We start from the raw sequence: 144,179 nt of genomic DNA, 5'->3' as shown, positions 1-144,179 counted from the left end.
TGGGAGATACAAAAACAAATCCTAGCTGAATGAATCAATAACTAAATGAGTTCCTAAAAAGCCAAGTGAAAACCAAATACCGATCAATCAAATCATGTTTAACTGCACTAAGAAAAATTTATATTCAGAGAAAGCACAAGAAAAATCCAAGGACTGGGTGAAATATGGAATGCACGTGGATTTAGGAGTCAAGCCCGAATTCCTGAGTTGGAATCCCAGCCACTCGTCTTACAAGCTTTATGACAACGGGCCAAACTTTTTAACCTCCAGGGGTCTCTGCTTCCTTCTCTTTAGGTAAGAATATAACACCTACCTCAAGAGTTAAACAATACATAAGAAGATGCAAGCACAGTGCCTGGGTTTATAAGCAAGTATTCATTAATTTATTATTTCCCTTGGCCTTTTATGAAGAACTATTTTTGTCAATTTAAATATTACTCCATTAATCTTAATCTTTGTGTTAAATTTGGATCTGGTAAAATCCTTCATGAAGCTGTACCATCATATGGGTCAAATTTTTGTTTTCTCGTCCTGTATCAATATTCTTAAGTACTTGGACATACACATCCCATCTGCCGTCTACCAAGGGACAAAGTTCATGGACTTGTATACTGTAGACAAATGTTCTTTGCTTTAATTCAACTGCTTTGTTTTGCTAATTTCAACCTCAGAATTGAAAGGGTAAATTAGTGGTCATTATCTGAGGTTAGAGGAACCCAGGCTTAGACATAACACTGAGAATCTAATTAGTATATTCTTTAACAAGGCATTACAAATAAATTGGTCAGCTTCACATATTTAAGGAAGACAGAGCTGCAAAAAAGATGAAGGAAACACACAAGGCAAATCTCATATTTTTTCTTAATTTGACTAGATCTGACTATAAAAATATTAAATTCATCACAGTCACTCAGATTAAAAAAACGGAGTAAACATTTTTCCTACCAGTCAACCTAGAGAACTTACATATAAATTTCACGATCACCAGATAGTCATATCTGTTTCCATACAATGAGCATAAATTATGAGTTGAAACAAAGTGGATAGGTTTGGCAGGGGAAAAAAAGAAAAAAGAGGGAGTGGTGAGGAATGAGAGTTTCCAGTTCCCCAAGTCCAGGATATTCATAGTTTATCCCTAACCATTCTTGCCTTTCATTCTTGGCATAAGAATAAAGGGAGAAAGTAGAATGTGATGCCAATGTTACCATTCATAAACAGAAACTGAATTAAAACCACCAAAAATCTTTAGCTCCACTGGACAGTTTCGAATTATATGTAGATGTCAAATTGTTCAGTTAGCCCCTAAAATCTAATTTTAATAGAACTGCAGGGGGAAGGAATGAACACCCTGATACACTGAGTATGGAAACAGTGTCATCTACCCTGTTTCCCTGAAAATAAGACCTAGCCGGACAATTAGCTCTAATGCGTCTTTTGGAGCAAAAAACAATGTAAGACGTGGTATTACATTATATTATTATTATATTACATTACATTATATTATAAGACCTGGTATTCTAATATACTATACTTTGGTAAAATAAGACCGGGTCTTATATTAATTTTTGCTTCAAAAGAGGTATGCTGATTGTATGGCTAGGTCTTATTTTCAGGCTAGGTCTTATTTTCGGGGAAACACGGTATCTTATGATATTATGTAGCATCATCCATTGTATACAGATGTCATTAGAATTAGAAAACACATAGTCCTCTTTCAAGTTCTCCAAAACCCAAAAAACTCATGATTGCTAGAAGTGAATGGCTGACCTTTACTACATTCCAAGTCGTGAGGGCACCAACAGACACACAGGCTTGGCTTATCAGAGGAACAGAAAAGAGGAAAAACAACTTTGCAAGAGTAACTTACACGACACTAGTGTGGCTTTTAACAAGTGCCCTCAAAGTAGAACGTAGGTCTAAAGCAAAGCAACTTTATTTAAAACATAAGCTACGAAATAAAAGAGTTGGCATACCAACTCTACACACTAAAATTTAATCAAGCTGTAAAGAACAGTTGATCTGTCTTCAAGAGAAAAGGAGTGGATAGTGTGTAATATCTTTAATATATGGATGGCTGGGTAGCGTAAATGACTGTCGCACAGAAGGTTTATCTGTAAATACTGCAGTAAGTCTGGGGTTTTTAACCACAATAAATGGCTGGTTTCAATCAGCTGCTGCTAGCAGGAAATCCAGGGCCCATAGGAGCAATTACCCATCTCTTGACTGAAGCACAGGGCAATTAGAAGCTACCAAAGTACACTCACGATACTGGAGCACTTGACTGTATGCTGCTAACAGAACTGAGACAAGAAACAGTGGTTTGTGGCTACATTTCTGTTTCAGGCTCTCTCCAGCCCCTTTTATATTTCTCTTATCTCGCAAGACGGTAGCATAGACAGAGAAACTGGGGTCTACAGAAGAAATAGCGTCTTCGACCAAAACACAGACATCAGGGTTTTGTCGCCCCTGCACCTCCCTAGTGCCTTAAAATTAGGACACCCATCCTGATTTTTTCCAAAATGTATCATGCCTTCATCTGTGGTTTTGCAGATGATGTCTTACCCAAGTCTCCTATTCAGCATTTGGCGCTCATTATTGACTAAATCAATTAGCCAAATTAGGACTTCTCATCTTAAGGAAGTGAAGAGAATCCTGTCAGGGAAATGAATGGGAAAATAATTACTGTTTTATGTCACTGTGAAAAACATGTCAACTAGGTATCCTTAGAGATCTAACCTCTCTAAGATTAGAGAAAGAAAAATAAAAGGTGGTAAGCAGTCTATCAAATTAATCTTCCATTCTCATTACATTTATTTCTAACGGGGAGCAGTTAATGAAGACCTAATGTGCCAAGCATTGTATTATGTACTTTAAGTGCACTGTCTCATTTAAGCCTCACAAAAACCCTGAAGGAAATACTGAGATCCCCCTCATCAAAAGAATGAGATAATGGCGACTCAGTTTGAGTAATTTCCTCAAGATGCCACAGTTAAGTACATGGTGGATTCAGGACTTGAATAAGGTCTGTTAGCAGTCCAAAACCTAGCTGTTCAATAACATATCATCCTGCCCCTGCTATTGGGTGATTCTGTGAGAGATGGTGAATAACTGGCATGGGCACCCCATCATGCTGCCATGATAGACATTAACAATGAACTCCCAGCATCCTTTCCTATAGAGTGAGACGGGACCACAGAAGCCCTCTCACCACAGTATTTCAGGAAGCCCACATAGAATGCACCGTGTCCACCCTGGCCCTCAGTAACTAAGCAACCTCGAGGAAGGTGGAAACAACAGTGTGCCTGACTGAGTCTCTTAGAAGTATTCCAACAGAGGCTTGGGGTTCCCTTTGGTCCCCCTTTTTATTCATGTATTTCCTTTTTTTTTTTTTTTAAGCAGTTAGAAAAGCAGAGAAAATGTTGTACTAGACAAATCTCCATTCATCCAGCAGATCAAATCTGGACAGAAGTAGGCAGTACAGAGATGTTTCATCCCACAAGCCTCCCCAATGTTCATGGCATGGTCCCCTTCTGGGCTCTAGTAGCAAACGGGAAGAGTAGATGCAAAGAAGTTGAACACATTCATCAAACTGAGTCATGAAAAAGCTGAAAAACTATACTCACTTTCACAGAACTGTTTTGGAAAGAAAATGTAACAGAAATATATGGGGGGGAAATGTCTAATACAAGGCAAGGAGCCCCAAAGTACCATGTTTCCCTGAAAATAAGACATAGCTGGACAATCAGCTCTAATGTATCTTTTGAAGCAAAAGTTAATATAAGATGTGGTATATTATACATTATATTATATTACATTATACTATATTATAATTATATTATATTATATTATAGACCCAGTCTTATGTTATAGGAAAATAAGCCTGGGTCTTATATTAAGTTATGCTCCAAAAGACACATGACAGCTGCTTGTCCGGCTATTTTCAGGGAAACACGGTATTAGGTTTACTATGATGGTCAACACCTCTGACTTTGTTTCACATCCTCTTTTTCCCTGGTGGATTTGTGGGAGGTTATACCCTATACAATAACCTGTGAACAAAATATACTTTTTGCAGAGACTTTTCAGGATTTAGGCTTCTATTGAGGTTAAAGTAGAAACATCAAATTAATTCCTTTCAAAACTCAGACTTTTGTGCAAAGAGGCAAAGCATGGCTTTTTCCCCCCACTACTAACAGTGTGTAAACCTCTCCCCAAGCTTCAAATGTCCAGACACTATTTTGTCCCCTTTCTTCTGGGCACTGGCTCCCTCAATTCTCCATTAAGTATTGCTTATCAAGCTTCTGCTTGAGACACATAAGAGGACATCTTAAAGACCTAACTAAGGTTTGCAGCCATAGGGGTTATGATTTCTAGTAGAGCCTGCACTTTATTCCCCACCTTTATGAAATGGAAACCATTTTGGAACTTGTTCACAGTCCAAACTCCTTCATGGAAGCTAAGCAACCATCAATTCTCTTCCATTTTCCACATTCTCTCCATCTTCACCTCATTCTTCATCTCTTTCATTGTTGAAGTTCAACATATTCCTTTCAAAGGTGTCTCCTCTGGCCTTTATCTTTTCATCGCTCCTGTGCATACATTGCTATTGGTGGTCATGACCTTGGTTTTAACATATTTATAAAGTGAGGGATCCTGCAGATGGAATATAGGTCCAAGGCTTCATTTTCTATCATTCTGTCTCCAATTAGCAAGGGTCCCTTTCTTGCTTAATGCATTTACAGGATGGGGCTAGGAGCTGTGGGTGGCCAGATCAAATAAGTATGTGAGGTAACACGTTCCCTCAAATATTTTACAATAGTTTGAAAAAAACAAAACAAAAAAGTTTTCATTGAAAAATAATTACAGAACAGTGTGTGATGGTTATCAGTGAAGGCTAAATCACCTGTATGATACATACAATAAGACCTACTGGCTTTCCGGAAGTGGGGAGGGAAACAAGTGCTTCTACTTAATCCAGTCCTCAGATTCATTTCTCATCCCATGAACTCATTCAGATGTCAACCTGCTGTGGCAAATTTAACTTAAAAAAAAAAAACACAAGTTCCTGACTCTCTTCTTCTGATTTATAACACTAGTGACCTTTCTTCTTCTTTTATTTCCCTTTGAAACTCTCTAGAAAATTATTATTCTATTTGATACAAGAATCCATTTAGAGTATATCTCAGCCTCCTCTAAAATATTGACAAACACGAGTATGCCTTAACTTCCTACTTTCCACTTAAAAAATAAAAAAGATGTGAAAATAAAACCTTCTGTATCCAAGTTAGGTCAGCAAAGTGAAAAATTGAACATGAAATTTTATCAATATGCTTTTCTTATTCTAATATTCCCCAAATGGAAAAGCTGAAATCTGAAAGAGGCTATTTTGAAGTGAGGAAATAAAGTGATGCTTCCAGGAAAATTTAGAATTAGAAAAACATTTAATTTCTCATTTAACTCAATGTATGCCTTTGGCCAGTCACCTTTATCAGATATTAATGGGGGAGGGGAAAGAAGATGAAACTTAAATCAGCATTTACTAATTGCTAGACTGTGTCTTCTAAAAAGAAAGTTTATAGGGAAGGAGATTGGAAGTACTGAGCAATGTCCTTGAAATGTTATCATATTTCATATTCTCTGATATCAGATTGTAAAATACAATCAAACAGAGGAAAGGAAAAGGAAAACTAAGATGAGGAGGTGGAGGTACTTTAAAAAGAGCACAGTTTTTCAGCACCATGGATGTGTTGACACCCAGCTAGATCCTCCCTACACTTTATCTTATGTAATCCTCATAACAACACCCTCACAGGTGGTTGTGGTGATCTCTATGTTACACATGAAGCCCTGGAAGATTGGAGATGAAGTAACGTGGTCTAACCCACACAATAGGTATAGCAGTGGGATTTGACAAGATCTAACTCAGATGCCTGCTTTCAAGGCACTATCCTGCCTCCTCAACCAACCAACCATGCTTCAAGGGGTCCCTCCAGAGTAGTCACACCCAACACATTTTAAGTGTCAAGTAGACAGCCTTCCAATGGGGAACTTCTAGGCTCAGCTAAACCCAGGAGGGACAAAATGAACAGATGGAAATGTATGTGATTTTCCTCCCTCCCCTTTCATAGTCTCTGAGGTCTCCCTGCACATCCACAGGCAAAATCTCAACCACCAGGGACATCGAGGAAAGGGGAAGCCTAACCCACCCAGGTGGATGGAGACCAGGAGGGAAAGTGTGAGCTCATCAATCTATCTCCAGTTCGGCACAAACCTGTTCACGTCCCAAGAGAGGAAAAGAATTGCGGAGAGAAGCCTGACCACAATAACCAGATGGTCATCATTTCCCAGGGCACACGGACTTGCTCAGTTTATCTAATTGAGAGGAAAAGGTGACAAGTTACAAGTAAGAGAAAAAAATGTGCTCAGAGTATTTTGTACTTGTCAGTGTGCAGTTGGCACTGGGGTGACCTGCTGTATTGAAATGGGACTGGCTGGTCGGGGTGGGGTTGGGGGTGGCTGCTGAAAAGAGAGGAGTACACCGAGGATGAAAGTGAGACAGACAACTCAGAATTTTTTTTTCCTTTTGAATTTCAACGTGTTGGATAAAAACAATAGCAAATGAGGCGCTGAATATGCATGAGGCAGGAAAGATATTTTAAGTTTTTCAGGAGACAGCTCGCTGAACGGAATTGCTAATTATGTCTCACATTGCTCTGTCCAATTCAGTTAGCTTGATTATGGCTGAATTGTCAACTCCCTTGCACTGGAGGGTCCATGTCTGCAGCCCATTCTGAGGCTTAATATGAAATTAGAATGATCATTCTCCCCCACACCCAAAAAAAAAAAATGTTTTCCCTCATGGAGGAACTAGCTTTACCCACTGTGACAACATAACCTTTTTCAACAAAAATAAAATTAAAACTGCCAAGGGTTCAGATTCAAGGGTTTTGGGAGTTGGAGGAACATCGGGAATGTAATCACAGCTGTGACAATTGCAAATTAAGATTGAACAATGAGCCAAATTAAAAGGGTGAGAAAGAGCAGAACACCATATGGAGTATCTCGTTGCTACCCCCACAGGATGTCTTTGATTTCTTAGGATAAGGAAGATTTGTCAACTGAGGGATGGACTAAATAGAGCCCTGGAATCTCACTTTTTTTCCCCAACCTTCAGTGCCTGCCTAAGTCAAGACAGTTGAATTTCCCATTCCCTTTATTTACTTTCTTCACCTCTAAAATGAAGCAAAGCTCACTTGATAAGGGTGCTAGTTCAAGAGAGGGATGACGGATGAAGGAAGCATCCTAGCTAGACAGTTAGGTGAAGGTCAGAGGATGTCTAGAAAATCAAGACCTTGGGAGAAATCACCCCAAAGAGAGAGAGCATGTGGCATGATAGCCTTAATGAAATAAAGCATCATTAAATTAATTCAGTATGGTACCCTTTGTCAAATCCATTCATTCCCAGCCAAGCCCATGTCTGAAATGGATGAACAACAGAGGGTGAAGAAAGGTGAACAAAATGAGGACCCGGCTGTCCTGCTTGGGAGGGTCCTGTAAAATAGTAGCCCAAAGGGAAAGGAGCAGTGTTCCCACCTTGCCCCAGAGAGCCACACTGCTTTGGGGACATGAGAGTCCAATGCATGGCTAAGGTATGTGGTAAAAGACAGTTTCGATGGCAACTCTGCCATGCTGGAACATGTGGGGGGCAGCCAAACACTGCAGCAGCTGGCAGAGCCAGACAATTCCAATGGAAATGTCTTTGCTGAGAACATTTGTGACACATCCCCAGAGATTATAGGAAGTGGCGCGGGGAAGGTGGTGAAATATTTCTTACAGGGGTTGAGTTTTGTGGTATGTAGTTGTGAAGCTGCTAATGTAACCTAAGAAGACCAGGCTATCCTTCTGAGGAGCCACACAAAGGAGAGCCAAGTCATCTGCCAACTGCTAGGCATGTCAGAGAGGCCATGGGCACCAGCCAGCTGACCACAAATACATGCGTGAATGCAGCCAACACTACGTGAAGCAGAGATAAGCAAGCCCAGCTGAGCCCTGCCCAAATTGCAAAAGCATGAGTAAATAAACATGTGTTGTTTTAAGCCACTGTGATTTGGGGTGACATATCACATAGCATTCGATAACTGATACAATCTATGCATAACACATTTCCTTCAGCTATCCCCCATTTTTAAGACAAGAAAAATAAATAAAATAAATAAAATAAATAAATAAATAAAAAAGAATTCCCCCTGCGTCATTTGCGCATAAAAACAATCTTAGTTATTTCCAAGTAATGTCTGCTGCTGACCTTAATCAGAGGCATTAGAGAAGTAACAATCATCCTACTTGAGAAAATTAAAGTTTTAGCTACAGTACATCATTCTGCCTGAGCAGAAAAATCCTCCAAAAGCAGCAGCTTCGATGCCCACATCTGTCTGCCCTGAATAGTATCAGAACAGGGTAAAGTACGTGCTCTTCCACCTCAGTATCACACCAACCCCTAAATGGGTTGCAAGTTTAAGATACCACCTCACTGCTACAGGCTTGGTTATTTGTCCTACATAGTTGCTTTCAGAACTGTTCCCTTGGTCTTCCAAACATCACCATTAGGCAAAAGAAAAAAAGAAAAATCATGTCTTTAAATAAAGCAGCCAAGCCACAGAGAGGGGAAGGAGAGTCAGCTGCAAAAAGGCATGACTAACAAAAACATACAATATTATTGGACGGAGCTATTTTCCAGTGTGGCAGATACCTCAACTATCCCACTGCTTCAAGAACATAACCGGGAGATTTCCAAAGGAACAGACAGGATTAAATCTAACTGAATGGAGAAGTTACCTGGGGGGGGGGAAATACTTTTTTTTTAAAAAAATGTTTGAAATGCTAGTTTTTTCTCTTTATCATCTTCTGTTCTCCTGCCTCCTAAACTCAAGTGCCTTTTGGTGGAGTGAAGACTGTTTCTTAAGCAGAATTTTCTTTCTGATTAAATCTCTGTTCTCACACAGTTCCACTGCTTCGGCTCTGATAAGCCTCAGGTCAGTTCTATCTGAGTTTACAATCCAATTTGAACTTTCAGTGATCATGGAAATAGAGATATTTCTTATTTCCAGTAATATAAGATTAAGCTGTCATCCCTAAGCAGTCAAGGTGGAAGGATTAAAATCACATCATGAAATGCAGAAACTATTTATTCACTTAAACTGTTTCTTGGAGATGTTTTAGAGACAAGTATAGCAAAATGTTGTTTATAATTTTAAAAAGTTACCACCCAAAATACATCCTAGTGCAGATGATTTCTTATGTATTCCTGATGTCTGTCTTTAAGGAAAAATAAAACAGGTTTGTTTCAGTAGATTTGCTTGCTTGCCGTGATCATCTGTGCCAGTTGGAAGCCTCAACTTTAAGTTCATGGTGCTTAAACAAGAGAAGTGTTTCCATGTTTCCAAACCAACAGGTTCAACTTTTTTTTTTTTTTTTACTGTGTATTAATATCTCTTTATGACCAGTGTCAGGCCAAAAGAAAAAGACAAAACCAAGGTAAAGCTAAGCCTGAGGAGACAAAAGGACAAAAATCTTGGGGTAGCAGACTAACCAGTAGGAAGGGAAATAACAGTCTTATATCACTTTAATCGTGTTTAAAGCTGACTATATCTGACTCTGAAAAGAGGTTGGGAATGGCAGCAGAGATGCGAGGCTAGTATTTGATACTCCTGCAGCTGCCACTGAAAATGAGCATTTATTGTGAGGAACCGCTGTCAGAAAAGATAGGCTTCTTTCACCTGATCAGCCCCAGTGCCCGTCTCCAGGCTAATTGATGTAAAGAGTAAGGATAGCTCCCTTTCCATTCACCTCTTATCACACCTCCTAGAACTCTTTCCTAGATGTGTACAATAAACATATTCAAAAGCTGTCTAGCTGCAACAATTCAGGAGGCAACTGACATCTGCAAGATGCTTAGAAACAAACATCCTTCTAATGAATAGCAATACTAGCAAGAGCTAATTTTTGTTCTTTTTTGTTTTCTTGAGCACTTGCTATATGCCAATGCTACAAAAATTTCTATCACTGAATTCTCACAACAGTCCTATGAATAAAATAAACATTGGTCATTTTTGGTTTGTCAACACACCCTACACTACCCCATTTTGGGGGGAACTGCTCCACCCTTTCTCCAATCCAATGATAGTGGTGGGACTGTGGGTCCAAGTATCCCATGACCACAGCCCTAAGAGGGTAAATAGACCAGATCTAAACAATCACAGCACCCCCTTCACCAGAGCACGTTGTTGGTCCAGGGTGGGGACATGACTAAAGTAGAACCAAATAAGACTAGTTCACTGTGATTTTTTTTTAAATCAGTAAACTGTTTAAATTTCAAGTTAGAGAAGTTGATACATGTAAATTAGGGGCTGCAACATGTTCTCCACTTTGTGGACAAATCCTGTTTGCAAAAAAAGATTAAGGCTAAAAGCAGCAGCAAATCAAAAAAGAACAACAAGTTCATACGTTAACCAACCACTACTGGAGAGTATGGCTAGATAGGTATTGATGTAAATAGGTGATAGAGATAGATGATAGAGACAGAGGTGGAGATGGAGATGATGGAGATGATAGATATGGAGACAGAGAACGAGATACAGGTAGAGATATAGAGATAGATTAACTACTACATTCTTTTTTTTTTTTTGCTCCACCACCATAATTTGAATTACTGATATAACCAAAGGGCCTTGACTTAATCAAGACAGATATTGCTTTTTTTTTTTTTTAGTTTTATTTTATTTTATTTGTACATCCCTCACACCGTGAACCCCCCTCCCCCCATCCACCACCACCCCGACCTCACACCGAGCCATCACATTATACACATAAAATTATAGTTCCGTAGTGTAGTGGTTCTCACGTTCGCCTAAGACAGATATTGTTAATATTCTCTTTCCAAAGATGAGAAAACTGAGACTTATAGAGATTAAATAACTTGTCCAAGGTCACAGAATTACAAATGACAGAACCTGGATTCAAACCAAACTCAATAGGATTCCAGAGTCAGAGCTCTTAATCATTGCAAAATATAATCTATTAAGCAAAGCCACCATGCTAGGCATTGTCAGAGAGCAAGGAGAGGACAAACTTGCTGTTAAAGAAATAGTTCTGTAGGAGACATACATAGGAACATAAACAGCCATAATATGAAGCCCATTGTGCTATTATTATGCACTATGAAATTTTTTAGTAATAAATACTGTTAATTTACAGTATCTGACTTGAACTTTCCAACAACTCTGTGAAGTAGACAATATAGGGATTTTTTGTTATTCCATTTTACAGATAAAGACTATGTCTAAACATAGTTCTTTCAAGATGGCCTAACTATATGGTGAGTAATGAGATAAAACCAGGACTAGACATTGTGCCTTTGAAGTCCAAGCCCAAGGTCCTTTCTACATCATACCATTTACTTACCCTGTTTAATTTAACTAGGTGAAGTGTTGTGGTGTTCAGAAAAACATACTTGAGATTCAGAGACCAAGATTTAAAAATCTTCCTCTCAACAATGAACTACTTGTGAAATTTCTTATCAAAATTTCTAACAAAATCTTTTAACAATAATGACTTTTTTTTATCCAAAGTAATTCTTACCAATATTTTCTTCCAGTTTTTTTATACTTTTAAAAATTTGACTTGAATCCATATGGGTATAAGGTGTAAGATGAGAATAACTTTTTCCCCTCCATATAAGTGATCAATTTAACAACATCATTTATAGATTCATCCAGCCTTTACCCTCTATATAAACACACCCTCAGATTTTTTTTCTGAGCTATTATTTCTATAATCTTAGTGTGGGAAAAGCATTATAATTATAAAAGAGTAATAAAAGAAAAAGATGGAGAGTTTTGCATCTGTTCAAATAAACATGCACATATCAATTGATAGATTAAAAAAGCACTTAACTGACAATGTGATACATGGACAAAAATCTTAACTCATAGAATTGTTATACAGAAAAACAGATATTCAAGTAGAAAAATAGGCATAGATTAGGAAGTCAATTTGCAGGAAAAAATTAGCAAAAAAAAATAAAAATATAACAATGTTGGCAAGGATGTGGAGAAACAGTCACTCTTACCTTCTACTAGAGAATATGCAATAATCGGTATCTTTCTTGAAGACAATTTGACAGTATGTACCTAAGGCATTAAATGTCCCATACCCTCTAGTCCAGTAGTTTTACTCATAGAAATTTTTCTAAAGAAATAACTAAGAATGTGGGCAGGCTATTTTATAAAAAGATGCCCATTATCTCATTTATAATGGCCAATAAGCAGCATCAAAATTAAACTATAACTGGACAAGCAATGGTTTATCCATGCATGGAGAATCTTGTAGGCCTGAAAATTTACCATTCATTCATCCAAAGTTCTTTAGGCACCTACTATGTGCCAGGCAGTGTGCTGGGCCCTGAAAATACACAACTCCTACCCTAACAAGGTTCACAGTCTAGGGGGAGAGAAACAGATCAAAAAGATCACACTTGAGAGATCACACAGGAATAAAAATCACAACTGTGACCAGTGCCCAAAAAAAGACCACTAAGCAATGAGAACATCCAATGGGAATAAACAAGTCAAAAAGATAAAAAATGGTTCCCAAGAGTGTGGTGATTTAGAGTGGAGTTCTGAAAGAGGAGGAGGAATTGCTTGGGTAATAGAAGGACAAACCAGGCAAAGGAAACACCACACATAAAAGTTGTTATTCTTTGTATGAAGAAAGAACATGGACATGGAAAAAACAATGGCTACAAAAACATATGCACATTATACTACTTTTACACACACACACATACACACACACACACACACAACTTGAAGGACTATCAAGATATTAATTGGTTATTGGGTAATATTTGTCCTTACCACCGTCATCCTCTAAGTTACTTTAACCAGAAGAAAAGTGAAGAGAAGCTACAAACTCCAGAGTAAGCCATGTTTTCTCACTCGCATATCTTTAGTTACAAATGACTATTTACCTGTCATTTGGGTTGAGAACACCCATAGGTTTTCCTTTGAAGTGAACCTCTTGGATTTAAAGAGATTTTTTTTTTTTTTAAGCTGTTGAAGGTTTGCTCAATGTAGTCTCAGAGACGTTTGAAGTTGTGACTTAATGGAAGATTATTTTTATTCACAGTGATCAAGCAGTTAATGAGATAAAGTAGTGAGGAGACAAGCTTAATAGAATATGTGGTTGCACCGCATGTTAATCTTCATAAAAAGCAGAATGAAAATAACAGGAAACTAGGAAGAAATTGGGACAGATGGCTGAACAGCTCAAAGATAGGAAAAACAACACTTCCCTGCATAGGGCTTTCAAAAGCAAACTCCCCTCGTGTTGAGTTCAATAAATAAAAAGGCAACAAAAAATTGAGAAGATGGAGAGCTAGGACTAAAATTTTCCTGTTGGCTGTTCTCTGGAGACCTTCCCCTAACCCTTCCTCAATCCCTTCCCAAACCCTCCTCTGAAGGGTAAAATGCATCTGGAGCAACTACAAGTTTTCAGTTGGGAAAGAACATAAACAGGAAAGAAAGTTGCTATCTGCCTCAATGGTCCATGATGCACCATTTTAACCTCCATAAGTCATAATATGATGAGAGGGCATCTCCAGCCTGGATGGACTAAGTAGGAAAGCACTAGGGAGGCCAGTGAAGCAGACGACAGATAAGGGGAAGAGAAGGTCACTTCTATTTACTCTCCATGTTGGTTCAGGATCATTATTTGTTGTTCCTTGTTTTTTAGGTCAGCAGATTCAAAAGTCTGGCTACCTAAGTATCCATTTAAGTCAGAAAACTGACAAAGCCTACACAATCACAGAGGAGAAAAGGAAAGTTGTCATTCAAGGGTATCCTTTTTGCCTACTAATGTAGAAGTGGAACGAAGTGTGGATCCCTTTAGTATTTCACGTGGCCAATGGGATAACTTTTGGGAAACTGGCAAAGCTACATTTCCCAGTGTGTCCTTTGAGGCCCATCTGCATCTTTCTCCTTTGGGATGCATTCTTAAAATGCAGATTCCTGAGCCCACTCAAGCTACTGACTCATTGGGACCCAGGAAGCTACACTTTTCAAACATTTTAATCTTACTTACATTCAGAGACACCTGGGTAGAGGAGACAGGCCTGCAAGGAAAACTACTTTGGCACCTGCCCTCCATGCCTCGGTTCCACCAATTCAGGAACACAATTGGTGTGAGGTCCACGAATGGGCAAGTCTGTGTATAATCCACTGAGGAGAACCCACGCTCGCCTTCTCCTCGAACTCAGACCAGGTAGTTGTGTGTGTGTGTGTGTGTGTGTGCCTTTTTAATGAGGGAAAAAACCCTTTAGGACAGATGAATATATGGGAAATCTCAATTTTCACTCTGCACCTTGGGTGAGCAACAGAACTCACATTCCGTTCCCCTTGAGCTTCAAATGCATGACTCTAGATTATTGCCCCTTGGGGCAGCTGCTGCTGTACGTAGTACCTAATTACCTCTCCGTGTCACTGCTCTAGCCCTAGGAATTTTCCTTTTCTTGATCACAAGCTTAGTTATGCATTTATATTGGTGTTGGCTATCTTTTATCCAGCCTTCTAGGAGTAGTGGGAGGGTTGCCTTAAGAATGCTAGAAATAGAAGTTCTCAAAACTGCATTCTTTGTGAGCACCACAAATGATCCTTATCCAAACAGTAACGTTTGAGGACATGGTAAACTCGGCAAGTGATGAAGCTTTATAGTTGTGTAGAAGTGGTTCATAAAATGTTTTCAATACTCATTTGTTTCATTTTGTCCTAGCAACAACCTTGCAAAAGAAGCAGGACTGGTATTTTGAGTCCCAGCTTTTTGGTAATAAAGCCTAGTCAGGCTAAGTTTCTTGCCCAAAGAAAGAAAAGTAGTTAAGGAGCAAAAATGAGGACTAAAGCCCAGGTGTTCCGTTATTTGATCTGCTGCATCCTACTGCATTGTTCAGAGGGTGATGATTTATGGTCCCAGGAGATCATTACCTATCACATGACTCCAAACAACAGCTTTCCACATCAACTTGTAGGAGGAAGAGTCAAATTTTCTTTGGAGTCTGTGGGTCTATGTTTGACATAACCTTTGTGTATGTCAAAGATTGAAGGTCTGTCTACTCTACTGCCACAGACATCTTTAAAAGTAATTTCTCCAATTAAAAACATATGGAAATCACTTTTATTTATTTATTTATTTTCTCCCATAATGCTTGGTTATCCCCATCTTATGGAACTGATTGATTTGGGCCTTGTATAGCAACCACTATTAAAATAATCTCTATAGTGGACTGACATGATTCATAAGAGCCTCCTTTATTTTTCAATCACTCTTCATCTTCGTAAGCGTCTTATATTGTTGTGTCCATTCACGATCCCTAGAAGGGCTCTTGTTCAGTGGGAGCCTCTCCTAACTTCTGCCTAGCTGCTAAAGGGCTAGAGCTTGGCTGAAGTTCTTTTCCTTTTCTAAACACTGCAATTCACGAGGTTAACTGGAATTTTGGGATCACTTTGTTTTGCCCTTCAAGAAGAGTCATCGGGCTGCCAACTTTTCTTCAGGTCCAAGTAGTGGTAGGCTCACCACAAGACCTCAGCCACACCTCTACTCTGGGTCTGCATTCCGTCCTTTATCCCACAACCACATCCATTCCACAAACATTTGAGAACTGACAGTGTTCCTGGAAGGAAACTAGGGACCGTCTCATATCCATCCATGTTTGACTATTCAATACGGAAATTTTATTATGCAATCAACACTGTAGTTTCAAACTGCTTCAAAGAAACTTTTGGCCAAAATCACACAACCAAATTTTTTTTCTGCTCTGTCTAGTGTTAATAGAGTCCCCTTTTTCTCCTATCTCTAGTGTTTACAAAGAAAGTGTCTTCCATACAGAAATCATGCCAAGAATTTTTTCACAGGCACAAATTTGCCATGAAAACTTAAAAGAATTTGTTTAAAAGGTAATTAATTTTATTTTAGCATTGTTGTTCAAATGCCTTTGAAATTGCTGCCTTTTCCCCTTTAGGGCCAAACTTATTTTCTTTCGTCCCTTTAGCATATGGTAACTTGCAGGAATGTGAAAACGTTTTATGTACATTAATATTTTATATAATTTGACTAGTCTATACAGTAGTGAAGACAATCAACCAATAAGCGTCAGTATCCATCAGTAAGAGGGTGAGAGAACCCATAGCTGTGCTTCCATTCAACCGAAATTCAACCGCCATCCAAAAACGGAGGTGGAAATAAGTTGAATATATCAAATGGAAGGCTCAAGTTATATTATTAAGTGAAAAAACATTAAGCTAGGAAACAAGGCATAAGGTTTGATCCCATTCATACAAATGTTTAGAAAGTGGTCAATTTTGAGAAAGAAAATGGAAACATCAAGAAGTTAAGAAGCTCTCATTTTTTTAAAAAAATTCAAAAATGTCTCAGTGCACAAGGAAAACTATGAAAGCATTCAGGTATAATATTTTTAGCAATTATATCTAAGCTACCAAAGAGTCCCTGAGTGATGATCACCTATGCTTATCCTCTAAAAATTACTAAATAAGGAGAAAATTCCACAACTACCCTTGTAAAAATGCTTGAGTTATCTTTCTCCACATACAGATATCAGAGAATAAAGTTAGCAATTGGTAATATGTATTGAGCTCTTATGAAGAACCAATCATAAGGTCTGATGGTGTTAGCCAGAAAAATGCTCCAGAATTTCTTCACAGGCAGAGCCTAAAGGCAGCAATCTGAAAGGGAGGTTGGGTTTGAGCTCTATTTGCCTAGAATTTATAAAGCAAGAAAATGCTGATGGATCTTATTGTATCATGGTAAGAGGGTGAATAACTAATTGAATGAAGGTAGCCCAAACCCCTGATGCTTCTGATCTCCTTGAACAAGAAAATCAGCAGGGCAAAAGAAACTGCCTCTGGCTCTAAGAAAACTGGAATTTTTTTTAGAAGATTCTAGAAACTCAACAAGTTTCAAAAAATTGTACAGCAGCATTTTCAGTAGTGTAACAATTATAATGCCATGGATATAGCAACCATCTAATCCCTTCCCTTTAAAAGTGTATATACCTGTATACAGTATCTAATTACACTTGACCAACAGCTTAATTGCCCTCCAATGCAGTGCTTCTCAGACTACCTCTGGTGAAGAACAAGCCTGGTTTTATTTCTTTGTTTATTAATTTCCATTCCATCAGAGGTTAATGATATTAAGTGGCTTGTTCTACGTGTGACTTACCTCATGGGTTTGACATCACCCAGCTGGACCAGACCCTAATTAAGAAGAAGAACCCGCTGATCACTTGCTCAGATGTCACAGTAGTGACAAATTGCTATAAATGTTTCTAAATATTAATGCTCAATTTCTATTCTTTTCTTGATCTGGACCAGTAAGAGACAGTGCTGGGCCACATACCACAATTTAAGCAGTGCTGGTAAAAAGCATATAGATCCTATTTCGATCAATAGCACAAAATAGTTTTACATTGGGGAATGATAAAAAATAGTCAAATTTAAGCAAAAGACAAGAACATTGTAAACATACCTTGTTTCCCTGAAAATAAGACCTAGATGGACAATCAGCTCTAATGCATCTTTTGGAGCAAAATTTAATATAAGACCTGGTATTATATTATATTATACTATACTACACTACACTACACTACATTATATTACATAATATTATATTATATAAGACCCGGTCTTATAGTAAAATAAGGCCGGGTCTTATATTAATTTTTGCTCCAAAAGACGCATTAGAGCTGATTGTCCAGCTAAGTCTTATTTTCAGGGAAGCAGGGTAGATAATAAAAAATAGGCAATTTAAACAAAAATGTCTTACTGCTCCTTTTGCACTTTTAGCTCAGTTTAATTGACAAGTATCTTGACACAGCAAAGCAATCTGCTTAAAAAAACAAAAACCACTGCAAGCTTTTGCCACTACTTAGTTTTGTAAATCATAATTTTCTCAATATTGTGCGATCAAAATAAGATAAATTGAATATTGCAACTGAAAAATAACAATAGACCAATACTCCCACTGAGAGGCTCTAAGGAAAAATTTAAATTCCACTATAAAACATTTGACGGCAGTGGAAATTCACAATGTACAAAGGCCCTGATTCCTGTAGAAATAAGTTGCATTAACCTTTCAGGGGTTTGTGAGTTATTTGATCTCCAAACCCATTCCTTACATTATATCTAAGAACATTCTGATTTATCTATTTGGAGAAATCCTGGAGAAGACCCTCTGGAAGGGTACCTTGTCATTTCTAACACCTCAACCTTCTTGAATTTCTACATTACTAATGCAGGTGCCTTAACATTTCATTATTTGCACCGCTTCTCCCCGACATGAATACTTTTTAAATGCATCCAAAATTTCTATTTTCTGTCTGGGAATGAAAGGCCTTCCATTTTCTGTAAGGCCTTCCATTCTCTGTAATGACAATCAGAGCCTTGCTTGGAACATAACTTATCAAGACAACTAGCCATTGTGCTTATGAGTAAAACACAAGAAAGCTGTTTTGGGACAAGGATGCTGGAGAGTTGACTAGAATCACGTGCGAGCTGAAGGAATAGAAGGACTTAGAGCCAATGAGCCAGCGAGCAGACTTTAAATCTGTATTTCAGCCAAAGTAACTTTCAGTGCATCGTCGACTCACACGTTCACTTGAGGGTACTGAAAGCAAAACGATTAAATCTGTCATTGCCAGGGTTCTACAGAACAGCTGTGGACTCCCACCTGCCCAGAGACCTACGTGACAACACTAAAGCTCACAGCAAACTGGGTGAAGCGCATGTGAGCCATCTGATCCCATCAAGCAGAATTTCTGAACTTGAGAGCCCAGACCATTTTATCGGAAGTTCCTTATTAAAAATGCAGCTTTCCTTGGATTGTGGTGATAATAGGATAACCGCACAGATAACTACAAAAAAATCATTGAAATGTACAGTTTCAAGGTTTAATTGAATGGTGTATATGTTTTACCTCAATAAATATGTTAAACATGCAAATATTAAAACAACAACAACAAAACAACTCAGCTCTTGGCCCCCATCCCCAGAACGAGAGGTAGTAGGTGTGTGATAAAGTTTAGGAATTCATGAATTTTTTATTTTATTTTTTTTTTATGAATTTTTTTTTTTTTGGAAAAGAAGCTAGTAATTCTGAGGACCAATGTATAGGCTCAATGTTCCAAATTATACCCTGAATTAAACCAGGCCATTGAAAAGCAGCATTTGCCTGGGTTACATCTGAAATCATTTCCCTTAGTTGCTGTCATCAAGGAATACCACCCACAGGAAAGGCCACCAGCATGAAATAGCATTCATTTGCCTTAAGATGGATGGTAAGCTATCACTCAACACTCCTCATAAGGGGGAAAGGGATTATGTAAGGTTTTTTAATATATTTGGGTACCAAGAAAACATGTCCCTCTTGCAAGGAACTGCTATGTTTGTCTATGATTTACAGAAATATAATTTAACTAATATTATTTCCTCTTTTATTTTGCCTGCTAGGAAGCTCAATAACCAAAAGTTCTTCCAACTTTAGTAATTATATAGGAGTTAATGGCTTGATTATTGTCAATTCTAATTTTGACCTTCTCTGGCCTTGATATCTTTTTTCTGCATATTTTGTCTTATAGTAAACACTTATAAATTGCCTCAAGGCTTTGCACAGTGACAGTATCATAGCCATTGACGTTTATTCAAAGGACAATTATTGTTAGTTAAGATTCTCAAATCTTATATGAAATAAGACAAAATGAAAATTACAAATTACATAAATATACAGAGAACTTGCATTATAAAAAGTCCTATTAAATAATCAATATTATCTTCCAAAGAATCAGAAAAGAAAATGCTTACCAAATTAAAAAATAATAATAATCCACCTAGACTTTTGGGTGCACTTCGAAATATGTGAACAAGAGTATTATGGTACAGTTTTGAATTAATGAATTAAATGAATTAGAATAGTCTCCAGCATTGTGGCCATATAAGGTCCTAGACAAATGGTGCCAATTAATTTAAAGACAACCATTCTATCAAGGAGCAGATAAACCTCCCCCCAAATACTGAAGATTCCAGTTGTTCAGGAAATTGGTGGGATTGAGGCTTGGTGTGTAGTTGGAGTACAGAGGTGGACTATAAAGCTATTTCATAACTAGGGGTAAGTTATGAGAGTGATGGTTGGGTATGCTAAACAGGAAGCTTTGGGACTCTGAAGATACTCTTCGTCAATTGTACATTCCTGCTCCATTCAGAATTTATTCTAAGTGTGATGGGAAGCCACTGGAAAGTTTTGAGCAGGGAATGACATGATCTGACGAAAAATTTTAAAGGGTTTTTCTGGAAGTTTTCTGGGAAATAGACCAACGTAAGGGTGAGAGTGGAAGAGAGAAATCTGAAGTCTGTGGCAGAAATCCAAACAAGAGATAGATGATGCTGAGGGTAGAATAGTAGGGTCCCAATAGAGCCAGTGAGTAGTAGTTGGATATATCTTGTAGGTAGAGCTGACCAGACTTGCTATTGGACTGAACTCGTTTCATCAACTTATTCAACACTCAGGTTTTGGTGCTTGTGCCAGAGTCTACAGTGATAAATAAGATTTGGCCAAAACTCTCAATGAGCTCTCAACTGATATCAATGAGAAAGACTGATTAAAAAAATACAACACAATAATAGCCTTTGTGTGAATTTTTTAAATATAAAAATAAACAATTTCCCATGAAAATACAACTTAAACATGACTAAAGAAGACATAGGAAATAGAAATAGAATAATAGCATTTTAAAAATTAAGTCAATATTCATACACGCACAGAATCAGACAAGCACGCCAAGACTGTTTAAAACATCAATGTTCCCAAATTTTGAGAAATACATAATCTTAATCTCATACAAACTATTGCAGAGAATAGGAAAAGGCAGCAAGTTCTCCATATTTTATGAGAAAGAACAACCTTATCTCCAAAAAAAGATAAAGAATTATGATGGAAAAAAAAAATGCTGCCAATTCACTGAGCACAGGTATAAAAATAATTTTTAAAAAAGAATCGGCAAACTAAATGCAGTAACATCAACCACCTACTTCACACCATACAAAAATATTAATTCAAAATGGGTCATAGACCTACATATAAAACTAGAAGAAAACAAGAATTTTTATGAACTTGAGGTAGATAAAAGTCTTTAGATAGAACACATTAGACACAAATCATAAAAGAAAAAAAAATGATAACTTGGACTTTGAAATTAAGCAATTTTGCTTTTAAAAAACATCACTTTAACAAATGAAAAAGCAAGTCACAGACTCAGAGAAAATATTCCAAAGACATATATCAGCTAAAGGACTTGTAACCAGAATATATATAAAGAACACTGCAATCAACAATAAGAAAACAACCCAATTCTAAACAGAGGCCAAAACTTTGGAATATACTTCATAAATAAATTGCACAAACAGCTGAGAAGCACATGAAAAAATGGAAAACATCATTACTTACCAGGGAAATGTAAATGAAAACCATAATCAGTACACATACATTAGAATGGCTAAAATTTCAAAGATAATCAGACCAAGTAAAGGTAAGGATGTAGAGCCACTAGAACTCTAGGAATTTCTGATAGGAATATAAAATAGTAATCCACTTTAGAAAACAGCTTGGCTGTTTTGGTTTTGTTTTTTTAACTCACCTATCATATGATCCAGCCATTCTATTCCCAGGTATTAACTCAAGAAAAATGAAAATGTATGTTCACACAGAGATTTGTACATAAATATTCATTCATAACAGCTTATTTTTAATAGCCAAACATCGCCAGTAATCCAAATGTCCACCAACAAGTAGATAAATGAATTGTGATTATATCTGTAAATGAAATCTACTCAGCAATAAAAAGAAATTAAGAGTAGGTTTAACTATAGAAACCTATCATTGTAATTCACCATATTAACAATTAAAGGAAAGTAGAGGATTATAATCACCAGTTAATGTAGAAAAAAGACCTTATAAAATTCAATATTCATTCAGGCATTAAAAATACAGCAAACTAGAAGAGAGAAAGACACTGCCTTAATCTGATAAATAGTATCATCAAACAAAAACCTACAGCAAACAGAATACTTAATGATGAAAAGTCAGAAGTGTTTTCTTTCAAGTCAGAAACAAGCCAAGGTTGTCCAACCACTACTTCTATTCAACATTGAACTAGAGGGCAGACAACTGAACAAGAAATAAAATGCATAATATTGGTCAGGAAAAAATAACTGTTAATATACATAGGCAACAACATTGTAAGCATAGAAAATCAAGATTATTCTATGGAAAACCTATTAGAACAAATTCTTAAAAATAAGAAAAGTTGCTAGATATAAGATCAATTTCTTTTGAAGCTGTGTTTCAATACGTCAATAAACAAACAATTAAAAAGATTTTAAAGGAAATCGTTCAGATGTCCCGGGTGACATCTGAAACTGACCCATGTATACAGAGGGAAAGGAGAGATGAAGGAAAGAGTCCGATCCTTCCATATTGGTAGCTGGCTGCTTTTAATAAGCAAGGGAACTTACATCCAAGGCTTGTCTTGGGTGGCTGTAAGATGAATGATCTCATCCATCCACGATCATAAAAGCTTAGATAGAGGCCTTAACGGAATTCAGTCAAGTGCACAGTCCAAATGGTCTCAACAACACCCTACTCTCTCAAGGCTACATACATCCTTGACATAGTTTCTAGTGTGGGCAGTGTGAGGAGAATGCACATTCCAAGGACAGGGGAGTAGGTGAGGAGCCTTTGATTGCCTGGGTCCATCTCATGAGTCAATCAAAGGTCATGTCCCAAAAAACAAAACAAAAAAAAGGAAATTGAGAGTGTAATCAGGAAATAGGTATGAAAAATCTTGTAGTTCATGCATAAAAGTCAGACTTTTTCCTAAGGATAATATCTTGGGGGCTCTGAAGAGTTTTATGCAGGGGAATGACAAACAGATTTGCATCGTAGGAAGTTCACTCTAGCTACAGTGGATTGGCAACAGCAAGCAAGTCCACAAACTCTATCTGAACTACGGCTATACTCTTCAAACGTCCTAAAGTAGCTACTACTGAAACAATAACCAGCTCAAATCAACAAGATAAAATTTCCATTAACAAAAATCAAATTCTGTCTTTCAATGAAAAAAGGAATTTATATAAATATGAGACCTGTTAACAGTTTGTGCAATACAGATTTGAAGGATGTAGTAAAAAATGAGTTTATCAGGAGCCCACAGTGGGTGACAGTTATTGGGAAAACTATTAAGAAAGCATAAATTGAAGAAGAAAAAAAGATTTAACAAAGAAAATCCCATAATCTCTCTGATAGCATGGTAGGCTCTTATGTCCAGTTTTGAACACTAGCTATGTTTTAAGCGGTGACAGTAGACATTAGTATCAGAAGAGCTTAGCGTGGTGGTGTAGATAGGCAGAAAATTTTGGGATGCTCCTCGCACTGAGAGGCAGAACCGATGTCCCTTCCGTTGCATCTGAGTGGCTGTGACTTCTCTGATCAACAGAGTATCACTGACTCTCTAACAGTTGCTTAGCATAGATTTTAAGGGGCTTGGCAGCCCCTACTTTTTCGATCTTGTAGCACTGAGCACCATGCTATGAGGAAGCACAAGCTAGCCAAGGGGAATGGCCTTGTGGACAGAGAGAAGCCCAGCCAGTCTCAAGCTATTCCAGGCTCCAGCCATTCAAATCATCCCAGACCAGAGCCAGACATGTGAGTGGTGAATCCATTTGGTGCAGCCAGTCCCACTCACAGTTGGACAACAACCACATAGGAAAGCCAAGCCAAGACCAGCCAACTGAGGGAGTTCACTCAGCCTAGACGTTCAGGAGATATAATAATGATGTCATTATTATATATATGTATTATTACAGCATATATATATAATAAGTACTAATATGCTAAAAAAGTGGTTTCAGCCATTAGGGTTGTTACACAATAAAGAACTGAAACGTGAGATTCCTGTCTCACAGGCCATTTCCTGCCCCGTGAGGAGTGATTGAAGGAACAATGTATATTTGGTCTGGAGAAGGGAACACTTCAGAAAAAAAAAAATAATAATAACCCTCTGCCATGTGAGCTTGACAACAGCTTTCTTCTCCAAAGGATAGACAGATCTAAGACCAAGACCAGATGTGACAGGAAGTAGCAAACATCGGATTGCCAGGAGGAAGAATGTTCCGAGAATCAGTATGGTACAAGAATGAAAACAGCATTGTTGTGATGTCAGAAACAAGTTTCTCTGAACATGTTCAAGTGGGCACATGGGATGTCTGGTCAGCTGGGTATTAAAAACTAAGCCTTAGACAAGATAAAAGAATCAAAGTATGACCAGGTTGCTGTGGTCCTACTGTATCTTTCAGAGAGGTGACAACCAAACCTATAGGCATCTATCTGAACTAAAAGTAGCCTAGCTGTTTTCAATTTCTACTCTTCGAAAATACTGACTCATGAGGCAATCAGATTCATGGCCTTGACTTCAGGGTATGCTTAAACAAGAGAAACGTTTGGGAATTATACATGTATTTTATTTGTAAGATGTTCAGGGAAGCAACTTGCTCAAATGCATTTAGGAACCTGTTTCAGTGTTTAAACAAACAGCTTTGTGGAAACACCTGAAGACTAGAGAAAGTGATCCCTCTCTGAAACTTCTGACACCTACAGTTGATAACTGCTTCCCTACTTTGATAACTCACTATAATCCAGAAACTGTGCTAGTCATAAAACAGTAGTATAGTTTTATGCCACATAAAACTCTGTAAGATAAGATTTTAACCCTGTTTCACAGATTCAAAAACTGAGGCACAGAGAGATTAAGTAAACTTAACCTGTGTATACGAATACACAGCCAGTAAATCCTACTTTCTTAACCAGTTGGACAGTTGCCTGGGCAGACTGAAGAATCCTTCTTACGGAAATCGTGGCTTTCTTTTAACTGAGAAGTTCCTTGCAAACTCCAGCCATACCTATTCCTCTGTTTCCAGAAATGCCCTTATTTGATTACCAAATGAGTTATTAATGTGTCGTGTTAGAAGAACCAGAAAGGAGAATGGATTAAGAATATAGTACCTCTCTTTATGTAGAGGTGCAGTTATTTGGGGTCTCCTACGTAAAGTTTAAGACCAAAATGCTAACAACCTTTCTAGATCTTCTTCCCCACACTATAGGTTACTTCACAAATCAGACAAATGCCATGTGGCATAGTGCCACCTCAGTGAAAACTAGAAAATAAATGGTGTTGATCCAAGGAGAACAAAGAATGATCAACAACGTTAATCATTATTGTTCCTTCTTCATTAAAAACAATAACAACAACAAACCTTAAAAAGAATCTTTCCGAGAAATCAGAAAAACAAAATACAGCATCGCTATATTCAAGAGTCAATCTACCAATTAAGGCAGCTTCTGCATATCCATTCAAAGAGAGACAGAAATTCATTCACTTGGGGGCCCAACTTAGGCTTATCACCAGTTAATATTAAAAAGCACTGAGAGGAATCAATTGGAAAGCTTAATGTATATATTTACAGATCATCTCTGGGTCTTTCTTCATTCCTTGGGGGCGTAGGGGAATACGGAGAAGGTTGGGTGGTTGAATACACAGCTATTTGTGGGGGTGTTTTCTGCAGGGCCTTGGACCAAATGATCCTCCAAGGTGATGTACTGTCTTCTGAGTCCACAAGCTGTGTTTATATCTAGTCTCAGATCAGACAAGCTTCACTAACCATGGAAGTTGGGACAAAAGCCACATGCATCCCACACACCCCTGTGGTCCTCCTGCCTCCTGGCAAACTCCAGGACCAGATTGGAAAATCTGTGCCCAGTTTGGGGGCCAAGTTTGGTATGATTCGGGGATGATTTATACGGCTTTGGTTGGAGTCCACATGATTTGTGCTACTTTGGCCAAGTTTAGCTTTGGGGTTTCTGACTCATTTGAAATAAAATGTATCAGGTAGAGACAGATGGGCTCTCCAACCGACATCAGAGGGGTCATCCAAACCTTGTGGGATACCAAGACAACTGAATTTCCCACCTCTCTACTCAGAAATCCAAAAAACATGCAACACAGGTGGGGTGTCTGGGCAAAGGTGTTGGACGTACAACTGCTTTCTGGGATTTGCCAAAAATAAAAATAAATTGTTTTTCATTTCTGAAGGGAGAAAGTTTGGATTGATTTTACAGGCTCTCCTCTAAACAGCAATTTACATGCTGCAACTGTAAAGCTGAGGGTGAAATATCCCTTCCTGGTGATCTGAAATCCAGTGATTAATTTCAAGTTGATGACCTTGCTCCTGTACAACAATAGAACTTTAATTCATCTCACTCAGACTGCCTTGAACTCGGTTTCAACAATCACGAAACAACCAGCAAGCAATGGCTATTCGGTGGATAAAATCCCTATTAATAAATACAAAGTAAATGAAGCATATTAAAAGAACCTGATTCCAATACCAAATTAAACAGAAATTTCTCTGAATTTAAGAGAAAAAATACATACCTATCTGAAGAATCTCAGATATTCTAAGCAACACTGCCCCGTAGATGTAAAATGAAAGCTACAAACATGAGCCACTTAGTAATTTTAAACTTTTCTAGTAGAAGAGGTGAAGTCAATTTTTAAATACTTTTGTTTAACACAATATATCTAAAATCTTATTTCATCATACAATTAATATAAAAAGACTGGTGAAGTTTTCTGTTTGTTTTGTGTGTGTATGTGTTTTGTTTTTTTTTACAGTCTCACACACAAGCTACAAGAAGATAGGAATGGCTTTGATCTAACAGAAATGGCAACATTTGGGAGGTAGCAGAGTAGCAGACTTTTGGGATTCTGGGAAAAGACTGCCCCAAGCTTCACCACCACGTGCGGTAGTTTCCACATCTGTAACATAAGGTTAAGAACTCTAGGTATCCCATGTGGTTTGGTGGGTTAAATTTGCGATTTTAAGTAGAGTTCTTGGAACTGTGCCCCGCGTATCAAAATAATCAACAACTCTCAGCAAGAAGCTGGTATTTCTCAGCTGGTCAGAGAAATACCTTGAGGGCAAAGACTATTGCTTACGTATTCATCACCACAAGTTTTAATAACTAGCTCAGTCCCACTACATACAAGGTGTTCCATGAACATTTGCTTTTAAGATGTTATGAGTGGCTGACACTGTGATGTGCTGTCCAGATCCTACTTTCGGGAATAAACAGCATTTTATCCAGGATGCTGGGAATACGTACAGCAAACAGCCCTCAGCTGTCATCTCTCTTTGGAGACTGCCCAGTTAGAAACCAGGGGCTTACGTCAAGCCCCTCTTCTCGAGTTGTTTGCCTATAATACAATAGCAATCAGGCAGGTTCTCTCCTCCTCTGACTGGAAGTCTCTGAAAGAGCATTCCAGCTCCAGAGCCCCTCAGCCTGTGGATGTAGCCCTGGGCATACATTATGGGTCAACTTCTCCCACTGCCCCATCCTGCTTCCTTCTCCTCCCTTCCACATATCATCCCAAAGGTACTCCCCAATAAACATTCTGCCTGTTAATACAGACTGCAACCAGTGGTAACACGAAACAAGCACGGTCTATTGAAAGAAGAGTTAAGACAATGAATAAATAATATTTACCAATGTTTGCCTAATAATTTCTATTAACCAGATCGATACGAGTGATGTCCATATACTGCGCATCATGGAATGTCTCTTTGAGTCTTCCCACCAGCTGCTCATTTTTTCTGAGACACACAACAAAGCAATGACAGAAGAAATGAGAATAGCTGCAAGCACTGAGACTCTTTCAAAAATGCCTTTCTTCTTTAGGTTCTCCGAGAGTCACACTAAGACCAGACGTGTGCCACAGTGAGCCCAAACCCACCGAGTTCTCTCGCATCTCGGACTTTCAAATTCTTAAATTTGCCCTTTACTTAAAAAAGTCAATGATTTCACCAAGAAAGTTTGATTAGTTTCTTTTACTTTCTGTAATGAAGTGCCATCCTTTTTACACTTGAAAGGATCTTTGTAATAATGCAACATTGATCTTTTGAATACAGATGAGCTAACCTAGATAATAGGATTTAGAATGTGAAAGAGCCGACTAGCTATGATATTTAAGGCTCCAGTGCCATCAAGTGGAATTGCAGCATAAAACATTCCTTTCCAGGGACGTCATCTGATGGTACATTAATAAGTGTAAGAGCATGTTTCCTCCAGCATAGTTTTTATTTTGAGCAACATCTTGAAAGAAGTCAATATGCTGTGTCCCCGGATGTCAATCACCCAGTACAGAGAGAGAAAGGGGGGAGGAGGGATTTAGTTCTGAGATCTGTCCTTTCTAGTCTGCAGCTTTAAGTCTCAAAGGTCAACAACTGGAATTCAAATCTGATACTAGAAAGCAGTTCTAATAAAACTTTAGAAAAATAGGAAGTTACTCATTCAAACAACATTATTTTGCACCAGGGTCAGGTAGAGGCTGGGGATATCAGAATGAGTTAAACACAGATCAAGCCCTTTGAAGAGCTGACAAGGGAAGGTAGCTGAGTTTAACTTTGGAAAATAAGTGTATTCTCCAGGAAGCAATACGGTAAGTAGGGTGTTATTTCCACATCCTTAGAAAAACAGAGAAAAGAGAGGCTTGCTGGTGGCCTCGCGCTCCAAGGGGCTAAGCAGAGCCATTTGTATACACAGCCTCATCCAGGGGACGGCTTGCACGCTCAGTCACAGCCTGGGTCATGTCCCCCGTGTATGGAGCAATGTTAGATTTAATGTTAGAACAGAATGAAGAACTATCAGAGAAGACCCAATCCAGGGACAGGTAAAAGAGGTTCCAGGTTATTAGTCTCTATATCTATGGTATGTTTGAAGTTATCCATCATTTTTTAAAAAAACAAAGTCCAAATTGAGAGCAGGAAGCTATAACTGAGTCACAAGCAAAATCAAGGGATAACTATGCATCACAAACTATAAATAAATTGTAAGGAAGCTCTTTGTGGACTAAATTGGCCCCAGATGTCCTGGGAACTTGGGAAATATAATAGCTGATGATGACTATCGTTGCCTTATTCTACACCAGGTGGTATGAGAAGCACTTCACAAGCAACATCTCTTCTAATCCTCATCAGGACCCTATGAGGGTGTTACCTCAGCTTTACAGGTGAGAAACATTGAGGCCCAAGGTTAAATAATTCACCCAAGTGTATACCATTATTAGATGGTGGAACTGAAATTTGAACTCAGTTTGACCCCCAGAGCCTGAACTCTTCAATGCCTAAATCACAGCAAATACTTGGCAAAGAGCTAGAATGGATCAGAGAGGCACAGAGCCAAGAATGAAGTCCTGGATACCCAAACAGACCCACAGAGAAAGGCAAATGGTAGGGTTATCAGCAGGTGCCATGAAGGGAGACTAGCAATATAGAGTCAAGTTTGGGGACAGAGTAGGATGCCAGACCTTGGAATGACAAAGAAGGCAGTAGGAACTGAGATAATGGGCAGGAGACCAAAGCAGGGATGTACTTACTGGAATTCCTTATAAGACAGGGACTTGGATACCAGGTAAGATGGTAAGAGCACAGTTCTAGATGTGAAATAGGAGTTCCCAGCAGAGCAATAGGGAGCTGATGCTGCCCTCTTTAAACCCCACCTAGGAATAGAAATGAGTTCACAGTCTGGCCTTAGGCTCCCCCTGCCTAGGAATTCAGTAACCTCAACTGTAATGGTCAGAGCTGTAGCCTCCAAAATTGTATCATGACTTTCTGGCCTCATGAAATATTAAAAGAAAAGAGAAGGGGGGAAAAAGAGAGAGAAAAGAAGGACGTAAAAAAGGAAGGACTAGAGAAGGGGAGGGAGAGAGGGAGGGAGGAAGTTTTAAATTCCTAGGTCCACATAGTTTGAGAAACCCTGCATGTGATAGCATCCTTTCAGATTTAGAGAGCACATTAATATTAAATTCTATTTAAACAAGCAACCATTTTCCAAACTTATTGGTTTGCTAAGCCCCACAGGCACAACACATGTGTGAACAGTTGAGAGAAATGCAGAGGCAGAAAACCACACCCACACCGGCCTTCTGGGGAGAAGGATAAGTATTACAGAAAGTCAGATCAGCTAAGAAAAAGGAATGAAGAGGAGCAAAGATTAACCAGAAACTATGGTTGGGAAGAGGCAAAGATTCTGTTTGAAAAAATTAGGACTAGTTTACAAAGGAACTGGAAAGACTGAATGGACAGAAAGTGGGAGGTTCCTGACCTGAGGAATCATAACATAAGCAGCAGCGATAGAAGGTTCTGGATCTAGGTAGGAGCTCAAACTCTGAATTGGGAGGCCATGTTGGGGAGGACAGAGTGGGTAGAGAGACAGGTTATGTCCACAGCACTGTAAGCAGTGCAAAGTGCCAGGGCTTTGAAATCAGACATTTCCATTGGAATGTCACACTCTCATTTGCCTCCCGGGAAACCTTGAGTTACCTTGAGTTACTGTGCTCATTCTCACACCATCCCCTTTCCAGCAACGGAGAAACAAAGGCTTAGAGAAGGAATACACTTGCAGAGCATTCCACAGTTAAAAAGCATCACAGCCAGGATTCAAAACCAGATTTACTTGCTTTGCCAGTCCCTTTGGGCTTGCCCATGGTATTATGCTATTTCCTTCTCCTCCAGCTCAAGGGCAAGAAAGCCAGTCACTCACCCAATCTCCACGGTGTCACGGTACCTCTGGGTCTCCACTTCTTATCAGTCAGCTGAGAGCATCATCTTTGCCTCATTTCCCCCACAGAAAACGTTTCTTTGGAACATACTTACATAAAATCTAGGCTAACACTTTTAAAAATTCACCAAACTTTACCTTTAGCCTACATATGTTTATTCCAGACACTACTATAATCGTTATTTTATTTCAAGCTGGCAGGTACACTCAATCCAGCTACAGCCCTGGGCACTGTTCAGGGGACAGAGCCAACCCCACCCGAGATATCTGGAGTGGTTTCTATTCTGTGAGCAGCGAGTCTTAGCACCTTTGTTCAGGCTGCAATTACCTATGAGCAGCACCTGTCACTTTCCACTTCACTCTATAACCTACAGGTGACGCTCAGTGCTAACCCTCTAGAGTGCTAAGGGCTTTTCTCCTCTCCTTGTTTCCTAAATTGGACCCTGGGAGGCCTGGGTCCAACGAGGAGTCCTGGCGCCTCAATGGGTGGAGAACTGGTTCTCCCCCCAAACCACCCCACTGTGTTACCGGAGCCCCGGCGGGGCGGCGCCCCTCTGCAGCAATAGGCCCACAGGCCGCACCTCCAGAGGTGAGTGTGCGGGGAAAGCCCACCTGAGCCTTGGCTTGACTTGTAAACAGAGGCTTTGAAAGAGCAAAGTTGTGAGTTTGTCTCCACGAAAGCAAACTTCCCCTGCTGTTTGCTTTGGGCGTTTTGCCGATGTACCTGCAGAGCAAGAATGGATTTCCTGTCAGTTCCCCCCACCTCTGGAGCTCAGCTGCCTTAGAGCCGCCTCCCGGTCAGAGCCCCCATCCAAAGGGCTTTCCTCTTCCGCTCCCCTTCCCCCTTAACCCTTTCTTCCCCCAGCCCAGTCAGGCAGTGAATCTTTATCGTGCCCGCGTGTTGCTGGTTAGGAGGCTCCATGGAGCATCGGCCTGCAAACCCACTGCCTCCAAGGGCTGTTGTGAGGGTTAAATGAGATTGTCCCCATTTAACCACCTGGACGAAAAGAGCACCAGAGGGAGGTACTTTACCCAAGGTCAACTCCAGGCAAGCTCCCACCTTCAAGGTGCACCCTCCCCGCACCCCAGGTGCGAAATTCAAGATGCTTTGGAGACCAGGTAGTTTCTCTAAGTGCTGCAGCAAGGCAGTTGTCTACAGTCGGGCTCATTCTTCTTGAGACACGTGGCTCCCCCATTGTATCTTTTGTTTTTCTACTTTGAGACACACATGGGTATGAAGTTCTCATTTTCCTTTTTATTGTACAAAAACAGTGCGAATGCAGCTACCATCAACAGCTCCCTTAATGTCAGGGCCACAAAAGGGGAGACCCGAGGATGTGGTGACTCCATATGGGCACAAAGAAGGTGGCTGCTGAAACTGTCACTGGGGGACGGTGCAGGCTAGTCATATCAAATCGTCCAGTGTTTCAAGAAAAGCAAGAAACATGGATCTTGAATAAAAAAATCTTTGCATTTCAGTGTCGGCAACTAATTTTTAAAATATATTACGCACAGTATGGGCCACCACAGCATGGCAAACCAAATCTACTCGTAGGACAGAGCTGGAGCTGTCCGCCCTTGTGTCAAAAGCTCTGCATTGTCCTGCCTTAATAAGAGTCAGCTGATTAGATCTGAGTTAAGCCCTCCTGCTTCTGTAGGGGCCAGGGGACATTAGGAACCCAACAGGACGATCTATGAAAGGAACACTTCAGAGTTCCTATGATCGTTGGGTTAAGGAAAGGTCACGCGGTTCTATCTTCAGAGAAAGCTGGCTGGATTCTGCTTACTTAATAGGTGTGGAGAGAGATTAAATGCATTTCCTGATAGCAGCAGCAGGATTTAAGTCATATCTAAAGGTATCGAGGGTTTGGAGGAAGGATGGGCTTATGTATTCTCTTTGTGACATTTCCAATTAAATGCAAAATCAACAGAACATCTTCTGCTAGGGTCAGGGTGGTAACGAACACTCACCCTAGCTTGTTAGCACACCCATCCCTCAAAACAGCAAAAAGGAGAATACAACTGCCTTTGCTACCTTTATCAGCATAAACAAAGAGATATAAATACGGTATAAAAATTTAACTATCTTCCCCCTTTCTACCTGCAAATTTGAAACTCCCCTGTGTTTCAATAAAGGAAAAATACATCCAATGAAGTCTAACAAATGTGCCATCTGTTCAGAAAGGAAGGTTTCTTTTATATGTGACACTACTGCCCTCCTGTGGTCTGAAAACATAGTGCAGCTGTTTTCCAAAGAGGCTTGAAAGGTTGTGACTGAAAAATGTACTTTCCATAAATATAAATCATTTATAGCACCGGGCAATATATGAAGAAACTTTCATTTTAAGGAATACAAATATCACTTATAATAAAGCCTCCATTCAAATCAGATCCTGGACTTCGAGGTTTATTCCACACTGAGCTTTCTTATGAAAGGGAGAAGAATTCAAGAGGCAAAAAAAAAAGAAAAAAAACATTATTAGGAAGCAGCGAAGAGCAAGGACACAACTCTGGGACCTAATGATAACATCGGTTACTTCCCCACCACAGTGCCCATACCTGGCTGCCCACCTCACTGCCTTCCTGCATGGGGGGGTGGGAAGGGGGGTTTTCTATTTCCTATTTTCATCTATCGTCTCCAGACCATTAATTTATACCACCACCTCTGACTGCACCATTCAAGTCCATGGTGACAAGATAAGCCCAGAGGCTACTCCTGAGTAGGCAGCCTCTGAAAGGGTGGCAGGAACCTGGTGCCTAGACAGAGCATAGAAAGGAAAACTTCCCCCACATGGTCAACTAGACAGACTGGGGACATTATACCTAAAAAACAAGAAATAAGACCTCTAGTTTCTTCTCTCTTCCACTGACTATAGGGTGACAGTCAGTCAATGAACAAGTATTTAAAATGGAATATCTACAGCCATGTGCCAGGCACACTCAGAATAGAAACCCCTCTGAACCAGCTTTCTTACCTGTAAAATGGGGTAACACCTTCTAATTGATCCTACCATCAATAGGGTTTCTTGGGCATCCAAGTCTCTCTGAGCTGGGTCAAAACCTGTAGGTTTTTATCATAACCTCCTAGTTTGAATTTAAGTGCAAGTGTTAAATTTAAATCTCATGGATGTGATTGTTTAAATAATAATCTGAAAGCTCAGGGATTGCTTGAGGTTCGTGACCCAGCCCTTGACGGCCTGGTTGCTTCCTGTAAGTGTTAAAACCAGGCCAATTGGCTGCCAAAGGGAGGAGCCCTCAAGCCCTTCCCCAGGCAAGTGTGACCTGGCTGCCAGGTCAGTGGTGGGGCTGCTGACTGAATGGCTGGCTCTGCTGGATCCTAACCAGCTGAACCCACAGCCCTTCTGAGCGCAGCAGGCTGCTATGAGGGACGTGCAGTCCCAACTCCCACCACTGCCTTGAGAATGAGTGGGACCCTTACTCCCCAGCGGTGAACAAGGGACAAAATTGCTGGGCTTTGTTTTATTTATATCAGGCGTGTCAGTGCTCTGCGTTGAGTGTCCACTCAATTAAAGGGAAAGAATCCATTGTTTATTTATTCCACCTTTAGAAGCAGGAAATGATTCTTTCATCAGACTTACAACCAAGATGGCTCGTTGAGGATTCACATTGGAAAGATGGGATTGCAGAGTCGGAGATTTCTCAATGCGCTGTGGCAGCAGATACACCCAAGTTCAAGCCTCACCTCAGTACTAGCTGTGTGATCCACAGCTCTGAGTTTATCCACATGTCTGCGTTTATAGCCCAATCTATGAAACGGGGACAATGGTCCCTGACTCCTTGGGTAGGCGTGAGAACACATGCGTGCTTGGAAAGATCTTAGCATAGTTCCTGACTCATCACACGTGTGAAAGAATGATAAGAGCGCTGGCATTGTGGATGTGCGAAGCAGGCTTTGCAGGCCAAGCGCATTTCAGGTTGGGGTGAGCAATAGCATCAGAAGCCGGAAAGCCTCTGGATGCGATTTAGACTCAGTGACTATGAGGGATGGAAACTCTCCAGCATCAAGACCGAGGGCAGGACTGGGAGTCAGCCAGCCTGGCCAACGTGACCTGCAGCCATTTGTCCAACATTTACCTCTTCCCTTGTAACCTGTCAGGAGCTACTATTGATTATTTTCCTTCCCTTCCGAGTCGCCCCAGTGGCTGGGCTGACAAGGGTGAATGGTGAAGTGATGACTCCTAACTAGAAGGTTTTCGCACCGCCAAGTTTGTCTGGCTGTTGTTTAGTCTTTTCACATCGGGGTGACCAGCCCTGCCTGGCCTGGCGTGTTTTAGTGTGGTCCCCCTGGTGCTGCCAAAAGCAAGCCCGTGACCTTCTTTGTTTCTTTGCATCAAGAACTGGGCAGATGGGTTAAGCTCCCAGTCCCTAGTCTCCCTTCAACCAACTGTCCATTCTCTACTTTGTATTCCAGGCCCTTTTATAGACCAATTCCCGACAGGAGTCTTGGCCCTTGATCCCTCATTATTTTTCCTGTGAGCGTCAGTCCCAAGTGCTTTGTGCAGATCCACTATTTCTTTCAATCACTTTACCATTACTTTGGGTGTGTGTGTGTGTGTTCTGACAATGAAATACAGCCCCTTTTGACCTGCCTTGTCTGCTTAATTTCATCCTGACTGACAAAAACCCATTATGTATACACATATATTCCTCTAAAGATTCTTTTAATTCATATGGAAACATTAGCTCCCATTTTTCTTCATATAATAGGATATTACTATGTTATACCATAACCTGTTTTATATCGTGGCCAGCTTTATCAACGTACTTCCACGTCGTTCTGTATACAGTTAATATATCATGTTTATGGTAATTGGATTCATTCTGTCTGCTCACATGATGTTCATTGCTCTAAATTGGTTTCAACCATATTGATCTTTTGAGAAACTTTAATTGCACTGAATTCTGATTATATTCATTTATTTATGAAGCACCTACTTTATGAAACCATTAAACTGAGTATTGGGGAATTTAATAAGTTAGACACGGTCTTTCACTGGAGGAACTTGAATTTAGTGGGGAGATCGGAGATATAGCCAAGACCACAAAAAGTGGGTTTCCTAAGACATTTCTAAGACAATTTAAAGTAATCTGTTCTTTTCCCTAAAATGCATTAATTCTTATACCCAGGTTTTTATTTTCAAAGACAAGGTCATTATAAACACAAATCTCCGTTTGGTTGCTACTATGCAACTCCTTGTCCTGCACATCTGCCATAAAAAGAGAAGTTCTATTCAGAGCTTGTAATGGTTGGGAGATAGGAAGAAATTCTGAGAATGCATCTAAGTTTAATTCTTTTCCAGAAAAAAACAATGGTGGCAGTTCGAAGGAGATACAAGGTTTATCAAACTGGAAACGAAATAGTAATATAATTACATCCAATATTATACTGGGATTCAGAGAATTGTCTGAACCAAACTCAACTTTGACCCTTTTGGAAATTAGATAGACTCCCACAGAGTCACTAAAAGGTATTTTCTTATCTTAGACATCCTAACAAGGTCATTTTTCTGGGTGTACATTTTACTCAAGGGCAAGATATCAATCCTGCATCCCATTTACAATGGGGAGAAGCTCAGAGGTCAAGAATAATTTGTTAATGACATTTTCTTTAAATAAGCTCTCTTCGTAAGTCTATAACACATTCAAAAGGAAAATAGGGAATGAAATAAACTCATTGGAAATCACTGAGGGCTGCTAGAGAACCAACTCATTACTCTGAAATTTGATAATTAAAAAGTAACAATAAGGTCAGCATATCTACTACACTTTTCTAAGGTAAAAAATACATTTCAAGGCAATGAAAATACACTTAGTGAAGGAAAGTAAGAACTTTCATCTAAAAGAATTCCAGCTAATAAATGCAGAGGAAATGAGAAAATTTTAAAATTATCATTTCACAATTTTAATGAAATAACTAAATCCAGGCAGTGGTCATTGTGTTAGTTTCCTGGGGCCGCCGTAAGAAAATACGACAAACTGGGTGGCTTAAAACAACAGAAATCAACAGAAATGTATTCTCTCACAGTTCTGGAGGCTGAACGCCTGAAATGAAGGTGTCAGCAGGACTATGCTCCCTCTGAGATTCTGGAGAGAATCCTACCCTGCCTCTTCCTCACTTCTGGTGGTGGTCCCATCAATCCCCGGCATTCCTTGGTTTGCAGCTGTATGATTCCAACCTCTCTGCCTTTGTCATCACATGGCAGTCTCCCTGCAGTGTGTCTCTGACTTCACATGGCATTTTCCTCTTCTTCTGGGACATCAGTCACGTCAGACTTAAACCCACCCTCACGACCTCGGCTTCTGGGCAGGGCTTCTTAATCAATAGTATGTTTCACCTACATGGGAACAAAAATATAACACAAAGAGTTAGGAAACTTTCAATAAAATTCAACAAATAGATTACACACATGATCTACTCTCCCTCCCAAAACCTCAATATATCCATGTTAAGAGGATTTTTAAAAAACGGTATAAACTCATAAAGACAAAGAAAATAAAATTTGGGCATCTGGAAAACAAACTAGGTGGTCATTGATTTAACAGACCTGGGAAAACAGAATCCTAAACTGGCAACAGGGAGATACAAGAAGCCACCCATTTGACATCAGAACCCAAAATGCACAAGAGTTTATCACATTCGCTATCTCCAGAACTACGGAATAAGGATGAAACTAAAAACCTGAAAATTGTCAGTCTTTTTCATAAGCAGTTAGAGGGCCAGTGAGGATAAGAAAGAGGCCAAGGCAGGGATCATCTACCCAAAACAGGAGAGTTAAGAGAACTTCAACTACCAAAACTTGAGATCCCCAGCCTTCTCCTGGACCCGGGCCCAGAATGTTGGCACCCCAAATCATACCCTCTGGGCAGGACATAATGAAATAATTTAACCAGTCAAAGAAACAAACCCTCACAATACTGATATTTGGGGCACCCTAACAAAATAGCCAAGTCACCTTACAGTGAAGCTCACAGGTGAAAATCCCCAGTCTCACTCAGTTTCCAGCTTTTTGGGCCCTGTTCCAACTCTATGACATTCTGGAAAAGGTAAAACCAAGAAACAGTCAAAAAATCGGTTGTTTGACAGGAGTCGGGAAGGGAGGAATGACCAGGCAGAGCACAGATTTTCAGGGCAGTGAAAATATGCTATATGATACCACAATGATGGATAAATGTCACTATATATTTGTCCAAACTCATAGAATGCATGACACCAAGAGTGAACCCTAATGAAACAATGGGCTTTGGGTGATTACCATGTGTCAGTGTGGGTTCATCAATTGTAACAAGTGTCCCACACTCCTGGGGGATATTAATGATGGGAGGAGGGTGTGTAAGTGTGGGGGCAGGCGGTCCATGGGGAATCTGTACTTTCCCCTTAATTTTTCTGTGAACCTAAAACTATTCTAAAAATAAATAAATAAATCCAGTCTTTTAAAAAGGGAGCTCTTTCCAGCATCCTTACATGTATTTTAAAAACTTATAATTTTATCAAAATAAAGTTACCCACCCTCCATCCCCCCTAAAGAAGATGTGTATGCTATTGAAGGAAGGGGTCAGGAGATAGAAGGGGCTGTGATGTAAGAAGACTAGAGATCCAGAGATGTGCTTTTTGCTCGTTAGAGTTGTTTGATGTCCCTCCCCCTCTCCTGACATGTTCCTATTTAAAGCATGCTTGTTTATAACCCCATGTAAGAGACAATTTCTGGGTAGTCAAAAGGAAAAAGAAAACTGCCCCGATACCCATTGTAAACATCCAAGTCTCAGAAAATGGACGTTTTGGTTTTCATTTTGTAGAACATACAGTGTGCTGAAAGCAACATCAAAAAAGGGGGAGCGACAACCTTAAAAAGCCAACAGCAAGGATATGACCAAATCCATCATGTTACATCCGCAGCCCTGAAATAGTGTGAAATAGAAAACAGACCTGATTTCACTGACAGAAAGAGCATTCATGTCCAAAGGGAGCACAGCGGCTCCCTTACGAAGATGGAGAGACTTGACATACAGAAACTAGAGTGAGGCAGGCTAACGAAATGGTGCCGACTCACCCAAGTTTCTCACAGAGCACAGGGAAAAGCCCGTGAATCCTCAACCAAACTGGTCATTGGATCTGCATCAAGTCCAGAGGTCAGGAACGTGTGTGTAACTTGCTTAAGAAGTAACACTACAGGGAAAGCAAAGGTGGCTTTTACTTAACCTGCTCAAGAAAGCTTTGGGGAGCCTAAAGGATCATGCTACCCTGTGGACCTTCTCCAGTCTTGATTCTTGGTGCCCTCATATCTCAACTGAAAAGTATCAACAACCTCCTGAACAGGAACCATGGGTCCTGTGTCCACACAGATGGTCAGTTCTGAGGCTCAGGAAGCACTTCTGAAAGGTCTCATTTCAGATTATTATCTCCCTCTGTACCTGTTTCAGTGATAGAGCCTGGAAGGCTTTTCACACTTGGGAAGACCTCTTCCAGAAACATCCCACACAATGTCCCTCAGAACTGATCCATGGACTAAATTGTGCTTCGTCCCATCCTCCCCCCAAAATTCCTATGTTTATGTCCTCACCCCTAATGTACTTGTATCTGAAAATACAAGGAAGATGAATGAGGTCACAAGATTAAATGAGGTCACAGGGACGGGCCCCTAATTGAAGAGGACTGGTGTTCTTATAAGAGGAAAAGAAACCAGAGTGTTCTCTTTGCAAATGCACAAGGAAGAGGCCATGTAAGAACACAGCAAGAAAGCATTGTCAAGAAGCACTGCCAGTCAGGAAGAAAGCTCTTACCAGAAACCCACCCGGATGGCCCTTGATCTTGGACTTCCAGACTCCAGAACAGTGAGAAAAAAATCAATGTCGACTGTTTAAGCCACCCATGCTGTGATACCTTGTTACGGCAGCCCAAATCAACTAATACATCACCCTCTCTTTTTTAACCCACAAACATTTAGCCATGCCATATTCAGTAAATAGATTCTAGAATGGTCAGACTTAACCAGGTTTTGAGCTTGTACTTCCTAATTCCCTTTCCGTAAAGATAGGGCTAAATACGGATATATTCATAACACTTAATGGTTCACTTTATTCTGATTTTACTCTGTGTGAAGAACTGCTTGTATAAGAATCAAAATAACTTCCTGATTACCAAATAAATGTGTAATAAAAATACGCCATCTGGGTCTATGACAAGCCAATCCTAGATATCACTATTATTCCCTTTAAGCCTGCTTAGATTTGAATTACAGAAAAAATGATAGGAAAATTCTTTGACTTGTTGAGCTATGATCCTTAGAAACACAAAAGGGATCGTGGTGACTTTATCTTTGACTCTAACCAAAAAGAGCTTCCATGGGAAGCAAAATGCTTTTATGCTTCAATGCTCTCTAAAATGACCAGAAAGTCGCTCTACAAATTACTTCTGAAAAAGGGTCAGATTTTTATTGACCTCATGGGAGCCAGGTTTTGGTTAATTAGAAGCTCATCTATGAACGGACATCTGGAAATCCAATTCGTGACAACTTTCCAGACAGGTTTTTCTTCATCTGTTGTATAACAGAGGAGTCAGTATTCAGATCTGTCCCTTTTCTTGAGATATAAAAGTTCAGCATGTGCCACGACACACGTTCAGTGAGCTGGTACCTTCTAAAGGGCAGGCTTTTGTTGGCCTCTTTTATTGATTTGCCTGACCCCAGAAATACACAATAAGTAGTATTCTGTTCAACTTGAAAAGAGAAACTAGACCTCCTAACACTCTCTATACCAGTCTAAATTCTTCATTGATTAAAAAAAAAAAAAAAAAAAGGAAAAGACAACAAAAGAAAAACCACAAAAACAATGGGCAGCGAGCCAAAGGCAGGACGGTTATAAATATTAGGTCAGTGCAAAAGTAATTGCTGTTTTTGCAATTATTTAGAACCTTTCAAACCGCAATTACTTTTGTACCAACCTGATAAAATGACTTGCTTTAGAAAGGAGGCCTAGTGTTGTTCCCTTACCTAATTTAAAAATGATCATGCATTAAGCTAATAATCAGATGGCCTCTATATGTTACAGAAAAGAGGGGAGCAGAAGACCACCAGTGACTGAATAGGAAGTATGTGTGCGTTGGTGAGGAGGGGCCCTTGATGCCCTCCCCTTGACCCTGATTTGTTGACGAGTGTGTTTACAACATATGCCATTCCAGGGGACAGTAATAAATCTAGGCCGACTTCAGTGTTCGTACCACCACCTGGTATTACAGTATATATTTATTTTGACTTGTATGTTGCCCTTGGGCTCCACCGGAATAAAACCCAGGAGAGGCAGGGTTTGTATCTCAGTCGCCTCCATCTCCTCAGTATTTGCTGACTAAATGAATCAATAAATGAAATACAAGGGGTTGGGACTGTTGCATTTGCTTTTAGCAGGCACCAAAAGATAAAATAAAAACTTAAGTGATTTGGAGGGAGGGAAACGGAATAGCTCCCACAATCAGAACATTACCCCTGGATTATTAGGCAAAGCTAGGAAGGGTATCAAGTATAACATAGAGCAATCTGGTTGGGAACTATCAAAGGATATGGCATCCCATTATCAATGACTACATATACAAACCACAACATCAGTACATTGGGAAGCTTTGCAGACATGTAAAAAATTAGATCATAGAATATATTTTAAGGGGACGAGACGGTGACTGCATGTGTATTAGGCTAAAATGGCAGGTAGCAAATGCACAGCATGGCTCCATTTAATAATCTGAAATCCCACACCAATATGGACTCAGTAACCACCATTAGATTAATTCCATGTGATTGATTTATTTGCACTTATTGTTGCTCTAAGAGGTGTCTGCATTGGCTATGTACTAATTCAAAATTAGAAACTGATCAATGGAATTCAAGAAGAAAGGCTTTGCCCCACCCTGAAGCTCACGACTGGACCACAGGACTTTTTATATCTGATCTTCTATCTGGAGATAGCATGGGTGAATCAGAACAATTTTCCCTGCATAAATTTGTTTAAATTTCTAAATTTAAAGAAACAAAGATAAGTCTGCCTCTTAACCTAGTCTGGGACCCAACCAACAGCTTCCTGGGACCCAACCAACAGCAACGTGGCTTTTCTGACTACCCTACACCCTGATCCTTTTCTTTTATGTGTGTACAGAAGTCTTTCCTCCCTTGCCACCCATCTTTCCATCACACACCTGCTTCCAGCAGGTACAAAGAGAAGACCTCTATCACAGGTGGAATCAAGTCCCTGCTGGGACCTTAAATCTGTCCAGAAACTCAGGCCGAAACAGAAAACTATAAACATCTCCTTATACTGAGGACTCACTCATGTCTGCTGTACAGTTGTCCCAAGCACAATGTGGTAATAATCCCAGTTAGATGCATTGGATGGGGTTGTGGAAGAAGTTCCTAGAGGGTCTCTGGTTAAAGGAGAACTTTGCAAGATTGCACTCCCAAGATTCTTTTCCAGTTGGGTCATTTTTAATGTGTACATTGAATAGTCTAAGGCAATTCTACTACAGATCGCCCACAGATCCCACTCTGAGAAACCGCTTTCAAACTTTATGTAATGACGCAGGACAGTGAGGCCAATGGAAGTGTGCCCAAGTTTTACACCATCTCTGGATGAACTGAAGTTAGGTTTGCCTCCAGCTAGCTGTACAAACGATGAAGTAATAAAAGTAGATTTTCTGAGCATTTGGGATTTATATCGCAGTTTCTCCTTTTAGGAATGTGCCGGTGTTCTCACCTGGGACTTTAGGCAATGCTGTTTTGCATTTATAGTTCATTTTTCTCAGTAATTATTCACAAAGTATTTTACAGGGTGTGTTTGGTCTCCCCCCAGCTTGATCACAAACTTCTTGGTAGTTGGACAGTTTTATTTATTTATTTTTTAATGACATGGGAAGAGAAAAAAACGTGCTTAGCAGTGTTGTTGCCAAAAGGACAGCCAAAGTCAGTGGGTGTTTATTTTCTACCTCAGCTCAGCTCTAAATCTGGAACACGATTCCTTTTAAATCAGACCAGGAATAGGAATTTGAGATAGAGAATATTAACTTTTGAAGGAAAGCTTGTATTTTATAATCAAGGGAGGTTTTGTTTTAATGTAATGGTTCTCAAAACACAGTCCACAACCAGCATACTTAAGAAAGTGATCTTGTCAAAAATGCAAATTCTCAGGCCCACCCTCAGTCAGAAACTCTGGGGGTGTCTTCAGGCATCTAGGTTTTAACCAGCTCTCCAGTGACTTGTCTCAGGCAGTTTGGGCTGTTACAACAGAATACCATAGGCTGGGGCAGCTTACACATTTCTTTCTCACAGTTTTGGAGTCTGAGACGGCTAAGGTCAAGGTGCACGAAGATTTAGATCTTGGTGAGGGCTCTCTTCCTGGTGTGTAGATGGTTGTTTTCTCTCTGTATGTCCAGATGGCCTGTAGAGCTGTGAGCACATGGAGAGACAACTCCTCTTCTTCTTACAAGGGCATTGATCTCATCATGAGGGTCCTACCCTGGAGACATAATGTAAAGCTAATTACCTCCCACAGGTCCTACCTCCAAATACCATCACATTGGGGGTTAGGGTTCTAACATGTGAATTTGAGCAGGACACAGATATTCAGTCCATGACACATTCCAATGCATACTTAAGTTTAACACGGGTTGAAAAGGACAGGACAATCTGTCTTATTATAGCTTTTATAATTAAAAAAAACATACTTGAAGCCTATAAAATAGTAAAGCCACCATGTAACCAAACTGTACAATCTGCTTGCTAGAAAACACTAATCATAATATGTCAAATGTGCATGAAGAGATTCCACTGTATAAATGTATAAAAATAAGTAAAAGAAATGCACAGAACCAAATGAAAATATTTGTTGCATCTTTTTACTTACTTTTTTTCAGTTGTTTTTTTCTGTTGTATCTTTGAAAGTGCTTTCTCTCTCTTAATCTCAATGAAATCTCCTAACTTCCCTGAGATGAAGATTAAGTCCTATTATCTTCCTATTTTACAGTTAAAGATACTAAAGTCAGACATGACATGCGGTAAGTCACATGGGTACCCAGAGCTGCCTAAATTCTCTATGCGCTTCCCTCCATGAAAAAGCATGTCCTTCTTTTACTGTAACAAATGAATTTCCATCCCCCTCACCTGCTTAGCAGAGATTGGGGTAAATGTTACCTTTCAGAGTTGCTTGCTAGTTTTTTGTTGTCTTCAAACCTTCCTTTTTCATTCACAAATTAACAGCTTGTCCTCATATTAACCAGATGGATGGCTGCACCTGGTTAACTGGAGTTGTAAGATGGATAAGCAGATTAAAGCACACAGCGTTTGGAATACTCTGTGCTGCCCAGACATAATTAAGAAAGGCAAAGAGAGTTCTACTGGGGCTTCAGTGAGGGAAAGACCCAGTGGACTGATTTCCTGGAACTGCTTCAACTGCTAAATTATGAGATGTGCCGGCTGCCGCACTGGGAGGACGTTGAAATTCTGCTGCTGAGAGGGCACAAATTCTTTTTCCCTAAGACATTCAGCATTGAAATCAATGTTTCTCAGAGTGTGTCTCTTGACCACCTGTCCAAGAATCATCTGAATGTTTATTGAAATTGCAGATTTCCAGAGCCACTAATTTTGGGGGAGGATTTGGTGATGGGTACCAGGAAACTGCACTGTTAACAACCTCCCTCTAAAATTGGGAACCACTGACTTACTGCCATTCTCAACTACGCAGAATTTCCAGAATCACCTAAAAAAGACTGTACAAATCCATACTCTGTGAACAGTAACTCTGGTAGAGCCCTTGGCTACCAACACCTACAACAATTTAATCTCCGAAACCCCAAAGTCCTTCACAAGGCCGAGTATTCCCAGACGCCAGGAAGGTTTTGTCTCAGAAGCATTCCAAGACATTGGCTGGAGATGCAAATTCTCCACTTCACCCCAGACCTAGCGACCCGGAGACTGTGGGGATAGAGCACCCTCTGATCAATCGGAGGCACGTTGAAATTTAAAGACCACGGCTCTAGACCCCTGCTATTCAAACTGCAGTGCATACATGAATTACCTGGGGATCTTGTTAAAATGCAAATTGTTTCAGTAGGTTTGGGAGCTAATAGTCTCCCAAGTGATGTTGATGCTGCTGGTTCATAGACCACACAGTTGAGTAGCAAAACGCTTAGGTTATTTTTTTATCCAGTGTCATGAGAGAAATTTCATGTTAAAAAAAATTAGTGAAAGTCAGAAGCAGGTCCCCAGGCCTGGGCTGAAATGGTTGGTTGATCAGCACACTTCAGGCATAGGAAGTGAGGTTGCTAAAATACCCTCATTTTGCTCTGAGATTTGCATGTTAAGGATGCATTGGTACTGACGGGCCCACATGCTCTCCTCCAAAACCCTGGAAACTAAGATCACAAATTTTTATGGGGCTGGGAAAGGAAGCGAAAAATAGCTTCACAAGGATCACATTCTGTCACCAGTCAGCTAACAGGCTGTTCTACTCTCTCTAGAGGGACACTGCGTCGTCACTGGTCAGGGAGTTGGGGAGGGCCTACTCCTAGTCCCAACTCATGTCACTTCACTGGGCCTTGGTTTCCTCATTTATTGTGTGATGGGTTTGAGGTCTTTGCCTGTTCTGCAGTCCTTCACGTTTATTATACATACTGGGTTGTTCCTGGTGCCTAAATTCTGCCTCTGCCTACCCTCTGCACTGAAGAGCTGGCTGAAAGCACAGTAGTTTTGTCCCTCCGAGTCAGCCTCTACTGCTGACCCAGGGATCACAAGCTTTGGCAACACGTGTATGAATTCAGATGCTACATGGTTCCAGTGCTTGTCCTTTTCACCTTTACCTTGGTATGTTTTAAATTATTCAGCCTTGATGTTCCATCATGCTAAAATGACTAATTTGGAATATGGTCACATACTGGATTAGTTTTCCTGGCTGTCAAGGGTTTACTAAGTAGCTCGTGTCTGCTGAGATGAGGTATGTATAAATTAGAGAGTGAGGATTTGCTTGTAATAGGGACCTACCAGGATAATTTGCGCAATCAAGACTCTGGATAGCTAGTAGGTTTATAGAATTTCTCTAGTGTAATTAGGGGAGGCATTGTTGTGTAATGAAGAAAATTAATTAGAACTAAATGTTTAGGGAATGTGTGGTTAGGTAACCGAAGGCGTATTTGCAGCCTAATTGTTTTTTGGCAGCTGGAGGCATTTTATACCCTTTCATGGTGTTTAGTTAATGGATATTTTAACATACCCTATTGTTTGCTTTTCCTTCAATTTAAACAACTCCCATATTTTAAAAAACATTCATCAAAGGTTTAAACCAAATACATACATACATATATATATATATATACATACATATATATATATATCCCCCATTGGAAAAATGCCTCAGTTGTCTGGTTTATTTGATCATATTATCAAACGTTAATTTTCAGAGGAAGTCCATATTGAGGCTAGGTGGCATGCCCTCCTGTACCACACAATTAGTCTACTGTATGCTTATAAAACACAAGCACCAAAACATTTTCTAATATTTAGCCAGCATTTTCCTATCCTGCACCCACTTCTCAAGTAGTCTGTCTCAAGTCTTGTCTGGAACAAGACAGAGTCTTTGAAAATACAGTAATTTTAAAAAATAAGACAGATTACTTACCCAGTTGATGATTTTTATAATACACATAAAATTTTGATGTCAAGCAGACACAGATTCAAATCCTGGCTCTGTCATTTACTGTGTGATCTTGGGAAAATTATTTAAATTACCTAAGGCTTAGTTTCATGATCTATAAAAGATAATAGGCCTCACATTATAGGGTTCTTGTGTAAAAGAGACAAAATAAGCATATTTTACTGAATTAGAGCATTTTTTATTTCAGATGAGAGAAGCCCAACATAAAATAACTTAAAATGACAACAAAAGAGGAAAATAATTAGAATAATTTTAGATCTCCAAAAGAATTACAAAAATATTATACGATTTCCATATACCTGTCATCTAGCTTCCCTAAATATAAACTTACTGTCATGAAATTATTAAAACCAGGAATATTGATAAAATACCTTCATCTACAGACCTGATTAAATGTTGACAATTGTCTTTTTTTCTGGTCCAGGATCCCACATTGCATTTAGGCTTCATGTCTCCTTAGTCTCCTCCAAGCTGGCACAGTTCCTCAGGCTTTATCTGTCTTGACCTTAATGAGAACATCGGCCAGTTATTTTGTCACAATTTAAACTGAGGTTCTGCATTTGAGGTAAGAACCCCGGAGAAGTGATGTCATGTCCTTCTCAGTGCTTCATATCAGGAGACACATGTGAACAGGGCTCACTGCTGTAATGTTGATTATGGTCACTCACTCGGGGTGAGATCGGCAAGGTTTCTCCACTGTAGATTTACAACTTTTTCCTTTGTAAGTAATAAGTGTTTTGTGAGGTGATACTTTGAGACTGTAATTATACTTTTTCTCATTATACTTTCATTCACTCATTTTAGCACCCATCAGTGATTACTGCCTACAATTATTACTGCAGTGATTGGCAAATGGTTTCCATTTCCACCACGTACTCATATGCTGTATTAACTGGAATTCTGCTGTAAGGAAGAACTGCCCCATATCACTGACTTATTCATTTATTTATATCAGTATGAACTCACAAATATCCATTCCATGGAATATAATCTATTACTATTATTATTTATAATTATTATTATTGTTGTTGCTAAAACTTCCCAGGTTTTGGCCATTGGGAGCTCCTTCAAGTTGGTTCCAGTGTCCTTTGGACATGCTTGCATTATTTTTTGAGCCCTTTCTCACTTTCTGGCACCTATGTGCATCTCATAATTCCAGCCCTGGAATGAGCCATTTCTCCAAGGAGACTCATCATTGGAGAGGTCAAGGCAATGACGCTGGCTTAAAAAACAGCTGATTCAAAGAGTTTAACTGATGTCATTAGAAAGTCAAATCTTTCTCAAACTTTTGGCTCTGCTTTTCTCAGCTTCATTCCTAAGCCACATTCTAGCTACACATGGGGACTAAGATGGCGACTGAGGCTTACCCTTCTGACTATTGTTACTAAGGAAAAAAAAAACTGGTAGGCACAGCACAAGTCCCATGGAGAGGTCAAATGAACACAGTTTGGGTCAAAGGCCTATTTCTGCTCCAATCCCTTTGGCTAGGGAAATGGGGCATGCTGGCCAAGTACGTATCATATGCTAGCCACTTATCAAGCGGGTAGGACAAGTTCAGTCCCATGAGGACCACACGGAATGGGTTTTCCTCAAGAAAAGTGAGCTTGGACAGCGTAGAAATGGGCTTCCTCCACATGTATCTACAGAGTTCCTTGTTTCGTGAATGTTAAACAATGACATTTCCATCAGCTCACTCTTGCGCCTCATTTCATGACTTGCATTACAAAGCAGGCAAGGCTGAGATAAAATTCATATGAATCAAATTAGTTACTTGTTGGCAATGCCGGCCAAAGATTTCTCAACTGAAAAGATGAGTTTAATGTTATAATGTGGGGGTCTAGATCCCATTTCTAGGACTACTAATCCAGTTAACATTGTGGGTGGGTGTAAACGAATATATTTGTGTGTATGCATGTAATATCCAGGCCCACAATTTTCAAAGACTTAGATGTAGTGTGGCAGAACAGAAACAATACGGCTTTTGATACGAAGCCTGCCTCGGTTCCAATTCTCCCACTTGCTGTGTGACCCTGGGTGAATTACTCAGTCTCCCTTAGCTTGTTTCATGTGTAAAATGGAATAATGCGTACCTCACATAACCCTAGGAGTCAATGACATCATGCATGTAAAGCACCTAGCACAATACTAAGTGCACTGGGAAAATTTAGAATAAAACATAAGTAAAAATAAAGGAAATATATAGGAAATAAATAGTAAAAATAAACTAGTGTGGATTTCATCTTTCTTCAACAAAATAATATAGGCACCTTAGAATTCCCAAAACATCATTATAAACACAAGCTTTTATTTAATTAAAAATTTTAATTAATTAAAAATTTGAAAATTACCAGTTAACAAAATTTGCTGAATGTCATTTCTCTTTTTATGTTGCCATAAAATAAACAAACAAATAACAACAGCAAAAAACTATAGTGAGGAAAAGAACAGAGTGAAACGGCAACCTATAGAGTTGGAGAAAATATCTGCCAACCATACATCAGATACGGAGTTAATTTCCAACATATATAAGGAGTTTATACAACTCAATAGCAAAAAAACTAGTAACTCAATTTAAAAATGGGCTAAAGACTTGAATAAACATTTCTCCAAAGGCAACATACAAATGGCCAACAGGTATATGAAAAACTGCTCAATGCCACTACTCATCAGAAATGCAAATCAAAACCATAGTGAGGTCACTCACACCTATCAGGATGGCTATTATCAAAAACACACAGGAAAACAAGTATTGGCGAGGATGTAGACAAATCAGAACACTGTCCATGGGAATTTAAAATGGTGCAGCCACTATGGAAAACAGTATGGAGATTCCTCAAAACATTAAAAATAGAACTAACCTATCATATGATTAGCAATTCCACTTGTGATTTACCAAAACAATTAAAATGAGAATCTCAAAGAGATGCCTGTACTACCACGTTCTCTTCTGCAGCATTATTCACAATAGCCAAGAAGTGGCAACAAGCTAAGGGTCCATGGAGGGATGAATGAATAAAGAAAATGTGGTGTATACACACAACGAAACATTGTTTAGGCTTTAAAAGGAAGAAAATTCTACATGATGATACAGATGAACCTGAAGGAATTTATGCCAAATAAAATAAGCCAGCCACAGAAAGACAAATACTGCATGATTCCATTTATAGGAGGTATCTAAAACAGTCAAGCTCACAGAAGCAGAGGGTAGATAGGTCGTTGCCAGGAGCCTGGGGGAGGGGAAAAAGGGGAGATGCTAATCAGTGGGTATAGTCTCAAGATGAGTAATTTCTAGAGAACTGTTGTACATTTTCCCTATAATTAACAATACTGTCTTGTACACTTAAAAATTTATTAAGAGGATACCTCCCATGCTAAGTGTTCTTACTAAAATAAGATAAAAATAAAACAAAACAAAACAAAATAAAATAACAATCTAGAGTAAGGAAGCCAAAAGCTCAGTTTCAAATACCAGTGGAGCATGGGACAGGGTGCCCCATGACACATGTTGGTACTACTTTATTAAAAATCACTCCAACAATCTCTCCATACTCAGAACCCCTTTAATATTTTCATAGCATTTGTTTATTATGTTGATGTGACCGCAATTTAATGAATCTGCTTATTTATACAAACAAGCCAGGATTTAAATCCAAACAAATGTTATCCCCTTCAAAATAGTCACAGAGAAAAGACACGCACTTATTTCAATGATGCTCCAAACTTCTGTGTTTAATTTATTTCTCCTTACAAGCAGACTTTTAAAAAAATAAATTAAAATTCATTTCAATCCAAGACGAAAGTGAATGATCAAGTTCAATGTACCTGGTTGGGATTAAAGCAATAAGGTAGTAATAGAAGAAAACAACTGGTTTCCAAATAATGGGATACTATGAAACCATTAAAAATAATGGAGCAGGTATTTATGTGCAGCTATGAAATGACGTGCAAAACATACTGTTTGGTGGAAAAAAACAAGGAATGTAACCGTATGCATGGCATGCTTTTAACTGTCTTTTTAAGTAGCGTATATATATATAAATATATGCTTAATCTATACACAGGCTATCTCTGGAAAGATGTCTAAATAATTGGTAGTTTGCAAATAGCTATTGTTCTAGAACAGCAATTTGTACACTTTTTACGTTTAATTCCTAGCTCTTATTAGATTTCAAAATCCTTTAGGACAAGGATTATGCTTTATTCTTCTTGACATTCCCACATGCACAGGAAATTACACATAGTAGATACTCAGTAATAAATGGTTTTGGATTGATAGGCACAGATTTACATAAGGGAAAGCCAAGTCAAGAAAGGGGAGTAGAAAGATTCGTCCAAACGGATCACGAAAATAATGTGAGGGCTCATTTCAGGAAGTGCTCAAACACAACAAACTTTTCATATTCTTTTTATCTCGTATAAATAAGTGTAACTGAAACTTGGTAAAAAACAGGGCATTCTACTTGCTCTTGTGGTAAGTGCAACAGAACAGATAACTCTCCATTTCGTCCCAGAAAGCAGATACCTCATCGTGATTTATCCTGCCACCCAGCCTTGCACACAGCCATCTGCAGTTGTATTTGTCATTGTAAAATTAATAGTCCGTGTGGTTCCCAGAAAGGGTCCAGCTTGGAGAAAGAACATCCCACTGCACAGTGTGCAGACAGCAACAGCTGGCCCCAGGGCTGAAGCTGCCAAAACACTTGCCATGGGTCACTGCCATGCTTGCAGCACCAGCCCAGCCCACCAGCTCTTCATAATACCATACAAACCCACAGTTTGGGGTGGGGGAGGTAGGTGGCGCTCCACTTCATTTCATCCTTCAGAACATTTCCTGAGGATCCTATCAGCGAGCACATCATCTAAAGGGAAATGCAAAAGCTCCAGATTAAAAACAAGTACACCCAAGAACGTGGGACTTGGTACAACTTCAGAGAAGATGCAGTTCTGGCCGAGGTGGCCTGATCTGTTGAAAAGTCTACCAATCTGAAATGTCATGATGCCTGATTACCTCATGAGAGAGGGAACCTATGAAACCACTTTCCCCACCAACATACAGCAATCAGCTCATTTCATTTGCAAATTCCGTAGCTGAGGAGTCTGAGGAAAAGTTTGCAAACACTATATGTCCCATTTTCTCAAGCACCTTCTATGACTGTGAACATTTATGGGCATTTTCTCCACACGAATGTCCCGATTTTACTGCAGAGGAAACTAAAGTTCAGAGGAATTACTTATTGTGTCCAAGGTCAAACAGCTAGTGAAATGTCAGGATCTGCTTTCACACCCAGGTCCATCTGACCTGCAGCAGATGTTCTTGCCACCAGGAGAGCCTATGACACTCAGAGGTGAGCAGTGGGCTCTGGAGCCAGACGAATCCTGACTCCACCACTTGGCAGCTGTAAGACTTAAATAACATGCTCGTCATCAGTATGTCTCCCATTCCTCCGTCTGTAAAACAATCACCACAACAGTAACTACCCAAGAGGGTTGTTTTGAGCATAAATGCATTTATCTGAGTCAAACATCTAGATATGTTCTTAGTAAGTGTTATTATGTCAAATGCTGACTCTGGAGAGCACTGGGACACACATACTTTGATGAGAAAGAGGATGGCCAGGTTGTAAATCAGAGGAAGGTAGATCAAGGTAAGAGAAATAATGGGGAGGTTTCAGTGTATGAACCTGTGATGGTATTTGAGAATAGGAGAGGGGGAAAAGCTCACTGAGAGAACACGGCCCGATAAAAGTGGAATAGAACATTAATGATGACAAACTTAGATATCAGAGGCATCCCGTGGATGGAAATACCCTGATGTTTGTTTTTCAGTGGCTTTGTTGTTGTTGTTCCCTATTCTTTAAACAGAAAAGACATCATGTTATTGAACCGTCTCAAAAGGAATTGTGTAAGAACAAAAAAGTCTAAACAATTTGAGCTCCTATGAGGGATTTAGTCTCTCTTCCTCAGCTCAGGCAAAAGGCTTCCGGAAACAAAAGCACCAGCTTGGATTCCTAAATGAGCGCCAGTACCCGTGGTTCGGCTCCTCAAAGCTGCCAGCAGCACAGAACCCAGCAGTTCCTGCTCCACAGCTGGGTTCCAAGCCTGGGGCTGCCAGTGACTTTTTTGCTTCGTGATTGGTTTGCTTCCATGGGATTTGGATCAAGATGAAAAATAAGCCCAACATTATTTGGAAACAGTTCCTATGTAAGAGACCTTCAAACACTTCACAAATAAAAAAACGTGGTATATAAATTTTGCATAATGACCCTAGAATAACTTCCCACTTGCTAATGTTTATCACGGGGCGGGAATTAGCAATGGGCACTCCTATACTTCAAAAGTTAGGGTAAAGTTTCTTTTATTGAGGATAAAATCCAAGTCATTTGGAAGAGTCAAAATCATTTTACTCAGAGGGGAATAGCAGCTCTTAAGGGAAGGAAATTGCGTTTCCCAGCATTGTGATGAAAGTACTCTATCTAAATGATACTTATTTGTGACTCAGTATCCCCAGCCACCAACACTCAAACCACCAACTCCCGTCCCCATCAAGTCATTAGGGTCACCGATGGAGCTTGCATTGTTCTGTAGGCACAGGGAGGGGGTTGTGCAGATTGAAGATCATCTCCCTTTAATTCACAAAGAAGAAACCAAAGGGAACAATCTCGCGGGCACTCCCTAGCTGAATGTCTTTTCAATCACTGTCCTCACCATCCTTGGGCGGCACTGGTGCTAACCCTTACCCTTCATTCTGGCGCGAGCTGCCCTGTAGGACCTGCTCCACATTCGGGGGGCCAAAGCGGCCTTTTATTCACTGCAGACCTGCTGGCTTAAAAATCGGCACTTACAAAGCAGGCTGTGATGCAGTGAAAAGCCCAGACAGAAATGTAATAAACAATGTTTTGAATTATATTTTGGACATTTAAAAAAACGCTCTGGGCTTGATTTCATAAGGCATTTGCATTTGTAATGAAAAAAATAAAATAAAAAATCATCTCTGAGCTTCCAGTCTCAGGTTCACAGCCTTTTTTATGTTATAAATTTTTGCAGGAGCAGTTACAAATTGTACACAGATTCATTATTTCTCGAGTACTTTATCAGGACATTTCCCCATACATCTAATTTGTCCTGTCTGAAATGTAACTTGACATAAAGGATTTTCTTAATTGCTTTTGAAACCCTTCCAAGATAATCAACTGCTTTTTGGAGCACGATAAAAGACAGAAGACAATGGTGCCAGTCTGTCTTAGGATCACGCTGAAGTTTTGGGGTAAGAGATAGCAAAGAAAGGCAACGTTTGCCTCTTAAACTATACAGTGTCTCCATTTTAATTGGGTTTCCAATTAAATGACAAAGTCTGAGAACAGAGAGAAGAAAATGTCCCATTTTTATCTGTCCCACTGCGATGGCTGTCCCTTTGGGAGTAGATACAGTCAATATTTACAAAAGGATAAAAGTACAGTCTTTGTTATTCTGAGGAATTTTACCCAAAGATTAAATAAGGACTACAGCAAAAATAAAGTAAGCAAAATTTGGGAGAAGAAATATTGTCAAAGGCTGGTTTGTTTCTACTACCCTACTTTAACAGATTTAAGCAAATGATGGAACACTTAACTCATTTTAGAACACGTTTACCTTGAGTTTTCAAGCTGCCATTTCTAATCTCATTTTTCAGTTACAGAACAAACTGCATCTGATTTACATGGTAGGCAGGATTATGGGCGCCCACCAATGTCCATACCCCAAACGCCAGAACCACACATGTGAAAACCAACCTTATAGATGTGATTGAGGCTGCTGACCTTGAGATAGGGAGATTATCCTGGATTGTGAGGGCGTACCAACTCATCACATGTCTCCTTGAAATTGGACAACCTTTCCCAGATGTGGTCAGAGGGAGATGAAACAGAAGGGTTGGAGAGGTTCGAGGTGAGGTCTCAACCTGTTCCTGCTGGCTTGGCAGATGGAGGCAGGGGGCCCCAAGCGAAGAAATGTGGTGACCTGTAGAAGTTGGGAACAGCCCTCAGCTTATAACCAGCAAGAAAATGGGGAACTCTTCCCACAGATGCAAGGAACCGATTTCTACCAACCCAAATCAGGAGGAAATGTATTCTTTCCTAGAGCCTCCAGAAAGGAATGCAGCCTGGGGACACCTTGATTTCAGCCCAGGGACGCCTGTGTCAGATAATTCACCTACAGAACTATAAGATAATATCTTTAAATTGTTTTAAGCTACACAGAAAACTAATACTTGTCTATAGCATAATATCCTATTTTGGTACTCAGATCATCCTGGAAGTGTCCAAATACAAGAGATGTAATATTAATTTTATTATCATTCAGTATTTAGTCAGCATCACCCTGTGCAATGAAAATTCACACAGTACTTGCAAAAATCAAACGATGTCTCACAAATGGAAAATATCAAAACGCTAGTGTCCTTTCAGGAAACTGACATTATTAACTTAAAAACACTGACTGGGACACTGGGTAGAAGACAAGAGTTATTAGCTTTATTTTAGATCAACAATGTTAACATGACGCGCTGACCCGTAATCATCTTCCAAGAATTGGTCTTGGCAAGAATCAGGGTATTAATTGTTCTCCATTTTAAAGCTGAACCTTGGCAGCCTGTAGGAAGACGTCCACAGGAGTTGAAGCAACATTTACTTACGTAGGTCTTTTTAACCAAAAGACACTCGAAAACAATAGGAATCATGCCTAGTAACAGCATCACTTTTTTTAGGTGAATTCCATGCAGGCAAGATTGATAACCAAAAATAAAATGGTTAACTTGGTGCTTCATTTGTATTACATGACTTTATATGATACACGTGTGGTCCAGCTGTAGTTTATTAGCTTTCCCAAAGACATAGCAAAGAATAGCAATTCAGGACATCACAAAAACTGCTATGGAAGACATCAAATTACAGAAAACTGAGTATGCAGCTCATAAAGCAGGAAGAGATTCGTGATCTAAGCCTATACAATACATCTTACAATGTGTTCCATTTTAAGATGGTGGATGAAATGCAGGTGTCAAATTTCACTTCCTCCCAAAACCCCAGTGAGAAATATTTTTTTAAAACACTTCTTAAAATAACAAGAAAAACTGGAAAGCAGAGAAGAGTAACAAAATTTTGGAAGCTGGAGAGCAAAGGGGACTCATGGTGAAAGGATTTCACCAACCCCCCAAAAGCTGAATTGTAACCAGTGGTTAGTAGCACTGAGAACCAAATTAATTTACTGTGGAAATCCTCAAAAGGCTCAGGACCATCTACCTCAATATCTTGAATGAAAGTGAAGGGAAAGAGTAATGAGTGAAATTCGATTCCCAGATCCCCTTCCCAATCACCTCCAGATCACGGGGCTTCTACCCTCTGGACAAACTAACAGGTGATTTCTGGATTGGAAGGTGGGAAATGGGTGAGACATGGCAGACTGAGGATGAAGGTCCTGCACAGGAACGGAATAGATACACCCTTAACCCGATGACTCCATGGGCAGATTACACGGAACAGGCTTACTCATTCTGGGCAGCGAGTTCAACATCGACACTGAGGGATAAGACCTGAACAAAGGAAGGCAGAAGTAAGTCTAAGAACACGAGGTGGAAGCCTGATGGGCAGCAATCCCCATTTCCAAATAGCAAAATGACTTTTACATGAGCCTCAGAAAGTGACTGTTTCCATGTCCTTTTGTTACCAGGTGGTTTAGTCATGACACTGCTTGAAATGGAACATTGCACATTTGGAGATTTCTAGTAGGGGCTATTAAAACGGGGAGAATAAGTGAACACAGGAAAGCTCAATGTCAATTTCAGGATCTCTGAACCGTGTGGGAAGTCGAACACAATCTAGCAAGGAATGCAAAACAGCTCCCCCTTTATCTGGAGACTAGGTCTACTGGATGAACTGCACTCTTAAGTACTGTTTCCCCGAAAATGAGACCTTGCCGGACAATCAACTCTAATGTGTCTTTTGGAACAGAAATTAATATAAGACCCGGTCTTATTTTACTATAAGACCGGGTCTTAATTACTATATTATGGTAAAATAAATTATTTTACTATAAAAATCTGGGTCTTATATAATTTCTGCTCCAGAAGACGCATTAGAGCTGATTGTCCGGCTAGGTCTTATTTTCAGGGTAACACGGTAAGAGTGCCTATGATATAAAGGGTACGCATGGATCTAACAATGGCTCTCTCCATCACCGATTCTGGTATCTCTAAGGTGCAATGAACCTTAGTAGGAAGAGGCTGCCATGAGTGCTTGCCAGCCTCCAGGATGATGACCCTTCTGGCCCCTCCATCTCCGGTCTCTCAATTGCCTAAAGGCATGACTGAGGGGCTGAGGTGCTTAGCAAATTCATCCCTCTAGCTATACTTTCTTGTGATAAACTTTCACCTAATACACCCCCTCTCCCCGTCCCCCCACACACACCCTAATAGCTTAATAGTACAGACCTCAGGCTTTTTCTCCCAATCAGCCACCAGACAGACCACTGGCAGTCAGAATTCTGCCCTCCACGCAGGGGACTGGAAGACCCTTTTCTGAAGAATCTGACCTGAAAAACCTAAAAATAATGACATTTGTGGTTTCCCCAACTATAAGAGACCGCTCACATTGTCCTGGAATAGTTGTCCTCATTTGTGACGACCTTGCTCCCAGGGAACATTTGATGATGTCCAGACACATTTTTGATTGTCATGACCGGAGAGGTGTGGCTGGTATCTTGTTGAGAAGAGGCCAAGGATACTGTTGGCCTCACAATGTCCGGGTCAGCCTGTCTACACACCGATACTCAGCAATTCCAATTAGCCTTGTTTTTAGTATCTCACTCTCAATCACGGTCAGAGAGCCGAAGATTACCAGACAGCGCAGCAGAGCTTCCAACAGAAACCAGACCAAGCACAAACAAACAAAAGCAGTTTGGAGGAAACAGGTATCTTGAAGCAAAAACAAACAAACAAAATGAAAAAACTTGTCAGGAACAAGTGGTTGAATTGTATTCGATCCCGATTTGATTCTTTTCGCTATATATAACTGCCTTCAAGTCAGAAAATTCCTTTAACCTAGACTTGACTTAAAACCTACTGTCATGGTTACTGCTAACGATATGATCGGGCCCATCTAGTCACTGGCATCAGGGTTGGGGTCACGGATGCTCAGTGGGCTCGTGGAAGCCTGGGTGACGGGGGACTTGACGTCATCAGAATGATTCTTATTGAGGACTTGAACAAATGAGTAAAGGAGCTACAAAGATGGAAAGAAGGCAGTTAAAATAAACCTTATGGAGCAATACCAGAACTGCTGATATCGATGTGAATTTATGGTTCCCTTTTGTAGAGGTGTCAAAAATGTCAAGATCATGAAAGAATTGAGGAACTGTTCCAAGCCGAAGCTAATGCAAGATGATAAATGCAATGAATCCTAGATTTTAAAAACTTATGAAGGACATTACTGGGACAACTGATGAAATGTGAATAGGGTCTGTGGATTAGATGATAGTGTTGTGTTTCGATGTTGCCTTCTGGATTTTGACGGTTATATTATGGGTTTATGTGGAAGTGTGTTATTTTTGGAAAATAGACACAAGTTTATATATAATTAAGTGGGTGATGAGGTATCATGGCTGCAACTTGTTTTTAAATGGTTCAGGGGGAAAAATACTGTATCGTGTGTATATAAAATGAGAAAGAAAATGATAGGATAAATGTAGCTAAATGTTGACAATTAGGGAAACTGGAAGGGAAAATACAGGCATTCTCTATGCTATCACGGCAATTTTTCTCTAAGACTGAAATGTCAAAATGAAAAAAAAAAAAAAGAACATGGACATTGTTTACAACTAATATAGAACAAATTCCAAGGCATATTAAATGAAAAAAAATGCAGAAAAATGTGTATTATGCTCATGCTCCTCTTTGTGTAAATAAAGGAGGACGATTGTGAGTGTATTCTCATATATGCAGAGTACCTCTAGAAACATACCAGAATCTGATCTACATTGGTTGGAAAATAGGTGGCTAGAGGAGAAGGATGAAAAACAGGTTTTTACTCTCTGAAAATCTGAATTGTGTACTACATGAAATGAAGTAACTTGAAAAAAAGCAAAACAAAACCCAGAATGCTTCATTCAATTTAGTGGTTGCCAAATACAAGTGCCAGGCTGGCTGCCGTAAAATAGAAGCACCTAGGGAACATTTAAACCTAGATGAGCAGGCATCAATTCCAGAAATTCTATTTCAGTGAGTCCAGGGTAGGGCTCAGGTATCAGTAAAATTTCCCCAGTTAATTACAAAATATAGCACGGTTTAGGAATTGTTGCTTTAACCAAATCACTCAAATATGATCCTCTCTAAACCCAAAATTCTACGTAAATTAGGAAATTAGAAATACTTTCTGTCCAATGAGAGAATAAGATCATAATGTATGGCAAGAATAACCCACAAGTGAAATAAGAAAATCTAAACCAGGGGGAGGGGTGGTGTGGATCCGGTGGGGACAGGAGGGGGCGGAGTGGGAGGGCAACGTAGACGAGGCTGGCCCCTGCGCGCGCCGCCCATCAGTCACCCTGCTCTGCAGCCACTTGCACTAGGAGTAGCCCAGGGTGGCGGCAAGGCGGTCTCTGCATGTCCGTGGCCATGAGACAGAGGTTCAATCAGTTTCTGCACAAGAACTGCATGACTGACCTCTTGGCCAAGCTGGAAGCCAAGACTGCTGTGAACCGAAGCTACATGGTGCTCAGTGGCATGGGGCTGGTAGCCTTGCACCTGGTGTGCGGTTGTGGAGCCTCTGTCCTTGGCAACCTGACAGGATTTGGCTACCCAGCCTACATCTCAAAGCCATACCGAGTCCCAACAAGATGACACCCCGTGGCTGACCTACTGGGTAGTGTATGGTGTGTGCAGCATTGCCGAATTCTTCTCTGACCACTGCCTGTCATGGTTCCCCTTCTACTACATGCTGACGTGCAGCTTCCTGCCATGGTGCCTGGGCCCCAACCCCTCCAATGGGGCGGAACTGCTCTACAGGTGTATCATCCCTCCTTTCTTCCCGAAGCAGGAGTCCTAAGTAGACAATGTGGTGAATGACCTGAAGGTCAAAGCCAAAGAGACTGCAGATGCCGTCACTAAAGAAGCCAAGAAAGCTGCCATGAATTTACTGGGTGAAAAAAAGAGCACCTAAAGCACTGATGGATAAAAACTTCCTGCCCTCTCTGTATCTTCCTATAAGAGCTTGATGTTGTATTAGGGACTGGTACAATCATTTTAATAATGTTGCTTTGGAAACACTTTTTGATATATTAAAAAAAGGAATGTGTTGTAAAAAAAACAAAACAAAGAAAATCTGAAACCCGAGTTTGCACTGACCCCTGAATAGAAGCCAAGTCATGTAAGTCACTCTACCTTTGTGCTTTCTTCTTAAGGACCAAAGATACTGTTGAGGCTAAGGTCACCTGAGTATTAGTACAGACAATACAGTCAAATACTCTGCATTCTTCAGAAGGAACATTCTGTGTAAATACATAACAAGATTACATAGTCACTTAGTTTTAGTTAAAAAACAATCAGCTAACACAAGTAGATACAATATCTGTAACATTTTAGATCTCCAATGGTAGGTTCACCGTGTTCATTTTATTATTTTGTTTTATATCTTAATGTTAACTATATTCTCTCGTATGCCTGTTACATTAAAGCAACAAAATAACAATTAGTTTAGATGGTTAGTCCTTACATTTAAAAAGAGAAGTAAATACAAAACTAAGCATTACCATGCCAGCAGTACGTATTTATTGTTATTCATGAATGGTCAAAATACTTACAACAAGGCCCATTATTATTAATCACACATAGAAATATCACTTTGTAACATGGAGTGAAAAGGACACTTTTATGTATATTTAAAAAATACATACAGACATGCTCTCTGTCAAGTGCCCACTGCTACAAAAGCAGGAGGCATCAAGCTGCAGGAGCTCCAATATACATACCATGTTGAAATATCTCAAGCATAAAAACTGTACTTAAGTTGCAAAAATAAAGTTTCTTTCTTCAAACATTTTGTTCTGCGCTCAAGCAAAGCAAATCATGAACACCATTGATTTTCATACTACTTAATACACTTTAGAACAAAAAGGTCAACAGTTGCAAAAGTCCTAAAAATGTAGAGGTTATAGGAATGGATAATGTATTTCATCCTGCCACCACCCAAAGAAAGTCTACAACAGACGTTTCATCCTGGCTCATTTAAGAATAATCATCTACTATACTCAGAGCCAGAACCAACAAAATGATGAAAAGAAACATGACTTCAAACAAGGCATTATTGACCGTAGTTTTTTACACAATTTCACTAGTGCAAGGGCATCATTTACCTGAAAGATCATGAATCACAATTAAAGAGCACGCATACAAAACTATTTCCTTTTTTCTTTAAAAAGTGCCACATACTATATTTATCATTACAAAAAAAGACAAGACATACACTAATGAAAGACCGTTTGTCTCCATCTCTTATCAATGAGGAAAGGCCAGAGTGATTCTTTGATTCCAATTCGAAATGGCGTTCGCTGGCCAATGCCCAAGGTCTCTAATTTGGAGCAGTCAAGCTGAGCATTTCTTGGACGTTGTGCTCCTAAGACAGGGCTGTCAGTTATCTTTCAAGAAAAATAAAAGCAAAATATCAAAAATAAATGGAAAGCTACATGTTCAGGTTTTACATTCTCTACTTCATTGTTTTTTTTTACCTCAGTGCAAGAAATCAGATTTGATGCCTGGAAAAATAAAGAAAAAGTCTGCCACAATCAAGACAATAAGTTTTCTATAAACTACACCAATACTTATGGACTTATTTATTATACATGATAATTTAAAGAAAAATAACAATATAAACTGAGAAGATAAAAGCGAAGTCCACTTTGATTACAACCTGAAAATGAAGTTACCAATACTTCCAAAGCAACATGAAAATGGTAGCGATACACACTTCCGTGATGGTTCTGGACTTTCGAAAGGTGAGGATTTAAATGTGTGTACTTACAGGTCTTAAGTGACTGCTGGGGAGGTTGAAGGCATCTGCAATCGCACACGCCATTTCATACTTTGTCATCTGTTCGTTGCCAGACCAGTGAAAAGTTCCTTTAATTGATGGATCCTAACAAGGACACAAATTCAAAATAGTTTCAACTTTTTGAGTGGAATGAAATGGTAGGTCTGACAAGAAACGCAATTTAAAATGTCCAAAAAAGAAATGCATCTCTCCTTTCTGGAATGTTCTCCACAGAAATCTAAAATAGAATCCCTGTAAGTATTCCCAGCTAAACATAAAAAGCAATTTCTAGAATTTAGCCTTGGGAATGTTTTTAAATGAAAATAAAAATGACTCCCATTTTACTTAGTGGGAATCCTAAAAATGATTACAGATTTTATGGAAACACAGCCCAATTTAACGAGTATTTCTAATTATAGTAAGAAGCTAAAAACAAAACTTAAGAACCGTTTTTCAAGATGAGCTAATTAGTCATAACATCCTTAAATACAATTTTTATGTATTAAAAAGTAGTCATATATTTTGTATTCTAAAATAAATCAGTCTCTGATCTTTCTTTTTATGAATATTCTACATAGCTCCAACTTTTCACAAGTTTAAAATTAACTCCTATTCAGCTATCTAAAAAACAAAACAAAAAAACCACATTATTCTTAAGATGGCTGAAATTATAAATACCTATGTAGATTCTTCTTTCACATTACGTAGCTCTTATGAGTACCTTCTTAAAAAACTTCAGATTACTGTTACCCAAAATAAAGATACAAGTGTTCAGTCATATTGCAATAAAACAATGATAAATGGTGTCTGTAGTATTTGAGAAATGAATGTAAACAGAAGAATATGATATTTTTATTATTCACAAATACAGCCTATCTGTAAACTATTTTTGTCTGGTCTTGTAGTTTTAAAAAAAGAGCACTTTAATTTTCATTCATTAACAGGATTTTCCCTGTGATGGAAGTTAGGACATCTTCCTGCCCAAGATTCTCACCAGCATCCTCTTCTCTGCTAGCTGACGACACACCGTGGCTACGTCTTTGACATGTGTGGGGAATCTCTGCTGCCAGTGGTCCATGTTCGCTGATTTGTTGCTGAACTGCACTTTATCAAACATAACAGTCACGGCACTTTCTTCAAGCTTTTCGACTTCTCCATACAGAACAGGAATTCTCAAAACAGCAGCTCCTAGAAATGAAGCAGGTAATATTTTAAAGCTGACTGTTTCTTTAATAACTATGTATGGTGCTAGGACGGTACTAGACTTATTGGGAGGGAACTTCTTAAGTTATATAAATGTCTAACAACTATGTTGTACACCTGAAACTAATATAATATTGAATGTCAACTGTAATTGAAAAAAAAAAGCAAAAACTAGCTGGTTCTGGGCCGGCCCGGTGGCTCTGGAGGTTGGAGCTCCATGCTCCTAACTCCGAAGGCTGCCGGTTTGATTCTCACATGGGCCAGTGGGCTCTCAACCACAAGGTGGCCAGTTCAATTCCTCGAATCCCGCAAGGGATGGTGGGCTTGGCCCCCTGCAACTAAGATTGAACACGGCACCTTGAACTGAGCTGCCTCCCGGATGGCTCAGTTGGTTGGAGCACGTCCTCTCAACCACAAGGTTGCCAGTTCGATTCCTCGAGTCCCGCAAGGGATGGTGGGCAGTGCCCCCTGCAACTAGCAGCAGCAACTGGACCTGGAGCTGACCTGCGCCCTCCACAACTAAGACTGAAAGGACAACAACGTGAAGCTGAACAGCACGCTCCGCAACTAAGATTGAAAGGACAACTTGACTTGGAAAAAAAAAAAAGTCCTGGAAATACATAGTGTACCCCAATAAAGTCCTGTTCCCCTTCCCCAATAAAATATCTTTAAAAAAAAAAATCTAACTGGTTCTTAAGTCTTGATGTAAGATGAAAATACGTGGATTTAAACAATATTGTAGTAGAAAACTTGCAAGACATCAAAATGACACAGCTCACCTATAATGATGCCCATTTAACAAATGTGATCCTAAATGGTTTTAAATATTCTCGTATTTAGGGTATTTCTATGTCTTCATCATTATGATGATTAAAAATAAAACTAAATGCGATAAGTGATCCTTGACTGGATCCTAGCTAAAGAGTAAAATGTAATAAAGGGCATTATTGGGACAATTGGGAAAATTCCTATGAAGACTGTATATTATAGTACAGTAATGTTAAATGTCCTGAGTGTGATAACTGCATTGTAAAGAACATCCTTGTTAGAAGATACACGATGAAGAATCTGGGGATTAAATCCAGTAATTCTTAATGAGTTCAGAAAAAAAAATGTATATGTACACAACACATGTGGCAAAACATTAACAATTAGTGAATCCATATAAAGGGTATGTGAGTATTCACCACATAAATCTTGAAATCATTAAAGAATTATGGGGCGGCCCTTTAGTTCAGTTGGTTAGAGGGTGGTCCTCTTAGCAACAAGGTTGCCAGTTCAAGACCTGCATTGGTCACTGTAAGGTGCACCCTCCACAGCTAGACTGAAATACCTACTTCACTTAGAACTGATGGGTCCTGGATAAACACACTTAAATAAACAAAACGATTTATGAGGTATTTTAATTTTATGTTGGTCCCTACTGAGGAGTTACAACAGACCTTTTTAGTTAAATTCACTTAGTGGATAACTGTATGTTAAGTATGTATTCAAGGATAATTTCTGCAGGATAATTTATAATAGGAAAAAAAGCTGAAAAACAGAATGTCTATTAGTACAATATCTATACCAAGGGATGCTTCTCAAGGACATCTTAGGCAGTAGTTTTTGTGCAGGGGATCGTTAAATCAAGTACTATGCAGCCACTGATAGGAAAAAGACACCTAAGAGATGGCTCCATAAGTACTGAAATGCAAGTATGTGGGGGGAAAACAGATCACAAAACAACAAGCATATATTTTTTTAAAAAATCACAAAAGGCACTTTCATACGTAACCAAATTTGGTGCTTCTCTCTGAGGTAGCATTATAAAAGAACTTATACTATTTACAATTTTATATTTTTAAATTTTTTTCCAAGGAGGTTATACCTTTTATAACCAGCACATATACATGTATGTATGTATAGACAAATACACATAGGAAAAAAAGAGAAACCACACAAATAACAAAATACCTCAATCTAAGGGAATTATATTGACCAATTTTTTTAAATTAGATCACAAAATTTGTACTATATGATTTGTTCTCTCTATATAACGATATTTATGTATACACTGATAGCGGAAAAAAGTCTTGAAGGATTCATAAATTTTTCAAGATTTCTAAAATTCTTAATTTTCTTTTTTATTAACTACATGCTCTAATTTTTCTCCAATGATTTGTGATTCTTGATTAATTAAATACACACACACACACACACACACACACACACTTATACTTGGGGTGCCAAAAAATATATATACACATTTTAGAGATGCTATCTATGTAGTATTACTTTTCGAAGTTGAATTATGGTAGCAATGTGTAGTATGACGTTCGATCAAAAGATAGCGTTAATCAAATGAATGCTAGCGTCACCATGTGACAGGCAGGACAGTCAAAGAAAATGGCGGAAGCACACTTGTTGTTCGAGCAGCACAAGACCATTTTGAACTGGTATTTGAAAATCGAGAACATTCTCCTGACTTAATACACCTTGACTTCTACCTATGGTGGACCTTAAAGGATGTGGTGTACTGTAGAAAACCGGCTACACTGGAGATACTTTGGGAAGAAATTGAAGTGGCATGCACAGAGATACAAGTGGACATTTTGGTCAACGTTGCTCGAGCAGTAGTTTGCCATAATCAGAAGTGTCTGGATGCTGATGGTAACCACTTGGGGCACCTCTTGTAATTGCAGAAGTCAAATGTGACTTGTATTCATCTTTTGTTATTGGTATATATTGAGTACTACCATTTGAATACAGTTTTTTCCTTTCTTAAAATGTGTATACATTTCTTTGGGCACCCTCTGTACGTACATACATATGTATATATGTATGTATGGACGTGTATAAAAAAATGAACAAAAAGGAATCCTCAAAAACAATCAGGAGCTGAAGAGATGGCTGTTTCTTACCTAAATTGTTCTGTAGGACAGCTTTTTCTCCTTCTAATTTTGTTTTGCCATAGAGATTTAGGGGACTTGGTATGTCTTCCTCTCTGTAAGGAGGATTTGTTCCATCAAATACATAATCTGAGCTAATATAGATTAGAAAGGCTCCAATTGCAGCTACAAAAAAAGACAGAAAGGAATCTCTTAAATTAGTATATGACATTACTCTTTCCTCTTCACTGGAATTGATGTAATGGCTTATTCATCATATATAAAAACAAATGTCTTACGAGCAATCCACAAAACTTTAATCTTTACAAACTCAGAGATCATTTAATATCTCATAAAGATTTTATACAGTCATCATTACCTGCTTCCTTTGCTAAATTCCCAGAAGCGTCCACATTAAGTTGAGCCGCAGCATCTGGATGATTTTCTACAACATCTGGCCTTCTCTCTGCTGCACAATGTACTATGACATGGGGCTGGAAGTTAAGTATTGATTTTTAACCCAAAAAGGAATATAACAGGAACTGAATCCTTCCAACAGTAAATTAATTTGTAGAAAAATCATTGTAATTTTTGAGGTTGTTTTCCCATGTTTCCTTTTTTCAAGGTTCGAACTTCCTTTAAAAGGAAAGAGCCACTGAGTAAGCCCTAGGCAAAACCAGTCAATCCTCTAGGTCAACAGCTCTAGTTCTCAATCAAAATAAGCTTCATCCCCTCATTTGGATGGGAGAAAAGAGCTATCATTTGTGTGATTAATATGTGTAATTAATATGGCCTAAATAATAAAAAATCTGTTAAAGGAAAAGGAATACCAATTGCAAATCAAATTCATAAATTCAAATCTTAGACCGATCATTTAAAGAAAATCAACTATCCATAAAAATTATATTCCCAGTTGAGCATTTCGTATGTCGCCTATATACTAAGCACTGTGCAGAGAGCAAGGATTTCATAATCAAGTGGAAAAGACAAATATGTGAAAAGACTGTTTGACTATATTGTGACAGACATCAAGATAGAGGAATGCAGAGGGTCCTTTGGAGAGAAGAGGCACCTATTTCCCAGAAGAGCTGAGCCAGAGCTAATATTTGGGACAATCACGGACAGGACAGGCAAGGCTACGTTGTACCCACATACCAAATGTCCCCCTCAACAACTCACTACTTGAGGGAGCACGATCGTAGCTGTTTTCAAACTTGAATGTGCACAGTCTGGGGTGCTTCTTAAAATGTAGAGTCCTGGGTCCCACCACCGACTTACTGAATTAAAATCTCTGGGAAAGAGAGGCCGAAGAACAAGTTGCCCAAAAGATTCCGATGCAAGTGTTACTTGAAACACATTTTTAGAAAGAACCTGCATGCTCCATTTGATTAGAGGTGGAACCAAACCTATTTTTTTCTGTGGTACTATGACCACGGCCAACAAGTTCTTTAACCTCTCTAAGCCTTTGTCATCTCTAAAATGGAGATAATGTTATCTATTTTGTAAGGTTTACAGGTAATATTAAAGGAACATTTGCATAGGAAGTGGTACTTACAAGAGTACTTCATAAACACAAGCTTTTTATAAAATGCTTCATATTTCTGTCTTTTGCCAACACGTCTCAACCTAATCTTCTCAAGGACTGCATACACTCTGCCATGCTAAAAAAAAGTGCACTGGATATTGCTACCTAACAGGTTAGAGCTTAAGTACAGTAACTTCCTTGAGAGCAATGCTTTCTGTATCTTCTAGATGATTCTTAATATAGTTTACAGGTGTGTTAAAATACACTAAACCATACCTGAAAATCATAAATGATGTGATGAACTGCATCAGAATCCAACAGATTAACCTGTTCAAACTTTGGTCTTGCTCTCCTAAAACCACATCCTAAGGCATGCCAATTATTCTGCTGAAATTCTTTGTACACAGCTCTGCCAAGAAGCCCAGTGGCACCAGTAACCAGGACCCGCCTGTTGGGGATGTTAACTTCCTCCTAAAGGGTAAAGAGGGGAGAAAAAGGATTATTTACTGTGTTACTATTGTGAAAAATAAAAAAAATTCCTTACACACCAAAATTAAAAGGAACTACTATTTAGCAAACAATTTAAGTTGTATTTGCAAGGCATAGTGTCTCAAATTTCCCTTCTTTCCAAGATGAGTAACACCAATTTCCTTCCAGATTCTTGAATAAAGTCAATATTTGCTATTAAAAAAACAGAAGTTTTATTATATTTTATCCTCTTGAAGCCTTATTATTTGAAGTGTTGTTATAATCACCTAATTCTGAACTGTCAAAAACTTTAAATATGCATACAATAACCAAAGATCTTTTTTTTTTCAGTCCTTATTCAGCAGAATAACTTAGCAGACTACATACACATTTACAAAAAAGAAAAGGCCACCAAAATCAGGTATTTTTATCATAGGAAAAACCTGAAATGAAAGAGACAGCATAAAGGTAAGTTCTAAAATACTTTTTTCTTTAGTTCAACCAGTTTCAAGACATTTTAAAAGTTGAAGGAAAATTCATCTAGACTCTGTTGCCAAAACTCCACTCTAAGTGAAGACTTATGAAAATAAGGATTTCGGCCAGCAAAATATTTTCTTTGAATTTTGGCAAGAAAACAACTCTACAAAGACTGAATTGTGAAGAGGCAAAAACATGCCAAGTCTAGCACAGATACACTCAGAAAAATTTACACAGGACAAATACCATAGAGATCTCCAGGAAAATACTATTTAGAGCTATGATTCGGTCTCTTCTATTTCTCACTTTTTACGTCACTCTAAGAAGCAAAGAACCAGACAGCAGTTCTTAGGTCAGTGGTTCTCAGGACCAGGGTATGGATCAGAAAAGTCTGGAAGGCTCTCAGATAATATGCATTTCTAACAAGTGTGGTGCTTGAGAACTACACTTTGAGAACTGTAATCTTGAATTACAGGAAAGTGCAACGCTTTCTTAAAGATAAATTTCTCTTTTAAACAAGCCCAAAAATTGCCATCTACCTTTCTAAAAGTGACATCTTTCCTCCTTTCTCGGTTAAAAAGGAAAATTAGAAAAAAGTTAAAAACAAGCATTATGCAAGATATAAAGGTTACTACAGTAGATTAAGATTCCTAGATACTTCACTGAGTCTGTAAAACACAGTTTCCTCTTTTTAACATCTCGGTTAAATGAATGAAAAAGATGTGCATCGTATGAAATGTGTCAGTTTGGCAGTGTTTTCTGCTTTTCAGTGCATCTTTAAATAAGGGCCCAGATGACCTTATAATCAAGAGCTTCTTAGATGTGATGTACAGTATTGTTACAAGCACAGCAAGGCATTTTAGGCAATATAATACACTTAACTTTTAAAAAGGATGGGAGATGCATGGAAAAAATACAACCTTATATCCTTACACCCTGGGGAAATGTGGTCAGATGTCAATGCTCAAGAATTTTCTTTATTCAAAGAGAAAAGATCTGAAATGCAAGCACTTTTCTGAAACAGAAATGATTCCAGACAATCTTATATTTGAAAACTATCAAGTGTTATATAAATCTATTACCATATCTTCTGATCATAATCATGTCTTTTGATCATAAAAATAGCCTTGTTACGCAGAGCAGATAGGTTTCCAAAGTGAGGAACCTGAAGTGTAGAGATGTTAAAAGTTTTGCCCACTGTAAAAGGGAAAAGGTTATGACAAGAACTTAGGTCTTCTTGCTTTATGGTCCAGCCAAATACATTCTGAACTTTGTCTCAATCTTTTGAACTTGTATTTGGAATCATGAGAATTAAGTTTTATCTGCTCTGTCACCAACTGTGGTACTGAGAAGTTACTCCATGTCTACTGATCTTATAAACGAAGCATTTGGACAAGAAGACAAGGATCTTCCAGCTTTCCAGTTCTACAATGCTAATATTTTCCATATTATCCTTACCACAAAGGGGTCTGAAGAGTGTGAATTTACCTACATAAAGTAACTTTTACTCTTTTCACACAGTCTCTCTAGAGACTCAATGAGTATCTTCTGTCACAGTATAGGAACCAAAAGATTTTTCCATTTCAATTACAAGTGTATTGGTGGTTGGCAAATAAAAGGTGCATCACTCTGAAATTAAAAGATGCCAAACGAAAATAACTCTTCTGTTTGTGAGTTTCTATATAAACAGAACCTTACCTAAGCTTTTTAAAGCATACTGTTTTGTTTGTTTTATTTCTAAAAGAAATAGTCCTCTGAAAATTACTTTGGACCATTACTCTACAAATTTAGTTCTGCAAAACTGAGGAATGTCCAAACACCCTAAGGAACTCAGAATGGAAGACTAAAAAGTTGTTTAGTTAATCCAAACCACAAGAAAGAGTTGAAAATATTCTGTCTGCCTGAAAAGTCTACTTTCTCAATTTTTATTGCCTTACAGGTAAATTCTATCAAACGGCGCTTTAAGTTACTCTGAACATATTTGCCTCTTATCGTATAAACTCTTTAGATGTACAGAATTCAGTAACTTCAGGTGACCAGATTTACAGACACCAAGGAAATTCTTGAAAAATTAAACAAATATAAATAAATGTAGAACTACCACTCTTCTTATGCAAATCAACTCAAATAAACTGTATACGTAATGCAAGATAAATGACACCTTCAGAATGATCCAAAACAATACTCTGGGATTTCTAATTTAGCATACTTGCATTAAAAATATCCTAGAAAAAGTAGGGTGAAACATCACTAATGTCTAAAGAGAGATCTTCATAAACGTTAGTAATAAATATAACAATACTTTGCTATTTTAAGGACATCTTAAACTTAGTGAAGTTTTTAACTGATCCTCACAACGTTCCTGTCAAGGCAGATCTTTGGGTAGACATTCCTGGACTTTAAAACACTTTTTAAGATCCCATGATTACTTAGATGACACTGGTCTAACTCCTACTGTCACCCTATTGTAGGCCCCAGCCAGTATTATTTTTAAAAAACCACTACTGTTTCTCTTAACATAAGCTATAAGACAGCCCTCATTCTCACAAGTGAGTTTTAATTCTATACATGTTTTGAGAGGAGCAAATACATGCGAAGCTTCCTGGTTGTACCACTGGTAATAAAGGAAACCCCATTTTCATTAGGCTCCTGAACGCCTACCGTGAAACCCGCTGTATATACGCACATGCACACACCGACGTGTATGTAGACACGCGAGCTGCAACGGGTAACAAGTCCTGAGCACTATCTGGGGCACACAGGAACGACATACAGGGGTACATAGCCCGTCTATTCTAACTTGACCCTCAACACCCCACAGGTACTCGTAATCACTGTACCCTCTACATTTCGCAGGTGACAAAAGTTTGCGTTACCAGAAGCTGCCACCTCCCGTCATACCCACAAGACAAACTGGTCGGGAGATTACCAGTCTTCTTATCCCCACGCCAGGTACTGAAGGGAACCACAATGTTGCTACCCTGGAGCCGCTTTTAGGGTACAGATTGTCCGCTATTTAAGAAGCAGGACTCAGAAAACCGTGGAGCCTGCCCCGCTTTCCCGCCCAAGAGAGTCAGACAGAAAAGCCGACGCTGGGAAGGGAGCCGTGGCTTACCGAACGACTTGTACCCCAGCGTTGGTCAGGAGGACCCCAAGCCCAGGAGCTCGGCACCCCACGTGCCGCCGTTTCCGGGCTGCCCAGCAAGGCTCTTTCTACCCCGCGTGGTCCGCCACCCCGGAACCACCTGTCCATCGCTGCTTTTCACCTCTGGAACCTGAAACCCCATCCCACCCCTTTTCTCCTCCGTCCGGAATGTCTCAGACGCCCAGGGCTGCCCCGCTCCCCTTGACATGTTCGTGCTTAGGCGGGTTCCCCAGGAGGAGGTACTGAGCGTTTGACTGTCCTGTTAATCTGTTCGTGTGTTGAGCCCCGCTGGGGAAACGCGGACAGCGGAGGAAACGTATTGTTTTGAACCCGACCAGACGCTCTGTGGCTTGACGGGTGCCGGAGGGCGGGGACGGAATGGGGGGTCTCCTCGCCGCCCCCTCCGCAGTATTCAAAGGCCCAGAAACGGCGACCTGCGTCTGAAGCCCGGGTCCGAACAGCCCCCGAGGACCCCGGGCCACGGACGCCCCCTCTAAGCCTCCGCCTCCTCCTCTGTGACGCGGAGGGAAAACACTCCCGCCGTTACTGAGGTTCCAGTAAATAACGTACGCGCAGCGCACGCCGTAGTTTTAGTCTTTTGTATACGCTAGGAGTCGAGTGAGTTGTCATCTCCGACACTGTTAGGATTCCTGCAAAGCCACCTTCCCCCCTTCTTCCTAAGCTACAAACAGGTAAGGGCGAGGGATACGGACACGGATTTCAAAAAAAAAATAAGGAAAAAAATCAAAGCCGACAGAAAACCCCTCCGCATTCCCGAGAGGGGAGGCTGGAGACTCAAAAAGTGAAAGCCGATCTACTCGATTTCCTGTCGCGGAGGCTGGAAAGGACCGACGGGTGTGTGCCGAGGTAAACAAACGCAATGGCGCCGCCCAGGTCTCCCAGGGCTGGAAGGTGGCGCTGAGCAGACTCGGCGCCAGAAGCTCCGACTCGGGGATGAGGCGCCAGGAAAACAACCCGAACCCCTGAGACCTGGCTCGTCCCCCTCTGCAGCCCCGGTTCCCACGAGACCCCCGGGACGGCTCCTTCACCTCCACCAGCCGGCAGCTCCCGGGAACGAAGTGGATGGAGAGCTCCTTCTCCCGCCCCACCATCTCCGCGGTCTTCACGCGGCCGCCTCAGCGACCGCCACTTCCTCCTGTCCGGGACCGCCGCGGGCCGCAGCTCCGATGCCCTGGGCTCGCTTCCTATAGGTCCAGGCCGGTCCCGGCTCCCGGCTTCCGGCTTCCGCCGCCAAGGTCGCGCCTGTTGATTGGACGCGTTCCGCCAATGCCCCGCCCAAAAGGGGGCGGTGTGCTCGGGTGGCTTTCAGCCCACGCGCCAACTCTTAAAGGGATACACAAAACAAAGGCTTTGGCCTTAAGGGGGGCACAGAAGTTTTGTTGTGAGGGGTTTGTTGATGCGCTTTTTTTTTTCCTTGACTAAGGAAGGATTGAATTGGATCGCCTGGAGATTCAAGTTTGCACACTGTGCTCAGCGCATAAGAATCAAGTGGACATGTAACATATAAACTGGGATAAAACATTTAAAGTCATGGGGCGTGAGGAGAGGGAGAAAGCACAATAGACGTACGTCTCTAGAGCATTAGCAGTGTTTTTGAGAGATTTAGAAAGAGACAACGAATACAAACCAAAGCGTTGGTATCTGCGTCATTAACATCTCCAGAACCAATTTGTCTTTCTGGGATGCTAAAAAGTAGTGTGTGAAATGCCAAAGATGCCAAACTATTTTCAACTAGTTAAACATAAAACAGGAGGCGCAGGTACAGGGATGGGGGATGACTTGTTGGGGTGCCTCTTCAAAATGCATATTCTCAGGCTTGATCAATAATTACAGAATGAGAATCTGCGGTAGTGGAGCCTCGGACTCGACATTTTATGGAGTCAACAGTCAGAATGCCCTTCGAGCAGCTCCGCCTTCAGGGCTGAGCGGGCTGCACCCGCCTGGTCTCCGCAACAACAGAGCTGAAGAAGGAACCGCCGAGGGGTGAAAGTCACGCTCGGCCACTTCTATACTGTGTTTTCTAAGTAGCAAATCAGCTTCAGCCTTAAGTGCTGAGACCCACCTAACCCGCAACTGATTTCCCTTTCACTTCAAAACTGCAAATTCCCGCGCCAGCCAGGATGCCTGTGAAACTTATTCAGACAATAAATGCATACATACATACCTACATACGTAAATAAAACAGCATAAACCGTGTAGGGATCGCCAGTTTTTCCCCGGAACAGTTTGAGTGTTCTTGTCCAGATACACGGGAGACCAAGCCCTGAAAGTCGCCCACAAACGTGACTGTTCTTGGATCTGTCTAAAAGGACCTCATTTTCAAAATCCTTTTTGGTATAATCTTAGAGCTGAAGCCTGAGTGGCCTTTTAAAAAAAGTTTTTCCATGTCTGAGTCCCACGACGTTCCTACCCAACCCCCAACAACTCATTCCTTGTTTATGTAAACATAAAGTTTCTTTGGAACAGTAGTGAAAGCCCAAGGCCCCTTGCTCTCCGATTTTTGTTTTAATCCAGGTTATTACTGTTAATCAGTTTAGTATTATTTAGAAAGTCCTTGGAAGGACTGCCCCATCCCTAAACTGCATGATCTGCAGACAACAAAGAAAAGGGGGGATGGGAATAGGGGAGAAGATTCAAGAGCCTCTGAATTCTCCTCTATAAGAACTGGGTTGTTTTTTAAGTCTCCAATTGCAACCTGTGATGCAATCTACTCTTTCTTGGGAAAAAGAAAAATTAAGTATTGAATGTGAAGATTGAAGGACATGCACATACAACTAACATATTGTTTCTCAGAGCAGCACTGTCTAGAGTGAGAAACTAAAAGTTACTTGCCTACATTTGAGAATCTGGTTTGATACTTGGCAGCTAAAACTTGCGTATAGTTCTAGGGGCACAAACATGAAAGTTTCTATGTGAATAAACAGGCCATCGTTATACAAACAACATCCAAATTAAGTGCTCTGGTTAAGTCGATAAATTTAAAGAGAGCAACCTGGAGCTAAACGTTAACATTAGCACATTCAATTCATGCCAAGACAAAAAAAAAAAAAGGCTAGAGTACATGCTGCAGATAAAAAGTCTTATTTATACAGAATCTTCACTTACATCATTGCATTTAATCTGGTGATTAAATGAAACTGCCGTTCTACATTTTATTTTTGTCAATTAATGAGACTTAGCTGAGTTCTCCATACAGGGTCAATAATTAAAATTGGCTTATTCTTTCAAAGTTATATGCTTTAAAGAAATGAATGACACCCATTTCCGGTGGGTTTTTTGCACACCCTTTCAGCTTTTAGCAGACGTTCACTGGATGCTTTTAAAGAGACTCTAACTTCAGAATGCTTCATCTCCTGAAACGCTAGTTCTTACCTGTTCCATGTTCTCCGGCATTTCAGGCATGGTTCCAAAATTGTCTCAGGAAAACAGATTGGGGATGAATCTCAGCCCCTGCCTCCTTTGGCTGGGTCTTTGTTCTCCCTGCAGTGAGCGCAGGCATGGAAAACGTGAGCGCCAGCTTTACTCGACCTTTGGAATTAGCATTTTGATGCCAATCCCAGAATCTCGTGCAGTTTTCTACATTGCAGTAAACTGGCAGCTGATTCCCTGTGGCAGACTTGAAAATACCCAATGAGAAGTTTCATTTTTAATTGCCAGACAAGTCAAGGTCCTTTAGCAAAACCGTTAGGGGAACCAACTTATTTTTAAGAAACAAACAAAAAACCTTACTGTGAAGACTTGTTGCAATTTTCTCTTGCAGAAGAAAAGCAGGAGCCAGTGGTTAGAAACATTGGAGACCACGCAATCGTTCCTGTTCTGAAATATTTTATTCAGTTACACCTTATTACCACAGAATCTTCAGTAAATTAGTGAAGTTCTCCGGTGCTTCCCCCCGCCCCCCCGCAGTGCTTTCCAATTAACTATTTCAAAGGGCAGTAAATGGCAGGTGGTAACAGCATGCAAAAATTAAAATGCAACAGGTTATTTCCATTAACACTGTCTTGCCCTCTGTGTGAGAAAACTGCAGGTGACGGTAACCCTAAATTTGGCCAAGCACTAAGGATTTTCAGATCAGTGATTCCTAAATCTGCCTGCACCACAGAACCTATGAAACAAATTCATTCTGTAGGGGTGAAGCCCAGCAATATTACTTTTAACAATTTCAAGGGTGATGAATATGCTCAATTAAATTTTGTACCACTGCTCTGGATTATGGCTTTATAACAATTTAACAATAACAACAAAATTGCCATTCAGATAGAGCTAAAAAAAAAACACCAAGAAACTCTACATACTATCCACTTAGATTGCATAGCACATGGTAAACTCTATATGGCTTGCAGAATCTATGAGTAATGAAGAACTTATACATATTCTTAATTGATAAATTAAAATGCAACAAAATTTAAGATTTCTATTCACCAAAAGATAATATTAAGGAAATAAAAACACAGACTGGAAAAAAATAATCTCTATACATATGTCTGCAAAGGATTTATATTCAAAATATTTAAAGAACTAAAATTCAATAATCTTAAATCATTTTTAAAATGGACGTAAGTTTTGAGTAGATACTTCACAAAGTGAAGACAGAACGGCCAATAATCACATAAAAATGTTAGCTAGGGCCAGGGTCTCAAGGTCCAGGTGGTTCTTACTAAATGCTGTTGCTAAATGTTAAAATGTGGCACAGTTTTTTTGCACACAAAGCTCTAACCAGGTGAAGGTGACATGAACCGAATCAGATAGGTTTAGCCAACTGCAAAAAAAGAAATCAACATGTAATTGACCAAAAAGTGTATATAAGCAATGACTTAGCCTCCCTTCAAGGAGAAAGAGCTTTGGAGAAAGATGCTCAACATCAGAGAAATATACTCGTAAATTACAATCACATTAAAATACCATTATATATCTAACAGAATGGCTAAAATTAAAAAGACTGAGACTCTCATATGATAACAAGCATTTTGAACAACTAGAATCTAGAATGCTCATTGATTGCTAGTGGGAGTATAACATAATACAACCACCTTAGACAACTTGCAGTTTATTATAAAGTAAACATACACCTACTGTTAGGCACAGCTGGGAAGACCAACATTGGTCTATTAGAATTTATTTGTTGTGTTTGAGCTGCAGGAGGTCAGGTTAGAAAAGGCCATAATCTCTCCGAGGAAAAAGGGGTATGGAGTTTTACAGGAGGGGGTAAACGAGGCTGGTCCCCTTCAATAATACTTCAGGGTCTTTTCCTTCCTTTGTCTCTCATAATAAAGGGTTTTGGGGCATGACTATGCCTTCCTGCCCCACATCCTGGCTCCCATGCCACAATCCAGAATGCCCAGGTCCAGTTGATCATAAGCCCCTAGGAGACAAACTCAAGTCAGCAGGTGCAAGGCACAAAGCAAGACAAGATGGCTTCTAGGATAAGGTGGTTTCTCCAGGTCTAAGGCAAATACAAGCCAGCAGGTACAAGACACAAGACGGCTTTTAAGATAAGATGGTTCAAGACAGCATGTACAAGGTACAAATGGCTTTGAAGATAAGATGGTTTCTGCTCCTGGCCTAACAATGGCCTAACACCTATTCTGTGACCCAGTAATTCCATTTCTAGGTAGGTACTTACCCAAGAAAAATGAAAGCACAGAGCCATAAAGACTTGTGCAAGAATATTTATAGTAGCTTAACTCAAATAACCTAAAGCTGGACAGAACCCAAACATCTAGCAACAGATAAACAGACAAATTGTGGTATATCCATACTGTGGAATATTGCTGAGCTCTACAACGAAATAAATTATGTGAATAAGTCTCACAATCATTAAGCTGAGAAAAAGAAGCTGGACACAAAAGAGTATGATTCCATTTATATGAAATTCTAAAGTAGGTGAAACTAATCTCTAGTGAAAGAAATTATCTTGCCTTGGGGAAAGGGTAGAGACTGCTGGTAAAGGCCATAAATGAACTGTCTGAGGTCATGGAAGTGCTTTACATCTTGATAGGAGTGTGGATAACCAGGGTAGCTGTTCATCAAAACTCATTGAACTATAACAATTAAGACCTGTTCACTTCACTCTCTGTATTATTGTATGTAATTTATACCTCAATTTTAAAACAATAATAGTCATATTTTGGATCATCTAGGTAACAATCTTAGTCTGAGTCAACAATTTCCAGGATACTAGATTGAGGTAGTGTTAACCATTGCATTGGGACTGAGTGAAGAACTAAATGGACAGTATATAAATTCCTAAATTCATCGAGAGCTAAGAAATCAAGATCTTTTTTCCTTGGTAGGGTATGCCTACATTAGTCAAGTTTGTGAAATATATCTCTAAGTGATTATGATACCCCAAGGGCAAGAAAAAGAGTTTTGTTTCTTCTTGTTTGCAGCCTTCCCTCTTTTTGTAAACTACCCTCTGCTTCGGCCTTCCCAGCAGTTCCCATTTCTGTAACTGGGACACCCACATGAATGGCTTTGACCCAATCTCTTTTGCAACCTATAGTTTCTCCATTCCAAGTGCATAAAAGGAATCTTTACCTGTATGTTCCTCTGGCATATCAAACTCATAGGTCCAAGAAACTAAAAGTAAATTTCATCTTAATTAACCATCTTGTTCCCCAACCCCAATCTTCCTCTTAACCTCCCAGGTTGGTGTGAAAGATACTCTTATACTAATTAACTCAGCTAGACTCAAATATGCATATGGTAACTTATTAGGGGACAAACATAAATTAAAAACGACTCATTAAAAACATGAAGGCTGGATTCCTACTTCACTTATACTAACAAATTCTTGACAGATTAAAAATGTCTAACTAAAATGTGGAACAAAAGTACTAGAGGAAAATGTGTAGCATAATCTTGCAGTGCGGAAGCCTTTGTTAAAAAGTTTTGAGGGTGAAAGTTGTCCTGAAAGAAAGGGTGTATGGAGCCACACGCTAACCGGAAAAAAGACCAGGTTCTGGGGCATGCAGTCTACACCAGCAGCACAGGACTAGATGGAGAAGACAAACATACCCCCATCCTGGGATGGACGGGGCTCTTTTATACAATGAGTTTGGGGAAGACAGATTAATTTGGATTGAAAAGATTTACACTGGCTATAGATGGGTGGGGGGATGAGTGGGAAAAGGTGATGAAGGGACATTTTGGGATATTAATGGAATGAAGAAGTATAATCCTCCCCTTGAAATTACTGTATTTTGAAGAACAATAGAAGGTGCTACAAAGAATAAAGGCAGAAGTTGTGAGTACACATCTATTCATGTTGGCAAATTTAATAGAGGACAGATGAGGAAGTTCCTGTCCAATGGCTTCCGTTTTCAGTTAATTATGTAGTAATGCCATCAGCTGAGGGTGGGGAGGCAGGAGGGAAACTTGAGTCAGAACTTTGACTAGAGGCCTGAGCTAAAACATTTATAACTTTTTTGCTAATGTAGGGGAATTAAAATTTTTTATTATAAACATTTTCAAACTTACACAAAAGTGTAATGAATAGCCTAACGAACATCCTTATACTATCCTTATACTTATCCTTATACTATCCAAATTTTGTTAGTTCTCTTTTCATCTAAATCAGCCCTCCTTTTTTCTTTATTACACCTTTAATTTTTTAGAGCAGTTTTAGGTTCACAGCAAAATTGAGGGGAAGGTGCAGAGGTTTCCCAAATATACCCTGCCTTCATGTCTGCACAGTGTCCCCCACTATCAACATACGTTACAATTCATGAACCTACATGGACACATCATTATCACCCGAAGTCCACAGTTTACTAGGGCTCAACTCTTGCTGTTGTACATTCTATGAGTTTAGACAAATGTATGACATGTATCCATCATTGGGGTATCATGTAGCGTAAGTTCACTCCCCTTTAAGTCCTCTGTGCTCTACCTAGTCATCTCTCCCTCCCCTCAACCCCTGGCAACCACTGATCTTTTCAATATCACCATAGTTTTGCCTTTTCCAGAATGTGAGAGTTGGAATCATACGGTATGTAGTGTTTTCAGACTGGCTTCTCTCACTTAGTAATATGTATTTAAAGCTCCTCCTCCTTGTCTTTTTATGACTTGGTAGCTCATTCTTTTTAGTGCTATTATTCCATTGTTTGGAAGTACCACAGTTTATTTATGCATTCATACAATGATGGATATTTAGGTTATCCCCACATCTTAGCTATTGTAATGCTGCAATGAACATGGGAGTGCAAATATCTCTTTTGAGATCCTCATTTCCATTATTTGGGATAAATACCCGTAAACGGGATTGCTGGATCCTATGGTAGTTCTATTTTTAGTTTTTGAATAACCTCCATACTATTTTCCATAGCGACTGCAACATCTTACATCTCCACCAACAGTGTACAAGCATTCCAATTTTTCAACATTCTCGCCAACATTTATCTTTCGTTTTTTGATAACAGCTATCCTAACAGGTGTGAGGTGATATCTCATTGTGGTTTTGATGTACATTTCCCTGATGATTAGAGGCCCTAAGCATCGCATCTTTTCATAAACCCGCTGGCCATTTGTATGTAGCCTTTGGATAAATGATTGTTCAAATTCTTGCCCATTTTTAATCAGGTTATTAGTTTTTTTTGCTATTGAGTTGTAGGAGTTCCTTATATATTTGGGAAATTAACTCCTTATCTGATCTGTAGTTTGCAAATATTTTCTCAAATTTTGTAAGTTGTTTTTTCATGGTTTTCCTTTGTCATACAGAATCTTTTTAGTTGGATGAAGTACCACTTGTCCATTTTCGCTTTTATTGACTGTGATTTTGGTATCACAACCAAGAAATCATTGCCAAGACCAATGTCAAGAAGCTTTCCTCCTAATAATTTCTTCTGGTAATTTTACAGATTAAGGTCTTTAATCCTTTTTGAGTTGTTTTTTGTGTATGGTTTATGATAACGTTCAAATTTCATTCTTTTTCTTTGGATATCCAGTTCTGTCGACACTATTTGTTGAAGAGACTATCCTTAACCCATGTGTATTCTTGGCACTCTCAGCTAGTTTCTGGATTTCTCACAAAGGGAATGTGTTTCTGTATCATTGTTGAACCAGTGTCTATGGAGGGAAGGAGGGTCTAGGGTTTTCTAACACGTAATCTTGGTGATGTCACCTCTCAGCTTGGTGTCTCTTTTAATACCCTTTTACTTTTCAGCTATTTTTGTCTTTAAGTTTGAAGTGAATTTTTGTAGGCAACATATACTCAGTCTTGCTTTTTAATTTGATCATTTCTGTATTTTAATTGGGATATATAGACCATTTATTTATCTTTAATGTTCACTATTGATATGGTTAAGTTTAAATTCACCGTATTGCTGTCTGATTTCTATTGGCTCCATTTGTCCTTTGTTTTCCTTTCCCTCTTTTTCTACCTTCCTTTGAATTAACTGAATATTTTTTATGATTCTATTTTATGGGCTTATGGCTGCAAGTGTTTTATGTTAGTGATTGCTTACTTAGGGTTTCTATTATTAACTATCACAACCTATCTTTAAGTAACGTTATATTACGCAACATATAGTGGAAGAACCTCACTATCACAAAATTCCATTTTCTCCCCTCCTGGGCTTTGAGCTATTGCTGTCATGCTCAATTTTTACTATGAGTACACTCCAAACTACGTTGTTGATATTTTGTTTAAACAGTCAATTGTCTTTTAAAGAGAGTAAAGTAATACCGCGTTGCCTTGAAAATAAGACCTAGCCGGACCATCAGCTCTAACTCGTCTTTTGGAGCAAAAGTTAATATAAGACCTAGTATTATATTTTATATTATTTTATACTATATCATATTATAAAGATCCGCTCTTATATTACATTAAAGTAAGACCAGGTCTTATATTAATTTTTGCTCCAAAAGACGCATTAGAGCTGATGGTCCAGCTAGGTCTTATTTTCAGGGAAACACAGTAAGAAAAGAGTCATGCAGTTACCCATGCAGTTATCATTTCTGGTGCTCTTCATTCCTTAGTGTAGACTCTTATTTCCACTTGGCATTATTTTTCTCCCGCCTGAAGGACTTGCTTTAAGATTTTTTCTAGTGGTGATGGAGATAATTTTAGTTGTTTTTTGTTTTGTTTTGTGTCTGCAAATCACTCTATCATCTTTGTTTCTGAAAATTATTTTTGTTGAGATAGTTCTAGGTTGACAGTTTTTATCATTGCGTTTTAATAATTTGATTGTGATGTTTCATATTTCTTGTTCTTAGGGTTCATTATGTTCCTTGGCTCTGCGGGTGGATAGTTTTCATCATATTTGGAAATGCGTCCACCATTATTTCTTCAAATAATTTTTCTGTCCCTCCTTCTGTCCTCTGGGAACTCCAATTACATATATATCGGCCTGCCTGTAGTTGTTCCAGAGCACCTCGGTGTTGGCTTTTTTTTTTTTCCTACTTTCATTTTTTAACAATTTAAGTATACTTGGTATATAATATTAGTTATATTAGTATCAGGTGTACAATATAGTGACTCAGCATTTTTATACCTTACAATGTGATGACCCACTAAGTCTAGTACCCATCTGTCACTCTGAAAACTTATCACAATATTAGACTATATTCCTTCACCTTTTTCAGACACCCGCATCCCTTTCCCTTGCTCTGCTCATGTTTTGAATCTTGTTTCTGTGTTTCATTTTGGATAGGTCCTGCCACTGTTTTCAGCTTCACTAATCTTTCGTTTTGCAATATCTAATCTACTGTTACTCCCATCGAGTAGTGTAGTTGTTATCTTTATAAGTTAGATTTGGACCTTTTTTTTTTAATGTTACATGTCTTCTCTAAACTGTTGGTATATGTGGAATAACTGTTTTGATGTCCTCTGCTAATTCTAAGCTCTGTGTTAGTTCTGGGTTGATTGATTATTTTCTTCATTATGGGTGATGTTTCCTGCCTCTCTGTATGTCTGGTAGTCTTTCAACTGGATGTTAGAAACTGTGATTTAACTTTTTGGGTATTTGATATTTTTATAATCCTACAAATATTCTTGACCTTTGCCCTGGGATGTAATTAAGTATCTTAGAAATAGTTTGATCATTTTGGGTCTTCCTTTTAAGATTTGTTAAGTGGGACCAGAGCAGTGCTCACTTTAGGACTAATTATAAGTATACTTCATTGATATTGTGGGTTTGGTTCCAGAACATCATAATAAAGCAAATATTGCAATTAAAGAAGTCAAACAAATTTTTTGGTTTCCCAGTGGTGCATAGAAAAGTTATGTTTACACTGTAATCTATTAAGTGTGTCATATCATTGTGTCTAAAAAAAGTACATACTTTAATTAAAAAATACTTTATTGCTAAAAATTGCTAACGATCATCTGAGTTTCAGCAAGTCATAATCTTTTTGGTGCCAATAGACTTGTTTGACATGGGGTTGCCACAAACCTTCAATTTATAAAAAAGCAATATCTGCAAAGTGCAATAAAGTGAAGTGCAGCAAATCGAGGTATGCCTGCCTGTATTTCCCAATACTGAAGCTAAACCTTTCTGTATATCCTACTCAATGCCCTATAAATCATAACTTGGCTGGAGGGTCCAGGCAGTATTTCTAGCCTTGTCTGAGCTTCGAGCATTGTCACTTCTAAATTTTGGGGGGTGGTTCTTTCCCAGGCTTCAGGTAGTTTCCTCACCTGCATGAGTAGTAAATACTTGAAAGACCCTTTGTAGATCTCCAGAGATCTCTGTGTGTACAAGATTTTTATTTCTAGTACTCTGTCCTGCAAATTCTAGCTACTTTGGACTCCCCAGACCTCTGCTCTGTTTTTTCAACTCAGGCAGTTGGGTGGACTCTGCCTGGATTCCCCTTGACTACATCATTGTTTGGAAATTCTCTAATGGCTGTAAATAGGGATCAATTGCAGGGCTCACATTGATTTTTCCCATCTCTCAGGGATTTCTGTCTTTTGTTGTCTTACGCCTAACATCTTGAAAATCATTCTTTTGTATAGCTTGTCTAGTTTTTTGATAGTTTTAGGTGTGTGTGCACATACGCGTATGTGCGTGTATGTTTTGTGTGTGTAGGGTAGGGGGAGGAGCAATAAATCCAATCCCTGTTACTCCATCTTGGCTAAAGGGAGAAGTCTTGAACTATTTCTTTTTATTAGACAAGTTTCCTAGTTTCTACATTTCCTCTGAAGTTAATTCAAATATTTAAAAATTCAACTATGTATTAAGATCCAAAATAATTAATTATAAAAATCTATTCTAATAGTCTCTGTTAGTCCATCAATGAAAAAATATTATTAAAAAGGTGGCATATAATATACTTTTTAAATCAGACATTTTGGATAGACAATCACCATTCTTAAATAGTATACTACCATTTGTAATTCTAGGGACAAGGTGGGGAGGGGAGGGCAGAAACAATAAATACATCTTAAATAGCATTAATGTAACTTCACATAATACAAGTTGAATAATTGGGTTAATGACTTAATGTGTGGCTTTTATTTCATATTACAGAAATACTAATCAAATACCCAGTTGTCAAGCCTATGCCAAGGCGTATAAGAAAAATTCTCTAAAGAGATTAAGAGCAGAGTTTCTCAGATTTTCAGTGTATCTAAGAATTAACTGAGTAATTTGCTTAAAAGGCAGATTTTTCATGACAATCCCAAGATTTTAATTTAGTAGGACTAGGATGGAGTCTAGGAATCTGCAAATTATTGACCAACCCAGTGACTCTGATACGAGATAAAGAGATTACTATGGAATTAAGCGTGCCCTTCTTACTTGAACTGGAAAAATGGATGATGGGGAGGACAGAATGAACCTTATTAGGAGAATCAAAGTAGAGGAAAGAACAAGCCAAGGTGTTTTATCCTAGCTTAACAGGTTCAGGTTAGAAAACCCCTTCAGTATCAACCTACAAAACCTGCAGATTAGAATCTTGAAACCATCTAAGGTTTCAGAATAGGGGGGTAATAATATGAGAGCGACTTTAAAACGAATGTTGATTTGATGGGATGAATTCTAAAGCGGGAAAGCCAGGTAGAAGGTTTAGAATGAGGTGATAAAAATGATAAAAATGAGCATTGAGGAGGAGGTACTGACAACAGAAAATAAAATGTCAGAAGACATTGATAAAAATGTTGAACTTCCTTTCAGATACCTAAGGATAGAAAGTTCATATTAAATACATTAAAAAAATATTCATTACAAACATAATGATAGTAACAGCAACAACAATAAAAATAATAAGAATAAAAGAATCTTCAACAGGTTTTTCAGATGTTTACTTGCATGATTCTTGAAACTCCACAGGAGCTCAACAGTAGTTTGTATTGCCTGGAAGGATTATTAAAAAGAGGTATTAGTATTCTCAATTAAAATTAAATCAGCAGTCATTATAAACTAAAAACAGGCATCTCTTATCCCCCGTGAGGCAGATGAAGCAATGTTTGCGTTCTGTAGCATAATTTTATTTGTATTTCTTCATTCCCTATTTCAACCAATTTTGATTTATTGTCAACAATACAAAGATTCACACAGTCAGGAAAGAGAACATCTATTTCTTCAAAATTATAAATCAGACATTTAGATTAAAATGCTAAGAGCATGTTAGAGGGAATAATTCTGGTGCGAAGCAGGTAGGAGCAAAAAAGTCAGACCAGGCTTCAAGAAGACGGAGTCTGAATGGGGCTTGAAAGACAGGTGGGATCTGGATACATGGAAAACGGAGAGTATTAGAGAGGAAAGAAACGGCATTTTACATGAAAATCTTGGAAAGAATTTCTTTCATATCAGAAATTGTCAACAAATTTTCAGTTCATAAAAATGGACAACTTACTTAATGTTATAAAAGCTAATCCGAAGGAAGATGACACTTTTATATGTTTACTCATTTCTTACCTTCTTTTAATGGAGTTTTAGGAGGACAATTTTCTTTACTTTCATAAAGAAAAGCCTTTGAAGGATCAAAGTGCTTGATACCCAGCACTTTATTCAATTCCTCCTGAAGTTTTCTCTCGCTTTGTTTATTTTTAGAAAGCTGAGAGCGGAGTTTTGACACCTCCTATGTCAGAAAAATAAAGACAATGAACAATTACTGAAGATCATGTTAGTGAAATGTGTTACCAACGTTACCGACAAATTCTACAGCTGCTCAGGTATCACACCAAATGGTAAAAATGACTAGTAGGTATAGACTTTAAGACCACAAATGACAAAATGACTCGGAACAGCTGTGACAAAGGAGATAACGAGTGATTTAAATCTTCTGGCCTCTCTACAGGTACAAAGCTATGTTTCTGGTAAAAGTTCATCTCTAACTTAAATGCTGAGATGCACTTCCAGCATGACAGCATGAGGAGCTCTGCTGATTTGCTTCCTAGTGAAACTAAAAATTAGAAAACAGCAACCATTTAAAGCCTCGAAAATTGATGCTAAGGCAAAATAGCCAAGGAGGAAACATCTATTCAAACAAATCTATACAAATCTGGTAAGAAAGGCAGGAATCTGAACCAAGCCTGCTCCCTCTCGCCCCACTCCCAGCTTCATAAGATGGAAACTCCACATCAAACTTCTGCAGCCAAGAACACAGCAGCCTGTCAGAGGCGTTTCCTGCCGGGAAGAGCAGGACATCAACATTTCTCATCTTGCCCTTCGCCACCTGTGGTAATGTGGTTGAGAGGTAGAGGGTCCTTTCTCCCATCGAACAGAGGCTTTGCCTTAGGTGCAGAGTCGCGAAAATGCTTGGACCTTGATCATCCCTGCCCTGGTTCATAAGGTGATGATTCCACGCCAGGTAGGGCCTGCTGAGAACCTAAGGGTGCTCCCCACCTTTTCTCCCTCATGTCCACAGAGCACTCAGGTTCAAGGGCAAAGGTATCACTCAGAGAAAAGTGTGCCATTGCCCCCAACTCCAGTTCCAGAGCCCAGCCTCAGAGACTCTACCTGAGGGTAAAAGCAGGCTGTAAAACACATAGCTCCTAATTTCTTCCTAAAGGAACTGACTTCATTTGCAACAGTGCTTGGAGTTCAAGTCAAAGGCTACTCTAGATAATGGTACAGGTGGTGGTACAAGGAAATTAGAGTGATTCAAAATATAGGCTAAACTGTAGGTCATGTAATTTGTAGGAGAGCATTGGTAAATAAGAGCTGGGAGAAGTCCTTGTGGAGTCAGAACAAAATCAACCACTGACCTCAGCCACATTTCCAACACCAGAGCCATCATTTGAATTCATTTATACAGCAATTTATGCCCCCAGGCATTGTTGAAAACAACAGAGCAATAAGCAACTAATCATCTAGCAACTGGGGGAGTTTAACTGTGGTCAGCAAAAGAGAGGACGGAAGATAGCCCTACCAAACCCAGAGTCATCCCAGAGTGATTGCCACTATGTAAAACTGAGCCTCCCTAAGCAGCAACACCAGAGGCACAACACTACGGGGGGCAGGGAGGAAAAATAAACTTTACTAACACAATCAAGCCAATTAGGAAACAAATAACAAGATAGTAACGTCACACATGGCAGGAGTGGGCAAGACCCAGAGATGCTACAATATATGATCTAAATACTCATTGTCTGAGGTGTGCAAATAAACAGGAAAGCATGACCTACACATTGGGAAAAAGCAGGGAAAAACAAAACTGCCTGTGAGAGTAATCAGATATTTGATTTATCCAAAAAAGATTTTCAAGTAGCCATTATAAATATGTTCATAGAACTAAAGGAACCAAAAAAAAAAGAAAGAAAGAAAGCAAAGGGAGAAGACTTAAATTAGAATCAGAAATGAAAAGAGGCGCCATTACTACTGATTTTACCAAAATAAGAAGGCTTATAAAGAAACACTACTAATAATTGTATACAACCAACAAGATCACTTAAACGAAATGGACAAATTCCTAGAAAGACACTAACTACTGAAAATGTCAAGAAGAAACAGCTAATCTGAATAGACATACAAGAAGTGAAGAGATTGAATTAGTAATCAAAAACTACCTACAAAGAAAAACTCAGGTCAGGATGGCACAATACATTCAATGAAGAATTAATACTAATTATTCACAAACAATTCAAAAAAATAGAAAGAACAAAACCCTTTCCAACTCATTTTATGTGGTCAGCATTACCCTGACACCAAAACCAGAGAGATATTACGTGAAAACTATAGGCCAGTATCTGTTGGGAATACGGATCTAAAACATCTCCAGCAAATACTAGCAAAACGAATCCAGCAAGATCAATAGAATTAAAAAAATACAAAACGATCACCTCAATAGAAATAGAAAAAGCATTTGACAAAATTTAATGCCTTTCCATGATAAAAATACTGAAAAAAACTAGGAATAAAAGAAAACTTCCTCAACTTGATAAAGACAAAAATCACAGCTAATCATGCTTAATTATGAAAGCTTTCCCCCAAATCAAGAACAAAACAAGGATGTCCACTCACACCACCTTTGGTTCAACATTGTACTGAAGGTACTGAAGGTTCTAGCCAGGGAACTTAGGCAAAAAAAAAAAAAAGAAATCAAAGACATTCAGATTAGAAAAGAAGTAAAACAACCTTTATATAACAGATGATTTTCTATACAGAAAATCTCAAGGAAACCACTAAAAAACTATTACAACTAATAAACAAGTTCAGTAAATTTGCAGAATAAATCAATATACAAAAATCAATAGTATTTCTATATACTCGCAATGAACCATCCAAAAATAAAATTACAAAAATGATTTCCTTCACAATAGCATCAAAAAGGATAATACTTAGGAATAAACTTAACAAAAGATGTGCAAAACTTATACTCTAAAAACTATCATATTGTTGAAAGAAATTAAAGATCTAAATAATTGGAAAAAAATATTCCATGTTCATGGATCGGAAGACATAACAGAGTTAAGATGACAATATGCCCCAAATTGATGGTTCAACACAATCGCCATCAGAATCTCAGATGACTTCTTTATAGAAATTAAAAAGCTGATTCTAGGGACTGGCCCAGCGGCTCAGGCAGTTGGAGCTCCGTGCTCCTAACACCGAAGGCTACCGGTTTGATTCCCACATGGGCCAGTGGGCTTTCAAACACAAGGTTGCCTGTTCCACTCCCTGACTCCCACAAGGGATGGTGGGCTCCGCCCCCTGAAACTAAGATTGAACACAGCACCTTGAGCTGAGCTCCCAGATGGCTCAGTTGGTTGGAGCCTGTGCTCTCTGCCACAAGGTTGTCAGTTCGACTCCCGCAAGGGATGGTGGGCTGCGCCCCCTGCAACTAACAACGGCAACTGGACCTGGAGCTGAGCTGTACCCTCCACAACTAAGATTGAAAGGACAACAACTTGACTGGAAGTACACACTGTTCCCCAATAAAATCCTGTTTCCCTCCCCCAATAAAATCTTAAAAAAAAAAAAAAAAAGCCGATTCTAGAATTCATATTTCAAGGGACCCAGAAGAGCCAAAACAATCCTGAAAAAGAACAAAGTAGGATGATTCATGCTTCCTGGTTTCCAAACTCGCAACAAACCGAGAGTAACCAAGACAGTGTGGCAAGAATAGGTACATAAATCAACAGAATCATTTACAAGTCTAGAAATAAACCCTTATATATATATGGCCAACTGATTTTCAACAAAGATACCTATACCATTCACTGGGGTAAAGAATACTCTGTTCAACAAATAGTAGGGGGAAAACTAGATATCTATATGCTAAAGAATGAATTTGGAATCTTACCTCACACTGTATACAAAAATTAACTCAAAATAGATCAATGGCTAATTGTGAGAGCTAAAACTATAAAACTCTTGGAAGAAACATAGGGCTAAATCTTCATGACATTGGATTTGTCAAAGAGTTGTTAGACACCAAAGAATAAGCAACAAAAGAAAAACAGATACATTAGACTTCATCAAATTCTGTGTTTCAAAGAACATCATACTTTGCTGCTGGAAAGTAGAGGGTATACAGCTGCTTTGTAAAACAGTCCAGCAGTTCTTCAGATGATTAAACACAGTTACCACATGACACAGCAATTTCACTCCTAGATATAATCTCAAAGCAACAAAAACATATATCCAAACAAAAACTTGTACATGTTTATAGTAGCATTATTCATAACAGCCCAAAGGTAAAAACCCAAATGCCCATCAACTAACAAATTAATAAGTAAAATGTAACATATGCACATAATGTTATTATGTCTTAGAAGAACAAGTACTGATACATGCCACAACACAGATGAACTTGAAAACGTTATGCTGATTGAAAGCTAGTTACAAAAGACCACATATTATTATTTGATTCCACAAATAAGAAATGTCCATAATGGGGACATTTATAAAGACAGAAACTAGATTACTGGTGGGAGGAGTGGATGAGAAGATAGGGAGATGATAGCTAAAGAATAAAGGGCTTGATTTTGAGGTGATAAAAATGTTCCAAAACCGACTTTGGTGATGGTTTGCATCAATCTGTGAATGTACTAAAAATCATTGAGTTGTTCACTTTAAAGGGGTAAATTGTATGGTGTGTGAAATATACCTCAAGAGAGCTGTTAGAAAATTTAAACACCTAACTATTTTTGGACATTGCTTATCTTTATGGTATTTATTTACATCAAGGACTTTGGTAATTTGCAAATAGAAATGGATGTGCAAAATTTTATGAATTCTTCCAATCATACTAGTAATTTTCAATCTACTAATGAGGTAGTTGGAAAACCCGAGAATGTTAATATTCAGCTAGTCAACATCAGTTTTTTCTGACATAAAAGACTGTCATTTTACTTCGTTACAAATAGAATAAAAAATACCCCACGCCAATATCTTCAATAGAACTAAGTGTTACTTTACAAACCGATTTGAGTTGGCTGTTTTCATCTTTCAATTTCACAACATGCTTGATTTTTTGCTTTAGATTCTGATGACCCAATAATTTAGCATAAGAATCTCTTAGTTTATTTAGCTGTTCCTGAGCTGCACCATGTTCATTCAACAACACTTGTTTCTCTGCTTCAAATGCATCCAGTTGTAGCTGAAAAATATTTTTTAATAAAAAATTAAGACTTGGGCTGTTAATTCTTGCCTACATCAACTATGAAGAAAACAAAAGAAAATGAAAATGAACAAAAACAGGTTATGCTGACACATTCTCAGCGCTCTTCAAAGATTATCTACGAGACTCTTGAAAACCTTTGTTTTTCATTTCAAAGATCATAAAAACAGGGAAAGAAACAAGGAAAAAAGGCCAGCTAGCCAGCTTAATGTGTGTCAACTGGGTCGCCGTATTATATCCAATACTGCCCCTTACTCAAGTGCCAAGATTAGCATTTATCCTTTTTCTTTTAAGATAAGTCTATTGTATTAATTTGAGATACACTGAGAAAGATCTTAACAAAATAATTATAACAAATTGACACAGATTAGCAAAAGAGCCTTGTAAGCTATTAACATTAAGTCTCTTAATAGAAGATATTTTTAGCCTATAAAGGCTACATTACTAATGTACACATAATAATTTAATAAATTTTGTAAGCCTTCTTCAACAGTTAGTTAAATTGGCACTGTAAATGCACCACAAAATGCTCTTTTACAAAAACCAAGTTATTGTCATGATTGTGACGGGACAAAGTGAATTCCTAAAAGAAACACAAGTGGGTTTAGTCCTAATTGACAAACCTGAAAAGGTTTTGTTTTATTATATAGTTCTTCATAAAGGAGTTGCCACTTGTTCATTTCCTCCATTAATTCTGCCACTGAGTTTTCTTTTCCAGCTTTTCTGTAAGGGCAAACGAAATTAAGACATAGTGTCTTAGAATAAATGACTGAAGTACATGGCACTCAGGTTCTACACCTCAATTACCTTGCTTCTTCCTCTTCCAGTTGTTTCTTAAAGTCTTCACCTTGCTGCTTGAGTTGGTTCTCCAAATCAGTTATTTTTTTAAGAGAGGAAACTGTGATTTCTTTAATTTCTGCTTCCTTAAGTGCTGATTTGGTCTGCAGATCTAGAATCATCCTTGGGTTTGAGAGAGGAGAGTCCACTAAACATTTTACAGCCATTTTACTTACCTTTTATCCCCCTTTTCCGTTTTTTTTTTTTTTTTTTTTTAAACTTCAGGACTTCTTCAAGAATTGTACTTTCTTAACTGACTAAGTAAATTCTTAATTTGCAATTTAAGATCACCCAAAGCAAGCCATGGAACTACAATTCCTGGCATCCCTTACCAGCTGGCTTTCAACATGAAGTTGTCATTACAGTTCTAAGGCCACAAGTGTGGGCAGGTTTTATTTCCACTACATACCTTGCATATTCTTGATTTGAGCTCTCAGTTGCCAGTATCTGATGTTGAACATCCTCTATACTTTTCTCAGCTTTGGCCACTTTTTCCTTAAGTGTTAAGTTCTCCTGCTTAAGATCTTCTATTTCGCTGGCTGTTAATGCTTTATAGCTTATTAAAAAGGAAAAAAAAAAGTTAAAGGATTTTTCTAACTATTGTATACATGTCAAATACATAGCTGATGAATTCGTATTTTGTAAACTTTTCAGTAAAACAAATAAAACCTTAGTATCTATTTATGCATTTACACAGGTGAGAATTCAGTGTTCTCAGGTCAGTATTAATGAGCTTACATGGCATATGCTGCTCATTCAAAGAAAAAAAAAATCAAGCGCCTACTTTGTGCGGGAAGTATGCGTACAGAGATGGAAACAACTACCAAACATGAAAATTATGCTGAAACAAAAAATTCTACAGTCTCTGAACTTACTACTGTCACAGAGTTTATGGTCTTGAGGGTAAGAGAGGGAAATGCCTCTCTCGGTTTTTGCAAAAAAACTGGAAAAATAAGTGTAGAATTAAATTTCTGGTGTTATGAAGAACAACTACAGAGCACCTTAAGCTAATAGAACAGGGGACCCAACATTTTGGTTGGTGATTCAGAAAAGGCCTTTCTGAGGAATACATAGTGAAAAGTTGAGACGTGATAAATAAGGAGAATTTAGATAGGCAGTCAGGGAAAAGAATTTCAGAGGGAGCAGATGCACACCAGCTCAGAGAGAGGTAGAATACAGTGCTTAAGTGGTGAGACTGGAGCCTAATGGGTAAGAGACACAGGAACAGAATCTAGAGATGCAAGAGGCCAGTCATCACCGCGAGGGACAATGGGTTTACCTGAGGTTTCTAAGTAAGTGTGTGGATTACTCTGGAGATACCGTGTTTCCCCGAAAATAAGACCGAGCTGGACCATCAGCTCTGATGCGTCTTTGGGAGCAAAAATTAACATTTAACATAAGACCTGGTCTTATATATTAAAATGAGACTGAGTCTTATATTAATTTTTGCTCCCAAAGACGCATTAGAGATGATGGTCTGGCTCAGTCTGATTTTCGGGGAAACATGGTATGTGGATACTGATAATGAATTGGGGAAGGGGCAGGAGAGCAAATTTGGGAGATTAACTAGAAAGCAATTATTTATCAGTCCAGGTGAGTAGTAAAGAAGGCTTGGATTAAGGAGTTGGAAATGGAAAGATACAAGATATTTTATGGAGGCAGAACTTTAAAATTCCAGAAATAGATTGGATTTTGGGAGAAAAGGAGAGAAAATAATCAAAGATGACTGAAAGATATATGGAAAGAGAAGCTGGGAAGATGTTACCGACTGAGATAAAAAAAAAGAATGAGATTAGAAGTAGAAAGAGATAGAAAGATCAAGAATTGTTTTAGGTTAATATTAGATGATACTGAGATATCTACTTGGAGATGTCAAATAGGCAGCTCGATATACGGGTACAGAACTGAAAGGAGAGGTGTGGGTTGAAGAAATAAAATTTTATGCTATTAGCATACGGATGGTGAGTGAAATAGAATGGCTAAAAACCTCCTAAGGTACTATTTTTCAAAGTAGCAAGAAGGGGAATCCCTTTATAGGGTTGAGAACAGCAGTAAAAATTATATATGTATTTATTTATAATGTGTATAATTTATATTTATGCTCTGACATATTAATATAAAAATTATAATATATACACATAAATATTATATGTCTGTGTGTGTGTATATATATATATATATATATATATATATATATATATATTATATCACAAGTAAGAACAGACCACTGGGGAAACAAGGTACTATGCAACAAATAGGCACTAGGCAATTGATTGTGGAATGTAAAAACAAAATGGAAAAACAAAAATAAATTTGATCCTCTATCACTACACACACAGAAATCTGTTCTAGGTGACAAAGTGAAAAGTGAAACTGAAACTTTTAGAAGAAAAATAGGTGAATATCTTTATGTTTTTGGGATAGAAAGAAGTTCTTTAATGAACTGCGAAAGTGTTCATATAAAAATCTATAAATTCAACTACATAAAAATAAATTACTATATGTAAGACTACCATGTAAAACTCAATGCCTATTTGTGGTTAGTCATTTTGGAATTTAAAGTGATACCAATAATTTTATTTGTGTGATTGCTTTGTTCACAATTTTCTCTAGGAGGAAACCCATCCCTGCTTTCATTATGCTGAGAGTGCAGTCTCTAAATTAAAATACCTTTCAAACTGAGCAGTAACATCTCCAAGATTCTGCACGGTACTATTATACCTTTCCTGCAAAAGCAGGGTGGCCTGCGTGTGAGCAGCATTACTTTTCTGGAGTTCAGCTTCTTTCCTAAGAAAAAAGAACAATTAAAAGATAAACTGCTAACTACAAATCATTACCCTAAGAAAGAGATTAGTATTCACCTTTGACACTGTCTAAAGGTATGACCTACATCTGATTGCATGCTTATTTATGTACGGCTTCATCTGATCTTCCCTGCTCTTATTTTGCTTTTGTTTTCCTCCTTGTTTACTTATTTCTAAACTTATTTTTTCATATCATATGTATTTATGTAGGTAGTTCAAATGCTTTTTTTTTGGCAAGAAAGTAGGATAAAAAGAAACAGAATCTTAACAGCAGCCAAGACTAAACAATGTAAAGGATCACCAGTTAAAACACACTTGGACTGAATCAAGTTTCATTCTCTGCATGCAGACATTTAAGAAATACGAAGTACAGTTAAGGACAGTTGGTTTTAAAAGTTCTTTTGAAAAAAGTGTTACAGGACTACGTAGATTTATTTTGATTATATCAACAACTCACATAAATTGTTATTCAATGATTCAGCAACTTATTTAGTAGATCATTTTGTATAGACAGAATGGCTTTTAAGTCATCTTCATAAACATACTACAAATCTCAGAGATTAAAAAAATATGTATCATCAAAACGGTGATATAATTTTTTAGATAAGCATATGAGCTTATAAGAGATCCTTTAAAGAACATTTAGAACAAAAACTACATAGCATTATTCACTTACAGACTAAGTTTGATACTGAGACAAGATAAACAGCTCATCAAATTCATTCTGGGATGAATATGGGATTTTAAAAATATACACATCACAGCTAAAAGTAATCAAATAGTACTAAAGGGTTTATAATAATACTATTCTCTTCCCTGCGCCCTATGGGAATCACTTTCAACTCTTAGTTTTTCTTTTAAGCATAAAATTTCCAGGCTGGAAGAGACCATAGAAAACATCTCATAAAACTCCTTTGTATCTAATGAACTAGGAAATTAACGAGATTTAGACTGTCTTATTCATAATCTCACAGCTAGTTAATAGACTTAGTAGTAAAATCCTTATCTCCTGACCTCTGGACCCAGTTCTTGGAGTCAGAGTAAATGACTGTTTCAACTTTCTTTCTGAAACTGCTATCATCTACTCAGTTTCTTAAAGTGCTTATTCCCTGAGACTGGCTGCAGTACAGAACAATGCCCTTAATTACACTTTGGTACTTCACCCCAAAAAGCATGCATGTATAAAACCTTGGTGTTCTTTTTTATTATCACTAATAACTAAACAAAAACAGAAAAGAGATTAATAAAAAAGTATCCAAAAAGAGATGGATACACACTTGTGAGATATACTTCATGTCTAGTCCATGGTTCCTTGCTGGAAAATTATTTAGTGATGAAATCCCAAGGATTCAAACAATATAATTATTTTATTTGCAATTTGAACCTAATAATCAACTTGGGTATTGTAAGTGAAGTAAATGTTGCGAAGGACACATAACGTGATGAAAACAATATGGAACTAGAGTGAAAAACCATGAGATCTCAGTCTTTCTACTTTTAATGACAAATTTCTTATTTTTGAATGTGTCTCAGTTCTGGTTCCTTTTTCCCATTTTGCTTTTTGGTTGTTACTTCTGAAGTATTTGTGGTGCTCCCTCAGAAAAGGTAATTAAAGATATAACTTAAACTATGTACATTTAGACAAAAATGGAAATGTATCTTATAAAAGGGTGAGATTTTCAGTTTTTGGTTATTTTTCTAAATCCGTTACCACTGTAATGTTAATGTCCAGTAATTTTTAGGAAAAATAACAGTAGTTATAGGAACCCAAAATTGTGGTCATTTTAAAATTAAAATCTCTTTAATTAAACCCCTTCAATAAAGAAAGGGTATGGCTTCTGAGTTTGGCTGTCATACTTTTTTGTGTATATATCTTATGAATGTACTTTCCTCCTTGTGTCTATTCCTTACTTGTAAAGTAATTACAACTTCACTCACTTGCATGATTGATGTGAGAATCCTGAGAGAATGTACTAGAAAATACTTTGTAAAATTTGATGTCATATGTAAATATAAGTTCCAGTTAATACAAACCCTTTCAATTTTCCTTCTAGAAGTTTCAGTTCTTCAGCCCTAGCTTTTGTTTCCTCTTCTAGTTGCTTGACCAGATTTTCAGTTTGCTCCTCCTTTTGGTGTAATTTATCTAGCTCATCCAGAGCTTGCTTTAATTCTTCCTCAAAAAGATTCTTCTCTTTAATCATTTCCTCTTGAAAAGAACATAGCTTCTGCTGAAGGCTAGAAGATAGTTCCTATTTCCAAATAAAAAACAACCAAAATAATTTAAAAGGTTTTAATAATTTAATAATTTGTGACATTTTCTTACAGACAGAAAAGAAATATAGATAATAAAGTATGAACACTAAATTCAAAAGCCTCAAAGAAATTTGGAAACATATAAAGATATATACCTTTTTTGTTGGAATTATATCCTATATCTTCTTGTAATTGTGATAAATATTATTTCAATTTTTCTTCTATGTAACACACACACACATACACACAACTCACACATCCTTGTAAAACTAAAATCATATTCTACACTGACTTTTATCATGTATTTTTCTCATACGGTATTATATAAAAAGTACTATGATTTCAATGTTATATAAAATATTTTAAAGTTATATGAATAAATACCAATAAATAAATAAATACAAGTAAATTACCAGTGTAAAAAAGATTCTAACATTATAAACTAAGTGAAAATTGCCTTTGACCACTTCCCACCCAAATCTTAGTTTTGCCATTTCAGAGACAACCACTAGTTTGGTCCATAGGTATCCCTTATGGTCTTTTCCTACATATTTATATATGTTTAAAAACATAAATGGTATATACTGTATATGTAAATGTCATCGTTGTTGACATCAAAAACAGTTGTTGAGATCTTTTCAAGTCAGTATTCACAGATCTACTTAATCCCTTCAGTTGTTGCAGGTTGCTCAACAATATAGCATCTCACATCAGTGCATGTGGGTACCTGCTTGCCCAACTCTCACTAGTGGTGTTTTATCAAATGTTTAAATTTGGGCCAATCTCTTAAGTGAAAACATGTTTCCATTTCTTTGATGACTACTAAGGCAGAGCATTTATTACTATTAATGTTTACAGGCTATCTGACTTTCTACTTCTAAGAATTATCTATTTCCATCCTATGCCTGTATTTTTCTTTTAGTGGACTGTCTTTTTTTCTCACTGATGTGTAAAAAGTCCTTTACGTAATCTAGATATTTAAAAATTGTCAGTTTTGTTTTTCATGTGATTAGACACTCTTCTATAGCATAACTGTAAATGCCTATGTAGTAATATAATGCAAGAATGTGCTAGAAAAGGTTTTTAAACAATTTCCTTATTTTGCTTCATCCACTGCTTGTAATTTTTTCACATTCTCAATAACCCTGGGGTGAATATCTTCATAGTTAATCTGCAGCACAACCGTCATTATTTCCAAAGAATAAGCTTCCAAAAACAGACCAGTTGGATCAAAGGACGTATACAATTAAAAGGTTTTCTGATCATGGGAAACGTACGACATAAAATTAGTTTTATTTTAAATGGTTGTAAACTACCTTCTCTTGTTGCAGAAGTAAATCAATTTGCAGCTCTTTTTGTTGTAGTTCTTCATGTTCTTGTTTTTCAAGAATAAACTTCTGTTTTATGTTTTGTATTTCAGAATTTAGATTTTCATCCCGTTCTCTACCCCTGTCGATGAGGTCTTCTATAAAAGGGAAACATTAAAAGTGCTATAATTGGGTCCTAACATTAAGTTTTAAGAATCCAGATTCCTATAATTTTATTATAGATATTGCTGTTAGCATGTTAACAGAGATCACGTATTTTCAAAGGAAAAAAAACTACTCTGAAGATTGGATCATTACTATATATGCTATATATACTAATACTCCCCAAGCCTAGTTTTGTTTCTACCAATTTTAAATGGCCACAAAACAGGGATTAAAGAACAGCACAATTGTACATATTTTAATCAAGACAAACAATATATTGAAATAAACAGAGAACAAACATTATAAAAGACAAAATTCTCACATACAGAAAGATTCTTTTGTTGTTGTTTATATAATTATTTTAAAAAGTTGTTTTAACATAGCAGTGCTTTTCTTAAATATTGTACATAGTAGTACTTAGCTAAAGAAATTAATACTGTAAACACTAGAATACCTTTTTCCTTTTCAAGCAGCTGACATTTAGCATTCAGGTCTTCTACTTGTTTAGATAACGTAGTAACATTTTCCTCAAGAGACTGCTTAAGGTTTAAAACTTCATGATCCTTCTCTTTCAAATTTTCTTCTAACTGGACAATATCTAGCTTGTATTTTTCCACTTGATCTGCTGTACAACTACATTAAAACAAATTACTTTGAAGAGCATATCTAAGCATAGGGAAAATTAACTGAAAAGAGATAAAAATGATATATTCATTAGACTTCAACAAAATAAGGTCCAATTTCAAACTGCTATTCTTATTACCTTATTTCTTCGATGTATTCTAAGAGTTTTTCTGTTTCAGACTTTTCATCAGTCTTTTCTTTCTCTATTGAAACACTAAAAAGAAGTTGCATATATTAATACATACACTAATTACACATAATGCTAACTCTATACCGGACACTGTTGTTTCAGGCAGGCTGACTGGAGTCCAAACTCTTAACCACTCATTTATATGACTTCTCAAATTTACAATTTAATGTACGCAAATAGGACACCCAAGATTTTTTTTGTTTGTTTCTTTTTAAGTGAGGAAGCTTTCCAAATATATTCTGATAAAAGGGATGTGATGACAAAAGTTGTCATCAACCACATTCCAAGTGTTAGAAATAATCTTTTTTTTAGCTTTCCTGGTTTCCCTACCCACCAGGTATAAAAATAGCATTTTGTATGCCATAAAGCCTTGTTCCAGGCTGCCTCGTGTTCAATTACTTATGTGCTTACCTCCTCCAAACACCTCAATTTAAGAAACGGGCAACAGATTTAAACACACACCTTACAAAAGGATACATATGAATTGTCAGTAAGCACATACATTTACACTCGACATTAATAGTGAAACATTAAAATCACAGGTGAGCTACTACTTCACACCTACTAGAAGGGCTGAAATCAGACTGATGAAATCAAATGTCAGTGAGGATGTGGAACAACTGGAAGTATCATACACCTCTATGGAGGTGTGTAAAATGGTACATCCACTTTGAGGTTTTGAAAGTGTTCCACATACTACCCTATAACCTAGGAATTCCACCCCCGCATATTTATTCAACAGAAATAAACATGTCCACAAAAAAAGCACACATAGCAGTCTTATTCATAATAGCCAGAAACTGGAAACCCTAATATTGGTCAACAGGAGAAGAATAAATAAATGAGGTATGTTCATATAGTAGAATACTACTCAGAAATTAAAAAGAACAAATTACAATACACACAACAGTATGGATACAATTCAAAAAATTATGTTCAACAAAATAAAACACATGCATGCACAAACACGCGCGCACACACACACACACAAACACTCTCATGCTCTAATAAATGTTCCCCCAAAAGCCAAACTAATTCATGATGATGTAAGTCAAAAAGGGGTTGTGCGGTGAGGGGTATTACATGGGTTAGAGCAGGAAGACGCACCAAGGAACTTTCTGAGGAGGTGGCAACAGCCTGTATCATGCTTGGGTGGTGGTTATACAGGTATACACAATTGTCAGAAGTCACCAAACTGAATACTTGTGATCTGTGTGTTTTATTGTATGTAAATTTCAGCTCAGTCATAAAAAGAAGGCTAGGACTGTGTATTAATCACAGCCTCCTACACCATTGTTTCTCAGTTTTGGTCAATTTCACCACTTCCATAAGATTATGCTATTAGAAAGATTATGAGGCCTTTCCTCATCACTGATACAGAAGATGTACAAAAGTAACAAACATTCATGCATCTTTTCAGCATAAAATGTTTGGGAATGATTGGGTCTCAAATACAACTTCTGAAAAGAAATAGGGCAATTAGAGGAAGGCAATGATAGGTATTGAGGGAAGATGAAAGTCTCAGTAAACAATAGCTAGGTGACAGAGGTAAATCAAGAACTGGTTACTCTTAATACTTTCTCTTTCCTTTTAGTCACTCACAGTTTCCCCTCAAGTTGTGCTATTTTCCCCTGAGACTCTTCGAGATTCTTCTGGGTGACCTGCAGTTTCACCTCCATGCCTTGTTGTTTAGCCATCATACTCTGCACAACAGAAATGTGTTTTAGGAAATGAAAAAATTGTTCAGATTCACAGATCCAACAAACTTAGCAAAGGTATCAATCACTCACCCTCATCTTAGTTTCTCTTTTGTTTCTAAGTTTCATCAACTCAAGGCTTAGAATTCTCATATTCTTCTGGTTACCGTCTTCAGAAAACTAAGTACAACAAAACACGTAAAAGATTCAGAAATATTTTCTGCTAAGTCACATATAAAATCACGTAAGTATTGATTATTCTACCAATTATTGGGACTATTATTTATCTATAATATACTCTGGTAGAGAAAATCACCTTTGACCAACTCCAGGATTACTGATTTTATACTACTAATATTTTTGTCTCTCCTTTTCTTTAATGTGACTTTCTGGTTTATTTCTGAAAGTAGCCTGGGTAGTCACTTACATCTATATGCTGGAAAGTCCATTGTAAGACTCTAAAAACAACAACAACAACAAAGTAAAACTTCCTAGAGAGAATTTTGTAATGGGTGTTCACTTCACAAAATGCATCCGGATTGCCCAGTCTACTATGAAATATGTGGACGCAGGGTTCATTCCAGGCCAACTAAATCGTCCTAGGTGGGGGCCCAGGAAACCCTCTCTCCTGCTTAATTCTTATGTACCCTCACTCTCTTTGTAAGCGAAGGGCCCAGAACATTCCAGGCCCTGAATCAATGACTGTCATTAAACCGAACAATGGTTTACGGCCACCTTCTACTTCTGTAACAAGCAGGACGACCATGTTAATTACTTTCAGATCTATTAGTATATTAACATCAATAAATACAATTCATTGATCACATTTACTCCACAAAGTTTTTCATTCCCCACTTCATTCTCAAAAGGATGTGAGATGGAAACCTGCTATTATGCTATTATTTATTTCAGAGAGAGATCTTTCAAGTGACTTCTAGGTGTGAATTCTGCAACTTTGATTAATGGCCTTACTGTTGGGGGTTACTTTGAAGGAGGGTAAGGAAATGTGAGACATTAAAACAAAAAGTAATTTGTTTGTTTATAACTTCTTATGTGTCAGGCATCATGATAAACAGATAGAATCATAATTCCCATTGGAAGCAGCTTAATATTTAAGGCACGTTTAGTGAAGGAAAAGGAGTAAACTGGAGCCTAAAATTCCCAAACAACTGGTATGCGAGAAAAAATATGTTTATTATTTATTCAATTGTAAGTATTATCATGAGGTTCAAATACCTTAGATTTTAGTAGCTCATTAGACCTGGATAATTCAGCAAGCTGTTTTTCCAGAGCAGCATTACTTGCAGCGACAGATGTTTTTTCCCTGACTGCTGCACTTAGCTTTGCTTCCATCTTCTCCACCTCAGCTTCCAGATTCTGGATCCGCTTGTCCTGGGCACCACGTTCCTGCACAAGGACACGAATCTGGATGGAAACAAGGTGGACAAATGAATGATTCACTGATTCAATGCCCACGTAACTATCTGCTATTGATAATTAAAGTTCTAGAAAAACGTCTGATTGTGACATGACACTCTCAGATGTTCTAATTTCACTAGCTGTTTAAACAATCATTCTTCCTTCACGATACATCTTAAAAATCTGTGTGCATTTTAAGAACACAGGATTTTAATTGCCGTAAGCTTCCTGGTATAATTAAACTCTTTATTCACTTTTAAGGTCTTTCTACCTATAAGAGCTCTTATTTTCTGTAGTTCTAATTATATGAAATCAAATTATAGTTTCAAATGCTAAATATATTTTTCATTTTAAAGAGGCAGAAGAATTCTTAGTAGGGTGCCGTAGGCATCAGCAAACCATCATTTCTGCTGTAATTACTAGATAACAACCAAACCCAAAATCAAAACCACATAATTGTCAACAGAAAATGTGGAAGCCAGAAGACAATGAAATGGCATGTTTAAAATATAGGAAGGAAAAACCTGCCAATCTAAAATTTTATTTACAATGAGAATATTTTTTTCACAATGAAATATTCACAATGAAAAAATGAAGGTGACGTACAGATGTTTTCAGAGAAAAGAACCCGAGAGTACTTAGCAATATAGTAGGCCTGCACAACAAGAAACACTAAAGTTTTCAGGCTGAAGGAAAATGATGCCAGATGTTTATGAAATGGGCACTTTAAATATAAGGCCACAGACAGGTTGACAAGAAAGTGATCAGAGATGATTTACCACGTAAATACTCAACAAAAGAAAGGCAGTATAGCTATATGAATATCATACAAAGTACAATTTAAGACAAAAAATATTACTAGTGATAAAGAGGGAATTTTATGATAAAAAGGTCGTTTCAAGAGGAAAACATAATCTTAAATTTGTTGTGAACCTAATATTATAACTTCAAAATGTAAAAAGTAAAAACTGACTGAATTCAAAAGAGAAACAGACTAATTCACAGAGCTGAAAATTTAAAAATACCTCTCTCAGGAACTAACAGATTAAGCAGACAAAAATATCAGTACAGTTAAAGATTTGAACAAAACTGTTTAACCAACTTGAATTACTTGACATATATAGACCACTATACTCAACAAGTACATATACATTTTTTTCTAGTGCACATAAAACATTTACCAAAATAGACTATTTGTTGGATATAAGTGTCAAGAAAGCATAGCTGTATTAAGTAACATGAAAAGTATATTTTATTCCTGTTCGTTTTGAATTCTAATCTCAGTATTTTAAGGCTACTTACTTAACTAAAAATTCATCAAGCACTACTTATGTACACAGCAGTGAACAAGGGACTGAACAAGCTTTAAGATTCCCCAGCAGATTCTCTATGCTTATCCTATTGTTTATAACACAGTGTTACACCATAGGAGAAAGAACATTGAGATGATCTACATCTCACTTTCTACAGTTAAAAAAGCTTAAGCTCCAAAAAAGTGTTTGTACCCTCCAATGCCGACATGGCCAAGCAGATAATATTAATAAGCAAAGAGAGTGAGGACTGGAGAGCAAATGTGAAGTAAAGAGGAGGCAGCCCTGCATAGCCCTAGCAGACTGTTAACCTGGAGGGGAATATGGAAACAGCATTGTCAGATCTGATTTTACAACAAGAAGTCAAAAGGTTGAATTTGTTTTGCATGGAATTGTACTTTCAAATATTGATAAATAATTCAAGTTAAAAAAACAACACAAACAACTAGTACTGTGGGGCTTAAATAAAGTAGAGCTCTATTTGTCAAAAATCTCTATTCTAAAAGACTAAGTAATTGATGCAAATTACCACTTCTAATCCTGGCACTGCCACTCACCAGCTATCTGAGATTCAGTTATTACATCTCTAAGCATGAATTCCTACATTACAGGCATGTATCCTCAATAAAATGATAGCGAATATTAAAAACAAAAATGCTAAAAGGATCAGAGCAACCAAGGCAGAGATTTGCAGTTACCTTGACATATTTAACCGTAAGCAATTGAAAGTTTTAATATATCAAAAGAATATGTCTACCAGAGAGAGTTGGTAATGGAAATATGGAAAAAAAAACTTCCAGAAAAGGAAAGCTGGCACTGATCAGCTCAGCGCTGCTTAGGGAAGTAAGTGGGTTCTTTAGGTCAGCTCTGCTCAATAGGAATTTTTGCCATGGTGGAAATGCACTGTCCAATATGGTAGCCTCTCACCACATATGGCGATTAAGCACTTGAACTATGATTAGTGCAACTGAAGAACTGAGTTCTAATTTTATTTAATTTAAATAGCCTCATGTGGTAAGTAGCAACCACATAGCACAGCATAGCTCTCGGTCATTTTATCCTTGAGGAAGGCATATACCGATGGTGCAGAGGAAGGTATCAGGTTAGCAGAACTCCATCACAGTCCAACTAACCTGCTAGATTTCATGGTCCCTGAGCAATTCTCTAGCTAGTCACATATAGAGTAACAGACAGAAAATGTAAATGTAAAGACTTGATTTTCACATAATTGTACTAAAGCAACATATTGATTTTCAGTTATCTTTTTTTTTTTTTCATGAAGTGAGTTATCTTGAGTCTGTCCCTTAGTATGCTAACAACTTGACTTTGCTAGCATATCACACGGACATCCAGGCTCTGAAATACGGTATCTCAGCCAAGGAACGATTACCCTGTAGGCACTGGTCTGCATGGAATATTTGCCTCACTGTGTGTCTCTTCAAACTGCAACAGAATCCCTGTCTCTTAACCCTACATAATTCTTTTTCCATTATATAGCACATTTATTTGTCAATAAGTTGAAAGCATGGCTTACCTCTTTTTCCAGTATCTTCAAATCTTTATCATTCTTTTGAGATTCCTTCTATTTAAAAGTCAAAGAGCAGTGATAATCAAATGTAAGTGCTACAAATATCATGGCCAAATTTGATTTTTAGTTATCAGAAAAGATTAAGGGTTCCAAACAATTTTAAACATTTCCCCGAGTCTACTAAACATTTTGTAAGTGACCTATCTGGTGAATGAAAGAAAGGTTCTTTAAATCTCAAAATATTTCAGGCTTAAAAGTTTTCATCCCAATAGATTAGGTTTTTTCTAACAAGTCCAGTGAAAAAAATAGGTGAAGCTTTATGAGTAAAACTACCAGACAGTTTCTTTCTAATGTAAAACAGCAATACATTTTGAATATTTAATTATGCTATCTCACAAAGAAAAACCAACTTAAAATTAGATACCCCAAGAGGGGGAAAAATGCAAAAAAAAAAAAAAAAAGAAATGAAATAGCACAAGCTCTGATTCTAATCTACTCATTGCCTTTATTCTAAATAAGAAAGAATTTTCATACTCCATCCTTTTATATCCAACAGCCGTTTTGAGACAATGACCAAAAACCTTTTCCATCTAAAAATGGAAGAAAATGCATAAACATCTTGAATGAAATCTGTTATATATGTTTCTAAGTTGGGGTTGGGAGGGGGCACACAAGTCTCACGTTTATTAATTTACCACCAATGACATTTTCTATCAAGAAAGGCCTCTTATTTTGGGGCGTTGCACAAACTTCAAACTTATATGTAATTTAGTTTTTATGAATTCTATAATAAATTCAAATTTTCAGAACTGTTTCTCCAAGAAATTTACATCAATTTCTTAGAAAAGAGTGTCTATATCAGTGCTGCCCAATAAAGATATAATGCAAGCTATATGCTTTCAAATATTCTAGTAACTGTATTTAAAAAGCAAAGCTTTGAATAATATATTTTACTTAACCCAAAATATCAAAAATATTATTTCTAGCTGTCATTAGTATAAAATAGTAAGCTTTTTATATTTTTTGTTCCAGGTGTTCAAATTTTGCTGTGTATCTTATACTCATAGCACATCTCAATTCAGATGCTCAATTTTCATCAGAAATTATCTATCTGTATTTAGACTTCCTAAAACGTATAGATGATAAAATAGATTCACATACCCAAGTTGTTCTGAAAACATTTATGAGCTTTCCAACAATAGAATCGAGTATCAGTTTTTAAATATACATTAGTTAAAATTAAATAATATTAAAAATTTAGCTCATTTCCAAGTGCTCAATAGCCACATGGCTGGCTAGTCACTTCCTTACTGAATGAACTACACAGCTCTATATTACAGAACAAGAGACTTAGTTGCAACTGCCAAATGAATGAACAAGCCTAAACTTAATCTTTGGCTTTTGTTTCCCAACTCTAAAAATTTAATTCCTCCCGCCCCCCACTCCTTGGTCGTTTCTGAATAGTAAATATCTTTCAGGCATTAGAATGTTTGTTTTTTCTTTTTCTTTACCTTTCCCAACAAACAAAAACAAAATAACTCAAATGATGGTAACTATAACAACAAATCTATACATCACATAATTTTTAAAGGCTTCGTAGGTATTACAAAATTTATCTAGATATAGAAATGCCTGAGAAGTGGAGACCATTTTGTAATTCTGAATTAAGAGCACATTTAAGCACAATATATTTAATAATGATGTATGCAGAAAAGTACAGCTTACTAGTGTCCTAATGATAATATGTTTCATTAACTTACAGATTTACTTATAACCTTAATTTATACACTTAACCCATTCTAGTCAAATACAATACCTTTCAGAAATATTTTCAATGATATCGTTCATAAACCAGGAAGAATATAAAGACTCCTCACCTTTATTCCCAAAGTCTTAACTTTTCTTGCTGAAGCCGACAAGGTAGTATCTTTTTCAACAGTAAGATTTTGTTGAGATTCTGCAATAAGTTGAACCACAGACAAAACACAATTTCAAAATTCTTATCGCAACTATTAGTGAAGCCATTTAAAGTTATTCTTTTCTTGTACATTTCCAAATAATTAGTTGCACAATATTTTTTACACATCTAACACTCTTCTGATTTTCCTAATATTCCTAATGCCAGAAGGTTAAGATAACTAACAAAAGGGAAACTACATATCTATGTGAGTGTCTTGATTAATTCTACTGGCTGTACAACAGTGTAATGATGAAGGCATTCTTCTGTAGATGATCCTTTTATAAATCCATCAAATACAAAAAAATTAAATATAGCTGCAGCTTCACATTTTTAGAAATACTATAGCCTCTTTTAATTGATATACTATTATTCATAACTTTAAAACTAAGGAGATCATATAACCACTATTTTATTTGGGGACCCATTACCATTTTGTTTTTTAAACCTTTGTGATTTCTGAAAGAATGCTGGTCCTTTCAATACTTCTGAAGTTTTAACATCATAAGCAGCTGGAGATGGTGCACAACCTAGAGGAAACATAAAACATTAACATTTCACCTAATGTTACTTATGATCTAAAGTTAAAAACATGCCATAGTAAAGTGAGCAATGTAAATATGTCGTCAATAAATTGTATCTTTGTTTTTTCAATGTAAAAATAGTACCTATGTAATATTATAAAGGAGGCCTCTCTATGGGGCCTCCTTTATGAAAGATGAAAACAACATCATTTTCTTCCAAAATCCCCATTATTTCAATTGGGTCAAAGGAACACAGGCAACTGAGCAAAACAGCAAAGACAGTCTTGGAATAAGCATCATATAAGAACAAGCAACATGGCTTTTTTATAAGAGACTGGATATAAGAAATAAAATATTTGGAATCAACTCTACTCAGAGTCACTGAGGTGACTACCATCAGATTCTAGAAATGAAGCAACTAAGAATGTCTAGCCCTCAAGATTCAGCCTGGAATAAAAATTTACAGTGATAATCCATCTCTGGCTAGTCTCCATACATCAGAAAATTTACAAAACCATTGACTATATTTCTATGTTCCAGAAACTGATACTGTATAATCTCACATAAGTAACTGGAGTCCCAAACTGAAGGCATTTCAGAGTTCTTATGGATAGCAGACCTGAGATCTGGCTCTCAAGACTGACAATACTGTCATTAGCATAAAGCTTTCGCTGATCTGGAATCAAGAGATTTACACAATTCTCTGAAAAGCTATTTTCTTCAGAATTCCAGGCAAATAAATAGGAACAGCCAGGAGTATGACCATTCCAAGGCAACTCCTACAATCCCCAAAGTGATTTTCAAATGGGATGACAAAGGCTCATTAGTGTATCCTGACTAGCATTAAAAAAAAAAGTGAAACAATAGAAAGCACCAGTGTGACTCACATGTAGCAGAGTTAAACACTGTTTTGTGGTACTTTGGAGTTGATGTGTAGAAATATAAAATTATATCCCACACAGAGATATACAATTTATTTCTCACCCTGGGACTCAAGTATTGAAATCATCGCTTTCAATTCTCAGTAGGCCATTAAGATGGAATTAAATTCCCATTCCTCTATGTAGACCAATACTTATTTACATATACGGACACAAAGAATACAATCCTGGGTGCTTTCAAATCTAAATGTGGTCAATAAGGGGTGCAAGTAGTGGGGTTTCCAATTAGGAGAGTTTTAAAGTGAAGTGTAAAATTCACTGGAGAACCTAAGGTAAAGGTGGATTTAGCAAAAAGCATTAATCTTGGCTAGCTCAGATACCTCACACTGTACAAATGGGTAAGGTCATGGGATGAACTGTAGAGTGACGGGGGGGGGGTTCCCTAAAACCAGATTAAGGGTGGCACATCTTAGAGCATCTATTTTACTGATTTGGGATAGGAGTCGGGAGCATATTATATTTTAAAGCACACAGGAGACTTCAAAGAAAACTGTCACCACTACTGCATGTTATGCCTTTTTGGGGAAGTGGGGGTGAGGGGATGGTTAATCTCCTCTGCTCTCTGCTTTTAGGGATGCTTCTCTGTAAAAGTGTGAGAAGCACTGCTCTAGACTTAGCAAAGCAGCCAGGGAAAAAAAGTGATACTGAATTCTAGTATTCTAGTTCATCATTATTTAGGCTACACTCCCAAAAGGGGATGAGGGACAGCAAATGATGGGATGGTGGACAGAAACTAAGCCGAATCATGCAAGGTGAGAACAATAAAACCACGATTAAAAACTCTTCCCTAAAGACTCAAGAGTCAAATTTGATAGTAATAGGTATTTAGATTCAAGAACTAGATTGAAATTCCGGCCATCCGTTTGGGGCACATACCATTTTCATGATCTAGGTCTTTTCCTTACTAACACCTAAATATACTACATCTTAGATATGACTCATTAGAAATCTGGAGAGAGGCAACATCAAATAGAACTGGGATAACTTCTGAGATATCACAAGCTTTCTGCAACAACTTATATCTTATATCAACAATGATCGGAAGTTAACACAAGCAGTCAATGCGTGTATGCAAACACAACATTTTGTGCATTACATTAAATGCTCAAACTTCCAGGGCTTTTTTTTTCTATTTCTTCCACCTAGAACAGATATCCACCTTCCATTTTGCCTGGCCAACTCCCACTTATCCTTCAGCTCTTAACCTGATGTCACCTTTTCCAGTTTTCTCTGATCCCCAAATCAGTTTAGCACGCCCACTCCATAGAAGCCTGTGCACAGCGTTCCTATCACGGAACCTGCAGTTTTTGTATGGCTTATAGTAGTGTATTTATTCACTCCCCACATTAGACAAAACTGCTTGAAGGTAGGGACTGTCTTGTTCATGACTGTATCCCCAGAATTTAGCTTAAGGTTGAAGTGAGCAGGGTGGTAAAGAAAACACTGAAAGGTTTTGGGGACATGGCAATGGGAATAGGGTTTTGTAATCAGCCAGATCAGAGTTCAAATCCAATTTTATCTGCCAATCAATAGACATTACTCTGTGCCAGGTATTGTGCAGTCTTAGGGAGAGGACAGTGAATAAGAACATTATACTCTGTCCTTTTTCAGTCAAGCTTGAAGACATCTGGAAGGTTATTTCTATTTGAGGCTGATTCTTCATTCACGAAACAGGAATAAAAAGTAGTATCTACCTTATAGTATGATGGTTAGGGTTACTAGAGTAACATGAAAAATCACTAGTCACACACACACACACACAGCATCAAATAAATGGTAACTGTTATTACTCCTGAAACTGTCAGCCTGAAATATTGTCAATGGTAAAGCCAGTTTATTATGAAGAAAAAAAAACTTGTTTAAAAACCACACTGTTGACAGAACTTAGAGTAGGTTCTGAATATCTGGGAAACAATATGGTCCTTGAGTCTTTTAATTCGGAAAATGAGCTTGTGCCAACCCATTTTGTCACGTGGCTTTTCTTTGGGAGTAGAGTGGTGCACGTTTCTATCTGCATATTATCTGACAGAAATTAAAGATGTAATCAGTGACCATTGGTGTTCTTACAAATGGATAAATCATGGGCTTTGTGTTCAGCTCTACCCCTTACAGGCTGCTTAATACAGTTACAAACGCCCTCAGTTTTCTCTTCTGTAAAATAAGGACAGAATCAGTACCTTCCTCATCTGGCTGTTGGAAAAAAACAAACAATCCAGATCGAGTAGGAAAATCCTTAGCACAGTGCCTGCATCCGCGTACGAAATGGTCAGGCCTTACCCGCCACATCCACGGCTTCCTGGTCATTGCGCTTCTGCACTGCAGTGGTTAAGAGCACAGGTGGATTCCTGGAGGCTTGGTTTCATGCCCCGGTTTTGCCACTTTGGTTGTGTAACATCGAGGGACTCTAAGTCTCAGTCGTTTTAATCAATAAAATAATGAATAATAATTGAATTGCCTCTCAGGGATACAGGGGAATTTAAAAAGACCGAAGAATCTACTTAAAAGATGTACTTTGGTGCCTAGGGCACCGTGACATAAGCTGTCTATACTTCATTTGGTGTTTTCAGTAAATGCTACTGCCATGATCTCACACCTGTAAACTGCCCTTATCGATCTTCCTTCTTTATGCCCGAAGGAATATCCGAAAAGAAATCCACAGAGTTAGACAAAAAGCAACGGTCAAGTGCTTTTCATCAGGGAGGACTTCCGTACTCGCCCATCAGAGAGGTACCAATGCTCTCTCATCCCCATTCCTTCTCCCTGCTCCTTTCTACACAGCACTATTGGCTGGAGTCTCCAATTCAATGCAAGTCCACGGGGCAGGGACTTGGCTTCGCTCACTGCTGTATCCTTACCATTTAGATGGTGTTTGGCATGTAGTAAATACGTACTTAGTGTTTATTTCAGAAGAATGATTCAAGTGAACGAGCCCCATCCTAGCCCTAAAATCGCTTCCTATTTGCCGTTGACAAAGGAAACCGAGAGGGGCAAGAGGCGTGAGAGCAACTCCCGTCCCCCAGTGCCTTTCCCCGTACGCACCAGAAGGGTCATTGAATCGTTTCAAAGGCGCCTTAGGAAACGACATGCTGACCACCAGCTCCACAAACCGAAGGTCTCAAGCGTTCCTCGGCAACTTCCTGGTATTTATTTTGGCCTACAAGCTTCAAATTCAAATCTCTGCGCTTTCCCCGCCCATCCTGACGTTTAGCCAATTGGAAAACCAAAACCCCGAGCACACCAATCCAGGGAAGGAACACGCAGAGAGCATGCGCACTCAGCTCTCACCGCGTCCAATTAGGTGGCCTGTGAGTTTAGGCTACCAGCCAATAGGAGACTATTACTGTCTGCCCAATCACTAATAGCGTTGCTCAATTCTAACTTGCAGTAGCAGCATTTGCGCAAGCGCACTTCCTGTCTGAGAAGTTTGAAAGTCTGTATGTGGCGTCATACTGGTAACAGTGCAGTGAGTTCCAGCCTCATTGATTCCAGCCCTGTCCCACCATTCCTTGGATGTAAGCTTTTGTGGATTTCAGTTCTTTCAAACTGGGTCCCGCCAGTGTCCTAAATGGCCATTGAAAGGGAGAAAAACACACACTGAGACGTCAGCTTATATCCCTGCGCATGAGCAGTGACCCCAACGACGAGGCCAGGGCGTGGCCTGATCGTGGAGACTTCGGCGCATGCGTTCAGTTCGCTCGATGCGGCTGCAGCCGGGAGCATGTCGGCCCCGTTTGAGGAACGCAGTGGGGTAGTTCCGTGCGGGACGCCGTGGGGACAGTGGTACCAGACTCTGGAGGAAGTGTTCATTGAAGTTCAGGTGCCGCCAGGCACTCGCGCCCAGGACATCCAGTGCGGCCTGCAGAGCCGGCATGTGGCGCTGGCGGTGGGTGGCCGTGAGATCCTCAAGGTAGCGGCAGGTTGGGGTTTGTGCTCAGTTTCTCCTTAGAAACAGTCTGCACGTTGGTCAAGGTGGCCGGGGGGTGTATGTGTTCTCACCAGTGCCCTTTGGGGCTGGGGCCCACATTTTCCTTGTAAGATTTGTAGTTAAATTCAATGAAGTCGAAGTTAGTTTTCTTTCTAAGATTAGAGTCCCGAGATGTTTGATGGCAGTGTAGTGTCGTGAAGGGAGACGACTTGGTAGGATACGCGGCTCTGCCATTTTTACCAGTTTTGTACCCTCGGGCAAGACATTATTCAGTGTTTCTAAGCCTTCATCCGTAAGGCGCAGCAATGCTAGTGCCGTGTAGGGTTATCTTGAGCGTAACGGTATTCATGTGAATGAAGAGTTCGGGGGAGTGCCTGGTGTGTAATAAGCATACTGCATGTTAGCTATTATTTTATGTGAAAGTGCTATGAGTGCCATAGAGAAGAGGAAGATTCCTGCGAAAGACACTGATTTATATCCACTTGGGTGTTAATGACCTTTCTGAACAGTTGCGCAATTCGTGGTTTCCTGAACAGTGGTTTACATGTACAATTCAAATTTACTTTAGGAGTTCCGATTACTTGGAAATTCTACAATAACTAAGATCTTGGGTGTACATTTAGGCCAGTAGGATTGTTTTGCACAAGGACTGACATTTGGGGAAACACTTGTTTTTTTTAACGTGACGTTGGCGTGTCATTTACTAAAACTTAAATTTGGCAAGTAGCAGCAAATCAAAAAAAAAAATAATAATAATAATGCCAAATTGCCCAAAAAAGACATTGTACCAGTTTTTAAGAGTTTTAAGAGTTTATTTTAAAAAGCATCATTTCTTACTAATTTCATCAGGAGAGCTCTTATAAGTCAGTTGAATTATAAGAGCTCTCCTGATGAAATTAATATAATTCAACTGATAAAGCGTTTCAGGTGTTAATTTCATATTTGGCTAATCAGTCATCAGTAGTATTTATTTCTTCAGCTTCAAAAATTAAGGAACCTTGATCTTTCTTTAGAGAGCCCTGTGTTCTTTGTCATAGTGTTAAGAATATTCCAAGCAGTGTAAACTAGGTTCCATTTCACCCACTAGGAGGAAACCGGGTTGAGCGCCTAGCAATGTGTTCAAATGGTATAAAATATTACCTCCCTATTCTAATCAACTTAAACAATTATATGTGGATTAGATAGGAAATTAGTTAAGTTTTAAATTATGAAAGCTTTATAAAAATTAATGAAATTTCTATATTTTTAGTACCTTATTTGTTTATTTTTCAGGGCAAACTCTTTGATTCTACAATAGCTGATGAGGGAACGTGGACTTTGGGTAAGGGTAACCTACTATACGGTAGATCTTAGCATCTTTTTAAAAATTAATTTTGTCCTGAAACTTAGTATACTGTGTCCCTTATTGTATTGGGCCCTTTGTCTTTGCAGCTTTGGAAGATCTAGTAATAGAAATGTATTGAAAACAATTGTATGTCAAGGTTACCTAATGGTTTTTGAAAATATTAAATGTAATGATGAACTCTGATTTCTTTGTGATTTTTGTTTGTTTGTTTGTTTAGAGGACAGAAAAATGGTTCGTATTGTTCTTACAAAGACAAAGAGAGATGCAGCAAATTGTTGGACTTCTCTTCTAGAATCTGAATACGCAGCTGATCCTTGGGTGCAAGACCAAATGCAGAGAAAACTTACGTTAGAGAGATTCCAGAAAGAAGTGAGTCAAATAAATGCATGAGGATATATAGCTAAACATCTTAAAATCGTAACTATTGTTTGAAATTAAAACGTAAATGTGTTTATAAAAACATTTTAAAATTCTGTAGAGGAATTTTTTAAAGTTAAATGGTTAGAAAAATGACTGCCCTTTCTGTGTATGGATTTGATTTTTTTTTTTAATTTTCTTGAGAAGAATTTGTATGATCATGATTTTGAAGTTTAAATTTATTTAATGTACGTTAGTAATGTGTGAATAAACTCATAAAAATTCAGTGAGTGTAGACTTACAGAATGTAAAAAAGTGAAACTCCCCTTCATCAATATCTCTGCATTCCTTGCCTCTGTCTCATTCTCATCTCATCAATATATATTTGCTTGGTTTGTTTTTAACGTAAATGGAGGCTCACACTGTTTGTATTGTTCATGTTGCTTTTTTAATAATATGTCTTGGGTCTCTTTCCCTACTAGCACATATAGATAAAACTTCTTTTAACTGCTGTAGGGTGTTTTCTAGTTTGAATTTATTGTAATAATTTACTGAGCTATTCCCCTTTTGTAAGATTTATATTTCTCCATTTGTGTCTACTATTTCAAACAAAGATTGTGCTTTCATCTGTGAAACTATTCAAACATTCCTTTAAGATAGATACCTAGGAGAAGAATTACTGGAGCAATAATTAATATATTACTGGAGCAATATTAATATATTACTGGAGCAAAGCTTTGATGGATAATTTCCATCTACATGATTCCCAAATGTATATCTCCAGCATAGACTTTTCTCCCGAGTTTTTGGACTCGCACCTCCAATTGCGTATTTAACATCTCCACTTGGCTAAACAGACATATTAAATTCAACCTGACCAACGTGAACTCCCTAACTTTCCTCCTACATTTGTTCTACCTCTAGCCTTCTCATCACTGTTGCTGGAAACTAGCTGTTCAGACCCCCGCCCGCCCCCCCCCCAAAATTGGGAATCATCCTCTCTGTTCCTGTCCATCTCTCACACTGTATCCATTTTGTCGGGAAGACTTACTGGTACCTTCCAAATATATTCAGAACTTGACCATTTCTCACCACCAGTTCTACTACCACTCTGATCTGGTCTACCTCTAACGTCTCCATTAGTTCCATAACCTTCTATTTGTTCTCTTTACTTCTACCTTGGCCAAGTTACAGTCTTCTCAAAATAATAGAGCAGTCCTTTAAAATGCAAGTCAAATCACATCACTTCTCAGAACTCTCACTCTAGAAAAAGACAGTCTTATATAAGGGTCTTTCTGATCTGGTTTTCCATGATCTCCCTGACCTCTCCTACTATTGTCCCCCTCGGTCATTCTGCTGTAGCCATACAGGCCTTTTTGCTCTTCCTTAAACGTACCAGGCCATTCCAGCAATGCTTTTTTCCCAGAACTTGGCTAACTTCTTCACTGTTATCAAGTCATTGCTCAATGAGCATGCTTTGAGCTTTGAACATCCTACCTGTTTCCCCGAGAATAAGACCTAGCCGGACCATCAGCTCTAATGCGTCTTCTGGAGCAAAAATTAATATAAGATCTGGTATTATATTGTGTTATGTTACAAAGACCCGGTATTATATTATATTGATTATATTATATTATATTATATTATATTATATTATATTATATTATATTATATTACATTATATTAATTATTGCTCCAAAAGACACATTAGAACTGATGGTTCGGCTAGGTCTTATTTTTGGGGAAACACTGTATTTAAATACTGTGATCTCTTCATTTCCTTCATTCTGTCCTGCTTTTCTCCTCCTTCCCTTCCCCCTCCTCTCCCCTCCCCCTCTCGCCCTTAACCAACTTCTAACATATTATATGCCAACTTTTAATACGCTAGAACAGGAATCTGCAAACTATGGCCCATGGATTAAGTCCAGCGCATTACCTGTTTTTGAAGTCTTACGGGAGCGCAGCTCTATGCTCATTTGTTTGTGTGTTGTCTTTCATATAGCAGGAGCAGAATTGAGTCGTTACGACAGAGACTATATGGTTTTCAAAGCATAAAATATTTACTGCCTGGGTCTTGAATAATTTGCTGACTCCTGCTCTAGACAGTGATTTGTTTATCTCCTCCTGTTGGAATATAAGCTCCCCCGAAGCAGGCATCTTTGCTCACTCTTGATTTCCATGTGCTGTAATGGTGTCCTCCAGACAGTAGGAATTCATTAGATGTTTGTTGAAAAAGACTAAAGCCTGGGTAGTGCTTGCTTCAGAGAATTGCTATGAGAATTAAATATGTTAATATATGTATAGTTCTTAGCGTGCTGCCTGGCATACAGGAAGGTCTCAAAAAATGCCAGCTATTAAAATCTATTAATATTCTAGCTATTAACTGAAATTTTTTTCATATCCTTTAGAATCCTGGTTTTGACTTCAGTGGAGCAGAAATCTCAGGAAACTACACTAAAGGTGGACCAGATTTCTCAAATCTTGAGAAATAACAGTTTTTTTGGTTTTGTTTTGCTGCATTCTGTGGATCTTAGCGGATGTTGCCATCTTGATCAAAGGAACAGATTATGTGGTGGAAGAAAAATGTGGATGCCTACAGTTAACAAATTGCAAAATATATTTAAATAATAGTTCTAAAAATTGCATTCAAATGTGATTTACATAGGAAACATCTTAAGTACTGTGGGAATTATTCTGTTGATACATGGTAACTTTTTTTTGGACTTGTTTTTGCTCAGCATGAAATTTTATATGCTGCATTTTACTAATTTCATATCGAACCTATATTTTTATTGCGAAAAAATTAGAGTATAGGTCATGTGAAATGACGGGGTGCCTTCAGACAAAATGAGGTTTTTCTTTCAATAAGTGTGATGCAGGAATAATGTTCAATAAACTTTTCTAAGTAGGAATCCTGTACCCCTTTGTCTAAATACACCAGTTCACACAAGGGAATTACATTACTGAAACAAATTTAAGAAAGGGAAAATCAATCTACAGGTATTTTCTAAGTTAATTTTAGGAGTTGATGAAAACTGAATTAGTATATTATTCCTTGAGAGATGGCTTTATGTCAAGAAACTGAAAAACAGGAATGGCTTAATACAAGAGATTTGGTGAAATGAATATGGATATGGGGTGAGTCCATTGTTAGTGACAAAAAAAATTATGGTCAGTGATTATAAGTCAGTGGCATTGTTTTCCTCATCACTGATCCAGATAATATGGGTAAGAATTGTGTTGAAGTTTTATTTCAGCCTTTTTATCTCCTGTTTAATTAAAAACAAATATATTGTAAGCAATCTCAAGTGTATAGAAAAGTTAAATGTAAAGTACACAGAACTTTTTTTTATTTTCCCTGCCCTGTTTGTTTGCATGTTCATGACAGGATGCCCCAGCATCTCTGAGTACCTTAGTGTGTATTTCCTTGAAAGGACGTGCTCTTACATAACTGCAATACAACCATTAAAATCCGGACATTATCATTGACACCTCGTGACCATCTAATCCTCAGATCTTCATTCCATTCCAGTTTAACTGATGGTTCTAATAATGTCTTTTACAGTAAAATGATCCGGTCAGAATCATGCCTTTCCTTAAGTGTCACGTGTCTGTAAGGGTCTGCTTCAATCTGGAATAAGTCCTCATTTTCCCTAACTTACAACCTTGGCACTTTGGACGATTACAGGCTAGTTTTGTACAACATGCCTCATTGTGAGTTTTGTCTGATATTTCTTCGTGATTAAATTCAGATTACGCATCTTTGGCAGGAATGTTACAGAAGCGATGCTGTGTCTTGCTGCATCTATGATGAGTTAATAATTTCAATTTGTCCTTTTTTTGATGGTGTTTACTTAGATCATTGATTAAGTGATGTCTGTCAGTCTTCTCCATTGTAAAGCTATGCTTTTTACGTTTATAATTATTTTGTGGAAGGTAGTTTCAAAATTTTACTACCTTGTTTCTCATAAAACTTTCATTTTATATTTTTATAGACTCATGATTTCCTTTTATTTTGTGGGTCAAAATCTATTATTCCCATTACTTTGATGCTCAACATTTTTTTCAGTTTGGCCAGTAGAAAGAAGACCATTATTATAGGTGGCTTCTATGTCCTTTTGATATGTCCCCATCATTATTTGAGCAATTTCTTACTTTCTGGCACAAGGTACACAAGGCTTATTATGCTTTCTCTGCCCTAGCCCAAGAATCAGTCTTTTTTCCAAGGAGTCCTGGTTCTTTTTAGTGGATAATGGTTTTTAGAAGTCAAGATCTACGTGCTACTGTGTTTCCCCAAAAATAAGACCTAACCGGACAATCAGCTATAATGTGGCTTTTGGAGCAAAAATTAATACAAGACCCCGTCTTATTTTACTATAATATAAGAACGGGTATAATGTAATGTAATATAAAATACCGGTTCTTAAATTAATTTTTGCTCCAAAAGACATATTCGAGCTGATTGTCTGATAGGTCTTATTTTTGGGGAAACGGTAGTGAGTAATTCCTATTGATGTGTATATATAATGCATACATTTACCTCTATTTATTTCTGTATATATGTATTGAAAACCATGAGTTCACACATAAACTTTCTTTTCTACTCATGGGGTTTATTATTGTTTTCTCCTGTTCTATACTTAGAACTCTTTTCAATAACAGTGAGAGACCTGGTTCCTGTTATCCTTTATATATTTGGGTCCCTATTCTAGTCCGTCTCCCCACATGAATACCTTCTTCACTCTGTTCAGGCTCGAAGATCGTATGCCAAGCAGTGATACCCTTCTCAACTGCTTGGACCCTAATACCCCACTCTGGGCCACGGCAGCCCATCCACATCCTTTGGCAAGATGTCTATCTTGTTCAAGTTACCTAATAACTTTAGGAATAAATGGCTGGGAAAGAGGCTTTTTTCTTTTAATTGGCTTCTCATTTTGATATTTAAAAAATTATATTTTGAATAAACATACAGTAAAATTAACTTTGTAGTTTTGTGATTTTTAAAATGTATAAATATGTTATCTCCAAAATCAGGAGATTTAACAATTAGGTTACTACAAAAGTCCCTTCATGCTAGCTAGATCTGTCTTCAATAACTTCACGTAAATGGAATCGTGTAATCTTTTTTAAAAACAGCTTTACTGGGATAATTTATATACCATACATTTTACCCATTAAAGTGTATAATTCAATGTTTTTAGTATATTCATGTATATTCAATCATCACCATTGGCGATTTTCATTTTCATTATTTCAAAAGAAACCCCATACCTTTCAGCTGTCATCCTTCTCCCACTTCCTGCCCCAAGCAACCACCAATTTGTTGTCCATCTCATAGATTTCCCTGTCCTGGGCATTTCATATACATGGAATCATAACATGTGGTCTTTTGTTTACTGGCTTCTTTCACATAGCTTAATGTTTTAGACGTTCTTCCATGTTATGTGCCAGTACGTCATTCTTTTCGTATAGATGGCAAAATAATCTGTGCGTGATTACCACACGTTTATCTATTTGTCAGTAGATAGACATTTGAGAGGTTTCCAGCTTTCGGCTATTATAAATAATGCTGTTACAAATATTCGAGGACAAGTTTTTATGTGCAGGTATATTTTCATTTCTAGGACTGGAATTTCAAGTTATATGGAAACTTTGATGTTTAATCATTTGAGGAACTGCTAGCTTGTTTTCCAGAATGGCTGCACCATTTTACATTCCCACCAGCAGTGTATGAGAGTTCCACATCCCTGTCAACACTTGTGTCACTTTTCGATTCTCGCCATCCTAGTGGTTGTGAAGTGCTAGCACACTGTGGTTTCTATTTGTGTTTCCCTGATGACTAATTATGTTGAGCATCTTTTCTTGTGCTTGTTTACCATTTGTGTATCTTTTCTGGAGAAACGTTTATTCAGATCCTTTGTCCGTTTTTAAATTGGGGTGTCTGTTTGTTTTTGTTTTGAGTTTTAAGAGTTCTTCATATATTCTAGAAACAAGTTCCTTATCAGATATTTGGTTTGCATATATTGTAGGTATTTTTTTTACTTTCTTGATGGTGTCTTTTGAAGCACGAATTTTTTAATTTTGATGTAGTCTTAATTTGTCATGCTTTGTTGGGTTATGCTTTTGATTTGATGTCTAAGAACTCTGCATAATCCTAGGTTATGAAGATTTTTTTCCAATGTTTTCTTCTAAAAGTTTTTATAATTTTATGTTTCACTTTAGATCTGTGACATTTTAAATTATTTTTTGTATAAGCTGTGAAATAAAAGTGGAGGTTCATGTTTTTACCTATGGGTGGATGTCCAGTTGCTTCAAAATCATTTGTTGAACAAACTACCCATTCTCCATTAAATTGTTTTTGCACTTTTGTCAAAAACGGATTTTAGTTTCTAAACCATTCAGTCTTTCACCATTAAGTATTATGTAAGCTGTAGGTTTTTAGAGATGACCTGTATCAGGTTGAGGAAGTTCTCATCTATTGCTAGTTAGCCGAGTTTCTCACAAGTGAATTTGAATGTTTTCAAAATGCTTTTTTTGTGTCAGTTGATTTGATCATATATATTTATATATATATATACATACATACATACATACATATATATATATGTTTTTCCGTTAGGCTCTTCATGGTGGATTATATTGATTTTCAAATTTTGAACCAAATTGTATTTCCCTCCATCCCAAACTTGGTCATGGTGCACTGTTCAGTTTATATATCTGAATTTCTCTGTTGAGGATTTTTATGTCTGTTCATTTGTGATATTGGTCAGTAGGTTTTTTCTATTATCTTGGTTTGGTATCAGGGTAATGCTGGCTTTATAAAATAATTGAGAAGTTATACTACTTTCTGGAAGAGATTTGTAGAATTTGTGTTAAGTCTTTAAATGTTTTATGGAATTTGCCAGTAAGATTTTAAACAATGGATCAATTTTTAAAAGTAATTATAGCACTTATTCAGATTATCTAATTAAGTTTTGTTACTTCATGTCTTTCAAGGAATTGCTTCTTTTGATCTAACTATGAGCATAGATTTGTGGTTATTTCTTTGGAATCCTTTTAATGTCCTTAGAGTTTGTAGTGGTATCTCTTTCATTCCTAAGATTGGTCATTTCTGTGTTTTATGTCAATATGCTAGAGGTTTATCAATTGCTTTGCTTTTTTCAAAGAACTACGAAGTTTTGTTTTTGATTTTCCCTATTGTTAATTTGTTTTCTGTCATTGGTTTTTTACTCCTCCTTTTTTATGACTTTCTTCCTCTGCTTGCTTTGGTTTTATTTTGCTCTTTTTCTAGTTTCATAAAATGGAAGCTTACATAATTGATTTGAGACCTTTTTTTCTTAATAAAAGCAGTTGACTATTATTCTCTAAGCACTGGTTTAATTGCATTTTATACATTTTTATATTTTCATTTTCATTCAGTTCAAAAGATTTTATTTCCTTGGAGACTTCCTCTTAAAGCCATGAATTTATTTAGAAGTCTGTTGTTTAATTTCCCAGTGTTTGGAGATTTTTACCTTTATCCATCATTGATTTCTAGTTTATGATCAGAGAACACACTTTGTATGATTTCAGTTCTGTTAAATTTCTTAATGTTTAAGACCCATGATACGGTCTATGTTGGTGAGTGTTCCGTGTGCATTTGAAAAGAATGCCTGTTCTGTTTTAGGATGAATTTTTATGTCAAGTAAATCCAGTTAGTTATTGATATTATTCATTTCTTCCATGTCCTTGTTGATTTTCTAGTAGTTCTGAGAGGAATGTTTTAAGTCTCCAACTATAATTGAAGCTCTGTCCATTTTTCCTTTCAATGCTATCTTTTGATTCTTTTATTTTTTAAGCTCTGATGTTAGGTACATACATATTTAGGATTGTCATGTCTTCTTGGTGAATTGATTGTTCTATTTAATGCCCCTCTTTTTCCCTGGTTATTTTGATTGCTCCTAAATCTATTTTGTTGAATTAATGTTAAAAAATAGTCTTACCTTTTAATTCATCTTATTTGACTTATGCTTACTGGTTTGGGTTTATGGAAATTACAGGTTTTACACTGCGTAAGCCCTAACACGTTTTATAAAAATTGTTATAAAATAGGGAAAATAGTGTTGTTTAATGATCATTGCAGTTAATCTGGCCAGAATATGACATATAAAACATATATATATATATATAAAAAATATATATTTTATAAATAACATAATGTGGTCAGTTTTGATTGGAAGTTATACAATTTCACATGAGTCCATTTACTCTTCTATTTTGGTAATGTGCAGTGGCTAAAAACACAGCCTTTACTGCCTGGATTGGAATCTTACGTCCCAGTACCAGGTGTGTGACCTTGAGCTGAGCACTTACCTTCTCTGTGGCTCAGGTTCGTTTGTAAATTGGGATAACCTTATACAGTTTGGAAGATTACATCAGATGATTCATATAAAATATTTGCTACCTAGTAATACCCCAGAGTAAAAGCTATCCTTACTAACCACAAATACTAGATTAGAAATGTCAGTTGCTTAGATACTATGTTGCATAATTGGAAATACATAAGGTTCAGATGCTTTTTAAAAATGACACCTGTGAAAAGAGAGGATATTAAATATCTAACCATCTAAATTAGATATTAAATATGAGTCAAGTGAAAAAGGAGCCTTTATGTTTTTATTTGTAATTCCTTGCAGTGTACACTTTATGTCTTGCTGGTATAATTAATCGTTCAAAATTGTGTATTCAGTTCAATAATTACCAGAGATCTAAGCAGGCTAACACAATGTTTGGCTGTCCTTACAATCCACCTTGCTGGAATGCTGTTTAATTAGGTAACAGGGTTTGCACAGAACTTCAAGTGGGCCGAATCTAAGGAAGGGGGACTTTGTATTAAAGATAGCCATAATAGTGATGAATCTAAATGACAAAAGTGACTGCAGTGCATAAAAATCAACTTTATAATGCACATTAAGCCTATTATCATGCATCTATTTTAAAAAGCCATTAGTGAGTAAAACATCAAGTAGGTAACTGCCACATAGAGATTTTGTTTCTACTACCATGCATCTTACTTCAGGGCTAAATTTAAATATACTGAGCAGAGATAGCTTTTTTATTGTGGTTCTGCCATAACATTGCCAAAATAATTAAATCAGAAGAGAAACAAACAGTAAACATAATGCATTTCAGTAACTTTATTGAAATGTACTATATCCAGTACCAAAGCGTAATGGTAGTTGGTTAGGTTGCCTCTGCCAACTCAAAATTAACACGGATGTAATCCAAATATTGAAATATATCAGCCCTTTGGGAAAACTGAAAAGTTATCTACAAAACATGGTTTACAAAAGTATAGGATGGATACACTGTGTTTCTTTGGTTTATTTTCTAGTGCATATTTACCCATAACATAATGTCAAAATGGTGTTCAGCCAGCCTAGATGGACTCAGGTTACACATTGCACTGAGTAACTTGACAACACAACCCTGTAGATCTCCTTATATTCACTGACTCAATAGAAGATCCTAAACTCTACCCTCAGCAACCTCACAATTATGAAAGATGCTTATTAAGACTTTTCGGTTGGCATATAGGTGCAATTAGTGAAAGTATAGTCTCTTTATTTTAAACACAATTCTAAATGAGAAGCAATGGCAGTTTTATAAAAACAGTCCTTAGTGAAAACTTCTGGAGTGTTAAATTGGCAAGTTTTCAGAGTGATGTTAATTTATTTTGAGTTACTTAAATAATGAAAACTAAGTGTCTCGATGGAACTATATTGAATCAGTAAACTTTGTATAAAAACTTTTTATCATTGATACAAACATCACCTGCTTTCTAGAAAATATGTTAAATATAACTTAATATACCAAAATTATTAGGTGGGTAGTTTTGTTTTATGTAAAATGCCCCCAAATTTAAATGTAATTCCCATGTAGCAATAAAGTCCACATCTCCGGATTATCTACAACTTGTATTATGGGGGTCAAGAAACCATTTTCACTGCCTAGAATAGAGACCGTCGTTACGCCTTCAAAGTGCATTTGTGAAATGTTGGTTTTGATGTAAACCTCATAATTTAAAATCAAAATTAAACAAAGTTAATTTTTACCGTTTTTCATACCACTGAAATATATTGACTTGATATAGAAAGTTGGATCAGTGTTAGAAATGAAGATTCACAGTTTACCTTCCCAGACTGTCATTAACAATTCACATTTGTGCTCTTGGCTTTGTTTGTATGTCTCAGGGATGAATTCAGATTTAAGCATAATTCCATTACAGTGTAATGTTAATTAGGCAGTTTCCCCAAAGCTGACAACATCAATGTTAATCGAGTTGTGACGTTTTGAGGCTTCACAGCTTTAAACCCATGACAACATTAAGGAATCCATAGCTCAGGATTGTGGAGAAGGGCTTCAGAGAAGTTTTTCGTTGCTGTAGTAATCCTATTTAAACAAACAAAAATCAAGTTCTCAGAAGTCTGCCAAACAAATGTTACTGTTAAAATTTAACTTAGTATATCTAAGATTCATAATCATGTCATGTGTAGATTTGTTAAATGTGAACATTTAGTTTTGAATAGGAAAAATAGTTAAATCACCACTGTGAGTTAAATTTAGGTGTCAAGAATGTATACATCAGTGATGATCACGCATATACCTACTTTCCAGTGTTCCAATTGCAATAGCAATGATACTCAATTGTAGTGTTGAGATACCCTGGTGGTTTCCAGACACCAATGTGAGGACTATCTGCCATAACTTACACGTAAGTGTACAATGTGCAAGATCATACTGATTTTGCTTACAAGCTAACACTCTCAAATTAGTTCATATACGGTTCACTTTTGGTCCTGTTGTCTTACTCCGGTTTGTGTAACTTTAAATGACCCAGAGCTTGAGTATACATATTGCAAAGTGATGGGCAGTGTAGAATTACTGTTTTAGTGCTCCTTTTAAAATTCAGGTTATTACAGAAGATGCTGTTTTCTAAGCTGGTAATTTAATGAAATGGCTAACGTACATACATATCAAAGGTTGGATAATTCCTTACTCTTAGGGTGTTGTACCTTGAATGTAGTAAATGCCCTCAAATATTAGACTGTATCAGTGAAGTCATTTTCCCCTTTGCTATTCCAACTCCATTTTATTTTGAAAATAATTCACAGTTTAATTATTGAATTACAGAATAAAACTAGGGCATTAAAATTTTTTTCTATATGGAGAATAACAGCCAAATTTACCGATTAAGGGACCGTTTCAAGAATTGTTGGAAGGTGGGTTATTCTGTAGTAACTATGCTTCAACTGCCGTGCAGTACGCCCAGAAACAATCCATTTCAACTTCTGAACATTTGGTTTAGAACACTTGTTTGATGAATATTCAGTTAAACACTTGGATACAAGCTCTTGCCAGAAGGTCAAATCTCTGCCATTTATCTATACGTAAATTAAAAAAAAAAAAAATTACTATTAGTTAAGTCCTTTAGTATTTAACTACAATAACAGTCGCAATCTTATGAACGTGTCTTTCCTCATCAAAAAAATTTGAGGAAAAGCTTAAGTTTCAAACATGGTATCTCATTTTACTTCAGGACATAGTACAAGTAGTTTAGTTTCTTTTACAGCTGTTAACAGGATTTAGGCTATAACTTCGACATACCTTGCTATGTTTCTGAAGATATCCTACTCTTTCGGTTAACTCTGCACACTTCTGTGCTTGAATCTCCAATCCAATGATAGACAATGCCAACACAGAAGGCTAAAAGAGATCAATTTTAAATGTTGAATGAATATAAAGCAGGTATATAAATAGGTTTACTCTTTATATAAAATATTTACCTTTGCTTTAGAAAATATGATCCTGCAATGGCATGCCTTCAATTGAGCTTCCAGTCTTTCAAAATTAAGGCTATTCCTCCTTTAAAAAGAAAATGAGATTTATTTTATGTAGATAATTTTACATTTAGTCAAAACACACATTTTTAGAAAAACAGTCAATTATAAAATTTATGCACACTTACAGAAAATAAATTATTTTAAATAAAGAATTCCCCTCCAGAGACATTAACTCCTGAAGGATACCATACATGAATTTTAAATGATTTGGGCCAAAATAATAAGTATCATCTCACAACTAGCAAGTTTTCATTTTAGTACATCTATTTATGCATCTACTGAAGTTCCTTTTTCCTTAAACCTGTGTTAGATGCTTACCCACCAAGTTCTATAACTAGTCTATAAATGGAAAATGTAGTATACATAAGAGTTGAAGTGTTTTTTTAATCCCAAGAATGGGCCTGCACAGACTTCAGGAAGCCACTGACAACTGCAAGTCTCACTTTTGATGGACAGTGAAGTGAAATTCAAGTTGCTGCAGCTGTCATTTTACTTATTTTATTCTCCCAGGATTTCGATTTTAAGCAACATCCAGACAATTCCATTCTGATTTCCAAATGTCTGTGTTCAAAACAAAGATTACATACCTTTCAAATGGCAAGGTCTCTTGAATGAGTGAATGATAATAGAGTTGCAGAAACTGAAAGGCAGTAGTAGCTTTAACTTTCCAACACACCTTCTCCAACACAATCTTTTCCATCCTCATCAAGTCTGAAACTGTGAACCTATACTGGCTTATTCGGATCAAGTCAGTTGCCAACGGGACTTTCCTTTCTTCTTCAACTGATTTTACAGCCAAGTAGAAGCAGCTTAGTCCAACACACCCAAGGTGCTTGGGCTGTACCTAAAAAGACAATAAGCCCATGTCTTCACCTTATTTCAATTAAAAAAAATATAAGGGATAATCTAGAACTCAGACCCATCATTATGAAAATGTATTGAGGAATATTTCTCAACTGTGAAGGAAATAACAAAATCAACTGTAGCCTATCAGCCCAGTGTACCTTACTTGGAAACAGTTTTGGATCAATTAGACTAAGTTTCCATAGAATGTTTTTAAATCACTGGAGAACTAATTATAAGAACTGTTCTGTTTGGACCAAATAAGTTAATTGGTCAAAGGCTTAAATGAAGACTGAATTAACAGCATATGTACAAAATTTCTTTCCACAACATTGTTTCTTCAGGCTGTTTTCTTTGTAGTAACACATGTAAAATAGTTTTAAAACACTGTAGCATATACCTTTTACTCTGCCTGGAAATCTTTGTCCACTACCAATCTCTTTTTTTTTTTCCTCAGTCATCATTTTCTGAATGTCTACAATGTGAGAAACAGTCCAAATTCTATTCACTCTTAAGTTCTACCTCAAATGAAACTTGAAGAAGCCTTTACCAGTTGTCTGTACTCTCCTCTTCTTGAAACCCCTTCAGTAATATACTTATGCCACTTTAGAGGTATAAGGTAATTACTTTTCTTATGCCTTGTACTGTATGATAGTTATTGGTGCAAATATTCTCACATAAGACTAATACGCTTAACGGACAGATATTTTATTCATCTGTGCAACACTGATAGCTTCAAAGGGAGTGCCTGCACATGCTGTCTAACGAGTTGTTTAATTTGTTGAACAGATTTCTTGAACCATCCAATTCAACAAATAACTGTACTGAGTTTCTCCTGTATATGGTGCGTTGTGTTAGGTAACGAGGACTGTCTGATTATCTCATTATCCATCATTGACCACAGGTACACAGACCAGGCAGATGTATTTTGAACAGCTAAGCTAGCTCTGAAAGCTGCACTGATGAACGGCTTATCCGATATAAGAAAATAATCATATAAATGCTCCTCCTTCATTAGATACTCTCTTCTCTATTGTAGGCCAGCTGATGCTGGAAATGCCAAACATAAGCAAGACTCGAGTAAGTCCAAGGCTAAAACAATTAGAACTTTATATAGAGATTAAGTGTACTCTTGACCAAGTGGTGGATGGAATCAACAAAAAAGAAAAAAAAATACATATATACATATATTCTAATTCTTAACCACAATCTAGCATTTTGCTGCTAATACATTTTCTTTTAATTGAAAAACAATAGTAAATGAAAATACAGAATCTATTGATATATTTTTAAAAACAACAGCCAACTCTCCTATCGGGAGACACTGCAATTAATTGTTTGATGTTTGAATATTTTTCAGTATCAGAAGTTAAATTTCATAAATGATGCATTACTCTTGATTATAACAAAGAATATTCTTCAATGCTGTAGTACATAGAATTCCATGTTTTGGCTACCTGCTGAAAATAAAAAAGGTCAAATTTATGAACACCAGTCCAAAGCTAGCAATTCCATCTCCAAAACACATTGAGCAAAACTAAGGAATACGGTAATGTAGCTTTAAACATACCTTCATTTTGGACAGGAATCTGTCCAGTAAATTCACAGCTAGAGAAAATGTTTCCGTATCGAAGCCAAAGAACTGAGTTAGACTAAGAAGATCTTTTACTTCAAAGTCCCTTAGCCTTGCTGTCATTCTGAGGCCATTATCATGTGCAGATTCAATTAGTCTCAAGCCGGAGACCTTTGGCTGACATTTCCACTCCTGTTCCAACAGGGCATTCAGCTGGTGTAGCAGTTTCTGAGAGTCAGTTGTCAGTACCTCTATCATCTATATATAGAACAAAGCCCAGAAAGACGTGTAAGAATAGCCCTTTCTACATTGTGTTGTGCCAAGTGCTTTATAAGTTCTTTTCTCCCCAATGCTGCTACTGAAACTAAGTTATTGCAAAGTGCCATCTGTCACATCCACCCACCCCCCACCCAGTTGGTCCCATTCGAAGTTGGGAGTTTCTGAAGGGCAGGAGCCATGTCTTTACAGAAAAAATGCACATCTTCAAGAAATACTTGTGAAAGTCATTCATTGTCAAGAGATAACTGAATAGACGCTGTTAGAAAGGAAACCCAAACTCTGAAATTAGATGGTAGTACTATGTATTCTGTGACATATTAAAACAATGTAAACTGTTCAAGTTAGTTCCTTTTCCTTAGTCCTTAGTCCCCCATCTGTAAAGTGGGGGTGAGGTTATTACCTACCTCACTGACTTGTGTAGCCTAAGTGAGGTCACCTAGGTATAGAGTGTAGCACATACGGTAGGTGCCTAATTAATACTGGCCAGTAATAGTAAACGTATTCCTATGTCTGTAAAATGTAACAGTATCTGTCTTCTTGGCTGTGAACATTAAACAAGATGATTCACGTAGAGTTTAGCACAGTGCGTGGCACACAGTAGTCAACTGTTTATTGGTGTTAGGAAAAGCAGCTTAAAGGATGTTATGGGAGCACGTGGAGGGGGTGGCTGATTTAGCCTGCAAGGTGAACCTGGAAGCTTTTTATTCATACATTGAATTTTGATTAATAATTTCGTTAACAATATTGCACATCTATGTCCCGGGCACAAGCAGCTAAGCTCCGGATCCACGGAGGGTCCCCTCCGCACCCCAACTAAGAGACAGGAAGGCAGGGGATCTTTAGAGTTGGGCAACGGAAGCGGGGGACAGATAAGGAGCCACTAAGTTTAAGAGTCCAACTCTTTCTCCGCGGGCTGATCCTTGGGACCCCGCCGGCCTGACACTAAGACAGGTCGGATATGGACCCACCTCCCCGGCCTCGGGCTAGTCTGGACTTGTCGCTTACAGAGCGGGACAGCTAATCGAGGAAGTGGGCGCGGGCCAGACCCTGCGCCCCCCAGCTGGCTCCCCACCCTCCCCGCCGAGGTCAACCCCGCAGCCCCAGCTCACCTTGATCACGAATGCGGCTCCTCAGCGCTGATCACCCTCCCCGGGCCTGCTCTCACCTCAGCCCACGCTATCAGATCCGGGAGCCCTTCGAGGCCGAGGGGATTAGCGGGCCAAAGGGGAGAGGCCCGGGGAGGGGGAGCTGTCCTGGGTGGAGGTCTTCGCAGCGCCGCCCAGGCAACACCGCCCTCCTCCGGGTCAGTTCGGAGCCGAAGGGACCGCGACTGACCTCCCGAGCGATATATTGGAGGGCGGAGCCTTCCTCGGGAGAGGAAGGGGCCATTTTCGCCGCTGATTGGTTATAGTTCTTTTGATGGATGGCCCTCGCGGACCAAAGAGAGCTGGTTTATAGTGGGAGGGAGTCCAATTCTCCGCCCCTTGAAACCACGCCCCCTACCTCTGGGCGTCTCTCATTGGAGAATTTTCCAAAGTGCCTTCAATGGAGAGCAGGGAGAACATTCATAAATGCTGCGCTCACCAACCCTGGCGGGGCTCAGGTGTCGGCGGGCGGCCGGCGTTCGCCGGAATATCGTTCCAGAACGTCCTGGGAGTTTTCGTTCTGTGCGGTTGAGTCGAGCGGTTCTGCCCCCTCTTTCTAAAAGTACAGTGACTAGTCACCAAAAAAAAAAAAAAAAAAAGTAAAGCTGCTTTTTCATTAGATGAAGAGATGGCATATTTTCAACGGTGTAGTTTATTAAATCACAGAGGTTTCTTTTTGTGAGCTTCGGAAATCAATTGGTCCTTGCCTTATTTTTCTTTTTATGTAATTTGTCAAAGAGTAGAGGTAGGCTACATGAATTTTTGGTCTTATATCGATTTTCTGAATTTGATTTTTTAGCAAATTGAAAAAGTTAAGTTTTCCCGTGGGTTAAAATGAAAGGTATGTGGTTGACTCTGAAGAGGAACACATGGGCAAATTAATTGTCGTGAATGAATCTCAGTCCACAGATCCATGTGTGAAGCAATATTATCTTTATTTACTGTAAATGCACTTAATCTCTGATGGTGAGTCTATGTCAGGTGATTGGGAAAAAACGTTAGCCTGAGGCCTTCCTGAACTCCCTCCCTGTGTCACGGCCTCTTCCTTTTTAGTGGTTATCTGGGCTTTGAAAAAATGAAAATCTGAAAGAGTTGCTGGCATCTATCTCTGCTGTTTGCCCTACCATGTGTTTCCCTAAGGCAGTGCCACAGAACCAGACCTTGAAATGGGGGCAGAGTCGTGGGAGGAAAGGGGAGGGTAAACTGGGGAGAAAAAAATTAACACTGCAAAATAATACCTCAGGCACATAATCAAGTCAGTTTGTCAAATTGTGGCCTTGCCAAGGGAGAAGCGGCTTTGGTCCTCCCCGAAAATAAACTTGTGCAATGAATATAAAATGGGCCATTTAAAACATTTGAAACGTACGTAACAATAATCTGTGAGTTTACAGATGTACATGTTTCTCCTTTTGGCTTTTAGTAACAAAATTACAAGTATATGTATACATGCACTTTTCACTAACATGCATTGAACACATAACTTGTGCCAAGGAGGAACAAAATATATTGGTTCCTGTCCTTGGGAACACCTAGTCTTGTGGACAATATAAATGCATAGACTTCGGAATAAAACTGACTTATTTTCAAATCACAGGCTACTAACTAGAAAATAAAGTTTTTCTCAAAAGTAGGAAAAGTTGCTTATTTGTAGGGCGACTGAGAGGATTAAATAATGCAAAGTACATAAAGAGGTAGGTACTGTGCCCAGTAAGAACTTGCTAAATGATAACCTTTATTATTAAATTACTAATATTTCTTTGGAAATGTGTGCTTACACATGCATTTGATTATGTTTTCTCTGTTGTCAGACAGTCTTCTCAGACAATAATCAGTGTATTAAAATTATTTAACACTAATAGAAATACCTAAATTACATGTATTAATTTCTACACCTTATTTATACTTGAAATTTTCACATGAGGCTTTTGTTAACATATCATTATTTATGTAATAAAAACATTTTCTCTCACACTAGGACCTTGTTACTACTTTTCAGTAACATCTGAAATTCCCTACATAAAACAAAATAATAATTTCAATAGCACTGAAGAAACATGAATTAAATGTAAATCGAGTCAAAATGGACAGTCTTTACCTTTTGTCTTTACCCTCACCCCCACTATCATTTTAATTCCATAATATTAGAATACAGACTATCGTTTAAATAATTGTAAAGACCTAATTAGCAAAATGTGCAAATGTAAGACTCAATTATGTACTCCTGTAAAAGAAAGAAAATGAGCCCAGCATTAACTATCTTATTTTTAAAGATGTGTAGATTTAGTAATGAATTTCTCTGGGGAATTTTTCAAATGACTGGCTTCTAGGGTGTTTTTTAGGCTCAGTGATATATTCAGTTGCCATCTTCATACTTTCTTCTTCATCAACAGCAGTTAAGTGCAGCAAGAACGGGAGCTCAGAAAAATGGTCTCGAGATGGGGCAAGAATCTCAGGCAGTAACAGGAAGATTTAATCATATTCTCTATGTAGACTGCAGAAGTGCCTTTGAGTAACAAAAATGATAACAAGCAGCTATGACAAGGTGTCAAATGCTGCCTTACCACATAGGGAAATTCCTCATTGGTTCTGTGTCCATCCTGGAGATTGGAAGAGGATTTGTACCTCTGTGTCTGTTCAGGCTCCAGGACAGAAGTTTTGGATATAGATTTGTCCAAACGTAATGAGGGCCAGGGAAGGAGGATCAAAAGGACTTCAGCCGAATCCCCTCCCCTTTACTTCCTTATCCTTCTTGGAGTTACTGACTTACAGCCCCTGCCACCTCGCCAATTGTTCTCTAGGGCATCTGCTCTCTCTTATTCATTTGATGAGATGTCGCCTGTCAGTGGGTTCGTGGAGTCTTTATTAGCCCCTGGGATACCAAAGAAATTGTGTGTTGTCTGGATGGTGAAGGGAGGCAGAGAGAAGGTTACACAGAAAATAATTAGTAATGTCATGTATATCTTGCCATTCAGAGATTCTAGCTACCTCAGATAAAAGAACCCCTTCTAATTAATTGAGGTTTTACTATATTCCATGGAAAACTAAACTTTATTTGTCAAGTAACCCCTGCTATATAAAGGCACTGGGAGACATTAGGGAGACAGCTCCCCCTTTCTAGCATTTAATCTAATGGCCGTAGACTTTGTCGAGTGCAGAGCTCAAAGCCAAGATCAGCCAATAATGGATTGTGGCCGTTGATTAGATTTGATTGATTAGGGGATCAAGAAGAAGGAGGAGTGAGGAATAATATTTAAATTTCTGGTTTAAGCAAAAGATTGAATGGAGATTCTATATATGTGGTAAGATCAGGGGATATATGAAAAAGACCAGGTTTGTGGGGGAAGAATGTGAGCTAGAGATGCCTGAGGGTCTTCCAGGAAGAGATGTCCAAAATGCACCTTGAGAAACATTTGGTGCTGCAGATAGCTTTGGGGCTCATCATACTATAGGCGGTAATTTGAATCCTGGCAGTAGATTAGTTAGGAATGAGAGAGACAGAAGAGAATATGTTACAGAAATCAAGAGAAAGTGATTCAAGGAGAGAATGAGATATCTGATGCTGCAAAGAGGATACAATGAAGTATTAACAAAAAAGAGAGAAAATGAAATCAATGAATATACAAACCACTCTTTCAAGGAGCTTGCCTGTGGGGGTAAAGGCAATAAACAGAGGGTGCACATGATACTGAGAGAGATATTTTGCTTTTCAAGATGAACTAGATTTTGTGCCAATTTAAATAATGATAGGAAAGAGCCAGCAGAGAAAAAGAAGTATCTGACTACTGGAACAATCTAAGGCTTCATATGACGCTAGTCAATTTACATTCGGTCAGCTGTATTGTTATAGAAGCTTCTAGTAAAATATTCACAGAATATAATGAAAACAAACAGCACAAAGGAACAGAATTCTGTGTATTTAGTTTGCTTAAAATTCATTAAATAGATGTAAAGAAATATCACTAAATCTTTTGTAAGTGTTTATGTTTTCTATATCAATTTTATATTCATAATTTCCAGTTTCAAATTAGTCAAAGGACTCTTCTTGATTTAAAACATTCTGGCTTGTCAAGTTTAAGAGCTTTATATCAGGGCTGACTTAAGAGTAATAAATAAAAACATACATTTTATGTACCCCTATGCAGTTAAAATATGATGGAACAAAGCATCAATTTTCTCAAGACTTCTTAAAATACCTAGCTTTTTTTTGGGCAGTTACCCATGCATAGATTTAGCTCCAATTAAATAAAAACTTTAGGTGCAATATGGAATTTTCTACTTTTAATGGAAACATACATGTATTTACATCATGCAACCATAAATAGTGTGTGTGAGCATGAAAATACTTGGATGTGATAAGTCATACTGCCAAATAGCATCAAAGCAGGTTTTTGTTTGTTGGGTTTGTTTGTTTGTTTTTTTTAGTAAGAAATTCCCTGTCAAGCCTGGTCTTTTAGAAGAACTTTTAATAACAAAAAGCAGCGGTTTGGTTGAGACACTGAGGGAAAGGCTACAGTCCGGATCTCAGTTTTCTGAGTTACTGGTTCACAGCCTCAGTACTTTCACATTTTACTGTAGTCCCCACTTCTTTGCAATTGTGCTTACTTTGGTTTGTTACGCCAGGTCAACCATGAGCCGAAAATACGAAATGGAAAATTCCTGAAATAAAATTCGTAAGTTTTAAGTTGCATGCTGTTCTGAGTAGCGAGATGAAATCTCGCGAGTCCTGCTCCGGCCCACCCCCACGTGAATCTTCCCTTCTTCCGGCGTCTCTACACCTGTTGGATATGCTCCACACCAGGTTAGTCATGAAGTAGCCACCTCAGTTGCCAGCTCGTCCAGGGAGGAGTCGCAGTGCTTGTGTTCAAGTGACGCTTATTTTCCTTAGTAATGACCCGAAAGTGCTAAAATAGTGATGCTAGCAATTTGGATTTGCCAAGGAGAAGCCACGAAGTGCTTTGTTTACATGAAAAGGGGAAATGTCTCCACTTAATAAGGAACAGCAACAAAAACCATATGCTGATGTCGCTAACATCTGCGATAAGAACAAATTTCTATCCGTGAAATTGTGAAGGAGGAAAAAGAAATTTGTGCTAGTTTTGCTGTTGCACCTCAAACTGCAAAAGTTACCGCCACAGTGCATGGTAAGTGCTTAGTTAAGATGGAAAAAGCATGAAATGTGTGCGTTGTGGCTTGATGATCCACCTTGTGTCCTATTGTCAGGTCAGAAGTAGTCTAATGCTCCATCATAACCTACGTCATTCACCTCAATTTATTTCGTCACGTTGGCATTGTCACATCTCACATCATCACAAGAAGGGTGACTATAGTACAAGAAGGTATTGTGAGAGTGAGAGAGACCACATTCACTTAACTTTTATTACAGCGTATTGTTATAATTGTTATATTAGTAATTATTGTTAATTTGTTACTAAGCCTAATTTATAAATTAAACTTTGTCATAGGTATATATTTATAGGAAAATAATAGTATATATAGTACTCAGTACTGTCTGCGATTTCAGGCATTCAGTGGGTATTTTGGAACATCCCCTTGCAGGTAAGTGGGACCTCCTGCTGTAATTGGGAAATAACAACAGTACCACGTCAAAGTCAAAGGTTGTTGCAAGGACTAATTGAACAAATACTTGGAAAGAGCACATGTAAGGGCTCAATAAGTGTTGCACATTATTTTCTTTAGAAATAAGTAATTTTCTAAGTGATAAATAAATTATATCTCGTGGCACAGCTGATATCAATGACTAAATATATTTTAACTGAGCAATGTTATCAGGATGTTTGCCCCTTATTATTTACAATAATAATTTAGTCTTCCAGTTGTTTTGACCTTAATGTGGGAATTCATGTCCTAAGATACCAGATATAAGATCTCAAACTGGGAGGGATTGGCTTAATACAAATCAACTAATAAAGAGAAACAAGTATTTTAGTTTTTTCTGTAGTGTTTGTTCTATTAACCATTTTCCTTAGATGGACTCTCCCTTATATGTGAAAGTGTATGATGATTCCCATTAAGAGATAAGGGTATCTTCTATTTTTAGTAAATTTCATAGTTTACAAAGGGCTTTTACGTATATTTTTCTCATCCAAACTTCCTAGAGTCCTTGCAGATTTTCAGGGCAGAGATTGTATATTAGTTTGTTAGGCTGGCATAAGAAGATACCACGGACTGGGTCAATAAGAATTTATTTACAAGTACAATATTTTGTCTTTTTTTGTGATTGGCCTATTCACTTAGCATAATGTCTTTAAGGATCATCCATGTTGTTGCACGTGTCAGAATTTCTTTCCTTTTTGAAGGGTGACTAATATTCCATTGTATGTATATACCATATTTTGTTTATCCATTTACTCACCAATGAACCCTTGGTTTGCCATCTGTTGGCTGTTGTAAATAATGCTGCTGTGAACATTGGTGTACAAGTATCTCTTTGAGACCCTGCTCTCAATTCTTTTGGGTATACTGAAGTGGGATTGCTACATCAAATGGAATTTTATTTTTAATATTTTGAGGAACCACCATACTAGTTTCCAGAGTGACTGCACCATTTTACATTCCCACCAGCAGTGCACAAGGGTGCTGATTCCTCCACATCCTTGCTAATATCTGCTATTTCCTTTCTTTTTATAATAGTCATTCTATTGGGATGTGAAATGGTATTTCTGTGGGTTTGATTTGCATTTCCCTAATGACTAGTGATATTGAGCACCTTTTAATGTTCTTTTTGTTCTCTTTTCATTCAACTGATGTTTGTTAGGTGTCTTCTAAGACCTAGGTTTGGGCACGCGGAAACAAAATACACGATCCTGGACTTCAAGAAGCTCTTCTTAGCAGTGTATAGTTTAGTACGTTAGAACTTTCTGTATTTAGGCTAGCTCTAACTGTGCGAACTTGGGACCATTATTAACTTCTCTGAGCATCTATTCCCTCTTCATTGTAAAAGTAAAAACATCCGTTTCACAGAGATGTTGTGTCTTTTCATGTTCTCATTGACCATTTGTATATCTTCTTTGGAGGAATGTCTTGTCAAGTCCTTTCTTTTTCTTTAATCATTTTTATTGTTGTTGTTGAGTTGTACATGTTTCCCTGAAAATAAAACCTAGCCGCACGGTCAGCTTTAATGCATCTTTTGGAGCAAAAATTAATAAGACCTGGTCTTATTTTACTATAATATAAAACCAGTATAATATAATATAACATAATATAATATAATATAATACCGGGTCATATACTAATTTTTGCTCCAAAAGACTCATTAGAGCTGATTGTCCGGCTAGGTCTTATTTTCGGGGAAACATGGTGTTTATATATTCTGGATATTAACCCCTTATCATATATATGACTTGCAAATATTTCTCCCATTCTGTGGGTTGTCTTTTCACTCCTTTGATAATGTCCTTTAATGCACAGAAGTTTTTCACTTTGATGCAGTCCAATTTTCTATTTTTTGTTTTGTTGCTCATGCTTCTGGTGTCAGATCCAAGACATCATTGCCAATCCAATATCATTAAGCTTTTTCTCCATTTTCTTCTAAGAGTTTTATAGTTTTAGCCAACCCAAAATAAGCAGAAAATGTCTTCTTGCTTTTTCTCTTCAGGTTATAATCCTTTATGATTCTTATATCTACTATACAATGGCTAGCTAATCTGAAAAATTAGCTGGTACCATGTTAATGTGTGACTCCTGCTGGTTACCTGTGATGACATAAAGAAGCAACTGAAAGCTAAGTGACTTAAAACAAAGATATCATTTGCTTACTAACAAATCTATGCTCAGCTAGATTTGGCTAGAGTGACCTCTGAAGGGTCACTCACTCACTCAGTCACTCACTCACGTGTGTGGCTGTCTGGGACTTCAGCTTTGGTTGTGGCCCCAGTACTTACATGTAACCTTTTCACGTGGCTGCTGGGCTTCCTCATAGCATGGTGGCTGGGTTCCAAGGATGACCAATTGGAGAGAGAAAGAGAGAACAGGAAGAAGCCACATTGTCTTGTATGAACTAGTTTTAAAGTCATACCACATTTCTTCTTTTCTTTTCCATTGGTCAAGTAGCCTAGCCCAGTTCAAGGGCAGGGGAAATGGGCTCCACTTCTTGATGGAAAGCTGCAAGGTTCTGGAGGAGTAGGTAAGACCAGATATATTGATGTGGCTATTTTTGGAAAATACACAAATGTACATACCTCCCAATGGTAACATACAAATTTTAAAATGACAACATCAAAATCTAAAGAAATGATTGTTAAAGCGGGAATTTCAGGCAATAAACCACACTCCTGACAGATGTATTTAGGCAGCTCTTTCAGTAGCATTTGGTACGCAACCACATATTTCACAGTACATGGGCCAGTTCTGAAACGGAGCAGTGAACTTTCTAAGGATTAAGTGAGCCAAGTTTTCCATGCAAAGTCTTGCAAAGTAGAATTTATTTTTGCCAACTCAATCTTAGGATTTGAAGGGAATGTTCTAATACAGTCCCTTATCATCGCTGCTTAAATTTCTATAGGAATATTACCATCCAAAATGGTCAGGATGTTATCAGTGTGAGTTCTTTGTTAAAACTCTGAAACCACCAAATTATAAAATTGGTAAAACATTTTGAAAGATGAATGTAGACATTTTGAAAGATGAATGTTGAAAAAAGTAATGTCAAGGGAAGTCAGAAAAGAACATGAACTTGAAGGTCACCTATAATTTTATGAAGAAAGGGTACGTCTGTGGCAATTGAGTGTCAAGTATATTCTTATTTATGTGCCTTATTCATGCTGTTTTTGAACTTCAAGTCTAAGTGACTCACATTTGTGTAACGAGATCTGATTATTTTCATGTTCAATAAGTATTTATTGTGAAAGTTACTGATAACTGAGTGAAAAAGAACCACTCCGAAATTCTATTATTTGCAACTATGCCAATCAGAAATTTGTACAAATAGATACATTTGATGTTTTTCATGCTAACGCCAGTCTAATTACTGGTACCAACTGCTGACTGGCATAGAGCATTAAGTGACTATTGGGTGGCGACAGGATCACTTTCAGGCTGGTGAGTTATGGGAACTTGGGTGTAGTGTAAGTGGAGGTTCTGAGGGTAGGATGATGGGGGACATTTGACTTAGAGGCTGAAAAGAATAGCTTCAAAGTAAAATTAAATCTTAGCTGAGGCAGATCATGTTTCAAAGTAAGTAAACTAAGAAGGTCTTCTTTGGGTAAAAATATAGCTGTTTATCTTGTTTTCATTTGAAATAGCTCATTTTGCATAGTTATCTAGGAAGAGATGCTGTGAGCAAACAATATTTCACAATTAAGTAGTTTACAGGATCTGTCAAGGAAGACAGAGTGCCTTACTAACAATGGAATGCATTCAAAAGCCTAGAATCCTTCTGTATAGACACCACAGTGGGTGCTAGTAAAGCAGTGACTGTGATTTTAGGTGAAAAGAAGTCCTTCAGTAAATAGGAAATAAGAAATTTTTCAATGCCAATTGCATTTGCTTTATGTATGTAGATATGTGTATGTTGCTATGTGTGTGTATATGTGAGTATATGTGTATGTGTATATAATTTATTTTTATATATAAAATATGTATTTGTACATATATGTATATATTTATATAAAAAAATTACACCAGGCAACCCGTGACAAGTTTGAGAAGGCAGTGACCGTAGAACGGTGGGTGTAATATCGTCCTGGGTCCTTTCTCTTCCACACTGAGGCTGGTCCCAGATCAATGGCCCACAGTGCCTCAGTGCCAGGCACTGCGTGTACATGCTATCCTGCTGGGACTCTCGGACTCCATTTCCAGTGATGCTGTAGGGCGGGGGCTTAGATTTGTGGAAATAATTAAATTAGGAGGCCATTAGACTATAGAAATAAGAATCTTCTGAGAGACAAAAAAAGTTATAACCTGTGGCACGGCTGATATCAATGACTAAATATATTTTAAATGACCAATGTTATCAGGATCTTTGTCCTTTATTATTTGCAAGAGTAAGTGAATCTTCCAGTTGTTTTGACCTTAAAGTGGGAATCCATGTCCTAAGCTGCCAGATATAAGACCTCATAAACTGGGAGGCATTGGCTTAATACAAATCAGAGAAACCAGTATTTCAGGTTTTTCTTTAGTGTTTGTTCTGTTAAGCATCTTCCTTAAATGGACTCTCCCTTATATATGAAAGTGTATGATGATTCCCATCAACAGATAAGGGTATCTTCTATTTTTAGTAAATTTCATAGTTTACAAAGGGCTTTTACATATATTTTTTCATCCAAACTTCCCAAAGAACTTGCCAGATTTTCAGGGCAGAGACTGTATACTAGTTTGTTGGGCAAGCATAAGAAAATACCACAGACTGGGTCAACAAAAATTTATTTATAGATACAGTATTTGTCATTTTTGTGATTGGCCTATTTCGCTTAGCATAATGTCTTTAAGGATCATCCATGTTGTTGTTGCATGTGTCAGAATTTCTTTTTTTTAAGGGTGAATGACGTTCCATTGTATGGGACCACTGGGCCATAAAGAACACAATGCATGAGGTGTGGGGTTGGCTAGAGTTGAACTGAACGTGAAGCAGAGTACATTATAAAGGATCTTAAAAGGTATCTTTGAATTGGGTCCTGAGGTTCATGGTTTTGATGGGGTTTGATGATGACATGCTTTTGATCACTTCAGTCTACTGATGGAGTATCTATTGCAGATGCGCAAAACTGAAGGAGGCCATGGTAGGAATGGAGGAGAGAGGCAGTGGTCACCTGAAGTACTGACGTGGCTGTGGGATTGGAGAAAATAGATGGATTTCATAAAAAGAGGAGATAGCATAGGACAGATCTGCAAAGGTGCTCCTTGAAAAATTGTCACCGTTATCAGCTGTGTCCCATGATGAAATTCTGTCAGAAATTGGTCCGTAGTTCCCAATGTATGGTCCCCACACCAGCAACATCCTATCAACTGGTAATTCATTAGAGATCCACTTTCCCAGAAAGTATAGCCATGGGGACCAATAGTCTGTGTTTTAAAAGCCTTCAGCTTAGTTCTGATACACACTGAAGTTTGAGAGACACTGCCTTAAGCATTTGTGTCCTTAACAGAATGCAGAATAAAATGAAATGCAAACAACAAAAACAAATTCAATCCAAATTAAAATGCAAATCTCCTCTCCCATGGAATAACCTTGAATTAAGAATTTAAAAAAAAGTAAATCAATCAGATTATTTTCAATGCTATTGGTGGGTGATAGCAGGTTTTTATTAGGTGGACAAGGCTAAGACTCCAGAACAGTAAGACCCTGATTGGGAAGGTGGGCCATGTGGTGGAACAGAACTCAAAGAAAATGTGTCAGTAGATTTGTTGCTGTGACTAAGGAAGATGGCACTTTACTTTCAATCATGTCTAATGTTAAGATTTTTTTAAATTATTCTTTTTTTCTTTTTTTCAATTGGAGATGCCTTTTAAAAGGTTTCATAGCTCTGGTTCTCCAATACAAAGGGTTTGGTTTTCATTCATTGACTCAATAGATGGCAGCCTTGTGCCACTTTTCAAGCAGTCTGAAAAGTCTAAGTTGAGGAGGAAAAAAGGAGCCTAGGAGTTTGTAAGGATGCCAGCTCGTTCATTTCTATCCTGCGCGTGGTTTTGACATTGTTTTTTTGGATTTCTTCCATTAATTATGACACTCAAAATTTTTTGTTCACTGAGAGGCGGAGAGCCAAAGCTTTAATTAAACCCGGAGGGGGTACTGCTTGGGTGACTACCATGAGCTAGGCCCTTTACATAAATTGTTTCATTTAATTCTTATAACATCCCTATGAAATAAGTATTATTACCGCTCCCTTTACACTGGAGAAAACTGAGAGTCAGAGAGGTTAGCAATGAGCCCAAGACTATCCAGGTGAAAGATAGAACTGAGTTTGGAACCCAGGTTAGCTTAACTTGCCAGTAAAAGACCCTCACTAACTCCTTGAGGAATGTTCATTGGAAATAGTAATATTCCTGAAATCTCGATAAATTACCATTAGCTTCAACCTCAAGTTTTATAATATAGGAATCATACACAAGGCTTTAAAATAACTGTTTTCCGTATGCTAACATTACAAGTTTCACTGGTTTTACTTGCTGGGATCACATTTTCGTCTTTTCTAGATTTATTATAGAAAGAAATCAGTTAATTGGGACTTAAAAATAAAAATCTCTGATTCCAATTGGACTTTAGAATTCTTACCCTTTTGCTTCAAAGCTCATAAAAATTTAAGTGTGATTTTCCTTTTTTTTTTTTTTAAAGATTTTATTGGGGAAGGGGAACAGGACTTTATTGGGGAACAGTATGTACTTCCAGGACTTTTTTCCAAGTCAAGTTGTCCTTTCAATCTTAGTTGTGGAGGGCACAGCTCCGCTCCAGGTCTAGGTGCCGTTTTTTTCTAGTTGCAGGAGGCGCTGCCCACCACCCCTGGTGGGAGTCAAGGAATTGAATTGGCAACCTTGTGATTGAGAGGATGCGCTCCAACCAACTGAGCCGTCCAGGAGCTCAAGGTGCCGTGTTCAATCTTAGTTGCAGGGGGCAGAGCCCACCATCCCTTGCGGGACTCGAGGAGTTGAACTGGCAACCTTGTGGTTGAGAGCCCACTGGCTCATGTGGGAATCTAACCATCAGCCTTCGGAGTTAGGAGCACGGAGCTCTAACCACCTGAGCCACCAGGCCAGCCCTAAGTGTGATTTTCTTAATGGCATACATCACTTTCTACTTTGTACTGTTGTATAATTGTGTTTACAGATGATATCATCTACTTCCCAGTAAGTTCAGGAAGATAGGATCTATGCCTGAATCATTTATTTATATTATTGCCTTATATTGCTTTCTCTGAGTTGGTGGGTAATCAAAATATATGTAATAAGGGTGGAGAAAAAACTAAATGCAAAATAATTTATATAAAGGAAATCAAAATTTTATATAAAGATGAGATCCATAAGAATGCCATGTTGAGTCATATTGGAGCCTGAGGCAAAAGGAAATTTTTGATACCCCCTTAAATTTTGCTTCACTGAAGATCACCGTAGACCCAGCCCTAGAGATACTCTTAAGTGCTTGTTCAGACAGGTTTTTCTCAACATGCAGCCAGTGCAAATTTATTAGGTGACTACTATGGGCCAATCAGTATACTCAGTTTTCTAAACAAAATGGTGAATAAAAATGGACCTACTTTCTGCTCTCATGGAGAAACACTCTTATGGAGCACACTCCTCAAAGCTGGAAAGCATTGTTATGTAATCAATGACTGTTAGTCATTCACTCGTTTGTTATAAATAAGAAAAATAGATGGAAACTGAGCCATGTAATGGCACTGTAATGGAGCCGTTTCTTGGTGAAATTTTTAACTTCCGAACACAATTCGTAGATTGAAATCAGAAAGTATTCTGAAAGAAGTCTGATCTGTTGAAATAAGCCGTTGTCCTTAAGTCCTCTTCTTTCATTAGTATTCCGACCAGGAAGATTGATACATTTGCATAATTGGGGACACCATGCATTATTTTTCTGTTTCAGAGTTTATGTGCATGGGATTTGGGATGGTCAGACTTGAGTCTATGAGTTATTAAGAAGAAGTGGTATAATGCTGGGGTTTGCCTCCCAGCTCTACCACTTTCTGGTTGGGTAACTGGAAAATTTATTTAACGTTTTTGTGCTACTGTTTCTTCATTGGTGAAAGGAAGGTAATAAGAGTCAATAAGCTAATCTATGTAAGATGCTTAGAACAATTCTTGCTTAATAGTAAATATTTCATATTTATATATATTTCTACTGGTAGTAGTAGCAGCAACTTTGTTAATAACTATGATTCTGTGTAAATTACTTGGTTTATCTAAGCTGAAGTTACTTCAATTGGCAAATGGGAAAAATAATATACCTACATTACGAGGCTCTTATAATGACAGAGAATAAGTGGGAATCATTCAGCTTGGCATATAAATGCTCAAAAAAGCTCCCTCTCTTTTCTTTAAATGTTTGTCTTCTCAATTAAAGACCTTTTAAAATCCAATAGGAAGTATAGATTATTCATTTTGTATACTTGGTGTTCTTCATAGTGTCTGGGATTTAACAGCTATTCGATAAACCTTTGATGAAAGCATGTGGAAATGAATGAATATTAGAATCATAAAAGCCCTTAAGTAGCTGAGGTGTGCATGCAATTGTGAAGAAACATAAAGGTCATTTTGGTGGTGGTGGTGGTGGTGGTGGTGGTGGTGGTGTGTGTGTGTGTGTGTGTGTGTGTGTGTGTGTGTGAGAGAGAGACAGAGACAGAGACAGAGACAGATAGAGAGAGAGATTATATCTGTCTAGGAAAGTACTATGGTCTGAATGCTGTGTCCATCCAACATTCATAAATTGAAATCCTAATGCCCAATATGATTGTATTAGAAGGTGTGTGAGATTAGGTAACAAGGCTCTGCCCTCATGAATGAGATGAATGCCTTTATGCAAGAGATCCCAGAGAGCTAGCTTGCCCCTTACAAGTGAGAACACAGTGGAAGTCAGCAGTCTGTGACTTGGAAGAGAGCCTTCACGAGAACCCACTCATGCTGACACCTTGATCTTGGACCTCAAGCCACCACCATTACTGTGTGAAATATAGGTCTGTTGTTGCCAAGGCAGCAGTCTGTGGTATTTGTCATGGCAGGCTGAAAGGGTGGAGACAAATGGTTAGTGAGAAGATGCAGTGAATCCAATGAACTTTTTTTGTACTTTCCTTGATTGAGTTGAATAAAGACCACAAAAGAAGGCTTCAAGAAGACAAAATAGATTTTTGCAAGTGGGATAGGATATTTCCAGTTCTATGACTATCAATTTCCTTGACAAAGCACCTAAGTCAAGTGGAGTTATTCAAATAGATAGCAGAGTAAATGTAAAGTCAACAATCGCAGACTAGGGGAGATTCATTTTTTCTTTCCTCCCAATCCTCTCCTCCTTGATCATGTTCTCAGCTTAACTCAACCTTTTATTCTCTTTCCACAT

General features: G+C 38.0%; 4 protein-coding genes and 1 pseudogene across 12 annotated transcripts; 2 read left to right on the top strand and 3 right to left on the bottom strand.

Moving 5' to 3' along the window:
• The first annotated feature begins 59,000 nt into the window (after nt 1-59,000).
• On the top strand, nt 59,001-59,800 carry LOC308491874 (receptor expression-enhancing protein 5-like; annotated as a pseudogene). The gene has a single exon. The product of its transcript is annotated as a receptor expression-enhancing protein 5-like (transcript).
• Nucleotides 59,801-60,029: 229 nt separating this feature from the next.
• Nucleotides 60,030-74,819, bottom strand: MAT2B (methionine adenosyltransferase 2 non-catalytic beta subunit). 7 transcript variants are annotated; one of them, XM_081036017.1, is made up of 8 exons: nt 74,626-74,791; nt 67,419-67,613; nt 66,797-66,908; nt 65,997-66,111; nt 65,651-65,803; nt 62,539-62,732; nt 61,536-61,649; nt 60,099-61,152 (listed from the first exon to the last, which is right to left on the bottom strand). In XM_081036017.1, the coding sequence occupies exons 2-8, from the start codon at nt 67,448-67,450 to the stop codon at nt 60,982-60,984; spliced, it is 891 nt and encodes a 296-aa protein (XP_080892143.1). In that variant the 5' UTR covers nt 67,451-67,613; nt 74,626-74,791; the 3' UTR covers nt 60,099-60,981. The 7 variants fall into 7 exon arrangements, with proteins under 7 accessions (XP_080892138.1, XP_080892143.1, XP_080892142.1 ...); XM_081036016.1 differs by lacking the exon at nt 74,626-74,791 and adding an exon at nt 72,282-72,447; XM_081036018.1 differs by lacking the exon at nt 74,626-74,791 and adding an exon at nt 72,282-72,447 and having other exon boundaries at nt 60,267-61,269.
• An 8,863-nt stretch (nt 74,820-83,682) lies between these two features.
• On the bottom strand, nt 83,683-110,959 carry HMMR (hyaluronan mediated motility receptor). Its single transcript, XM_081034873.1, has 18 exons — nt 110,857-110,959; nt 106,784-106,882; nt 106,273-106,352; nt 104,402-104,449; nt 101,375-101,563; nt 100,232-100,318; nt 100,044-100,144; nt 98,391-98,465; nt 98,082-98,260; nt 97,472-97,620; nt 95,937-96,151; nt 93,769-93,885; nt 91,508-91,654; nt 91,069-91,221; nt 90,885-90,984; nt 90,064-90,240; nt 85,113-85,275; nt 83,683-84,548 (listed from the first exon to the last, which is right to left on the bottom strand). Exons 1-18 carry the CDS (start codon nt 110,900-110,902, stop codon nt 84,529-84,531), a joined length of 2,145 nt encoding a protein of 714 aa, XP_080890999.1. The 5' UTR covers nt 110,903-110,959; the 3' UTR covers nt 83,683-84,528.
• A 269-nt stretch (nt 110,960-111,228) lies between these two features.
• On the top strand, nt 111,229-119,735 carry NUDCD2 (NudC domain containing 2). 2 transcript variants are annotated; one of them, XM_081035256.1, is made up of 4 exons: nt 111,229-111,700; nt 113,015-113,063; nt 113,305-113,456; nt 115,853-119,735. In XM_081035256.1, the coding sequence occupies exons 1-4, from the start codon at nt 111,536-111,538 to the stop codon at nt 115,934-115,936; spliced, it is 450 nt and encodes a 149-aa protein (XP_080891382.1). In that variant the 5' UTR covers nt 111,229-111,535; the 3' UTR covers nt 115,937-119,735. The 2 variants fall into 2 exon arrangements, with proteins under 2 accessions (XP_080891382.1, XP_080891381.1); XM_081035255.1 differs by having other exon boundaries at nt 111,477-111,724.
• Nucleotides 119,736-122,073: 2,338 nt separating this feature from the next.
• Nucleotides 122,074-129,408, bottom strand: CCNG1 (cyclin G1). Its single transcript, XM_081035254.1, has 7 exons — nt 129,131-129,408; nt 127,740-128,000; nt 125,914-126,170; nt 125,270-125,348; nt 125,091-125,189; nt 124,673-124,867; nt 122,074-123,875 (listed from the first exon to the last, which is right to left on the bottom strand). The coding sequence occupies exons 2-6, from the start codon at nt 127,998-128,000 to the stop codon at nt 124,676-124,678; spliced, it is 888 nt and encodes a 295-aa protein (XP_080891380.1). The 5' UTR covers nt 129,131-129,408; the 3' UTR covers nt 122,074-123,875; nt 124,673-124,675.
• Nucleotides 129,409-144,179: the final 14,771 nt, after the last annotated feature.

This window comes from Rhinolophus hipposideros, assembly GCF_964194185.1.
Source record: "Rhinolophus hipposideros genome assembly, chromosome: 23".
In the NCBI taxonomy this organism is placed as follows: domain Eukaryota; kingdom Metazoa; phylum Chordata; class Mammalia; order Chiroptera; family Rhinolophidae; genus Rhinolophus; species Rhinolophus hipposideros.
The sequence above is the reverse complement of the archived record's forward strand: the minus strand, read 5'-3'. Positions and strand labels throughout refer to the sequence as shown.

Bases quoted from the DNA above. Each gene is read 5' to 3' on its own strand.
- NUDCD2 (XM_081035255.1), top strand. From the start codon at position 111,536: ATGTCGGCCCCGTTTGAGGAACGCAGTGGGGTAGTTCCGTGCGGGACG. The intron at 113,064-113,304 runs GTAAGGGTAACC...TTGTTTGTTTAG, and splicing joins TGAGGGAACGTGGACTTTGG to AGGACAGAAAAATGGTTCGT. The intron at 113,457-115,852 runs GTGAGTCAAATA...CATATCCTTTAG, and splicing joins TAGAGAGATTCCAGAAAGAA to AATCCTGGTTTTGACTTCAG.
- CCNG1 (XM_081035254.1), bottom strand. From the start codon at position 128,000: ATGATAGAGGTACTGACAACTGACTCTCAGAAACTGCTACACCAGCTG. The intron at 126,171-127,739 runs GTATGTTTAAAG...TTGTCTTTTTAG, and splicing joins GATTCCTGTCCAAAATGAAG to GTACAGCCCAAGCACCTTGG. The intron at 125,349-125,913 runs GTATGTAATCTT...TTCTTTTTAAAG, and splicing joins GAGACCTTGCCATTTGAAAG to GAGGAATAGCCTTAATTTTG.
- MAT2B (XM_081036012.1), bottom strand. From the start codon at position 72,344: ATGGTGGGGCGGGAGAAGGAGCTCTCCATCCACTTCGTTCCCGGGAGC. The intron at 67,614-72,281 runs GTGAAGGAGCCG...TTTACCCTTTAG, and splicing joins GGAGCTGCCGGCTGGTGGAG to GAGGAAGTTAACATCCCCAA. The intron at 61,153-61,535 runs GTAAGTACACAC...TTTTCTTGAAAG, and splicing joins CCAGCAGTCACTTAAGACCT to ATAACTGACAGCCCTGTCTT.
- HMMR (XM_081034873.1), bottom strand. From the start codon at position 110,902: ATGTCGTTTCCTAAGGCGCCTTTGAAACGATTCAATGACCCTTCTG. The intron at 85,276-90,063 runs GTTTGTAAAGTA...TTTCTGACATAG, and splicing joins AAAACAGCCAACTCAAATCG to GAGGTGTCAAAACTCCGCTC. The intron at 84,549-85,112 runs GTAAGAAATGAG...TAATCCTTCCAG, and splicing joins TAAAACTCCATTAAAAGAAG to GCAATACAAACTACTGTTGA.